The sequence below is a fragment of the Cygnus atratus genome, chromosome 3 (genome assembly GCF_013377495.2).
Source record: "Cygnus atratus isolate AKBS03 ecotype Queensland, Australia chromosome 3, CAtr_DNAZoo_HiC_assembly, whole genome shotgun sequence".
Classification (NCBI taxonomy): Eukaryota; Metazoa; Chordata; class Aves; order Anseriformes; family Anatidae; genus Cygnus; species Cygnus atratus.
Window position 1 is genome coordinate 4540059 of NC_066364.1, and position 144179 is coordinate 4684237.

At 40.2% G+C, this 144179-nt stretch overlaps 2 protein-coding genes across 3 annotated transcripts; both read right to left on the reverse strand.

The window, feature by feature from the left end:
* Positions 1 to 6627: 6627 nt before the first annotated feature.
* TFAP2B (transcription factor AP-2 beta) lies at positions 6628 to 32476 on the reverse strand. Of its 2 annotated transcripts, XM_035563659.1 has the most exons (8): positions 32396 to 32476; positions 29195 to 29221; positions 27462 to 27920; positions 22318 to 22378; positions 14252 to 14471; positions 11584 to 11702; positions 8890 to 9031; positions 6628 to 6928 (listed from the first exon to the last, which is right to left on the reverse strand). In XM_035563659.1, exons 1-8 carry the CDS (start codon positions 32474 to 32476, stop codon positions 6628 to 6630), a joined length of 1410 nt encoding a protein of 469 aa, XP_035419552.1. The 2 variants fall into 2 exon arrangements, with proteins under 2 accessions (XP_035419552.1, XP_035419553.1); XM_035563660.1 differs by lacking the exon at positions 29195 to 29221.
* A 21975-nt stretch (positions 32477 to 54451) lies between these two features.
* On the reverse strand, positions 54452 to 104354 carry TFAP2D (transcription factor AP-2 delta). Its single transcript, XM_035563697.1, has 8 exons — positions 104316 to 104354; positions 102918 to 103415; positions 99319 to 99379; positions 87892 to 88057; positions 85116 to 85234; positions 77850 to 77991; positions 71649 to 71762; positions 54452 to 54671 (listed from the first exon to the last, which is right to left on the reverse strand). Exons 1-8 carry the CDS (start codon positions 104352 to 104354, stop codon positions 54452 to 54454), a joined length of 1359 nt encoding a protein of 452 aa, XP_035419590.1.
* Positions 104355 to 144179: the final 39825 nt, after the last annotated feature.

The following is a 144179-nucleotide window of genomic DNA, read 5'->3' on the forward strand; positions in this document are numbered from 1 at the left end:
GACTTTGGGGTCGTGGTTTGCAAGGCGTTTTTTATTATTATGCTGAGGAGGATTTATTATGGACACCTTGGGCGATCAGCTGAGGCGGCTCCTGTAGTCCAAGCTGGAAGGAGAGGGAGAAGGGAGGTAGTTTGGGAGATGGAGGTGGGGATGGATTTATTTTTTGCTATCCCCCCACCCCTTCTCCGAGAGAAATATTAAGTTGCAAAAACCGATCCGCTGCCTGCTATGGCTTCTGCATTTCTCTGTCCTCCCTCTTCACTACCGCTCCCTCCCAAAACCACCAGGCAAACCTGAACCCAGCCAACTCTTCGGAGAGGGTGTTTAACTAAAATAGTTCACCGCAGTAAATGCGATGCTTTAAACCGGCTTCCAGCCGCAGGGCTCCCTGTCTGTCTGAGCACACGTGTGTGTTTGTTCGCAGGGCGACCGTGCTGAGGGATAAATTGACAGCCCTTTCCAGCTCCGAAATGCAGGGGGGGCGGAAATACTGCTTTCTATGACAGCACCGAAGAAATAAAAATAAATCCTGAGGCGTCTGCCCCCCGCCTTTCCCTTCACCCAACCGCAGGGTTAACCCTGAGTCACTCCGGAGTGGCTCCGGGTTAGCCCTGGGGATCCGGATCTCCCCGGAGCTGTTCTTCATCAGTGCCCATTACAAACCCAAATAAAGCCGATATGGGAAAAGAAGGGGGAGGAGGGGTGTTCTGTTTTTTAATATTTCCTTTTGATAATTAGTCGTTGCGACTGTAGACCTAAAGGTAAAAAATAATGCCGCGTTGTGAATACGAACATCACTCCCGATCTGTATATAAGAGTATATATATACATATATACACGCTCACAGCCACATATACATAAGTGAAACGTACAACAACATTTACACAGCAATGGGAACCGCGGGAATTAAATAGTAATAACAAAAAAAAAAAAAGTTTCCTGATATCAAAGACTTGTAATGATACATAACATTTTGATTTAATGGCTAATACTTTGAAAATGAAAAGAATTTCATTTTTCATTCATATTTCCTAATTCAGCTAGTAAAGGCAAAATGAAACGAAAGATCACGTTAACATGACATGAGGTTTATTATAGATCTGCTTAGAATGAAGAGGTAAGGATGGTAAAAATATGGACACTTTGAGTCAGACAGAAATAAAATACCAACATTTCTGAGAAGCAATATTTATTGTCTTTTTTTTTTTTTTTTTTTTTTTAATGTAGAGACACGTCCTGAATTTCCCCAAAGCCTATGTTGGGAAAATGAAGACTTCTTGGCGTTATAAGTAAATCCGTCTGCAGAATCGAAGCAGCACCAACATTCAAAAAAACTGAAGAGGAAAATACAACAAAACACAACAATCTCTTTTTTTTTTATTCTTATTCTTATTATTTATGTAAATCAGGTCATCACTGGACAAGAAACCAATTTCTACCCATTACCATAACAGCTTGTCTATAAAGAACAGAAAAGATTCAGATAGGATACTATCTAGTCAGGCGGTTTTTTTTGTCGGTTTTCTTTTTTCTTTTTTTTTCTTTTTTTTTTTCTTTTTGTTTTTAAATTCCCCCACCCATTCACAGAGGTATAGATTCACAGATAAATAACCCAAAAACTACTTGCTCGCCATATTTACACATTCCCGTTAAATTAAGCATAAATAAATATATACAAACTCAATACTGAATGCCTCTCCTCATTTCTTCTCAGAAAGAGTCGATAAACTGATATTTCTCACTTCATGGTCAGATTTTTCAAGAAGAGGAGGTGAAAGGGATCGTTTGGGGCATAGAAAGGAACGGTGTTTATATGATTTTTTTTTCCTTTCATCTTTCCAGTTTCTCAACTGCTTTTTCAGAGCTTTGCATTAGTTTGATTTTTCTCTCCTTTATTTCTCGCTGGCACACAATGTTTCGTCTCTCTCGAAATGTTCAGGCGTTTGCCAGTGTGTTTGGGGATATTTCCTTTTACTTTTTTTTCCTTTTTTCTTTGTATAAGAAAATATACTATTTGTAAAAAGCGTACGGTCTTTCACACGGGGAAGCCGGAGGGGAAGGGGCTTTTGGCCGGATCGATCTGGCAAGGCTTACGGCAGCTGAACCGAGCACCAAATTCTCCGAGAAACGTATTAAAACCCGAGCCGAATAGGTCTGCGTGTTAAACCGGTCGGAAGGAGATGAGAAGGGGAAGGGAATAATCCCTAGGGCAGAGCTAACGGTCTTAAAAACCAGCCTCCCCCCACCCAGCCCCAAATGGAAATGGGGGGATTTGGGGGAAGGTTGGTCTGGGATGCAGAGGGACCTGAAACAGCTTCTCACAGAGAATTTCTATTAGGTGGGACAAGACGCTACCCGATTTTAGAGAAATCGCTGGATTGGAAAAGGTTTCCCATAGAATGGGTTTCTTGTTTCCTTCACACCTTGTGTGAATAACAACCAGGAAAAAAAAAATAATAAAATAAAAAAAGTCGGGGAGAGTACGAAAACAAAGATATTTCCAACAGAAAACAGAGTTGTTATCCAAAAAAAAAAAAAAAAAAGAAAGAAAAGAGAGACTAAGAATAAAATAAAATTTACAGCAACCCACCTGTTTGGTTTGAAAACAAACTTTTCACAGTCTCTCCTCAAACTTTTCCCTTGAGTTAAAAAGCAAAGCTGCCGTGTTAATCCTCCTGTTTATTGATTTATGATCCCGAGGAAACCAAATCTTTTAATAACTCAATTATCAGATAAACGTCTGAGCTGCCCAGCCAACACAAGTAGTCAGGCTGGGAAAGTGCAGGGGAGCAGGAAAATGTTTTCCAGCAGGAGGCTGGAATTAGACTCAGGGGGAGACCTCCATCCTCAGCACCCACAGCCACCAAGCACTGGATGAGTCCCTCTGGGACCAGCACTAGGCTATGGGGAAGTGCAGAGGTGGATGGCTATGCTCCTACACCATGCTTTTCCCTCTTTGTTTTTAAAGCAGGAGCCTCAAGGACTTTGTCTCCAGACCTTAAGGAGCATAAAACAAAACCAGAAAAAGGTGGGGGAAGGTAGTCCCTCTGAAATCAATGGGGATTTTACATTTGCCTTTCTTTCATCTGAGCAAAGCACAGCCTGGCATTTACTGTCTGTCTCTTCCAGGTAGGAGGCACAAGAGGCAGATTCAAAGTCACCAGGAGTCAACTGAAACTCTCTCTTTGACCTTACCAAGGTTTAGGTCCTGCTCCAGGAGACCAAACCTGCACCTAGGGGACATTTCATCAGCAGCAGGATCAGGCCCTCACACATGTGTGCAGATCTTTCCCTGAGAAGTAGTTCCCTCTTCCCATTAATTCACAGTTGTGGTGTGATGCTCTAGGTTGTCTTCCCTATTTAAAAGGAAGGAGCATCCCCAGCACCCCTCCCAAATCAAAGAAGGGCATTCCTCAGCATCCCACTGGCCCTTCATCTGAAAGCTCCTGGGTGACAGGGGCAGGTCCCCCATGTCCCTGTGCATGCATCTGGGGAGATGGAAGACTGAGCTCTGACTTGGGGTCTCCCCAGTGCCCAGGAGCCCCTCCAGGCTGGGGATGTTGGAGGGTTTGGACCCGCAGGCTCCTCACCAAGGCAAAGTAGTGTTCAACGCTTTGAGATGGGTTTCAGTAAATATTTTCCATGGCTAGAGTAAGGAGTTGTACTTTCAGGTGATGCCATTCATTCCTCCCCATACACACACGTGTCCTCTTTCCCTTCCTCATACATCCCCCTGCTGGGGTTTGCCCTGTGCTGGAGCCCAGTTTCTCCTTCCCCAGGGGGTTGCTGAAATGGGGATGGAGGGGAGTGATTGGCAAGGGGTGGGCTTTGGAGGGCCAGAGGCTGCCTTGGGGCTGCTCTTCAATTTGGGAGGCCCCAGCGTGGATCCTGGTGGGGGATCAATGAGATCTATGTAACACAAGGATCTACACCTCCACCAGGGAAATCCCCAAGGACCTGCCGATTGCTGAACCCACTGCTGGCTGCCAAGGACCTGCCTAAAGTTGACCAGAGACCAGGGCTGAAGGCCACCTCCATGTCATCCCAGCAATCCCTAGGCAAAGCCACCTGCCTCAGTTTCCCCCCTGATGAGCACTCTGCCCCAGCAGGACCAAATTTACATGGATGAAGAGGATCTCCAGAAGGGTGGGTGCTCCCTAGGGCTGATCAAGGCAGGACAGTCCCTGGACTTTTCTTGCCACGTGTCCAACCCACAGGCAGGGGACAAGGGCTGAGACCTCCACTTGCTGCCGTCCCCTAGGAAGCTAAGGATGTTATGGGTGGGAATCATGAGGTTCATTTGCTTTGCTTTAAGAATATTTTGTTGGAGGTTGAGAAGAGTATTGCTAAATGATTTCTCTCCCATCCACCCACTCTGGAAGGTATTTAGGAATGAAGCCAAGGCTAAGGTTTCTCTCTCTCCCATTAGGAGTACAGGTGTGCCTGCCTGGGTTGGTGGCACTAGGTGCTGCAGAATTAACAGGGGTCCTGGGGAAGGACTGGCCCCACTGGAGTTTTGCCAGTGACTCCAGGAGAGACAGGATTTACCCCCCACACACCCAGAAACTGTTCTGACATGAGCAAAAAGATGCATTAGTGAACAAACCCTGCCCCACTGAGAAATACATGCAATTACCCAATACTGCAGAATCCAAACAGAAATTCACATCCTTACACTTTACCATTATTTTTACCATATAAGAGAGAGAGAGAGATGAAAAGAAAAAAAAAAAAAAAAAAAAGGAAAGAAATCAGACTTCCCCTCCACCCCTCCAAAATCATAAGCATAAGACATCCTGTCACACACCAAACCACTGAGAAAAACATCGGAGTTAAGAAGTTTTCCCCCTACCACACCGACTCATTCCAAATAAAGAGTCACAAGACATTTTTGAAAAGCTTTCTAAGAGAAACATATTTCCTCAGACTGAGATGAGAAACCAGGATATTCCCTGGCAAACCCTCCCCACTCCCGTCACAAGGAGCCAGCTCACATGGCAACGCTTTTCCTCTCTGGGTGCAAACCCCTGGTGACAAGCAAGTGCAGTAACATTCAAAACAGCTCTAATTTTCTTTGCAATATTACACCTCGATTTCAACTTATAGTTTTTAGCTCCTTCAAATTATTCCCTTTGAGCTTCTTTAAAGAAGTGCACCTACAGAATTCTGAAACAACTGGCTTTGATTTGAAAAAAAGAAAAAAAAATATCAGAATATCAGAATTGTGGATTTTTTTTCTCTGTACCTGATATATTGTGTAGGGATCTCTAGTCCTCTTTGAAGAAGCTCATAAGCCAAGCGGGCAAAGCTTTAGGAAACAGAAGAAAATAAAATAGTGCATACTCCTGAGAAAGAATTACATACTCATATCACTCATTTTTTTGTTGTTGTTCTTAACAGTTCTTTAAAAATGGGGAAAGATATCTCTCACACACACTACTCAAGGAAGTTAAGGACTGAAACATTGGCATAGTTAGGAACATAAAACTCTCTAGAGAAAAAGAGGAGATATCAGAAAATTAAGATATCAGACAGCACTGACATTGTACCAGACCTTACTTTCAAATTTTGCAACCCATTATAGACAAGGCATTTTACCACTGAAGACAAGTACTAAATTACAAAGGTATGTTTGCATGCATGGATATGTGTGGTGATACACACATATTAAATATATATATATATATGTATAGATCCAGATATATACATATATATATACAAACATACACAATATACACGCACGCCCCTATCAGGTTATGTGTGTGCATACGCATATGCACACACATACACACACACGTGCACATACACACCTGTAAATGTTGGTAATCTAAACGAAGTCTGTCTAGACCAGGAAAAAAAATTATAAGGTTCTTAAATAATTTGATTGAACTACCATGACTTGAAGCATCCCATATTATGTCATTAAGTGAAGACACTGCCATGAACGAAGGCTCATGTCTTCGTGCGGGGTCTGGGGTAGCCTGGGCACTTGCCTGCCCTCCTTTCCTAGTCTAGACAGAGACAAGGAGTGAGATGAGATGGGAAAGGTGGGGAACAAGGTGATGGGGCTGCTCAGAAAGGAACGCTCTGGAAGATCATTTTATCTGGGGTGGAGACAGGACATCATTCAAAAAAAAAAAAAAGAATAAATGAAAATAATAGTAAGTCAGACCGTGCAGCTCAAGAAATCAAAGCACTGACACCAAAAATGTTTCTCCAATTTCTTCCAATAAGTTATCCATTTCTTTCTTTTATTATTATTATTAATTATTATTATATTCCCCCCTCCCCTCCCCAAATCATTATTTAAAAAATGTGAAAGAACAGAAGTGGGAAAAAAAATCCTGGTGGTTGTCTTCACATGTTCCTGGCAAGAGACTCTGAACCACTGGTCTTGCGCCATTGTGCTCCTCTGATCTTAAATTATTGTCTTTCTTTTATTATTATTATTTTTTTAATTATTATTATTTTGTCCTACCTAATAGAATTCTTCCAAAGCCCAATCCAATATTTTTAAAGCTAAAATTAAGACGGTTTTGTTTTAAAAGATTATCTCTCTCTCTCTCTTTTTTCTCCTTTTATTTAACTTTTTATTCTTTTCTTTTCCTTTCTTTATTTTTTTTCCTCTCATTTTCTGTGTTTCTCTTCCTTGTCTCCAGTTTTACTACCTGGTCCTTCGCCAGATGTGTGCCTGTTAGCAGTGTTGTTGTTCAAGAACATCTTGTCCATGCCTTTGAGAGCTTCAGTCAGGTAGTTTTGAAGGGCCGTGAGGGCGGCGCAGATAGCAGGGGCCCCAAAGCCATGAGTGATGAGGCTGAAGTGAGTCAAGCAGCTCTGAATGCCTGGTTCCAAAATAGGGGTGGGCCGGCTGTTTCCAATGGGTGTCCTGTCTTGGGCCAAGAGATCTGTAAATTCTTTACAAAGTTGCCTGTATGGAAGAGAGAAAGGCAAAGAATGAGAGGAAAAGAGAGAAAGAGGAAAACGATGGTTAGACTCATCCCACACTTGACACTGTTCTCTGAGACAACCAAGTTTGAGGAAAGGAGCAAGTTCAAGCCCAAGCTGATCCCAGACCACGGGATGGAATATGTTTGCCACCTTCCTTTAGAATTTCCATAGAATCTGTGATTCTATGCTTCTTTTCCCCTAGTAGTGTTTTGGGGGTCATCCATGGTGAGCCAACAGTCCCCTGCCTAGGATGATGCTCTACAGGAAAGAGGTTTCTGCAGTTGCAGAACAGGAGGTCTGGAGATAAGAATCTGTCCTGAAACCACAAGGATGCCTCTGGAACACTGTGAAAACCCAACTCTGCTCGGTGCCTCCAGAAATAACCAGGCTGAATTGGAGATGTTCCATGGGATTGCCAGACACCCATCCAGACCCTGGCCCGGAGCAACTCCCATCAGCGCTGTTCCTGGAGAAAAGTACAGCCATGGGTTGATGAGTGGCATGGGGACAAGAAGGGGGCTAAAGTGAGCTTCCTTTGAGACTGCTTGAGCTGGGCAGCCTTGTTGAGAAAGTTCAACCTGGCTTAGCAAAGCTAACACTTCCTATTTTATTCTGGAGTGACGCACCCCAATCAAAGCATCAGAGTTCAAATCTGGCTCCTGTTTGTTTTTCCACACCTTTAAAAATCTTTTTTTTTTTTTTTAAATGATTTCCCCCACTTTGTTTCACATCGCTCTAGTCCAGAAGACCTTCAAGTCAACAGGTGCCAGGGCAATGTAAGAACCCTGGGGGCTGGGGGGCTCCCAAAGGAATAGTTTCTTTGAACAGATGCCTACTCAGGGACTGAAGAAAAAAAGGTCTGGAATAAAAAATAAAAGAAAAAAAAATAAAAGAAAGGGAAAAAAATAAAAAAAAGCATTCGTCTCTCATCCTCTGAAATTCTATGAAATTCCCAGTGGGTTAAAGGTTTCAGAGGGTGGGAAAAGATAAAGGTCTACCTCTATGTGTATTATCCATTAAGAAAGTGCAAGAGAGGAAACTTTGAATTTGGAGAACAAACAGTAATGAGTCCAACATTTTACATCTTCAAAGAGCAAGGCTGGGTCTGCGAGCAATTAAAGTTCTGGGACATTAATATCTTCTGACCCTGCGGAAAAGGGCAATCAAATTCCAATCACGTCTAAAAAACATCTGGACAAATTTGAGCAAATGATTTTTCAACCCTCCATATATTTCTTTAAATTACACTGTCATTGGAGGCAAGCCACTTCCCAGAGCATGAAATAAATGAGAGCTCTTTGGGGTTATTTTTTTTTCTCTTTTTTTCTTTTCCTTTCTTTCTCCCAGAGAGACAGAAATGTGCAGAAGCACAAAGCACCCACTGCCACAGGCCCGAGCAAGCTCCGAATCACCCAGTTATGGGCCCAGGAGGTGCAGCTGGGTGTAAGCCATCCCACACAGCAAAGCCACCAAGAAAATCCCAAGGGAGAGAAATGGGTTGGGGGGACAAAAGCGAGGGTGATTAGCAGTACATGGTGACTTTTTTAATTAAACCGTATGGATAAGACGGTAGCCGTATGGATAGTATGGTAACAGACAGACAGGTGTGCATGAGCAGCAGGAGGGACAGACATATGTAGAAGACTAAATTTTTAGTCCTCTTTTTATAACAATTTTTGGAAATGGTGCATGGTAACTAGGGGTCAGTCACCCACATCATCTGTAAGGTCAACGCGTTTCCCACTGCAGAGGGACGCACAGACAATAGGATCTACCCTGCCCACAGGGCGATATGAACATCCCTTCCTCCCCCCCGGGGCCGCTGTCTTTTGGGGACTGGAAGCTCCATCTGCCTTTAAAACGAGCTCAGACGCAGGGTTTTAGGAGACGGGGGAGGGTTTCCAGAGGAGGGCAGAAGAGGGTGGTCAACTTTGCACTCACTTTGTAGCAAGCAGCATGTTTTTCCTGGAGTGGAGGTCGCTGGGGTCCGTGTGCTGTCTGTTCAGGTATTCAGAAACAGCCTTGGCTGGGAACTCCGTTTCGCAGATGTACCCAAAATCCCGGGCTAAATGAACGGCCTCACCTGGACGGAATGAGAGGGGCATTAACATTCCCGGCCCCACGCTGGGCTGGGTCCACCCTGCCAAAGTACCGTGGAGCAGTTTGCTGCTGCCCACTGCTCCCTCTGGGAGACAGCAGCTCTTTTGGTTTTAACGAACCCAATAATAACCCTTGCACCTTAGGGACAGGCTCCAGATATCTCTTTTCCCTCCTCAAGCCCTCTTTTGGGGAAAGAAGGAAGTTTATGGGACAGATTTACAGCTGATGAAATTTGTCTTTGCTCCAACATAGTTATGACGGCATATGCACATGCAGCTCATATTGTGCAGAATTGTGGGGAAGTACACACACCCACACACATACACACTCACTCACTTTCAAGTGAACTGGGCCAAAAAAACAGCAAGAGGAAGCTAGTCAAGTCCCAAAAAACAGCAAGACCCAAATTTCCCCTAGAGCAGAGAAACCATTCCTGTTTCAATACACCAGAAGAAACACTGTCCAAAATTTTACAGATGTGGATGTGTTCATATTACTGTCATTTTGGCATAGGACATGATAAACGACACTTATGCACACAGAGCACTTACATCATTATCACAATTATTGCCACATCAGTAAAATGATGGAGATAAGTGATAATTTCCATCGGAGGAAATGCAGCCTGCTGTCTTAATTGACCCTCGTGCAACAGGAACTCCTCTCTGCCCAACGGAAAGACAGCAACTGATGGCAACCTTTTCTGTGAAAAATAATTATTCTAACTCTAATTGTAATTGTCACTTCCCCTGCCTGCCTGGTTTCAGATTTCTTGCCTCCGGAGGTTCGTGTCATCAAACTCCTACTGATGTACTTTATGCCACAAGAAGAAGACTGCAGCTGAAGTAAGGGGGGAAAGAAGAGGGGAAAAACACAAATAATAATAATAATAATAATAATAAAAACCTCAGACTCTAGAGGGATTCCATCAGATTACAGCTCAACCCCTCCAGAATAAAGCACTAAACCCTTTAAAGCATGGCCTGAGGGAGCAGGGGGAAGATTTCCAATACGCCAAACAGATATGTCTAACAACTCCAGGACCGCGTTATTTTCAACAATCCGGATTTTCAACGATCCGGATTTGCTTTCCGATGTCACCCCCGCTTTCCAAGGCTTCTCGCTAATCAGCGACACCCTTAATGGAATCGGGGGCACCCTGCCGGAGCTCTCCTGCTCCCTGCAGTGGGATGACTGCAATGCCCGAGGCTGGCTGGTGGCAGAACACAACCTTCACCTCCAGCAGGTGCTGCCCCTTCCACAGGGAGGGAGCTCTCGGGTTGTAAGGACATCAGAGAAAGCAGAGTGAGGTCTGCCTTCCTATACACTTGACACGTTTTTTCACGTCTCACAGCTTTGGGGATGCTCTGGTTTTGCTGAGAGTGGGATGCTGAGCCTCCATTCACGCCTATGGATAGCAACCCCGGCGTTATAGGGGCAGTTCGCTGCACTCGGGACGCTGCTCGTCCCCTATAGTGAGACCCCGACCCTATATCCGAACCCCGCTCTGTGCTTTGCACACTCAGCAGAAGCCATACGAAGTACCAGGAGGAGCTCGTTGCTATCAGCCCTCGCCTGGTTGCGAGCCTGCCTTCAGCTCTGCATGCGGTAAGGGCTTATCGTTGCCATAACTCAATCAAAAGAGTTGAAAAGTTAATATCTAGCGCAAATGTTTATGCATGCTTATATGCAGAAGAGATAAGTGGATTATTTATACGCCTCTCGGTGTGTATGTATAATGTAGATACATATAATTCATAATTGCATCCATACTATTCTGGTTATGTTTTTTGGAGAAGGTCCAACTTCTCTCAGCGTAAACACACACGTATCCTAAACATATCAGTGGCTCTAAAAATGGCTCTTCGCTACAGCAACAATAAATCAAAGAAAACACGCCGAACACCAAAATGACATCAGTTGACTTGAAACGAGGTGAAGCTTCAGTCGTGTCGTGTCCGTCCTCCCCCCCCCCCCCCCCCCACACCCCTTCCCTCTCTCCTGTCTTTGTTCTGCTCCAACCACCTGAAGGTAAACTGCGCTCTGCGACTCTTCAATTGCTGATGTCTTTCCCCAAATTTCTTTCTTTTTTTTTTTTTTTTTTTTTTTTTCCCTCAATAGGCGTCCTGTAGTGGGCATCTGCCATAAATGAGCTCGGGAGGGGCGAATTAGCAAGAGGATGGAGCAGACGTGGAGCTGGAGAGCACATCCTAGTAATTAATAGCAATGATGAATGGGACTGCCCTGCACAAGCATACACACACAAGCATGCACAAGCATACACACACAAGCATAAATACACACATACAGATACACACACCCTCATTCTTGCCACTAAGACCAATCAATGACCCTCAGGCCAGTAATCACATTTTTGGGGACAGGGATCCTTAACCAGCGTTAGCGCTCCCCCGCCCTGCATTTCACCTTTGCAAGGCTTTCCAACCTGAACCCGAAAGTTTTTTTGGTTCGCAAAATGTCAGACACGAGCTGAGAGCAGGCAGGGGTGTGAAGGGAGCTGCGATCCTCGCTTACCTTCCACCAGGGAGGTGAGTAAAGTGACATTTGCAGCCTTACGCCTGCCGGCTGGTAAATTCAAACCGATTTTTTCTAGCCTTTCTCGCAAAGATCTCCCCCCGTTTTTCGATTTGGCTCTAGAATTACAAAGAAATTAACATCGTGATTAACCCCGCAGTGTTCCTGGAAGAAACGTTTAGTCTGTGCAGTCAGTGGAGCCTGGGAGAGTTTTCACTCGGTGTTAAGCACTTTGGGTGTGTTGGCTTCTGCTCCGGTTTGCTGAGATCTGCTTTATCTCTCCCAGGGTGGGAGTGGGGATGAGCCCACTTTTCTCCCCGTTTTATTCAGGGAAATCAAATAACGCCAGATAACAATAATTACTGTGTAAGGTTTTGATCTAGAGAGCAAATGGGTTCCTACTGTATGACACTAACTTGTATTAGGATGGAGTGTGGAGATGGACAGAAAGATAGAGGAGAATTAAATCCTTATTTATTACAGGAAAGAACAATAACAGAAAGAAGAATGAGAACAGAATAAAATAAAATAAAATAAAATAAAATAAAATAAAATAAAATAAAATAAAATAAAAATAATAAAAAAGGCTCGGAGGGAGAATGCGTGTGACTGTGGATGAATAGAGTAGGAGGAAAATACTTATGAAACTTCAGGAACCATTTCGTGCATGTGTGCGGAAAGGCAGCGCTCACCTGAAGGCAGTGCGTTATATAGAGGGATTGGGCTGTCTGAAGGAAGATGTGAATATTTGTCGGAGGTTACTGATAAGGACACTAAAAGGACGAGTGAGCTATAGGTGGCAAATACGGAGCTATTGTTCAAACACCTATAGATAACGTAAACCTCCGGGGATGAAATCTAGCCACCTATGAAATCAGTAAGGGCTTTGACACTGAGATCGGGGTCCATCTCAAGTGTTTCTTACTTCTTACTTGCTGAAGAATTAGCAGTGACATTTACGGAAAGGAAGCCAGAAACGACAGAGAAGCCAGACTGGCTTCCTACTATTTGATATCAAAGTAAATAGGGAGAGACGGCAGAATTGCAAGGGAACAGCTTCCTATATTTCATCTGCTCTGAACCAAAAGCTTGTCTAAAATTCAGATTCAAGATAGGAACTGAAGTCAGCAGCAGCCAATGATTATGTCTTGGGCCACCTCCAGAAATCCACTGAAGCTCAATAATGATGTTTCTTTACCTTGATAATTATATTTTCTACAGTATATCTCTCAGATGTCCTCTCTGCTCCATTTGCGGCTGGACAGGAGGAGCAGGCAGGTTAGCGTCTGTAAGGAAAACTCTGCCTCTCTCGCTGGCAAGGATCACGGCTGAACATTGATTACAGACATTCACGTGGAACGGCAGCTATTTTAGGAGCTCCTAATTCTCACGTGTATTTTAGGGCGGCTGCGTGTAGCAGGACATATTCCCCCTCTCCAGACACAGAGCGGGAGCTAATGATGTCATCAGAGAATTGTTTGCAGGAAAAAAACACAAACACCTTCATTTTAAAGCACCTGAGAGTCAAAGTTGCCTAATAGCTACTACAGGAGTTGGGAAGATTTGTTCTTTCTCTAACACTAGCAACTTTTATACATAATCTGATTTTTTTTACTTGGTTAATTCATATGCATATGTTACTGATTGAAGTCACCCGTTATTTTCGTCTGCCATATACCTCCTGTTATCTTTTCTCCACCTGCCATTGACTTGAGAGTACCTTACACCACCTCATGACCTCTTTCCTGCTCTGACTGTTAGTTCACCTTTCTCCCAGACAAATCATACTGACAATTCACAGTCCTCTTAGGAAGATAAAGGCCTTTCTCTCTCCCTGATAGTTCAGCTGGTGACTTCAGAGCTCAAGTTCTTGTTACTGATGAACAGTCCTGAAGTGATGGAGAGGCACCCAGACCCATAGGTCTTTCTCTGCTGCTTGCTTAACGAGTACCAACAATATGAACTGTTTGGAGGCCTTCAGCAAAATCCCCCAGGACATTAGCGGGTGGTTTGCACAAATGTTGAGCAGCACAGGCCTTGGGACCGACTCTGAGAGACTCCACTACCAACCTTCTCTAGATGAAGCACTAAGTTACTGACTTTCCAAGCTATCTGCTGATGGCTTTTCTTGAGTCAGGTACTGACCTTCCTTACAGGTTGCCTCGTAATCTCCTACCGCTTTCAGTAATGTCACGTGTGACACCATTTAATTACCGTATCGTTATTACCATATAGAGAATGCCACACAGATTTATCTCGGAAATCAGCTTATCACTGAAATATATCAGGCTCATCCTGCAACACCTAATTTCCCCATGCCCAGTGAGGCATTTTATCTTGTGCATTTGCTGAAAGAAAAGTAAGGACAAGGAGGAAATATAGAAAGCATGTGCATGTACAACAGTGAAAACCTATCTTGCCTCACTTCTTTCATTTTTGGAAGCTCTGATAACATCTATACATGGCCCAAACTTTCTGTAGCCTCCATACGTTCATCTCAGTGTCTGAATACAACATATTTTCATCTCACTCTCAACGTAGCACGCATATGCTGCGACAATAAGAACAATATACATTTGCAATCATCTTTACCATTGATCAAGAATTTCTGGTGCATGAAAGGATGCCCGCACACGGGCTTGTTCACAAACTCGTTCCAGCCTCTTACCTTCTAAGAACTCCTCCTAGAAGGGATGCGTTCAGACACTCGGGAGGAGAAAGGCGTCTTTGAACTTCTCCCACTGTTACTTTATATTTTGAAGTTGAACTAAGCAAAGACAAGCGGCCAGGTACAGAGCAAAACACCTCTCCGGTATTGACTGAAATTCCACCCAGGAAGCCATCTTTATTCATCATCAAAGAAGTAACAGATTTTGGAGGAACCGGAACTGGAGAAAGAAAAAGGAGGGAGGGGAGAAACCATCACGCCACGAAGGAGTGCAGGATAAGCACAGTCTCTCTGCCATGCCCAGCAGAGTAAAATGAAAGGGACTTTTTAAGCTCTGGCACCTACAGCAGCCTAAATGGTGCTGCACCCCCAATTTTCAAGAGTATAAAAATTAATAGTGGATGGAGAGAAGGGTGGTACAGCACAGCCTCTGTGCAGGGTTTAATCATAGGGAAATAAAATACACATCGTAAGTGTTGGGCAACTTTGAGGCCTGGCGTGTACAACCCTCTCCCCCCCCCCCTCCCCCCCCCCCCGCCCAATGTATTTGTACAACAGACAGCACCGGACACTTTGCGGGAATAAAAAATAAAATAAATATATTTTTTAAAGGAAAATTTGCTTCTTTTCCTAATGCTTCCCATTAGTGTTAAGCTGAGCCGGGAATAAATTCACTACACTATGGGAATTGCTGTCTTAAATAAGTATCAAGGCTGGAGGATACAGCAACCAGAAAACAGCTCTGTTATTGCTTTGTGTTTTTATTAAGTCTGGTTTATGAAATAAAATGAGCCTTTTCCTTCAGAAAAAATGAAGCAGAAAAAAAATCTGGTCTAACCGTGGCGTTCACCAACTTAATCATATTGTGTTGTCCTTAAAGTAGTGGGAAGTCTCCAGTCCCTAAATAGAGCTGATCTATTTACGGTAACACATATTTAAAGGAAGTTATGAAAAAAAAAATCAAAACAAAAGGGCGAACCAAAATGAAATAAAAACCATTTTATTCTGTTCACCATCAAAGTATTCCTTTTCTCTGATAAACTAAAAGGTTGTTTTAAGAGTAACCGAGGGGATTATAACGAACAAATTCTTGTAATGGCAACCAGACACACTCAGAAATAAACAAGAAAAAAAAAAAAAAGCTAAACCAAAACCGAGAGCAATTCCCCTGTGCCATGAATTTTGTTTACAAATGAACTTAAATGGCTCTCTCATAATTGTGTGTAACTGTTATGATTTACAGCAGGTGCTCTAATCAATCAACCAATCACTTTAATTTATAGGGAGCCTCGCTGCATTTTCCCAGTTGTTTCATTTCTGCAAGTAATTGATAACAAACCGTACTTAAGGTATGTTTTATGCAGGAGTTAATAAGAGCTGACAGCTGCTACTGCTGCTTCCTCTCGGAATCGCGGCAACACGCGTTTTCCTTCTCGAAAGTGTGCTCCGCACTTGTGGGTTTGCTGCTGGTGGTGTCGTGGCCGAGCAGCGGGCATGTTCCGGAGGAGCAGCCTAATTGATTACACACCCTCGCAGAGCAGATAGTGCCTCACTTTCTCCCATTTCCCACTCAATCAATTGCAAAACCAATTCGGCAAATAATAGGGGTCTATTCTGCACATATGCCAGCTATTTAGGTAGTTATAATATATGTCAGTTAAGTCATAAAAACCCTGTTTATTTGCAACATATCTGGAGAATCAACCCATTAGGGTTGAGGGGATATTTAAGTCGTATGGAGCTGCTAAACAATAAGATCGGGTATCCTAATATATTACCAAGTGCTAACTACTGGGCAATTGCCAATTTTATAACCTCAGTGTATGGAATAGACACAACCGTGTTTCACTGTTTTTATTACAGATCATTTCCTACCGCCAGACCAGACCCCCACAATAAAAGCTCTATAACAGCTAAAAACCAAAAGGCATGTCGATTTTAGATATACATATTGCTTCATATGCCTTGTATATAGTCTCCAGTATAAACAAATTATTTTGAGTGGCTTTACTTCAGGGAATCGGAAAGTGAAATGGATTCCTATTTCTCTATTATTTTTAGTTAGGCACATTATGCAGCTCATAAAGGCGGTTTCAAATAGTTTGAGATCGGCACAGAAACAGTTATAAAAGAGTTAGAGGCCCGCTCCTGCTTTCATTGCTATTAATAGGATTTCTGCCATTGATTCTATAGGAAGAGACTCCTCCGGGGTATCAGATATAGTGCTGGCAGATGTAGTGCTGTAGCGTCTCTCTCTCCTCCCCTCATCACATATAGATATATCACTTATTTCCTACACCATGCTCTGGAGCGTCATGCGAGAGCACCACCAAGAAAAAGTAAAAAAGAGTTAAAGGAGTGCCACACCAGAGAGATTTTCATCACCGGCTTTTTTTTTTTTTTTTTTTCCCCTTCGGACAAACACACGGGCTCAGTGGTTCGAGCACACCTCTGCTGTGGCTATATTTAGTGGCCAGTTTATCAGGTCACTGTCCAGTGAACTGAGAAATTAAACAAGAGGCAGCAATTCCACGAACATCTGATCTTAGTCTAAACTCACTAAAGAGAGGGGTACCCGGGCAAGGCTTAAACAGACCTCACTCCACTCGATGTGGCCTTTCGGAGCACTTATTACATTAGTTAACCTTTGAAATATGGATTTTCACGTGCTCGGTATTTTTTTTTTCCATGCAAATTGCTTTTGGTAAGCAGGCTGGCTTATCCCTGCTATGCTGAGCGCTCCTCAGCTATTGTTCCTAGCAGTGCCTCCCTGAAAAGAACCGCATGAACATACAGAGCAGTTGGGAGTCTTAATAACTCTCAACCCGTTTTAGAGGCTTACCAGGCGGTGTAAGCATATCTATTGCGATTTCATAGCTTCAGAGAGATGTATTCTATCTACACTCTATATCTTCTGTAAATTACCTAATGCTGCCTAAAAAAAGTGTTTGCCATGGAATGAATTATCTCTATCTATATCATATCTATATGTTTATCATGGCTATAGCTTTTCAGATATAGCCCAGGCATTACCAGAGATAATATAACGTGGAGGTTTTAGTGGCTGAACAGCTACACACGTCCGTGCACGCAGCTGCATGTGTCAAATCCCTGTGTGCATGCAGCCCGGTGTAAACCGAAATGGACAGTATATTTTCAGTCGATGCCAGCTTTCCCGGCTGCTTAGGAATTGCTGACATGGCATGGAAGAACACACACCTATATGTATATATATATATATACACATATATATATATGTATATATATACAGTGTCTCCACCACCTCTGCTTTAACTTTATTACCAATGATTTAGTTCCCGTTGTCCCCAGAATAAACTACTAGATTTTCTTTCACTTCCAAACGCTTTTGGATTGTGACCATGACCACTCTCACCCAATTTCCCATTCCCAACTCTCTCCCTTTTTTCTCTCTTCCTTGTTTCAGTTTCTCTCCCTTCCCTCCCTTCTTTCTCTTTCTCCCTCCCTTTCTTTCTCTTCTTGTGGTTACTTCTAGCCTCTTTGTCATTTCTCCCCCTTCCATTTCTCTTCAGCTTATCAATAAACCGGGAGAGCAACAGTAGCCGCTTGATTTGTTAGTAATTATAAGCATACTGTTCCTGCAAACGGGATCTCTAGATGAGTGAGATCGCTTTAAAACGACAGCAGGAAATGGTGAGGAAATGGAGCATGGCGAAACTCAGCGTGAAGCTTTCAGTTCTTTACATGTTTACAATTTTCTGTGCATACATTAAGTCTTGAGGTTTTTTTTTTTTCTGGTGGTGGTGGCTCTCTGCTGGGTTGCTCTCCACAAACGCGTGAAAACGCGCACAAATGCACACTCACAAGTGTGTAAACGGCACTAAAAGGGCATTCAGCATCTCTAAAAATAAACAAATAAATAGAATTTTGTCCTGAAAGCAGCTGAAAAAAAAAAAAAAAAAAAAAAAGAAGCTCTAAGCTATGGGTACCGTCTCAATAACCGTGGCAAATAACAGGATAGTCGATCCGTCAAGCAACCAATCGCGAGAAATATTTCTTATTAAACGTCACGGACAAAGTTATTACTAAAGAGTTATCAGGCCGCCCTCAAACCTTTTTATCTACCTATTGGGTGTGAAGGAAGCAAAAAGTTCTTTGTCCATCATAGCATCAAGGTTTTGTTGTTATTAGTCTGGCTTTGTAGCCAAACCTAGCAAATCCAGGGACAATGCCTTACCCATTGCCACTAAAGACCCTATTCTTGTTTTAGTCTTAATGTGCAAATACAGAAAGTGTGTATTCCTGTTCCCTTCCCTCCTGTCCCTCTCGTCTCCTCCCCTTCCCCTCGCCCCCCTCCCCTGCCCCTTTTCCCTGAAAACCAGGAGTACGTTTCAAAGTGAAATGTATTCCCTCGAAATTGTTTTGCATTAAATTAAAGGGGTTCATAAGGCTCAATGGGTAGTCCAGGAAAAGGCACAAAGAGAGTGGCAGCGAAGCAAAATCTCTGAAGTAACGTTTGATTCCCAGATCTATCACCTGAAAAGCTGTGTCCGGAGTGGTTTCCAGTTAATCATTTATTGCTGGATACCTCAAGAAGGGGGTGGGGAGGAAGCTTATGCTCTACAACTAAGAAGTACTTTATTTTTCTTTTAAGACGTCTCCTTTCATATGTTTCTTTAAAACAATATCAATAATAGAGCATGTCTGCAAGGAGACAAGGGAAAAGGTGTTAGGTTAAAGTGGTCTTTCGTGCTAAATCAGGTGGAAGTGTTCGGACAATCTTCAGAAATAGCCGAAAGTAAATAAATACATCAGGATAATTTTAAGGTCACTGACTGTGCCCCAGAGTCACAAAAAATTAACTTTGGACTTGGGCCACGCAAGGTTTTGAAAGACGACAACTTATTTCACCATAGACTGTGCCAAGCAAATCTCAGATGGACAGTTGACAAGGGGACCCTGTCTTTTATTCCTGACACACCGAAAACCTTCCCCTCACTGCAGCAGAAATGGAGGGAAAGGCCTCAAAATGCGTAGCCGGTAAGTTCTTATAGCTGAGTTAAATCTGGTATTAATGCTCTTGATGATTATTATCATCTTGATGATTTATCTGGCTCCCTCCCTCTCACTTCCACCACCCAAATCTTAATGGAACTAGGAGTTAACGATGATTTTTTAATGTCTTGTTGGATTTTTAGACTGTTAATGTACCGCATCCTTCTCATTATTAGTTTATTGATTGTTCATTGACCAGCCCCCTTCAAATCGTATTAACCACCCTCTGCCAGTTTAGATTAGGAGGGTTTAAAAAGCACCTTTCATTATTTCACCGCCACCACCACCACCACAGTAGAGTTCAGGCTTGGTAGCTTAATGCTCGCTCTAATGGGGCAGCTAAGAGATGAGGGGCCACGGTCCCTGCCTATTGCATTAATAGCTCAAAGGGGGCTAATACAGAAAATTAGCCTTAAACGAGCTCTGGAGATCTCCAAATGAAAGAGCCATTTATCACGCTGGCTACCTTCACTCCACTCGTTTGCTCTCTCTACTGGGAACAACTCATTTCCTCTTAACTAAATTACTTCAGAAATGTCAAGTAAGCTCAGATAGCAAACATAACAAGAGACTGTGTATATGTAATCTATTGTTTGGGATCGATACGTGAGATAAATCAATAGCTGTGTATGAATCCCTATATAATTTCCTTAATATTTTTGGCAATCCCTTTGCATAGACAGATAGACAATTCCATCTGCAGGCCTCAAAGACCATAAAGAATCAGGCATTTACAGTCTGGATGATTTAATTAAGTTTATACTTCAAGCCTACATCATATTCTTTTCACTACAGTTTAATTAAAGCATTTTAGGCACTAAACCAGGTTTTGGTGAAACAGACCCCCTTCAATCCTCATCTAGTAAATATACATCCTGAGGAGTGCTCCACAGCACAAAAATAAACCATTTTCTGTGTGTCATCTGCCTGCAATAACGACCTACAGAGTTTAAATAACTTATTCTTACTTCAAAGCACATCCTCACAGCTGCGAAGTGCGGGGAACAAAGCGAAATTCACGCTGAACCCTCTCTGTGTCCTTCTTTTCGCCCTGAATAAATGTCGTCTGCCACAAACGTTCCCTGCCACTTATTGCCCACTTCTCCTCCTCCGCGCCCAGGGAACTCACTGTGCAAAGAGAAACTGAGCTCTCAATTTTCCCTTCTGCTGGAAAGTTTCTTAGAGCTCGGCATTGCCTCTAAGGCAGCAAACACTGCTCTGGTGACTTTAAAACAGCTGCAGGCGAATCTCGGTGGTTTTAGCAATCAGATTTCCAAAGTGCATACGTAACGTGGATAAAATTCAGAGTGTCTCACCCTAATAGCTGCAAATACACCCACGCAGGGCCACCTGTATGGGACCGTGCAGCAGCTGCTCGAACTGGGGCCCATGCTCTGCCCATGCTTCTCAGCACATCTCCATCTATACCTAACCCATATCCTTAATAACATTCGGATTTTAAGCTATTCAGTGGCTAACTCCACCACTCAGCACGCTCATTTCATGCTTGTGCTGTCCTCGGAGGAGGGGGAGCCCCAACCAGAGAGGGGAAAACCCTCTCCGAGCTGGGTGCTCACGCAGAAGGGGGTTTTGCGGGTACTGGGCTGTGGAACGAAAGTAGGAGCATGGCTCGGCGTTAAAAAGAAGCCTCCCGACCACAAATCAAGCACCAATTAATCAAATACGCCTAAGAGGAAACATCGTGTGTGAGGTAGCAAGCGGGGTGGGGAGGTAGAAAAGGAGGGGGGAGGAGAGAGAGGGGGAAAAAAGGGGGAAAGTGCAACCAGGAGCCGTCAGGTTACAGATCATGAGCACCAAACCTACTCCTCCCATGCAAAAGAAATATTTATTATTATTATTTTTTAAGGTAAGTAATTTTCTGTCTTTCTCAAAAACACCTTCCACTTTTCAACCGGTGTTCATAAATGATGCTGCCAAATGATCTTCAGGTTCTCACCTGTCCTCCCTCAAATAACTACAACTCGACTGTGTGAAAGAAAGGGACTGTACATGAGGATTGAAATAAAAAACAATAAATACACGGAAGGACCTCATGCTGTCTTGAACACATTTTAAATAAACACTTTCACTATTACTTTGCTTTACATTCTAGAAGATCATCTGCACTAAAGTATTTGTAGCTTTTCTGCGCGTTTGACAAATAATAAGGTCCTGGAGATAACTGCTGTTGATAGTAAGCATAAGGGACAGCATTTCTAAGCCTCATCTCTGGTACTTAAAATTGAATCTAGAAATAGAAACTCCTTAGATAATTAAAGATAGCTTTCCCTACATTTGCAGTGTGTGATCTGTTTAATGTCTATCAGCATAACACAACACTAATCGCCAAGCATCTTCGAGTGACTGTCAGAGAAATGTAAAAAAATTAAGCAGCTGCAATACGCCCAAAATGAGTTATTGTAATTACATTTAATTAGTTTAATTAGTTAATTATTTTGCTTACAGCTGTACAAGAGACTGCAAACATTTGTTAATATCACATTCCCTTTAACAGTATGGGGTGATTCTGCAGTTACACTAAATCATGTGTGCATATGTAGAAAGATTTAAAAAATAGGCAGGAGGAAGGGGGGGCTTTTGGAGGAAGGGGGGAAGGAAGTCAGGGCTGCCTTTCCACAGGCTTTTCTTTCTCTCCCCTTCACGTATGATTCGCCTGGGAGGTGCATTAAACCCAAAAGGGATTCAACCCCCTTCCCCCACCCCGTTACATCCAAGCGATCCCCAGCGAGGACTTTCGGGGGGAGGGGGAAACAAACTGCATTGGAGCAGGGGGTGCCCCATTTGAGAGCGTTAGTGTAATTAATCCGATTGGAGGAAAGGAGGGAAAAATCAACTTTCCTTTCACACGTCGTTCCTTTTCCCTTCACTCTATCTACAGATCCAATCAGCTATTCATCTTGCTGCCATGTATGCCTGCTTTCCGGATAAATTAATTGCCCCAAAGTAAAAATATATCATGGAGATATTGCTACACAGTAAAAGTTTGTCTAGCTTGTTGGAATAATCCATACCTTTTTTAATGACAGACTGGTCCAATAAGTTCATACCGCTGTTATTGGCATCTTCAACTGACTGTGGATATAAAAACATCACTATTCAAATTGACTGGATATTAAAGAATCGCGTACATAAATCATGTCATTCCAAACTGGAGTTTCTGTTATTTCCATTTATATTAATTCACTAGGGGAGGAGGGATTTTTATTATTATTATTGTTATTATTATTCCCCCAAATGGACAAGGAAATGAAATTCTTACAAATTATATAGTCTTCTAATAAAAAAAAGAGGTGTGAAGCATATGGGGTGCAATCCTGGTTTTGTTATCTTATAAAACATGGATATCACATAGACTTCTTTGCATTCGATAAAGCTTTATATTCCTTCCTTTGAAAATCTGGCAATTTGGTAGCATCTGCAAGATCTATTGCCTGACATAAATGAACACGATTAAGGACAACTTAAATTCTCCCTCCCCTTTCCTCCCCTCTCCCCCTCCGTTTATTTTTTTGTTTTGTTTTGTTTGTTTGTTTAACCCTGCTACATCTTAATAATTCAAGGGCCATTTACTTTTTATATATAATAGTTTACATTATGGACTTTTAATTAAAGCCTGAGCAATTCGGAGAGCAGCGCAACGCCCACGTCGTATAGGGTGCAAGCAGAAAGAGATTTACAGCTCCCGGGGTTGCTTACATGTCCTAAATTTGTGGGGTGGGAGGAGGGAGCGGAACTATACATTATCAAAAGTATAACCTATTACATTGACTGCCTAGAAATAGTCTCCCGCTCTCCCTTTCAAGGACTTTTCTATGATTATTACTATTTTCAGCCCCTTTCGGAGCACACCTGTTATTATGGCATTAACTTCTCTAGCAGGGAAGAGAACAAAGACGGGCAGAAGAGGACAGAGCAAATGTTGGGTTTCATTTCTCAACGCGAAGGTGCGATATACGAAAACAAACAAACACAAATTACCGCTCAATCTGCGGTCGGTACAGTAAAATTATCTCCCAAAAAGCAGTGTCGTAAGAACAATTCATTGCAGAATTGCGCCAGGTTCCGTTTTAGGACAAATTCTGGGTTCCAGGTGAATGAAGGACTTGTGTGTTTCTTGGTTTTATTAATATATATATACATTCTATTTGATGTTTGGCTTTTTTTTTTTTCAGGTTATTTCATATTTGGGAGTTCTCACGTTTTTCCCTGATAAGGAAAACCTCTTTACAGCAAAACAATGATTTTCCTCTCTATTATTATTTTAACTTTATCTTTGCTACTCCGAGAGGCTGAGCTTATCCGGATCCAACGTTTATCTCCGTCTCTTTCTCTGCTCGGCAGGCATTCAAGATGGAATATGATTTAGGAGAAAATTACATCTCCCCAAAGGCGACGGAGATCTTTCCTCTCTTTTTTCCTTGCATATACACCCAAACGCGCACACACACAGCGGTTCCTTATGCTCTGTGCTTGTGCATGTCTGTGTGTCTCTCTCATAATCAATAGGCTACATACCTAAAGGGCACAAAATAAAATTACAAAGTCTTCCCTCCTTTCCCTGAGCAGCTACCAAAGAGGGATGATGAGCAAATCCTGCAGCCCACTGGAGTCCATCGTGTTGCAACTCGATGGCACAGAACTGGAGGTAAATGTGAAGCGCCATCTTTCCTTTTCATTTTTTTTCCCTTATCTCACCTTATCTCTGGAGTATATGGTTGTGCACACGCTTTATGTGTGTGCGTGCACTCCGCTCACTCCATCAGCAACGTGGGTTAGTTGTTGTAGTTAATGAGAAGACTCCTGTCTGATTTTCTATCTAATTACGCCCTCCTGCTGGGTTTTTGTACAGGATATTCGCTCAGCATGCTGGCAGTTAATAGTCACAGAGAGGATCGTAAAGATTTAATTAGGACTGCATGCGGAAACGTGGAAAAACAACTCAGACTTTTAATTACTAGACTTCTTTAGTTAAAAGTGATACCAGGGGTTACTTTATAAGAGACTTGGGTGTTTTGGTGCAACTTAACTTTCCGTGTCTCCTGCTAGCACACAGGCGCGGGGCTGGCCGTGAGCAGGCGGAGGAGGAGTGGAGGTGTGTGTGCAGGGAGGGGAAAGGTGATGAGTTTCCAAATACACTCACAATATCTAGAGAGGAAGATTGCCCTCCCTCCGCTCCGCCAAGCACCGAGCTTCCTCTATACCATAAATGTATGTACATATACGTATACACCTGATTCAACACCTAGGGAAATATCTGAGAGGAGGACCTGGGCAGTGATTTTTTTTTTCTTTTAAAGACTTTGGGTTTTCCCCTGTATATATTTTTGTCGTATCTCTTTCCAGTAGAACCCTACTTTTGTCCAGATTGTGGGAAAAAAAAAAATCTGGGTTTGCATTGATGTTTTTCAGTGTCCCTATTAGATAATGCAAATTTGTTTTCAATAAGTAGGTCTTGGCTTCCCTGTTCCCTCTGTGACGGCCGTAAATCGCAGATTGAAAATTCCTTTCCAAAGGGGCAGCAATAGCAATACAATACGTCCTGTTTACAATAACAGAGCGCTATCGTGTTACAGTCACTTAATTCTACCCCCGGACAATGGCTTACACATGGCCTGGATTTGGTGTTTATATAATAACCACTGTTTCTTTCTGTCACGCACTCTCTTTCTCTCTCCTTCTCCCTTGACAGCCCAACCTATTCTCAGGGCATCTATTTAATCGGAGATGACTACTCTAAAGCAAAGATACACTTCTTTATCTAACTGTCTGCCTAGATACCGCTTCAACTTTTTGAACCACTTAGGAAAAAAAAAAAAAAAAACACGATTTGGGACCCTTCCTGAAAATTCTCTTTAGTGTTTGTGAATGGCAAGCATATGTCGCTGAAATGGGAATCCTTACGGTTTGAGCCGAATCCTTACAACTCGGGTAAATCCATTCTAAAATTCACGGTGGAAAATTGCCCAACTTCATCTGTCACTAATGGAGGGACAAGAATAGAAAATGCTGAACGAGAGGAGAGAGGACTGGGCTGTTTTCCCTCCTGCCTGTGCTAACTTGCAGTTGGACACTTCTCCCTTCACGTGTTTCTCCTTGGGATACCCTCTCTCTCTTCCCCTCCTCCCTCAGTCTGCGACCAAACTTTTGCGAATAAGGGGCCTGTTTTCTTCCCCGTGGCCTCAGCACCCCAGACAAGAACCACAGACCTGCTGGTCCACAGCTTCCTCTGCCCATCCGCACCCCTAACCCCATTCCCACCCAGCCGGAGCAGGTCGCGGGTGGCCGCGCTGCGGCAGCGCCCGGCACAGCGCTGCGCTCCGAGCCGCCGGGGGGAAGGCACGGGGGTGCTGCTGGAAAAGGGGAGAACTGCTTTATATGAGCTGATCAGAGGTTTAGGGGCTTGCCTTCTCTTCTTTCTTTTTCTTTCTTTCTTTCTTTCTTTCTTTCTTTCTTTCTTTCTTTCTTTCTTTCTTTCTTTCTTTCTTTCTTTCTTTTTCTTTTCCCCCCCCCTCTTTCTCTCTTTCTTTTTTTTCCTATTTCTTTTTCCTATTTCTTTCTCTCTCTCCCCTTCTTCATTTCTTTTCTTTCTCCCTCCACTCTCCTTCCTTTTCTTCCCTCCCTTACCTTACCCTTCTCTTTTCCCTTCTTTCTCCATTTTTCCCTCCCCTCTTTCTCTCTTTCCCTTTCCCTCTCCCTTCCCTCCCTCTCCTCTCTCTCTCACAAGAGCACTAGAGCCAACAATTACCGGCTTTTCTTTGGGAGGGCGTAAGTATCAAAGCACAAATGCTAGTTAACGTCTCTTGCAGAGAGATAGAGGCAGAGACAGCCAATTTCTGCATTCACAGAGGTAAAACTCGCCTTGACCTGCAAGGGAGTTTGAGCCAGGAATGCGGGACGAGAGCTGCGCCCTCCGCCAGTGGGGCTCGGAGTCTGCCCCCAGGTCTGTCCGACCAGCTTGGGAACCCGCAGGAAAAAGGGACCAAAGGGGCACGGAGCTCAGTGGCAGCAGGAAATCCAGGCAGAAAACCTCCCTGTTCCTAAAGCACTCGTCCCTGTCCTGATCCCTAGCAAAGCTCCGTGATTTTCCCGTGAAGCTCAAGACAAGTCTTGAGCCGATGCAATACAGCCCCCCTGCTCCTCTGCCACTGATTCCCATGATGTTCAGCAGGATTCTTTTCCACACCTATTTTTTTTTCCTTCTCAGCCTCCTCTTTCCATAACTTTGAAGTCTATGTCTCATCCAGTCACCCGTATCTGTGTTTATTCCAAGTTTGAATATATATATACTCATGATATGTATCATATATAAATTTAGAAGGGAAAAAAAAAAAAAAGGAATGGAGGAGAAACCCCAAATCCCGGCTGGATGCAGGACCTGGCCCCCGGAGGCTCCAGCCTCCATCTCGGGGCCCCTACTGGTTGGCCATGCACTGCTCCAGCAAGGTGCAAACCGCCCCAGCACCGAAGCTGTTAAAGGCCTTTCTGTTTTTAGGAAATAACACGTGATTATGAGTTTCGCGTGGGATGGGGGAAGGCTGGGAAACACTGTGCTTTGAGCCCGGTGAAACTCCTTTGTTTTCCATAGCAGCGAATAAAACAATTTAAAATCAGTACTACCCTAACAGCTGTCCTTAAAAGGGGGAGCAGGCTCCTTCCTGATGGCCAGTTGCTGCTTTTGGTTTGGGTTTTGTTTATATTTTCCCTCCCTCACGGATGAAAAAAAAAATGTAGTAATTTGACAGTTTCATCAAAATCCCTGGAGTTCAGGAAATTAGTTTGGGGGGTGGAGGGGTAGAGCTGAGATTGCATGGGAAACAGCTGGGATTTGAAAAACCAGGCGTAAACTCTGCCAGCTTTTGAAACACGTGGAATATTTAGAGCAGCATGTCTGCTTTCCCCACGCACTCTGCTGGTTTTCCATATAGAGGAGGGTTTATAAAGCAGAGCCTGTATGTGACAGCGATGGAAAAAAAAATAAAAAAAAAATAAAAAAGAAGAAAGAGGGGCAATACCATAATTATAATTCCAGCGCTTCCAAAGGATGGTAACCCACACCAAAACTGCTGCAAACCCTCACTGATTGTTTCTAGCCTGGGCAGAGCTCCAGGCTGGAAGGCGTCTGCATTGCCCAGGAGAAAGAAGCGCGGTGCCTTACCTGGACCTCCTCCATCCCTGGGTGTCCGATGCCATGCAGAGAAAGGCTGTCCCCCATGCCGGAGTCAAGGCCATGGTGAGCTGAGTGCAGAAGGACATCTGGCCTCCGTACTGAGTGGTAGTCCCGCCTGGGGTCCAGTCCCGAGAGCTGGGGCAGGGCGGCCCGAGGCTGTGGCAGCAGTGACCCGGTTTCTGATCCCACCTCTTGCCTCTGCCTCTGTCCCCAGGGGTGCTGCTGGGGTTGATGCAAGGGGTTTAGGGAGTAGGGGTCATTGACATGGGAGTAAGGGTCCTGGCTTTGGTGGTAAGGAAGAGGCTGGTAGGGGGGTGGGAAATAAGGCGGCTGGAAATCCGAGGACGGGGTGTGAGACAGCGGAGGAGCGCTGGAGTAGGGTCCCTGGGAGACGGATCCCAGCTGGGACAGCCTGGAACTGTGGCTGGGCACTCCATCATGCCGGTCCTACAAGCGGAATTGAAGAAAAACAACAACAAAAAAAAGAGGACTTTTTTTTTTTTTCTTCCCTAATATAAATAAAATGAACACAAACCCAGCAGCAAGCCACCCACCCCAAAATAAAATTAAAAAAAAAAAAAAAGTGAACAATTGTGAACCAGTGTTCAGTTGTGTCCCCCTCCCCCGCCGCAGATGAGAAACGTCCCAGCACTTCGTCCCCAGACCGTGCCTATTCCCAACAACTATCGGGAAGGGCGAAGGCCTGGGTGGGGGGGGGGGGGGGGAGGGGGGGGGAGAAATGCTAAATGTCATAATTAAAAATGTAGGACTGGTGCTCCATATACGTATATGATGTGTGAGTTGAGTCTAGTAACACGATTCTCCTTCCATCAGCCCCCAAAATAAAACCAAAGGTTTAAAAATAAAAAAGAAAAAGAAACCCCCAAAAGCATCTCTCCAAACAACCCACCCCTTGTCCTGCCTAAAGTTCCCAACCGTCTGTTTATTCCCTGTGCTGCAACTCAAAATCACCAACCCATCTTCACGTGGAAAAGACCAAAAGGAAAGTTGTACTTCTCGGAGGAGTCCGAGTAAAGAAGTTGTCCGATAAAGGACTTGAAATAATAATAATAATAGTAATAATAATAATAATAATAATAATAATGAAAAATCTCGGGGGCTCTTTGTATGAAGAGTCCAACCCCCCCAAAAAATAATAAAAAAAATCAAACCAAATAAAAATGAAACATCGGTATTGAACAAATCCAGCCGCTATGATTTCTGCAGCAACTTGCAGTGTCTTTTGTCTCCTTTTCCGATATTATATTCCGGAGAAAGGGGTGGGGGGTAATTGTAATGAAAAGTCTTTGGGGTGTGGGGGGGCTTGGGGGGGTGGGGGGGAAGTGTGTGGAGGCTTCAGAGAAAAGGTGGGAGAGGAGTTTTGTCCAACTCCATCGTGCTGAAGCTGCGAGGCTAAAGTAAACAAGAAAAATATCTATTCCGCAAAGTGTAGCTCAAACCCCCACAAGCAATGGCACACATGGTTAAAAAAAAAAAAAAGTTTTTTTTTTTTCTTCCCTGCTCTCCCCCCCGAACTCCCCTAGCTCAAATCGAGAACACACAATGCAAAAAGGGAGAAGCAGCTGCAAGCCTCCTCCAATTATTGTGCTAAATTACCAAGCCAAAGGCGTTTAAAAAGAGAGAGAGAGGGAGAGAGAGAGACAACAGATCGAGAGAGAGAGAGAACATGCAATTCTAGTACAACATGGATCCAAACTCACCATGGCGGAATAGGTGTGGACTAACATCTGGAAATAAAAAAAGTCTTGTAATAGCTAAAAATAAAATAGTGGTGATAATACTAATAATTGTAGGGAAAAATATCAAGGAGATCTGCAAAGGGACGTGTTGGACACAGGAGAACAGCTTGAGATATTTCGGAGTCTATCCATCAAAAAAAAAAAAAAAAAAAAAAAAAAAAAAAGACCAATGCCCCCAAAACCGAGCCTGGAAACCTCTATCTACATATATGATTTACCCCTCCCTCTCTGTTTTTTTTTTTTGTTTCCTTTTTTTTCCTTTTTTTCCTTTTTTTTTTTCCCTTTGAGCTCTCAAATACAATCCTCTTCAACCCAAGGCTAGGCTCAGACTGCTCCGCTACCCCTTCCTCCCTTTCCTTCTCTACACCGCCTCATAATAATTGATATTCATGACTATTAATATTACACGACTACTTTAAAGGGAGAATGCAGGACCAAATGGAGCGTGAAGCTGGCAGCCAGCTCGAGAGCTCCCCTACTATTGTAAATGACGTTCATTCAGTGGAGAATTACTAGATGTAATCAGACGAGGGGGGCTGGCAGAGGCAGAGTTTGGGGAGAGGGAGAGGGGGGAAAAAGTTTAGCAAGGAAGAGGCATAACTTCAATTAACTCGAGCGGAGGAAGACGCGGAAAGTAGACACTGCTGAGCTGGAGCAAGGAAGTGAGATGAAGCAATGCTAGAGGCGAAGAAGAAGAAAAAACATATTTCCTATTTTTTTCTTTTACATTTAATTATACATTCCTAATACGATGAATTGATTGCCTTTGGTGCTTTTGTTCCTGTAAGTTTTTTTTTCTTTTTGAGGGAAAAAGAGGCTTTTTTATTCCTTTCCTTTCTTTTTTAAGAAAAAGAAGAAATGTACAGCGACTATAATATGCCTATTTAGAGCGGAGATTAAGCCATTCTGGTGCATGTTACTTATCGTATTTGTTCGCAATAGCCAAATAAATGCTGAATCTGGGTTAAGTTAGGTTCCATTTAATTCTGAATCCTGTTCTTCCCACCCGATATGAACATATATATATATGTACATATATACCCCGATTTTCACCCAAATGTAAAATGTATGCAGTGAATTTTTAAGGATAGTAAATTTATAGTTTCGAGGCAAAGCCAGGGGCGATATAAAACCTTTTTGATGTTGCAGGAACCCGTTCAACTGGACTGTCTGCCATTTCTGTTAAAGTTCAACTTACGTTCCTTCCTAAATAGACTCACACTTCCCAGAGCAGCCCCCCCCTCCCCACACACACACGCACACACACACACACAGACACACACGCACACACTTTTGTTTTAAGAACAGATCTAGTTTAAGTGCCTAAGACGCCCCTGCCATCGTGCTGTTAATTATAAATCGTAAAGGAAAAGGGGAAAAAAAAAGAACAAAACACTTTTTTTTTCTTTTTTTTTAAAGAGAAACCTAGAAGGCTTCAGCTCCTTTCCAAACAAGCAAAAGCAAATTATTATTATTATTATTATTATTATTTTTCAAGGCTGCACGTTACAGCAGGATCCGGAGCGCTCTCCCAAGTTGGGGTGCATCCCTCCTGCAGCCCAAGCCCACCCAAGCTCTCCACAACTTCGCCTTTCTCCCACGTCAATGCAGAAACACGCGTGGCTGCAAAACGCCCAGCGGCCGGAGCAGGCTTAAAAATCCATTCCAAAAACACCGAGGGGGGGAATATCCCCGACATTCCCCGACCTCGCAGGACAGGGAGGAGATGTTTTGTCGCCTGCTGCTGCGGGCACAGACAATGGCTGGGCTGTGCCCGGGGACGGGGAGGGAGAAGCAGCGAGGGCTCAGCGGGCTGGGGATCGCCGAGGGGATGCTCACAAACGCCGGGCTGTGCCTCCGCAGCTCAGGCTGGGTTTTGCCGGTTGATAATTAGCCTGACGGGAGCTTTTGAGAGCGGAGACATTTCTCCCGAGCGGTCTGCGGCTCCCCTCCCGGCTCCCCTCCGTCCCATCCTTTAGCCGGCTGCGAAAAACCCTCCCTCTGCCTCTTTTTTTTTTTTTTTTTTTTTCTCTTTTTGGGGTGTGTGTGTGCTGTTGTTGCTCGGGACTTTTCCGCTGTAAGTGCGGCCCCGACGGCGCTTCCCGGGGGCAGCCGGCGGGTGCGCTCCGAGGCGCTCCAGCTCCGGATCTGGCCCTTCTAAAAATCCCCCCGCCCAGCCACAGCCGCGAGAATCCCCTTCCCTCAACTCCCCTCAATAATAATAACAATAATAAATATTCAAAAATAATGCACAAAGCAGCAAAGCAGGCGCCTTTCCTTCCACATCTTTTCCTTTTCGGAGCAAAGCCAGCACGCTGCTAAACTTACACCAAATGCATTCGCGGAGCCGTTTGGGGAAAGATCCCGGTCCAGAAACGGTGCAAAATTAAGAAACGTTTTCGCGGTGTTTGTTTTGTGATTTTTTCCTCCCTCAGTCTGCTTTTTGACCTCGAAAATGCCGAGGAGGTCCGAAAAAAGCAGACAACTTTTCGTGCCCGCGGACGATACGGAGCTGCCTCCGACCGCACCGGTTCGGGTGTGCACACACGTCCGTGCAAGAATGTGTGTGCCGCTTCACTAGTGCGGCTGTATGTATGCATGCACACCTTAGCTGTTGGTGCACACGTAGAAAAAGTCGTTAAAATGTATCCGAGTGTGAAAACAAGAAAAAGAAAAAAAAATCCAAATTCACCGGGTTCGGAAAAGAAATAAAAGAAAGAAAAGAAAGAAACGCTTCCCGTCCCCGAATACCAGATTATGTTTCTCTTCTAATTTCATTTTTTTTTCTCGACATTTGTCCGTATTTAATCGAATTATATTTAATTCGAGGTCTAAACAATCAACTCTTGCCTTTACGTTGCCTCATTCCAACCCCCAGATCATTTCTTTGATGTTTTAAATCGCATCAAACAGCTTTTCCACGAAAGAAAAAAAAAGTTTAGGACTTGGCATGCTGAATACAAATATGCAAATAAATAAGCATTTAAGCATTTACTCTTGGTTTCCTGTCTCTATACTTGTGTGTGTTGGTGTGTGCGTCTCTGTATCTGCGTATATGTAGATGTAGCGCTATATATGTATTGTATAGTATGCCTATATACAGCTAGATGTATATTTAAATATACATATACTCTCTTACTCATATGCATATTATATACTCACCTCATAGATATCTTCATACTTGACATTTTCAACCAGTTTCCAGAGCATGATGGCAGGCTGTTCTCTAGGAGGTGAGTGCATTCATGTGAAGAGCAGATGTCTGGATTCTCAGTACTTCTCTGTCTGTAATGATCCATCTATAATTGGAAATGGGGGACAGACACCAAATCCGACGTTCCTCTTCCATCGCAACTTATATCTGTTGTCTGAAACAATAGGCTGCAGAAGTAAACCTCAATCGGAGAGTAAAAAACATTATCTGTTACATAGTTACATATATCTACAGACGTATATGTGACTATATATCTACATATATACAGATATATAGACTTATACTTCTGTGCAGCCATATATAGATATACACATGTATGCAGTTTTACATACACTGCCATACATATAAAGGCACATGTATACACATATATCTCCAAACATATAACTTTCCCACGTGGAGACATATATAAACTGATACATTTATATATGTAAATTATATATATTCCTGTGTATGTATAGATACACCCAGGCACATGTATACTACACATTACATGTGCACGTATACATACAAACCTGAACAATTTATATAGGACTGTACCTAAAAGCATATGTGTGTGTATATTTATACATCTGCACTTATATACGTGAATATGCAGTGATCAAATAGACATATTATATGGTGCATATATCCGCTATTTTTATAGATGGGTGGATGGATGGATGGATGGATGGATGGATGGATATATAGATAGATAGATAGATAGATAGAAAGGAGAAATTAATGAACATTTTTGCAATACTATTTATATTAAAATAAAGAATAGGTGGTCTCTGCACCAGGCGATACATCATTTGCAGTGAGATATTATGCTTTTCCCCACATGCAATATGCTTTTATTTACATGTCCAGAAATTATCCTCTCATATGCAGTAAAACAGCAAACCCGCAACTCCTCAACACATTCAAGCCAATTTAAAAGGAAAATATTTAGATCAATGATTTTCTTTCGAAAGCCTTATACTTCGGACTTGGACTGTATACTTTATAACTTGGAAACGTTTTCTCTGGAAAAAAAAAAAAAGAAGAAGAAAAAGAAGAAAAAGAGTTCAGCAAGCCCTCCTCTTCACACATTTGAATAGCGATTAGCTACTTTCTGAAAAACGATTAAAAACAGAGTTGGGTTTGCGCGTTTCCCGGCTAGCCCTCGGTTTGGAAGGGGAGAGGAGGAGCTGGACCATTTTTAACCTTTATTTTTTTTTTTTTTTTTTCCCCAGGCAAACCTTCGTTCGCATTGTCCGTTTTTAACACGTTGTTCCGCAAAGAGGCGACCTATTCTGCAGGCAGGCAGAGCTCATCTCTGCCTTTGAAAGGGAACAATTGAGTTTTACAGCGGGCTGGTGCACCAGGAGGGGGGAAAAGAAGAAAAAATGAGAGAGACATACACAGACAGAGAAAGAGAAGGTGTTTCTAAATTCAGGGACCTGTCTTTGGTTCCTACAAATCTTTGTTATTCTGCATGTGATCCTATGGGAAAGTGCATGGTGTCCTTTGTACTTTCAAAGGTGCTACAGGTAAAGATGCTTTTATATATATGTAATCTCGAAAACGAGGAGAACTTCACCAGGAGACACTTCTGGTGCTGTTTGGTTGGCTGGTGGGAAGGGTGGGCTTGCCTTTTTTTGTTCGCTTTGGCCTTAAATTCAAGCAGAAAGTATAAATTCACCCCTCTTTCCCCCAGCCCCTGCAGCCCCCCTTCCCTCTTCTCCCTGTTTCTAAGTGCACATCTTCTAAAAAGTCAACCCGCAAAAGGCAAGAGACAAATGACAGCCAGATATTACACCAGGAGCTGGGCAGCCGTCTTGCTGGAAGTTATTAAAGCAGATTTTTTTTTTTCCTTAGCACAGCCACTGCACAGAGGAGGAGGAGAAAAGCGCACATCTCCGAGTGGGTTGGCGAGAGCATTTCAGCCGAAGCAATAGTGTTAAAAAATGTTGAAAAGGAGAAGAGATCTATGCTGTTTGCATGCGGGTGTGCAGAGAGAGCCATGCAGCCACCCCACACACTCTTTCATTGCACCTACAGAGCTGAATGGCCCTCTTAGAAAAATATCAGGCTCATAAAGGGACACTTTGCCATCACTTTTGCTAAAGTCTTTGAGTCATGTCCTGCGAGGCTGGCACAGGGCAGAGTGAATGTACTTCATGACAGCTAATGCTTTACCATTCGTGGCATCCTGAGTTAAATACGCCTTGCCTGCTGGGGGAGGGGAAAGGAAGAAGCTAAAATAGATCTGGTGGCCACTGGCGCTCTGCTGACAGAAAGGTATAGACTTTAAATGTCTATTTTCGAGTCCCACAGTTATTACATTCGCTTGCACTTGCAAAACGGGGCATACGTGTCTCCAATGTTCATAAAAATATTAAACAAAGGTCATCCGCATTTTTTTTTTGAGCTTGTTTAGCAATTCCCCCATCTCTGCAGCCTCTTTTAGTCTGTCTAATTTAGCAGTTTCAATCCGGAAGAGTTGCGCATATTTGTACCTGAAATGTACTGTAAAACCTGCTTTCAAAATGCAAGACACGTCCTTGGAACTGACCATTACAACCAATACTTTCACATCTTAAAAAAAAAAAAAAAAAAAAAAAAAAAAAAAGCACACAAAACCCCAAGAAACAGACGTTTCTCTTTAATTTTGGGAAATACTTTAAGGAAGGAAAGCCCTGGCTTCTGCACCGGTGAGCTGGGCAGGGCCACTGCACCCTCACCCTGGCAATGAATATATATATATATTTGTCTTTTTGCAAAAAGGGATACTTTTGCCTCCAGCCCCGTGTCGGGCCGTGTAGAGCCCTCCAACCCCTTTCCCCCCCCCCGCCGCCCTAGCTGTGCCAACGCCGGGAAATGGCCCCGGAGCCGGTGGCGCCGAGCGGCGTTGAGCGGGGCAGCGGCGCCCTCTGATGGGGGTTCCCTTCCTGCAGCTCCCTCCTCCTATTCGCAGCCCGTAGCTGGGAGTTACAAGCAGCCAAACGTTTCCTCTGCTAGAAATGCTGCTGCTGTCAGTGTTTCCTCCATTAGGATAAATGTGTGTAGGTGCAGCTTCGTAATTTGCACAGATTTTTTTTTTCTCCTTAACAGAGTGCTCAGTGTTTGAATCTCTTTTATAAAGAATCAAGAATATATTTTATCCTCTGCTTTTAAATGCAATGTAGGGCCTAGGTCAACTATCCTGAGCATCTCACTGAGCTGTCTTTTAGTAGCCCTGGCACAGGAGAGAGAGGATATGCCACTCTGTTGGCTGCTTTGGTGATGGGAGAAAAAAAATATAGATTTTAATTCAATGTCATATTACAGTTATTTCATAGGATTTTTTCATTAAAAAACAAACAAACAAACAAAAAAAAAGTCTTTACTTGCTTCACGTCATGTTTCAGAACTTTCAGTCATGCTTAACATTTTAAAGCCATCGTGAGTCTTTACAATACACTATATGCCCCCAAAATCCAACCCCCCGAAAAGCCTATTACTGGCTGGAGTTTAATAAATCAATTTATCTTAGCGCCCTCTGCTGCTCGCTGCAAGCTGTCATGTAAAGGCGGTTTTCTGACATTAACTGAAAGTTCAGTCCTTTCCGACGTGTTTTCTACCTTTTCTTGCAAACTAGCTTTTATTTTTTATTTACTTTTTTTTTTCTGACTATACATTTTCCATATATTTCCACGTGAATTTTAGAATTCAGTATTTTTCATTGAACGAACTCTTTGCAATTTGTTTTAAAGGGGAAAAAGTCATATAGCATAGGTACCTCAAAATGTAACAAAATTCAGTCTGCTCATTCATGGCTTTGCAAAAAGCCATTTCAATGTGCGTTTGTGTTGAAGCCAAATTCAATGTGTGTTTTAGCACTTTTATTTGTGAATAATAGCAAGACTCACCTCTTAAAATAAATTCATCTTCCCATTTTGTTTGATGACAAATCTATTCTCCATGTTGCATCCACAGTCACATCAAGGGGGTTTCTTTCTTTGCATTTGGCTTTCCAAAGCTAGAGCACTCAATTTTCTTGGAGACACATCCTCAATCTTTCTCAGAGGTGCCAGGAACATCTTGCAGCAAGCCAGGAAAGCACAGACACATGTGCTGAGACCACTTGGACAGGTCCATACACTTTGCCATATTTAATAAACCTGTGGAGAAGAGACTCCGAGTCCTCCCATCAGTGATGATGTCCCTGGTCCCCCCTTTGCTACAGACTGTTCCCAAGCCAGGGATCAGGAAGAAGGTGTCACCCTGGGGCACCAGGACCCACTTCCTTCTGCCTTAGTGTTGCCAACCTTCCATACCACTGCTTGCAGCCAGGGAGGACAGGGCAGAGACAGCAACACAATCTGAAATGTCTTCCCCCAGAAGGCCTCTGAAACATCCTGAGAGCCATGCAGAGGAGCATGATGGCTGGAAAGGGCTATTGTGTGACTATTTCAATCATCAGTTCTACCCTCTTGTGAAAAGAAGGGCCAGAAATATATTGTTGAAGGCTAGCAGGGTCTTCCCTGTGATTCCTGCCCTTTTATACAAGAGGAAGATAGAAAAAGAAATCTCTACAGACAGATTCAGTAATGAAAGACCAACCGAAGAATCACAACACAGGAAACCCAGCAGCTGGTTTGTTGCCACTGTGTCTCTCCTGGTTTTAAGAGCATGTTTATAATGACATGTTTGGCAAACTCAGGGAATGCTTCAGAGTCCTTCTTGCTAGTAAGGCATGTGTCCTGTTAAAAAACCATTCACAGTATGTTTGAAGACATAGTCTGTTTACAGGAGGACATTGCTGCTGCCTTTGCTTTGGGGTTTTCTTTCTGCCTTTCTTCTCTGAATCTGGGATGGGGAAGAGTTGCAAGGGATGAATGATAGCAAAGAGCATAACAGCCTTATGAAAATCCCAATCACCACCACATGGAGACACTGAAGATACTTTTGCTCTGTTTTTCCAGCTGAGAGCAAGGATGCTCTTCTGTTTGCTTTTGGCAGCAACTGTAAAATTGTTAAATATCTGGAAAAGAGCAAAGAAGAGAAAACTTAAAAGGCAAGGGGAGGTGGGTAGAGAAGAATTTAAAAACAGCATCGCATCTCAGCAATTTGATTTTTTTTTTTTTTAGGATGAGATTTTTCTCAAATATGAAGAAGCAGATAAGTACAAATTTAAAACCAGGGTACAAAACATGAGTGTCTGTTTTGAGCTAATGATAGCAAATATCCACTCATAGCCAGTAAGACCACACTTACAGTCTGAAAGATAGTGAATTTTGTTGAGGCAAATGCTATTCTCTATTTGGAAAAATAGAATTACAATTTTGGATTTCTCCAATAACAATAAAAAAAGATCTCAGATGTCACTTGTCTATCTGTGGTACTTACTTGGCTTCCAGTCTTTAATGCAGCCAATGGAGTCCTTCATAAACAGGAAATGAGTTGTACAGAAAAATGTCTTGATTCACAGTCGTGCTCAGAGATTTCACTACATCTAAATCTAAAATTCAGTTTTTCCATGCCAACCTATTCCTTCCTTCTCCACAACTACAGACACTTACATACTTTCAAAACCAACTTTTCTCACATAGAGAATTTTCTGATACCGTGAAACAAGCAGTTGCTGAAGTTCTGGTGGAAATATTCCCACTAGATGACTCTGCTCCAGTGGGAATTACTTTGCCCATACTAGAGAACAATAAAATAATTTATCTCCCTTTGCGGTAGTATTCATAGGATTACAATGGCAAATGGCATGTTTATATTAACAATATAATACTCTATCACTAGAAAAAAAAATCATGGAAAATTATGAGGATGCAGTTATTTTAATTCAGATAATGGGAGGTGGTAAATGAAGATTTGGTTCTTCCTTTATGTGCCTTGGAGCAGGAATCTAAACCTAGTTCTCCCAGGTCAAGTCTTGCACAGCATCTGAGCTATTTGGAAAAGAGCCTTGCCAAGTGATGTCTGTATTACTAGAATCAGCAGTTATTCTGATACCAGAGTTTAACTATGTACCCTACTCACGTCATTATGTTTTATTCCTCTGTACTACCTGTCTTTGTTTTGATTTGTTGTTGTTGTTTGTTTTCACAAGAAACTTGGGCACATGATGTCATCAAGGATGTGGACCTGGGAGCAATGTGATGGGATGCCTCACCAAACACCTAGATACAGCCTTGACATCTCCTCCTGAAAAGAATTCTACACACTGCAGAAATTCCACACGCTGCAAACTCTTAGGAGCAGGAATGACTATCAGATCTCCCAGATTAAGAATTCAGAGTTTTTCACCTTTTCTTCTCTGTCCATATTCTCCACATCTTTATTGTAAATTGATGTAGGCACTTGACTCAAGAGAAAGGGTTGAAGTTAATGAACTTTAAATAATTGTTTGGCTCCCCAAAATACAGAATGCAAGGCCTTGCTCATCTCTGCTGTCCTTTCCTATGTGCTTGGATTTCTCCACCTTGGTGTTTTGTGTCTCCAAAGTGTCTCAAGTCCCCAAACTTTCTTTGAATAAGTATCCTGAGTGCTAACTTTAGGGATTTCCATGATTGACAGGAAAAGTAGAAGTTAGATGATGCAATGCTAAACTGAAGATTTTATGCATGAACTACTACTGAATGACTTATTTTTTGTATCACAAGAGTCAGGGGAGTCCCAGGAGTTGCTGTCTCAGTTGCAAGGTTATACTTCCTCTCCACCTCCACATTTTAAATAGGACTTAATCCTTTCTAAAACCTCTTCCTCTTAAAAGCCAAACAAAACAATCAGAAAAGTTGCTAAACTTGTTTCCTTAAAAAATTCAAACTAAAAATATAAACATATCTTCCAGTTTCCTTGGTTTAGAAACGAACACGTAAATCTGGAACTGGCTTGTTCATCTGAATAAAGCATATACTTTTTAGTTTTTATTGTTCCTATTCCCAAACAAAAAGACCCTGTCCTTAAGAAAAAAGGCACATAGTCAAGGACAAACAAACAGCACTTTACTGAATGTTTAATATGACAAAGTTAGAATATTTCACACTTATTTATCAAATTTAATCCAATTATGCTTATGTAGATACTATATTTATGTAGATACAGACTGTTTTTTGGTGATTCAGTTGAAAAACTAGGTTTAAGCTATATTCATATAGGATCAGCATGCTCTTATGCTCTGCCAAGAGTCTACTGAACTGAAGATCAGGAAGCATACTCTTCACATTTCAGGACATAGACTGTAGAGCAAATTATCTATACTCAAAAGACAACATTTAAATTTCATGTCAGAAGAAAGTTGATCAGTTATAATGAAAGCGAAGGAAAAATAAGATCTGACCTATGATCTGAATTGAAAATACTTTTTGATACCCCCTTCTCTTACATTCTTTTTTTTTCCTCCACTCTCTTAACTTGCTTTCTGGAAGTAGGCACTCAGATAATATGACCATAGGCAGTGCTTTAGGGAGTTAAAAACTTTCTGGGTACATGAAAGAATATGTAGCAAAGCTAGGAAATTCTACCTTTAGGGGAAACATATTTCAGGCTCCCAAAATTGCTTATAATACATCCAGAGTCAAACCATTCCCTGGATATTGCCTTCAGCTTGCTCCTGTATCACAGTGTGGAAGACATAGACCACCAGGGACTTCAGCCCAAGTAATAGTGGGATCCTGAGGTGCAATTCATATTATATGTTATTAACAGACTTTAAGTTTCTCCCTTGCCTTGCCCTGCCTTGCCTTGCCTTGCCTTGCCTTGCCTTGCCTTGCCTTCCCTTCCCTTCCCTTCCCAACACATAAGATCAGATATAACCTAAAAATTTAGGCACAGACTTATTGTCTGAATTAGGTTAACTGCATCCTCATTGCTTTCCATGTAATATTAGTGTTAGCAATAGAATATGATACTAATATTAATATAAACATGCCATTTAGAGTTGTAATCCTAAGGTAATTGTATATCATTGCTTTCATTATTATAAATGTACAAGTATAATACAAATCAATGGTTCTTACCTAAAAGGCATTGAAATGAGCAAGTGTAAATGAATAATTTCAACAGCTCTGAAAATAAACGTTTTGTTCTCTGATATCAAAATGAGCGAGATGAAAATTAAACTTTATATTTTTTCCCCAATTTTTAAATTAACATTTCCAAATGGCTTGATTTGACAACCTGACCCTATGTTGCAAAAACTTTCAGACACCTGCCCTTTGATAATGAGACTAGTTTATGGAGTTATGTAACAACTTACTTAAAATGTGACTACAGTGCTCCTTAAGAAAAAGCTCACAGAATCATTGCTCTGTTTTGCTGCTGCTGGTCTTCACTAATGAAGTTCAACATTGTCATGTTTGTCTCCAACTAGATATTTAAAAAATTTCAGCAAACCCACTTTTGTTTCAGGAGGCTCAAGCTGGGTTTTATCACATGTTGAAATCACATGATCAGTTTCACAACTCCCTGAATGGCCAACCTTCTTGTAACCTAATTTTTTATATAACTGATAAGTAGGGTTATTTCTAAGAGTATGATGATTCTGCTTGACTTCAGTTAAAACATAAAACAGAGATATCTTTTAAAACTCATGCGATACAAAAGAAGGGGCGTGAGTCAGCGTGGTGGAGAGGACACTGGAATTCGGGAGAATGGTTCCCTCTCCCAGCCCCTTTGGCTCTGGTACTCCTGGCCTTGGTCCAGATCTCCTTCTGTACTGAAGCTCCAATCTGGGCTCCCTTGTTCCCTTTAAACTTCTGACCTCATCACAGAATGAATTAAAAGGAACCTGATCCCACCAGGCATGAGCATCAGAAAGATGTTTGGGTAACAAAAAATAAAAGAGATCAATGTTGCAGCAACAAGAATGGCATTCAGCAAAGTTCACTGAAGTCAAAACCCCTTACCACAGGGTCACGAAGTCACAGTATGGTTGTTTAGAAGGGAACTCTGGAGGTCATCTAGCCCAACCTCTGATCCAGGAGAACCACCCGGAGCAGGGTGTCCAGGTAGCTTTTGAAGATCTCCAAGGAGGAGACTCCACAACATCTCTGGGTAACCTATTCCAGTGCTCTGTCACCTGCACAGTAAATAAATATTTTCTGGTGTTCAGAAGGAACATCTTGGGCTCAAATTTGTGTCCATTGTCATCTTTCTTGTCACTAGGCACTACTGAGAAGAGCCTGGCTCCATCTTCTTTCCACTCTCCCTCCAAGCACTATGTTTTCTTCTCAGACATAAAAGCTCATTTTCATTCTATTAATACAGTGTTTTCTGGCATCCAGTTAATCCATTTCATGATACAGTTTTCCCCTTTACCAGTTTTCCCACAATCTTTCAGACAGAAATGTTATCAACGGTGATGTTGTATATTCTCATTGATAAGAACGTAAACTGGTGTCAGGACAGGAACTGAAACCTGAATCTCAGTTTGGAACTTATAGCTCATTCATAATTTTCTCTTCTTCATCTATTTTCAGGTTGAAATAGATGGCTTTTGATCCTTTCAATGCATGCAGTATCTTGTCTAATTGTTATTATTGTAGCCAACATCCCTGTGATTGCAAGTTAAATGTGCTCTATAAGTCAATCAAATTTGTAATCTCATTAAATGCAAGAAAAACAAGTTCATTTGACAGCATCTATTTCCTGTAAAACAGTATTGATTAGTATTAATTATATTATGCCCCTTTAATTTTTCATTAATTGAGTCCTCCATCAGATAATACATTAGTGGGCACAGAACTGATACCATACTGTTAAACACCTAATTATGTGGAAATTTATGTTTATCTTTAAAAAAAAAAAAAAAAGGCAACAAATTAACTTCTGTGCTTCACTAAGTTATAAAAGAAATATTTGTTTTCCACATCATTGATTATTTATTTGAAAGCTTCTCAAATTGTCATATTCTAAGATATTGAGCAAGCACAGATGAAGTTGCTTCTTTGTTCTTATTCATAGTGCTTCTGCTATCTTCTTCTGAGGCATTAGTAATAGTCCCTGTGAGAGACAGGTTACTGAACCTGATGGAACCTGATGATCTGTTTTGATACTATTCTTACACTGGTCTGATACACATTACATGTATTCTTCAACCATGTACTCATGCATAGAGCAATATTTGGACTTATTTTTAAATGGAAATCTTACACAATAGATAAGACATTTTTAAATTATTCTTGAAACTTCGTGAACTTCAAATGAAAAAGGTGGCTTTCCATGATTTCAAATGGAGCATTGAAAATAAATAGATGTTATATATTAAAAAAAATACTTGGAAGATAATGCGAAATGTTTGCACTCCTTTTGACACCAAATCCCCCAAAAATGAGTATGAAATCACATATTTTCTGCAGAACAGAAACTGAAACACAGAAGAAAATACACAGACAACATGCATCACATCTAAAATGTGCAAGGAATATAAATTGGAATTTGTAGATCAGTAATTATATATCCATTCATGTGAAACATGGTATTCCTCCTAGCAGCAGGATGAGCAATGCTCAGTCATGCAGTAGACATACAGTGTGGTTGTATGACATGATGCTGGTGAGAAAACAGATTTGGGAAGGGTCACTTGGGTTTTCAACTGTTGAAGAGAACTGGGCTTTGTTGTCACTTTTGAAGGGGATGAAGGAATAGTAAAACAGCAACAATTCGAGCACTGAAACTGTGAACTCTCTACTGATTTTCCATGGTCCATTATGGCTAGAATTGGGAACATTTTGGTGTGGGTCAACAAGCAGTCTCCTAAACATGGGGGAAAAGGGGTTAGCACACATCAGAGACCTTTCCTATTGCGCAGTCCAGATGCAACAAGCTCTGTCAAAGGGAAAAACTCACCCTGTGCCATTCAGAATAAAGTCCCCAGGTGGTAATATCCTGTTTAATCATGTGCCTCCTTCTCCTACTGGTGTCATTCTGAAACAGTTATTACACTTCCCTGCGCAAACAGAAAATGATTCCAAACTGTGAGTAAGAAATACATGCAGTTATGCTCTCCCTTGACAAGTTTGAGAAGGTCTATAAGAAGCTGTTCATAGTTCTTCTGATCATCTAGAAAGCTGTTTTTGTCCCAAAGAGGCTGTCAGTGTCTGGTCCATTCATGGTTCTTGTTGAATTTTCAGTTTTTGGTGTACTTTTTCTGCAAACTTCACATTCATGAGTACAAGGAGAAGCCCTATAGAATAAGGGGCAAAAAGAGCAGTCTGGAATTAACCCTGGACATACCAAAGACCATTAGTATATATATATATTTTTTGAGTCAAATAAAGTCCATATATGGTCATTAAGATACCACCAAGACACTGAATGCTAGAAGTAAAAAATGTAGTGTGATATTTTCTCTCCTTTGGGATATTTTGCAGCTTGACGAAAGCAAGAAACAAGGAGGTATTGTCTGAACTGGCATTTGAAGGAGATAAAAGTACATTTCTCTCCACTGTAAATAATAAACTCACTTTATATCATTAACGTCAAATATTATTCAGTGAATTAGAATTTTTTTTCATCCCAAGAATTATTAGAGTGCAATTAAAAATTAGAAGAAATCTTTATAATTTCAGAATACAGCATACAAACACACTGTCCATAGTATTCTTTATATATTATTCTAATCCTTATTATTAAAGATAAGTTTGTTAAATAAACCAGCTTGATTGACAATCATCATCATCACTTGAAAAATATAAATGTTTAGTTTGTTTATGAGGTGGGATTCTTCTACTTTTATCTTGGGGTTTGTCATCAGGTACAGTAGATGCAGACCTTCACAAGAACACTTTGCAGATTGGGTATGTGCACCTAACTGAGGTTTTCTTGAGTCCTGGCCAGAAGCCCTGAAGTATGGGACTGAAAGATATGACATATGATCTAGAAGAGATCTACTTCATAACTTTAGAACACTTATTCTAAGATTAATAAATATAACCATAATATAACAAAATAGTATAATTTATAATATTATATTATATATATTATATATATATATAATATTATATTATATATCGTATACAAAATAACAAGATATATATGTACCTTTCTTTGAAAGCTAATGAGTCAAGGGTTTCATCTGGCTTTGGCCTCATACCATTCCCTCTTACTGTATGACCTTTATTGATAGTTGCAGTGGCACATTTGTGTGATTTAAATTATATGCACATATTATTGTCTGAATTTTACAGAAAGTTTTTAATGATCTTCCTCAGGGACAGGCTGTCTTTACTGCATTTTGCACAAAGTTTGAAATAATCTATGTGTCAGTGGTAAAATCAACTCCTCTAAAGGAGCAAGCAATTGTCAAGAAGCTACTTATGATATTTGAGATATGAATAGCAGCTGAGACTGGATAGTCAAAATCCATCCCTTACTATCCTAACTGAGCTGCAAATGGATGTACCAACAAACACAGACTGAAATAGACTGCAAAACTCGCCAACCAAAATACCTTCTTCTGCTGCTTGAAATAGCTGAAGGAGTTTCCAGATCATGAGTCCTGCTGCCTGTGTGTCTTGCAGTAAGGCATCCAGTGTTGCTGTGAAGACACCAAATGATGTAGGATCCATCAATTCCTTGGTTATTTCATGAAAACAAGTTTTGTTTGTTTGTTTGTTTTATTTTCACATAATCGTCATTTTTAAAGGAAAAGTTTGGCCACTTATTTCTCAGATCCAAATTTGACAGATAAGGAGATAATATCTTGGCATACTTCCATCAGTTTATTCACAGAGTATCCAATTCCACAAATGTGCTCTTTACGAACCATTCTTAATTTTCTATGCAGTTTTATTACTGGCTTCACACTGTAAATTAATTGGCAAAGGTTCAATGCTTTGATAACTCCTTAATTTAACTGCATTTCACTAATATTTGTGTTAAAAGTGTATTAACAAAAATGTATGAAAACTGGATGGCTTTGGGTGAGAACAGTAATAGGACTTATCTTCCTGAGACTTCATAACCAGTCCAAGACTTTAAATGTTGAGTTTCATAGGGTGTTGAAACTGCTTGTGTATGTGCCACCAGTACATTGGCTTGTATTGGCACAGGTACTGAGCCATAACTAAAACTGATGCCAGGCAGCTGCTCTTTTCACGGTTTCATGCATTTATGGACAAGAGGATCTAAGGAATTTGAGTGGGGCTGGAAAATATGACATATGTTCTGTCTGGAAAAGTGCATACAGATGAGGAAGGCTATCTTATTTATTTCAAAAGTTGATAGATTCTATGTGAGCAACTGAACTCTGTCCAAAGGGCTCACAGAATCATGGAATGGGGAAGGTTGGAAGGGGTATCTCAAGATCACTTAGTTCACCCACTCTGCTCACAACAGAGTCATCTTGAACTTGTTGCCCAAGGCCGTATACAGTTCCCAGGTTCTGGGAATCTTGAAGGATTTCCACAGTTTCTCTGGGAAACCTAGTTCAGAGCTCAAATAAAGTCACAGGCAAAAAGGTTTTCTTACTTTTTTTAATGGAATTTTCTGTTTTTCATTTTTTGTCCATCAAGTCTTTTCCCATCACTGGACACCAGTAAAAAGAGTCTGTTTCTGTCTTGTTTAAAACAAACACACACCAATCAGGCATTTATATACATTGCTAAGATAGATCTACAAGACCTGTGGAAAGCCCATGTTTCCCTGAAGCTACTGATGAAGTGACAGATGGACACCAAGCAGAGTACTCCGGGCTGCTGAAATGGCAGCAGTTGACTATGTGTGAGCAACTGAACCAGAGTAGTTCTTTATGTGCAGACTGTGTATGCAGACTGTACTGTACATGTATGTTTATTGAAAGCTGATAGTTAGTACTATTCCAGGCTTCCTTGGGTATCCAAGATATGTGCAAGGCATCGACAAATATAGTGAAGGAGCTGTGAGACACTACAGTCCTTCTGGAGAAGCAGTGGGAAGGCAAGCAGGATAGACAAGGCTGCCTAAGATGTCACTAGATGTTTATATGTGTGTGATTGAATCACGTCCCCACTATGTCTGTTTGTATAAAATGACAGCAGACTTCATCTTGACTGTCTTTGCGTAGGTCTGTCTAGTGTAAGAGATACGAATGGGTAGAACCATGTCCCGCACTTCAGTGTAATCCTAGTAATGCTTTCTTCAAAAATAAAGTGTTTTGAGTTACTTCAGAATCTGCATTTATACATCAATAATTCAAATATATTTCCAGGAAAACAAGCAATAATAACAACAAAACCGTGAACGTTTGCCCACAGGGAAAACAACTGAAAGGCTTGAAGTTCTCATTGATTTCTTGGTCATGTCTTCTCAACAGGGGCATGAACCTAAATAGTAGTTAAGAGGCTAGCCATTTTATTAGTTTGGCTTCTAGTGCTTCCCTAGAAAAAAATCTGCATTTTTCAGCAAAATATAAGTGAACACCCAGCCTCTCTAACATAAGTAGTTCTGTCATTGAACACATGCAAATATTGCCATACATCAGTTCTTCTAATGCTGGGAGTTCAGTGTACTCAGCATTTTACAGATTTTTCCCTTGTTTTGCTTTGTCAATTACTTAGAATGCAAATTAGTACAAACTCTCTATATGGAGCTTACATATAAAATCTGGTAAAGGTGTATTTTTTATTATTAATTTTTTTTTTTTGCTTTTCATCTTCTTGCATGTTGCAGTGTCTACAAATTAGAGGCTACTATTGCACATTGACATGTATTTTGGCACTGTAATTTTGCAAATCTCAGTGGGTTTTTCTTCTTTTTCTTTTAATAGAGTGAGTAGGAAAATTTACACACCAAAGTGAAGAGAGATGGCAGAGCCAACCTCTCATGTGCTTGTATTTAAAATACTGATGAATTTGTCACAGTTATATTTCCTCTGACTTTGGACAAGAGCACATACAGAACTGATCAGAGGAATTCAGCATAGCACCAGGGAAACTGTATTTCCCAGAAGAATAAGGGGTAATATTAATTAGTGAGAGTTCATTTGACAGGGAACAGGGAACAGGGAACCCAACCAAATTCAAACAAGTAGAAATTGCCTTCCAAACCATTTCCTTTTTCACCTGAAATCCTTCTGAAGTTTCTGCCATTGCAGCTCTGCCCTTGGTGTGTCATTGTCTAGAATTACTCATAAAGTCATTTCTGTAAGAACTGAAAGAACACACAAAAGGTTGTCCTCAGGTTCCCAAATGGTTTTGAAACTATATGTCTGGGAAACTGCTTAAAAATATCTCTTTTAGATTTTATTTATTTTTTTTTTCAACAAAACTTTTCTGATCAATTTGTTTTGGAAAGTTTGGTTAAACATCTGAGCTAGCATTACTTCAAATCAAACCTGCAGAAGGATGTTAATTACATCTAAAGACATTTTTTCATTCTCATTTTTTTTTCTGCCTGAGAAGAATCCAATCACAACACTGGGACCAAAATCTAGAGTGGGAGTGCTTGCAGACCCTTAGTTGAAGTAGGAATTGGAATTGAACTGCTGTAAGCTTGTAGTCAGAAGGTTAAAGAAATTAATTGAGACTGTGGAGATGTGGATTTGATTGCCAGCATTGTCACAGTCTTTCTATGCAATCATGGAGAAGGCAATTCTGAGAGCATATATCTCATTTTAGTTTGGTTATCTAAATATTAGTATTCAAGGTTAGCTAGTTTTCTAGGTTGAGTCCAGTGTCAATGGAGACGGATTAAGATTCTTGACACTTTTCCACTGTGGTCAACTGAGAGACAAATCTAATATAAATCATCACTTCTAGCTTGGATCCCTGTTTTAGGACAGGACAATTGCCAAGCATTATGTCTTTCTCTTGATATACCAAGAATGAAATCGAGTTAATGGTTTCAAGATGAGATAAATATTTAAGATAACCACAATTACATGCGATAATCCCTGTATACTTCTAAACTCTGCATAAGCTGGTTTCTTCATTGTAGTATAGCAATATTATTATTGGTGTTCCTCTGCTGTGTGTGTCTTATATATCAGATGGAATTCTAGGTCCTGTAATGTTAGAGAGACAGTTCCTAGACAGCTTGGTTTTCCATTTTTTTTATGCACACATAGACATTATTTTCAAGCACAGAGAATTCAGGTTTAAATCAACATAGATTTTATTGCCGTGAAATGTTCGTTCAAATGTGGTCATTATCCTCATAGACTCACATAAAACAGGTAGCTTGTATATGAAATAGAAATATAAAAGATTATGTTTTTCACCACTGAATGATAAATTAAATTAAGTAAAAAACCAAACCAAACCGAACCAAAAAACAAAACCCCAAACCAATAAGTAGGACATTGTTGGTGACCAAGTGCGCACTCACATTTAAATACAATCACAACAGCTGCTGTACAGAATAGAATTAATTGTACAAAATGAAGAAAGCAAAGAACAGAAATAATAATAATAATAATAATATAAAGATTAGACCTCTCTAAATGACTTTCACCTGGCAAAGGAAAATGACATTATCTTCCTCTTTCCCTCATTCCCCACACATCTGTACTTAAAGTCTTGTTGAACCTGTAACAAGGGCAGAGGCAGATGTTATTTTTATAATTACAGTTCCTGTATATTTGTTTGTTGATTTTTCCTTGTGTTGCAGGCTTGTGTCTTCTATTAATTTTTTTTTTTTTTCTTGACCATAAAAATAAAGAGTAGAGCAGCAGAGTTCTCTCTCCAAAAGGTAAAAGAAAATCAAATGACCTTGGAACTCACCAGCAGCCCTTTTGGATACCTAAGATATCTAAGACCAAAACTGCTTGTTGGTGTGAGGAAACAAACAAACAAACAAAAAAAAACAAAGGCAGTTAGAGAAATCGGCTCTTAGGACACTAAAGCAGCCCCTCCTGAGCCTTGCTGCAAAACTGTGAGCAGCAGCTGTGCCACTGGGTCATGTTCAAAGGAAGAGATGAGCTGGGGAAATATTTACACAGAGGTCCAGTATTTGGATAGACTATACATTTTGCTTGCTTAGTAGCAGATATTTTGTTGCTGTTTTCAGGAAAAGTTAAAGAGAAGCTTCAAAGAGCAGATTACTTGTTGATTTGGAGAGCTGAAGTCTTTTCCCAAAGAATTTTGGAATTTCTCGTTAAAAAAATAAAAAGAAGTAAATGAAAGGTCCAAATTCACCCCTTGTGCCAGATCTCCAAGGCAACAGAATGACACCTGGAAAAAAATAGGGCTTAGGATGACAGCCTGAAGGACAAAACTGTTGATAGTCTTCAGTTGTAGGTTGCTGTTTGTCTGTGGTTCACTCCCCTTTACAGACCATATGAATGCTGTACCAGTTCTCATCACCTGCATAAAACTCTCCCTTTGCTACGCATCTCTGCCATTTAGTGGTACTAATTGAGGTCTTTGTGAACAGAAATCCAGATCTTAGGGCAGAAGTTGGAGGTAAGAATGTCACTCCTAGCTCTTTTGGAGACTTACCTTCTAAACTTAGTTAATGCAAGAACTATTTGTACTCGTCTTACTCACAGTGAGTAACACCTTGCTCTGTAAAGAAAGGCGTGTGGTTAGTCAGTGTGTTTACTTCATCATTAAATTGCTAATAAATCCAAGCAGCAATGACTGGTTTTTGGGAGTCAACTGAACTACTTAATGTGTTTTGATAGTCATGGTGGGTGAAGCGTAATGTATAAAAAGCTGGGAAATAGCCTGAAATACAACAGGATCCAAATACACATCCAACACTTGACCTATGAATCTAAGCATTTCTATGTTTCAAAAATTGTAATGATTCATTGCTTTGGCCATAGAGGTTTGGTCTGTACATAGATGTTTTTGACTAGAGTGAAATAAATAATTCCATGATCTTTCAAAGGGAGAACATCTTTTGTCATCAGATTTATTTCAAAGTCAAAAAGATACAAATATACTTGAATTTGCTACCAGTGAGCACCCAGTAACTTCAAACCATGCCCTTCCTTCAGGCTGACCTAATTCATGAATGTGTTTTGAGGTGGGAACTTTTCCACAGAGACAAGGACTTAGAAATGGAAAACAACAATGCACAAACAAACAAACAAACAAAACCCCATGGGAACATTGTGCATGTATGTGTGGAAAGTGAATGAGAACTTAGTCCGAATTTTTAACAGGAACATCAGTGAATTCATCAATTAAAACCACACTGAAAGTTCCTGTTTTGAAAACCAAAGGCGTTTTAACATGAATCTGTTCTGACAACTAATTCAACAGAAAAGGTAGCAAAGATTACTTTTTTTCTTCCAATAAAATTAAGTACAGATTAAAATAAATAACAGAGAGCCTGTGAATGTCAACAAACCTTGCAGCTACCCTTTTGAAATAATTTTGCCTTTAAAATATGCTAAGATACTAAAAGAAAAATAAGAAAGATGAGGATGTAAAGGCAGATAGACACTTAATGGTAAGAATCTCTAGGAATTCAATCGGCTTGAATCAGATCTGTACTGAAACCTTCCCAAAAATCTGTAGAGGTCATTAAGGTTAAAACTAGATGTTCTGGGTTTTCAAGGGTACTCAGTTTTCTTTAATATTAATAGATCAAAAGATAATAAAGGTCAAAAATAATTTGTTGTCTGCAGAGCATAGACTTGTAGTGATTATGCAATGGGAAGAGATGTAACTGTTTAAATAAATTATTGTTGGAACCTTAGACCATATTGCAAATAGGTGAATATTTCAAATAATGCTGTATACATATAATTTTCCAATATCAGACATTTGAGTATGATTGTAATAAAACACTGCTTTTTCAACAGTTTTACAGAATAATCTATACAACCAGTCATTCCCCCATCTCCAGAAGATTGATATTTTAGTGAAAAACTTGAAAAGGATTTATAAAGCATTTTTCTTCTCTTTTTTCCCTCCCTTAAAATATAATTTAAATTTATTATCATCTTGAAGTGCAGTACCATAAATAAATTGCTTTACAGTACATTTTTATGTGGCAAATATGCATATCTGACATGGTCAAACATTTAAATTTCTCTCCCCCTCTCTTTTTCTCCCCCTCAGTTTGGACAATAGAAAAAGAATGAATTTCTTTTTCACTTTTAACCAGTGGTTACCTACTTCCACACTCAAACTTTTCATGTTCTAGAATGGTTCTGAAATGTTTCTGAAGAAGATATCATGGAGGAACATTCATTTGATTTTAGCACTCTTTGCAAAGGTGCTGGAGTGAAGAATTCATTCAGCAAAGTTTACGTTCTGTTAGGCACTTAGCTGATCTTAGTGATTTAAGGAGGAGGAGTCCCATGGAGATGCATCTGTTTCCCTCATTGAATAGAGGGAGGATAGATTGATAGTACTAAAGTAGGTACCTGTTATATACCTACTATGAGCAAGGACAAATCTAAGCAAAATCATAGGATTTTTTTTTCTTTCTTTTTCCTTCTTTCTTTCTTTCTTTCTTTCTTTCTTTCTTTCTTTCTTTCTTTCTTTCTTTCTCTGTCTTTCTCTCTCTCTCTTTCTCTCCCTTCCTTCCTTTCTTTCTTTCTTTCTTTCTTTCTTTCTTTCTTCCTTTCTTTTCCTTTCTTTCTTTCTTTCTTTCTTTCTTTCTTTCTTTCTCTTTCTCTCTTTCTCTCTTTCTCTCTTTCTCTCTTTCTCTCTCTCTTTCTCTCTCTCTTTCTCTCTCTTCCTTCCTTCCTTTCTTTCTTTCTCTTTCTTTTTCTTTCTTTCTTTCTTTCTTTCTTTCTTTCTTTCTTTCTTTTTTCTTTCTCTTTCTTTCTTTTCCTTTCTTTCTTTCTTTCTTTCTTTCTTTCTTTTTCTTTCTTTCTTTCTTTCTCTTTCTTTCTTTTCCTTTCTTTCTTTCTCTTTCTTTCTTTCTTTCTTTCTTTCTTTTTCTTTATTTATTTCTTTTCCTTTCTTTTTCTCTTTCTTTCTTTCTTTCTTTCTTTCTTTCTTTCTTTCTTTCTTTCTTTCTTTCACCTTCCTGCCTTCCTGCTACAAGCAAATAGGGACTCAGATAGTTTTAGCTTGTTTTCTTGCCTTGATGGCAATGTCCTTACTGGTCTCAAGAGGAATAGTACCATGCCATAACTGTTCTGTTTCCTTCCATACCTTTGAAAGCTGAGGATGATCTTGTTAATCATCTCCCTACATCATACCTGTAAATGCTTTTGGACAGTTTTTATACCCCCTAGGTTGATAAATCTAAAGCGGGTCATGCAAGATGTAATGTATTTTAACTAGCTCTAGAAAATGACAATGTGTATGAGCACTTTTATCCCTGGCTTCCTTCTTATCTAGTTGAGAAAAAGACACACTTCAAGAGCATGATTCATTGCTGTTTTGAGGTAAGATGAAGAGTACACCATAAGTTCCTCTTTCTCTCCACTAATTATAGGGAGAAGAGGGTGACCAGTCCAGTTGTAGTCATGTGCAATACAGAATACCACCATTAAATTCTAGCTATTATCCATGGAGAAAGACAGGCACTTCCAGACGATCCCTTCCACCCATCCTAGGCACTTGGTGTGCAGGACAGGTGCCACCCATTTGTCTCTAGTGCTGTCTTAGGTCCTCCATATCATCTTCCAGGAGAATCCAGACACCCTATTGGTTTCTTGACATATCTGTCAAAACTATGTGGCCGTCTTGAACACCCTAAAGCATCTCAAATAGCTATAAACACTTACACATGGACTACTGTATTTTTTTTTTCCTGTAGAAAGAGATGAATTGTCTTTTGGAAGAAAAGATCTTATTATATTGATTTTAAAGAGTTTGAAGGTCAGTATAACCCCACCCTACAATATCAATCCTCCCTAACTTTCTCAATAAAATGATATGAGAGAAACAAGAAAAGGAATTGAATGGAAGTTTCATTGAAGAAGTCAGAATGTGGCTGGGAAATGCCTCTTGACTCAGAGGCTTGAGCTCAAACTATGCCTCCACTGTTTTCTTTGTGAGGATGTGTGCTGGGTGGTGAACTAATATTTCAAAATACACAAAGTTATTAACCACTTAGCTGCTGTGGACTGTACCAATCTCTCTTACATGTCATTTTGGTTTTATTTTATTTTTTCTATAGATGAGTGGATTCTGTTAGACCTCTGCACCTCAGCTGGATTTCTGAAAACAATAAAGCTGCAGAAACAAGCTGTTGAAGAAAAAGCATCATAAAATCATGGCAACACAAAAGGTGACTCCGATTGCCTGCATTGATCCTGTTGAACAGAAACCCAGGTGTGGCAGACTGCAGTGTTGTGGGACCAAGGGCTGAGAAGATAGAGGACAGAAGCCCATGCAGTCATTTAATCTGAAGTTCACAGAGGGATCAGGGCCCTTAATTAAACTATCGTGTGGATATTTTTTCCCCATTTAGTCTGCCATGCTCTTCTCACAAAAGACACCTTAGCTGCTTGAATGGCCAGGACAGATTCCTAACAGGTTCTGGTCTCATTCCAGTGCAGCTTTATTGTACAATGCCATGTGGAGATATGCAGCCCCCAATACCAAACAGTTCATTTGTCCCATGACCCACAGATTCCTCTCTTGCCAGGTATCCATATTATTTTCCCAATGATGTCTGGATCAGGCATTTCTGATGGATCAGAGGAAGCCCTTCTTTCAATCTATCCTGCATGTGAGCAAAGCCAGTATGCTGGAACTGCATGTCCCACAACCGATGTGCTGGCCCTAACTGTGCTGCCAGAGAAGAAAGTGCTTCAAATTGGCCTGTGACAAATTTCATGTGCCACCTCAGCCAAGTCCAGAAGTGCTTATAAAAACAGTGTTAGTGTATCATTCAGAACAATCAAATACTACGTGCACGAAAAAGTAGTTTAGAGCAACATAAATTTTAAAAAAGTGACAATTTCATCACACAATTACTGTACACTGCTGTTCTTAGGATTGAATACTTTCCTCTCTCATGCTCTCTCTTTCTCTGTTTTAATCTTTCTCTTTTTTCTTTCTTTTTTCTTTTTTTTCCTTTTTTTTTTTTTCTCGTTTTTCCCCCCTTTTTTGCATTTGGTCCACTGGAGATAAATCGCCCTCAATGATATATGTATTTAAAAAAAAATATCAGCAGCAAGACTCTCTTGAAATAGATTCTGTTTGATGTAGCTAGTCTGTCTTTTCTGTTTTGCCCTCTTTCACAGCAGCCTCTGAAGTTTTCCGCAGGGGGGCTTTCTCCGAGTTGGCGTGTCCTTGGCCAGATTCTGCCGCTCCTCCATTTTTGTGCGATGTGTGCTTTTCCAAGTAGTTCAGCATTTCACTGAGAACAGTTTGGAAAGTGCTTAGGGCAGCACATATTGCAGGAGTTCCAAAACCATGAGTGATCAAACTACAAATGGGAAGGAGACAAAAAGAGAAAAAGAAATACACACACACACATAAATATATTTGCACTCACATACGTCAAAGAGTTTACAGTAAGCTGATTTTGCTACAGTGAAATTCAAGATTTGCTCCCTAAACTATTTATTACCTGCAGGAGAAACAGAAAGGAAAAGAATAGAGCAGAAGAGCAGACTACACACAGCTTCAAAGGTTGTTTTTGGTAGGAGTACCACTTCTGAAACACTGTGGGACAGATCTGCAGCTGATGCAGATTGACACAGTATTGTTGACTTCAGAGAGACCAGGAGAAATCCATGCCCAAGACCCTCCAGCATTGCTACTTTTCTTGTCCCAGAAGGTTTGGCTCCCTTTTTTCTCAGGTATATGAAACCAGTTCTGTGTGGTTTATCCACTCTCCCAGGTCAGACTGTTAAACAACAAGCTTTGATTATCCTACACGGAATTACGTATAGTTGCATATGTATTAAGAAATTATGCAATGCCAGGGCAATAGGCACAGTTTGGTCTTTTCTATGCTGCTAAACCCTCCGAATATCCAACAGTGGGGAATCCAAACCGCCCTTTGGGAATAGCTCCTGGCCATTGCTAAGGCCCAACAACACCCAACAACATCTAGAGCTAGTTCAGCTAGGCTAAATCCACAGATTTTCCTAACAAATTTATATTAAAAATAACCAAGTTCCAACATCTCTTGCTGTGGTGATGTTGAATTTCCTAGAATATATTTATCTTATTGCATCTTTCACCTAAATAGTGTGTTTTCTCAAGTTAACGCTGAATTTGTTCTTGTTTTCCTCTGCAAAGCAGATGAATTTCACTGTTGCTCCTCACTTAACAGTTACTGAAATTATGTATTTGTGGAGTAGTCAGGCAGTCTGATAGTAGGTTAATCTCATTTAAATTTAAAGAAGCACTTCATTGCACCCATAGATATCTATAGTCACTTGAGATGCTTTTGGGCATCCACCTGGCGTCCACTTGCAGATACAGGAACTTGCGTGTCTGTTCCTGTGTCAGACAACAGCTTTGCAAGGCTTTTGGAAATGGTACCAGAGACCACTCTTTAGGCAACTGACTCCAGCCCTGCCTGCTTAAATGCTACGTGTACATTACAAGTTGTTCACATAAGGCTCAGGGCATCTCGTGTGGTACTAGACACCTTCATATGGGCAACCAAATTCTTTTCATTGTTATAATAAATCATTTTGATAACTTGTAGGTGGAAAAACAAGAACAGAAACAGAAGCAAAACCAATGAACCAACTAATCAAAAATCCTTCCTGATTTTTAGCTTTCATATAGAAACATAAGTTGAAAATTATTTTAGAGGTTGAAATGTCATTGCAGTATTTAAAATATTTATTTCAGACATCCCAGTTCTGCCTAGGGAAGAAGAAAACAAGGAAAGGATAATAAGCTGATTTTAGACTGCAGATATTTTTCAGAAATAAATATTTTATATTGGTTTGGGTGAGGGAGAAAAACCACATTACAGTGATTCTTCCAAAACAATAACTACTTCATCCCATTCTAGTTAAGATTTCGCCCTTATGGTAACTCTCTGGGTGTCTGAGGCACCACGTCAGTAAACCCTGATCTAAAGCAGAGAGCCACACATAGGTTAGAAATGGGAACATTGCATTTCAGTGAGAACTCCTCTCCTCTGCATTTTGGCTTCTTAGTCTTTCCAGCTGTTTTAGAAAACAGTAGAAAAATAATGGTCCAGGGAATAGAGGTTATACAAGACATGGACAATTGCCAGAATACTGGACGTATGGAAAACAAATATGGAAAAGTTTCCAACATGTCTCTCAGGGTGATCTTTCTGTCTCTGCTGGACATGGGAACCTTGTTTGCTAGGAATGCCAGCATCCTAAGAAAGACACCAAACTTATGTGAGTCCTAACCAAAATGAGAGCTCAGTGGGGAAATACTTCTCCGTTTCAGATTGGGAATGGTCCAGTCTTTTATGAAAGGTCTCCCAAAGGCAATTAACAAATAACTCACTTTTAGATTGTTTATCTATCAGTCTCCAGGCACTTTTCAAAGCAGGAAATTATGTTTATCTCAAGTTAGTAATGAGAGGAAAATGATAATTAAATATTTACAAGGACTATTTTGCAGACATCAATTAATGATACCACATGACTCTTGAAGTTTGGACTCTTGAAATTTGGACTTATAGTAATATCTGCATCTTTTCAGTTTAACATCAAAGAGAGGTAAAAATATATGGCTTTAATTTCAAACTTTTCATTTGTTTGTTTTTGAGAAATGTTTGGCTTACCAAGAAACAGAAATCATCATAATTGTCTGATGTTTTTAATACTTGCAGAAATGTCAGCCATAGCATACAGATAAGATTATTTTTAGCCCTTACAATTCTGATATTTAGGAGTCAGGTGATTTCAAGATTTTGTGTTGCACTTTATCTTCATTTCTGTCTTTCATAAGTCCAGAGGAATGAAAATGTGAAGAAGCTAAGATTATCAGAGAGCAAGAAAAATAAAGTCCAAAACTATCATTACTAGTTATAATATTTTATGATTTTTACAGTGCTTGTATGATCTTCTGGGTCCTGTTTGAGGGAACTGACTATACTGAGAGATGTATAAAATATTATTGATCTTGCATGCAAAATAATATAGTTTATCAGCTTTAAGAGTTGACAATACCTGCAATCATTAATTTCCAGTAGACAGGAATACTAAGTTTAAGAAAGGATTGAATAGCGAAGAATTCTCCTGGTCTGCTTGTCTTTGAACATTTCCACTCTTGAGCAAAAGAAATAGTACTGTGTTCATATAATAGTTCAATACACCCTGAAGAGCAAAGTTGGAATACTGCAGTGAAACCTTACAGAGATTGGCTCAGAAAAAAAAAAATCCATAGGGTTAAGAATGAGGGTAGAAGAATTTAATGTTCTGAAATGCTGAACAAGACTGTAGAAAACAGCAGAATGGGACAAAGTCTGATATTCAGATATGTAAGCAAAAATGTCAACTTGTAGCTGTATCCATCAACAGTGCCTAAACTTCCATTACAATCAAAGAGGACTCAAGTCCGTTTCCTATGTGTAAGAGTCTTCATTGATTTGAGATGCCCTATGGCACCTAAGAAACCAGCACAGAATTGGTAGGCATGATATAGAACTTAAGTTCACCTTGCTTCTAGGTGTTTTGAGGCCATGCAGGTTATCATTGTGCATCTTTGTGCACTAGTACTATACACTGATGTTTAGGCAACTGAATTGTGCCCTGGGGATTTATTCAATATTGTCAGAGATGTATGGAGTATGACTAAGCATATGAAAAGCCTCTTTTATGATCATCTACACCATTTATTTATTTTATTTTATTTTTTTATTTTATTTTTTTATTTTATTTTATTTTATTTTTATTTTCTGGCTACACCATGAATCTGAACAGAATGTTTGGTGGCATTTTAGATGTCTTATATTAACAAGATATTTGTGCCAAGTGAGCAGGTAATGCAGAGGGCTTACAGAACACCCTTTTAAAGCAGCAATGGGCTGATGGTATACCTTGTAGTATCTAAAAATATGTCTCATGCTAATGTTGATTGAGTTATATCTTTCCACAGATATAGGGAAGTCCCCTGACTACACGGGAAGCTTAAACAACCAGCTGATATGGAGACACCTTGATATTAGTATTTCATATTGAACAGAATCTTGAACTTCTTGCCTGAAAACTAATGTTCACAGGAAAAGGATTCTGTGGGGTGAGTTATGCATCTATCGCCTTTACAGATCAGCTTTTTAAGCTTTTATGCACCACAAATAATCCAAAAGCAGTTTTTTTCAAGGCAGATTTGTATTTATTATTAAACACCAACAACAAGCCAGCCTTGAAATGGCACTGCAGTCTCATGACAACTCATTTGACTCCTGTTGAATGTATTCTTCCCCACAGATGGAGATATGCAAAGCCTATTAACTTTCCCATGATACTTACTGAAAGAAACCATTTTACAGAAAATTTCTGACCAGCCCTCCATGGCACTCTCTTGTGAGGATGTATTTTTTTTAGCCCTGCTTTATGTAATGAGCAATGGCTGAGAGATATCTTCTATTTTATCTTACATTTTTACGAGTAGTTGCCATTACTCTAATTTTAGTGAGCTTTGTTTATCTACAAGTCTTTGACAGATCTAAGAAAGACGGATAATTTCCCTTTGCCAATGAAAGTAAGTTTCAAGTTGGGAAGAAATTCTGATTTTACACTGAAATCCAAAGTGTGACAGGCAGAAGACTAATGGCAAAGCATTAAAACACACTTCCTGAAAGTCACATTTAAATGCGTGATTTTTAGACTGAGCTCCCACTAAATTCAGTCCACTTTTGTTTGTGCTTCACATCTACTAGGAGGATTGCTTTCATTGTAAGACTTTCTTTTGGGTTTAAGATCCTAAAATTAAACTTGGAGTTTTTATAGTGGAATCATCTGAGTATTCTCAGTGTTCTAGTACATTTCATTGCAACCCCTAAAAGCAAGAAACTTTATTGTTCTAAAAGGTAAGGTCAAAATCTTTGATTTTGGTACTGTTTATGAAGAGATGCAGAAAGAAGGCAATGAATAGCAGGTCAATGTATTATAAATCCTTATGCTTAAAGACATCCAGACCAGCCTGCAATCCTGCTCAGTGCTATGATGCAATTATGTATGCTCATATTTTAATGATGGCCTCACTTAAAAATGAAAAGATCCAAGTATGCCTGAAGGCTTGGACTCTTATTTGGCAGCTACCTCAAGGACTTCTCCATACCCTAGGCTGGTGAAACTTCAACATGCGGTAAAAGAAACAGATTCCCTCCCTGGGGGGTGGGGGGTGGGGAGGAGGAGGCCATCTGCACAGAATGTTTACACCCTCATTTAAAATAAATAAATACTTTAAAACAATAATAATGATGAAGAAAAGGCAAGCTTGAACTTATTGTTTGGAGTTTCTCAGAATTTTGAATGTGAAAACCACTTCATGATTACCTAGATTTAACAATATGTGGCAGATGACAAATAATGAAATCTGATAAGATTTTTGATGGCTGTAAATGAAATGGAAAAATATTTGAATCATCATAGTGATACAAATAACTTCCTAAGTTAGAGGTATCTCTACTGAATTCCAAGGGTTTCTGCTGATTGCAAGGTCTGCCTTATGTAGGATACCTTGAGAATTAAACTTTACTTCAGAAGGTGAGTGGACCAAACCATGGCACAAGTTAGGCTGATAGTCAAGATAAACACTAGAACACGAGCAGCATATATTACAGGGATAATGGTCTATAGGATCAGAGTGGCAAACAGCACATACAAAGGTTGCCTTGCAAAGTAAGTCCTTGGGCTTGTTTTCCATTCATAATTGAACAAGTGTATTAAGAACATGTTCTCATAACCAGATGGACCTCATTTTACTGCATATAAAAGCAGTGGAAAAAAGAGAGCAATGTGTATTGGGCTTACCTGGCAAGGTTTTGGTAGTAGGGGGGTAGAGGGTGCTACAGGTTTGGCCTCTGTGAGAAGAGCCCAGAAACAGTCCCTTGTTAGATAAGGGCCAGCTCCAGCCAACACCAGAGAGGAACCCACTGGTGTCCAGAGCTGAGCCAGTGAGCAATGCTGGTTGTGCCTCTGTGAGAGAGGATTTAAGAAAGGACAACAACAACAACAACTACACAAAGCAAATAAACAAGCAAAAAATCTGCTTCACAGCAGCAGCTGGAAGAGAGGTGAGGAAACAGAGAGAGAAAAAATCCCTCAGATGCCAAGGTTAGTGCAGAAGGAGGGCAGAAGGTGCTCCAGCCATGGAGGAGGCCCTGTGGCCCGTGGAGAGGCCCCTGGTGGAGCAGGCTGTCCCCCTGCAGCCCATGGGTCCCACATGGAGCAGATCTCCACGCTGCAGCCCGTGGAGGAGCCCCCGGTGGAGCAGGTGGATGTGGCCTGGAAGAGGCTGCGGCCCATGGAGATCCCCCGCATGAGCAGGCCCCGGGCTGGAGCTGCAGCCCGTGGTGAGGAGCCCACGCAGGAGCAGGGGGTCTGGGGGGAGCTGCCGCCCGTGGGGGACCCCTGCTGGAGCAGTTTGCTCCTGATGCATGGACCCCGTGGTACGGACCCATATGGGAGTAATTCTTGAAGAGCTGCTGCCTGTGGGCATCCCCCGCAGGGTCACTTTGGGACGGACGGCATCCCGTGGGAGGGACCCCATGTGGAGCAGGGGCAGAGAGGGACCAGTGAAGGAGCGGCAGAGAGCATCAGGGACTCACTGCAGCCCCCATTCCCTGTTCCCCTATGCTGCTCGGGGAGAGGGGGGGAAAGGGGCGATGTAGAAGGGGGTTGATGGGGGACAGGTGATTTTAGTTTGCTTTTAGTTTCTCAGTGTTCTAGTCTGCTACAAATAGTTATATTAATCTACCTATGTTGAATCTGTTTTGCCTGTGATGGTAATCAGTGAGTGATCTCCCTGTTCTTATCTCAACCTTTGAGCCCTTTTTTATTTCATGTGAGTAGGGGGAGTGAGAGAGCAGTGGTGGTAAAGTTTACCTGCCCATCAGGGTGAAGAACTGCAGAGTGCCAGAGCTGACACCCCCTATTTCCAAAATATTCTGTTTCAGCTCTGAAGATTTTGGATCTCAGAGATGATTTTCCACATCAGGAAAATTGCCCAGGGAATGTCTCTGAAATATCCAAGACTGTGTCTATAGTGTTTCTGAGCTATAAGACAAAGATTTAGCCATGGAAAAATATTGCACATGGCACTCATAGAAGCCCTTGGATGTTTGCCAATAAATGTTACCAGCACAGCATATTATAGTCCTCAAATAAAACACTGGATAACCCTGTGACTTGTTAGTTTTCAATGAGAAAAAAAGTATACCGGCTTGTGCCTCACTGTGGATGAAAAGTGGCCTTGCTGCCCATCACTGCCTGGGGAACCAAATACACCGATGAGACCGACAGAGAGATACAAGATGACTGGGTACTTTTGAGAAAGTGTGAGTGTGTCCATGTGACTCACACAGCCTTTGCTGTTGCTGTTCCTGCACAGTTCCTTTAGCTTCTCCTTTAACTTAGTCAGTGGTCACATCTCTGCCCTACAACAAGGCACAGAAATAAATGAGATTCAACCAACTTTCTATCATCTGTAGATGATCATCAGATGATCATCTGTCATCAGTGAAGATGATGATATAGCTGAGAAGTCCCATTGTCCTCCTCAAATGAGAAAGACCAAGAGCTAAGCATTATAAACATGCGGATGACAAAGCAATATTGTATCCCAGTAATTTGGGAATGACGAGATGACATTTCTTTTCCTTGGAATCAGAAGAAATCTTAAGTATTGGACTGAGAAACAGTCTAGCCTCCATGCTTTTTTCATCTCTGATTAATACATATTTACTCTTTCCTCATTAAGCAAGGAACTTACTTGTTAATGAAGAGGGTAAAGAAAAGAAAACAGGTCATCAGATCTCCTGACTCCAGTAAGTTGTGACTTTAAAGGAATATAAAATCATAGAATGATAAAATCATCCAGGTTGGAAATGACCCACCACTAAACCATGTCGCATGTCCACACATCTCTTAAATATCTCCAGGGATAGGATTCCACCACTTCCCTGAGGAGTGTGTTCCAATGCTTGATCACTCTCTCTGTGAAGAAGTACCATAAGACTCAACAAAATCCTTATGATTTCTCTATCTTAGCAATTCAGCCTCTGCACACAAAAATGTTCCAATCCTTTCAAAGTGATTTTGGTTATAAGCAGAGCAGGAGGAGATGACAGAATCCCTGCTATGACAAGACTGAAGATGGAATCCCTGGAAAAAGGAATGAGTGACAAATCCCAGAGGAAGGATCTCTAATACCTTCGGCAAACGTAAGGCCAGGTAAAAGAAAGAACAAAAGGACCAAGAAAGGAACAATTTCTTGATTGCTAATACCTCAGCACTAGGAACCAATACGTTCCTTTGCAACTAACTGAATCAAAGGCCAGATTGTGAGAGATCATGGAAATCAGGAAACTCTAGAGGGCACCGGAGCTGTTTCACCACATAATCTCACACCAAGCTTCTTCCAGTCCATGCATCTAAACAGAATGCTGCTATCGCTAATCAAGACGACTGGAATTATTATGACAGCAGCTGCTCTACCTCCTGATAGGAAAAGAAGTATAAGAAATAGAAAACAATATAAAAAGGGGCTAAGATATCTGTAAAGGCAACCCACAAGTAAGAATTTGGTCTTGGCTCTTTGTTACAATTTAAAAAATGCTCCTAGTTTCAAAATGTATTTCATTGCTCTCTTTTACCCTTCAGAAGGAAGGATGTTACTTTTTTACTGCTCCGAATGTCTGAGCCTCTGTTTTTTTGCCTGTTGCCTTTTGTGTCACCTTGTCAGTGTGATGCCAGGCACTCACAGGAGGCTGACAGCTCCAGGCTCAGAGACTGACTAAATGACAAAAGTCTTGTCTCAAACAGTTTCATGGTGAGGGTGTTTCATATCAGCTGGATGGCTAGGCAAAACACAGAATAATTTGAGAGGATAACGATTGCTTTTATTTTCTAGTTTTAGTATTCTGAGCCTATTATTTTTGTCTCTTTATATAAGGTTTCTGCTCCGAAAGAAGTGCCACTTGCAAAAAAAAAGTAGTTTTCCCCTTGCTCTTTTGCAGTTGTTATCTTTTATATGTGAAATAGATTATCTAGATGTGATTGTGCACCTTGATGAAATGTAACCTTAAAGGATCAAATCCAAATTCTGTAATCAGTAAATATTCATCTTTCCCTATGGGATGGATGACATCAGTAGGATATCTGAGCTTTCTATCTAGTGCAAGTTCTTGTAGACACAAGTGACCCAAAAGCAGCTGTAAAAGGCATGTTTATATCTAATTTTACAAGTGAAGAAGTAAGGCTAAGAGTCTGACAAATGAGGTGAGGGAGCCTGTACTTATGTAAGCCAAGAAAAATGCACATGCACTCTTTAGTATAATCTCAGAAAATATTCTCTCTATAAATTTTTTTTTGGTGTGTGTTTGTGTCACTTTTTTTTTCGGGGGGGGGGGGAGGCTTGCTTTTTTGGGGGGGTGGGAGCTCATTTTTAGTGGGATTTGCAGGAACAGTAGTTTTCACTGGGTTTTTAGGAACTAAAAAAGACTTCTGCCAAAAATTCAAAAACCCTGATATCTACTTCTTATTAAAACATTTATTATTATAACATCTTCTAGATAAGGGGAGACCTCTCATTCTAAGAACGTGCATCTGCTCATACAGTTAGTAGAAATACTTAATTTAATAAAATATACTCTTTCATAAAATCACACTTGCTTTCACTGCAAGATTGAGCAGTGGCAGACAGCAAAGCTGTTCTGAAGAAAAGGCAGGTTATGAATGTAAAGACAAGAAGACACATGTCAATGTGACTCTCAGATCCCTGAATGAATCTGTGGGAAGCTCAGATATTGCAGTGGAATGGAAAAGAGAAGTAGACACATGCTCTCTACACTCAACAGGAGAGAAAGAGGGACTAAAATCAAATCAAATGCACTAATTTACTGTTTTCAACTTTTAGTCGGGTTGAAAGGATGTCCTAAATTCTACTCCTTAGACTGAAGGCTGCTTTGATGCTTTATCAACAGACATAAATATAAAATGAATAAAACAGGATCCTAGATCCAGAATTCTAGCTTTGGTTTAATGCAGAAGCTACCATACTAGATAAACATACTCAAGGGTTTTCATTCACAATCCAGTCTGAAATTTTCCTCTGCAAAAGAGAAAAACTTTAAAAACAGGGATGGAAAGTGAACATGCAAGCTCATCCATGCAACTAAGAGATGCTATGGGACATCCAGAGCATTTGTAAGGCTGGTAGATGTGATGTGGGGCTCACAAACAAGCCTTGAGCTGAGGGAGTAGCAGATGAATGTGACACAGGATGGTCTTTTACACCTAAAATGCGCCTAGACCTCCACATTCATGAGACAGTTAAATAACTCCAAGGTACTTAAACTGGGACTAGGGTACGACTTTAGTCATCTATATCTGTGCTAGTAAGGCGAAGAGTGCAAAGGTTCCTCCTCTGCTCATGAGAGATCTAACACAGTCTGGCCTCATCTCCATTATTCAAGTATTTTAATCTGAAAAGTGGAGGCTATTTCTAAGATTCCAACTGGGAACATCCCCTTGACAGGGATAAGGTTGCCTTGTGCCTCGGAATTGCTTGTAACAGGAAGAGTTGGTCTAGGCCACGTTCATAAAAACAAAACAAAACAAAACGAAAACAAACAAACCAAAACAAAAAAGCAGTAACAATCAAACATTATAGACTGTTGTGTTCCAGTGTCCAGGACCATACCCACACAGTTAATAGATAGGTTTTCATATATCTTTGAGGGGGTTTAGGTTTTTATGTATCTCCATTCCTTCTCTGAAATATGGCAGAAGCATTTCCATTCTTCACAGCAGGGATCTATACGACTGAAAGCTATCAGTTCTTCTGGTCTTGTTCTATGCTCTGGGGGTGGTTGGATGCACTAAATGCCTGGGAAGTGCAAAGGTGCCAAAGACAGGTGACACGTAAGTTAACTCCAACTGTTTCCCATACTGACATGCTTCTGTACCATCAAGATCTACCTGCACACCGTTAAATGAAAAAGGATGCTGTTAGACGATTGTGCTGGTTAGCATTAATCCAGATTCATAAGAAGAAACCTGCAATGTCAGAATTCAGCTTTGCTCAGTTAATGGCAGGATTATGAGTGTTTGGGGGTTAGCCAAAGTTTCACCATCTCACATCACAACTAACCTGCACCATATGGTCTCTGAGTGCATGTCTCAGAGCTCTCGTGCCTCCAGGCAATCTTGTCTTCATCTGTTGTAGTTCCTGATTGCCCTGGTCCACCATTTCCAAGCTTTTCTAAAGTGAGTTGTTCTCAAAGCCTTAGGACATAGCCTCTTATATACGTGTCTTGTATACATCCACCTTTTGCTTTCTCTATTTCAACCCCTGTCTTTCCTCCCATCAACCTGGATAATTGAGAGCTGTTTCTCAGTTTCAGTGAGTATGTATTAGGCTCTTTTACCTGTTCTAAATCCAAAGACAAGCAATTTACAATGCTAGAGAGATTCATATAACCTTGCTGTCCTGAAGAAAATAAAGATGAAATCTCAGCTTTGCTGACATCAGTGGGATTTGAAAACAGATTAAGTTTCAGGATAAATTAAAACCCCAGCTTTTCCCTCTTGGACAGACAGATGCATGCATATGCACACAAAAGTTTTGCTTGGTTCTGTGGAATTTTTGGAAGAAGAAACTCTGAATAACAAGTAATAGATGGTATTTTAAAAGAAACTAAGGTTTATCTAAATATATTTTCCTTTTTCCCTTCCCCCCCCCTTTTCTTTTTTTTGCTTTCATTCTCACTCCCTCTCTTTCACATTCTCCTGCTCTCTCTTTCCTGATGCTTATTCCGTTTTGAAAGCAAAGGGCCAGAGAAATGGGTTACTCTCTCTAAAGATATAGAAACATTTAGGTTCTTTTCTAGTATTGATGTGCTGGCTTTGCTGTCTGCTCTCATGGACTCATAAATGCACTTACACAGATCAGACTTTAGAGGACAACAAAGAGACACTCATGTATCTGGACAAAAAGCACTTAGTAATGGAGATAGATTTTTCCATGGTTTTCCTGTTTGCTGCATGGCTTAATGCTGATTCTGTCTTTAGTTATAGCTTTCAGGCCCGATGCAACCCATAGGATCATTCCACTCGCTCCTCTGCATTTATCATGATGGGATCAAAGAAGAGTTGAAGGACAGCATGGGTAGCCCTACAGCACATCACCTCTTCTTGAGCCCACAATTTCTATGCTAAGAAATTTGATCTGACTCAACATTTTTCTCATGAGGTAAGTGACTTATGAACCAGTCCTAACAAATCTGGAATTTTCTAAGTCTTAGTAAGTTATTTGTAGCACAGATAAGGTAGCTAACTGGGTTATAGTAAGGGCTGGTGTTTCCTTGAATCCTCAGGCTACATATATATTATGGATATATATATAATATGTATATTGTTATTATATGTTGTATACATTGCATTTATTATTATTATTATTATATATTGTATATATTAGTAATATATATGTGCCACTGTGCCCAGGAATGTTTTGGTACAGTGCTAATTATATTGGGCACCAAAAATCAAGGGCTCCTGCTAAAAAGCAGCACAACTAAATGATACGTGCCTGTGTCCTGACACTTTTTATTTACTAATATCAATATAATACCTCTGCAGTAACATATTTCAAAATGCACTGAAAAGGAAAAAATCTTGAATAAAACAAATATAACACAACCTTGACTCTGGTAGTGCAAAATAATTGCTGGTATGAATGTAAGGGTCTGCAGAATTGTTTGTTCATGGTCAAACAATACTGGTAAATTATTCTTCCTGCAGCACTGAGTTTTCTGTATTCAAGTCAGATGGGAATCTCAGAGAGCAGCTGCACAAACATGGTCATACTAGGGGTGTAGATGAGCCTATGTTTTCTGTGTATCTGGTAAAGTTGTGCAAAACTCAGCAGTTTTCAGACTCACCAGCAGCTTCTTTGAAGATTTCTCCTGTTCTAAGCTTTGTATGAACTTTGATTTTGGGGTTCGAGCAAACCCAGCAATTCTGAGCCCTTCATGGGGACTATCCTGTGCTTCAGATAGGACACATATTTAAAGATCTTGATGAACTGGGACTCAGTGGAAAAACTTCACAGAGAAGCATGAGCTTGAATATTTAAAACAGAGGAAACTGGAATTGCTGCTTGTATCTGACCTGTGCTAGTCTGTGAACCCTGGTCTTAATTATTAATGTTGAACAAGTAACATTGCAAGCGAGTGGAGAACATTATTCCTCACTTACCAACTGTAGGGTAATTTATTCCTAAAGAAAACTTCCTTTTACCCTAAGGTAATAGATTCTGGATGCTGTAGGTATCAGATTTTATAGCCCTTCAGAAAGTCTTTCATTATCTTATAATTAATTCTAATAATATAGGATTGTGTGATTCCTCTGAATTTTTCTGGTCATAAAAAATCTCTACTGCTTTCTGACATTGTATGGCATAAACATATATATATGTATAAAATCCCAACTTTTCATATTGTTCCTTTTCTGCCTTGAACACGGTTTACAAGGCAGAATTTCTTAACCTCTTCTTGTTATAGTAAATCTGTATGAAACTATATGGGATTTCTGACGGTTTATGTCTAAAATAAAAAATCAGATCATATTGAATAATGGCTGAAAAACACACTAAATCCTGCTAAAATATTCACAGAACCTTGACAGAAGTTCCAGTTAAAGCCTGTCTTTGCCAAAGGTAACAGTTTGGCTCCAGCTCAATCTAGAGATTTATACAGCTTCAAGACAGAGAATTTATTGCAAGAAATCCTGTAGTTCTGGAATACAGATAGAAATGAAGATGAAAATTTCACAATTGAAAAAGTATATTATGAAATTTATGATGGCTGCTTGCATCCACTGATTCAGATTTATGCCTCCTCTGAAAAAAAACATGTTTGTAGACCGCCGATAGCTCTTGGGTATTTTGGTCATAAATAACATTAATTTTGTGTGCATAGTCAGGATCAGCCACTTGTTAGGACAGTCCAATTTTAGACTCCAATTATTGTAGGCTTCATCAGAATATTTGACAGTGAATATTTGACAGTGACTATGGTAAGAATGTCAAATACATCTCTAGCATACAGTTGCAATGGTTTTTATAGATATAGATACATCAGAAATTTGTTCATTTTACTGTAACAAATAGAATTATAGAATCATAGAATGTCTTGGGTTGGAAGGGACCTTGAAGGTCATCTAGCTCCAACCCCTTGCCATAGGCAGGGTTGAAATAGGCAGAGTCTGTTCTTCTGAAATTCTGACCTTAAATGAGAGCTTATGATCACAAATGTGGAGTCCAATATATGTTGAGTATTTGAATTCTTAGTGTGTTTTATGTTACGTAAATGCTTCTAACATCTTTTTATGAAACCCTTCTCTACAGATGTATGATGACAAAGAGCTATTTCTGTTTGTGACCAGTAGAAAGCTGTGCTATGCCTCAGAGAGCAGTGGCCATGCTGTTCCTGGTTTACAAGGACTTTCTCCTTGTGTTGGGGTACCATGAATTTCTTTTTCTTCTCTCATCCTCAGCTGATCAGGTGCAAATTTCCTGTGACAGGGGTTGGCTCAATCTGAGGATCATCCCTCAGAGAAAGATAGACAAACCAAGTGACTGGTAAAAAGCAGTCTCTGTTGAAACCTTGATTCAGAAAATACTCCATTCTCCTGGAAAACATGGTGAGTTAAATTCTCACATCTTCTCTGACATCTGAGACAGACTTATGTGCCTTCTGTGATATTTAATCTCAGGAAGGCAAGTAGTGGTAGTAGTGGTAGACAACCTAGCTCTGAAGGCTGCCAGACAGAGGGGATGAGAATCATGATTTTTTTTTTTTTCCTACACTAAGCTTAGGCATTTACAATATGTGTCTGTGTATGTACCGGTTGGCTGAGCTCCCATTCAGCTGCATGTCTGGACTAGACTAATGAGTCAACAGAGTTTAGAGAGAAATTCAAGTCACACTAAAGTAGATGTCTACGTTAGGCCTGCATTAAGTATCTACGTTGCAGATTCCACTGGCTGAACAGATGAAATCCCTACAGACTATGGCAGGAGGTTTACCTGGCTAAAATGGAGGCACCTATATGTAGATGAGTAGAGTTAGAGGTCTGGGTCAGAAGCTGGATCTGACCTCAACTTATGTGCAACAGATGGAAAAGGTGTATGGCCTCAGCTCAGCCTCTGGGTCTGGCAGTGCTCATCATTCCCCAAGCACAGATATCAGAGACAGCTGTCTGATTTAAGCCCAGAGAAGCATCTGTGTAGGATCAAGACCTGTACTTTTCTAGGTGCCCATCTTCAGTCCAACACTTATTGCCTACAGCAGGCATAAAAGAAAGCACTGACTGATCCAGGAACTTCGTACAGAAGCTTTGTACTCCAACCCACTGAAGTCAAGCAGAGAAAGAAGGATGGGATCTGTACAAATTGACAGCTTTTGTAGCTGAAGCCGTCAGCATTTTACCCTGACTGCTGTTTCTTCTTTAAATACAGGAATCCTTGGGGATTAGCTGCCCTCTATCACGTTTATTTTATGTGCATATAATGGGGAATTAACTATTTTTCTACAAGTCTAGGCTGCCCATTAAAATTATTCTTTGAGCATTATGTATAAATAAGTATGTTTTCCTTGGTTTTCATGTGTATTTAGGTATTTTGGAGTGTGTGTATAAGGGAAAGTATACATAGGTGTAGGTGGTATGTGTTTGTGTATGTGTACACATTACTGCATGAGTAATAATATTCCTCACTCACTTTAGTAGAAGTGAGGTTGTCTAGGTGTGTTCATATATGCATACGGTAAACACTGTTCGGTGTAAGAATGAAGAGGAATGTGTGCATTTGTGGACCAGGTATTATCCTTGCCCTCCACCCTTGTCTCAACAGATAGACAAGGTGGGGTAGTGGCCATTTTGGATGCCATTCAAAGTCTGAGGGACTGTTAGGTACCACACCACCTGGCTGGTAAATTCTTGATGCTCTGTGAGAATCTTAATAACCAAAAGATGTTGTGACATTGGAGTACAGAAGTTGTCTGCCCATCCAATGAATGGAGAGTTTTTCAGACAGTCGTGCTAAAGAATATACAACTTCACCGTAAGGCTTTATAGGTTTGAAGAATCTACTTAGTGTTACGATCTGTAAACTACTCATTGGAATAGTTCTTTACATGTTGATTTTCCAAGGTATCAACTAACAGCTATGAAAAAGAAAAAAAATCTGTAGACTCAGCTAGTCATGTATTCCCCTCTGTTGTCCAAGCAAAGGTAGAAGAACCTCTAAGATGTTTCATCACACTTATCTTTGATAAATATCTTAGATAACCCCATTATATCAGAACAACCTTCTGGAAGTTCCCATCTCTTGACTGTATGTAACATACAACCGAAAGTGAAAATATGAAGTTGTGCAATACCTGGGCTAATAAATCTTGCAGATCCTAAGACATCTGTACATTTTTATCCATAACTTGGATAAAATTCCAATGAAATGTGGACAGCTTCTTAGGCTGTCTACATAAGTAAATTAAGTATTGCTAAGGCATGGGCACAAGAACTGAGTCTAAATATGTTAGTAAAATTTTAATAGTCTCTGGCATAGTTTTGGTCTGAATTTGCATTCTATCAGATCATTCCAAGGTATTGTTCAGGAATTAGTGTAGCAAGACCACTCCCAGCAGGCAGTATGCTTTGAGGCCATTCTGGTTCAGCCTGCTTTGGAGGTTAAAGTGTATATATATACATATGCACTTCATGTAAAAGCATGCTCCTGGTGGGATGCTGTCAAATGGTCTTAGTAGCACAGAGGAAGTGCTGGAGCTATTTAGTTAATTGGTAAGGATGCAGCCTAACTGTTCCTCTATTCATTGTTATAGTGATTCATTTATATTGCCAAGGTGGCTCAAAACTTGAGTTTCCACACTTCTGGACCATTTACATTCTCTCTTGATTGGCTTGTGATTTGGCTCATATCTAAAGGAAGGCAGATAAGAAGATTTGGCTAGCAGATATAGAAAATGATTGACTCAAACTCAGACTGTCATCCATTCAGCAGGGTGAATACAACTAGCTTGAGCCTCTTTGCTAGGTAAGCATAAGCTTTTAACAGGCACAGACAACAAAGAGAATATAGACATTATTGTAGTCTATGTATAGACATATAGACATGTCATAAGTAAGGGAACAAATACCATTACATCCTCATATGTAGTATTTACCAAAATTATGAATTTTAGGTAAATGCTCTTCTTTCAAAATCATACCTGAAATGTGTTAAATGTCTCTGGATGTCGAGGTCTAGTATTGGAGTCGGTCTGGAGGATCCAAGGGGTGATCTGTCTTGACTCAGAAGATCTTGGAATTCTTTACATATTTGTCTAAAAGGAAAGTGGATATCCTTAATTGTGATAGGGGTAATCCTTCCTTTAATGCTGATCCCCATAATCCTGGGTGATTTCATTCATAACAAATATTTGTCAGAGGCAGTGTTAAAGGAATTAAAGACAAATGAATCCTCCCTTGCCTTCCTGCCCCAAATTCTCAGAGCAGACAGCATATAGAATCTCTTGAAGAAGAGTAATTCCCCTCTAAAACCATGTTAATATTGAGAAATTCCATCAATACAAACTTTCACTAGCTGGGACCTACGACTGCAGTTTTGGCATCTTGCAATGAGAGCTCAGGGTCTGTTTTGCCTGCTCTCTCATCAATTTAAGGTCCTTTGGAAAGGATGGATGGTCTTCTGTTCCTTCTCACTTTCCTTCTCAGGATGCATCAGTACTGGAGATACATTTATAGAGGACCTAACAGTAAGAGAAACCTAAAAATTAGGTATTTTAATTCTTGTGATATTGTTGTATTGCGCTAGTTCACAAATTATTCTAGGAATGTGCTACTAATACATTATAAATCAATCAATCAAACAAACAAACAAACAATCAAACAAAACCAGTTCCATTTGGTGCATGCTTCCTGAAGAATGCTATCTGGAAATTGGATGGATTGCCATAACTTACTTCCAATTGGTTTATGACACAGTCAATTAAAACAACAACAACAGCAAAAGGTCAGATATCCAGATATGTGTCTCAGGACTTCTCCAAATTGGCATATCATTCTCCACCAAATGTATCAGAAATATAGACACTTAATGTGGGGTCAGGAGGGGTATGATGCCATCCGAATGATCAGGACACTCATATGATTTACCTGATATTAGCCTGATACTCAGTTGTATTGGCCTAGTAATGGTCTCAATGACTACATGTCAAATAGTAAACTATATGGTGCCGGGGTTTCTTCTTACATCCTGTGGCCAATTATCATTATCTGATAAAGTCTGTATGCATATGCTCTCCTAACTCCCCAACAGTATGGCTGCATCCAAACTGATTCCTGAAAATAGATGTTGGTGTGGACTACTTCCCACAACATGTACAGAAGACGTTTGGGAGTGTTCAAGGAACCAGTCTAATATTTTAATAATATAGACAAGCTCAACAAAATGCCATAGTGTGTGCATGGCTTACTTTGTTATTATAGATGAAATAACTGTGTATGGGCCCATTTTTAACACTAAAGAGGGTCTCTGTGATCCATGATTTCTGCTAGCATACTTTTGCTTTGTACATCTGATCCTAGAAAGAGTTCAAGTTCTTCATCATGACATTGTAACACTTGTCCTTTGGGACAGGGACATAATAAAAATTAAGTGGTTAAACTCAGCTTTTTGGTATTTAGGTCTCTTCATTACCCAGTTACAAGTAACAAAACTCCACCAATCTGTTTTTACTTTTCAATATATCACTGTTCTACAAGATTTGGATATAGACTTTGGATAGCACAGCTCTCTCCTAACAGGAAAGGGATGCAGAAAACTATTTCCCGCTGCGACACTGGACTTCATCCAAGGTTGATTTCTGTAAATGCTTGTCATCAGTATGGACAAGGACACTGACTGCTGGAAAAGACAGCATCATCTTAGCCTTTCGAGCAAAGAGAGGTATTCAGCAGAAATGTATGTAAATGCGGCATACAGTTTTAATGAATCAGATCCTTAGAGGAAAAACAGTTCCTTTCAACAACTGAAAACAGTCAGTCATTTTAGCTTCTAAACAATCTGCTATCCCCAGTCGGCCCTGTCAACACTGTTCCTCTCTCCTTCCTCCAACCTTTACTTTCTACCTGTTGAAAAAGTTCATCTTACGAGTTCTTATATTTTGACAAAGAAAAGTGTCAAAACCAAGTGTGCAATTAAGTTCCCTTCTATCTTCACATGTCAGAAGTCTTTACTGAATGTTGCAGATTGAAAGAAAAGAAAACTTTTTTATTATACATGAAAACCTTTAAAAGGCAGTAACCTACTTTTTCAAGGGATTTCTACTCAAAGTCATGTCTCAATGCCTCCACTACCAACAAAACATTACCTGGGGTAGTGACAGAGAGGATGGTTGACAGTTATGTACCAAGTTGGACTGTGATTTTGCATAAGCAAAGAAAGATGGTTAGGGATTATCTGTCTTAAGGGCTCCAGCTAAAAAAAAAAAAAGCAAATAAATAAATAAATAAAAGAGAATCCTGGCCTTTCCTGTAAGGGAGGCACCTAATGATTTGTGAAAGATGGCCAGATGTTCCAGGATATGATCAGGAAAAAATAGAAACTTATGTACAGAATCAGACCGAAAGCCCATCTAGTCCATGATCCTATCCCTAGAAATAGACAAAGCCTTTGTGAGGAGTACAAGAATGGGATGAATGTGTGCCCATGAATCTGATATATTCCAAGTGTGGCAGAGTTGCCAGGCATCCAAAGAGTAAACATCAGAGAGGTTCTCAGCAGATACTTTGCATCCTGTCTCAAAGTTATTTTTCACAAAACCAGCACACTGAGAACATATTGTCATGGGTCAGATATTAATTATCCTGTATTGGTTGTAGCAACCCCACAATAAAAAAGTTATGCACAGTATTCTGTTCTGATGTGTGTAAATGTGTATCTGGTCCTCTTTCTCATGTGCAAGATCTTGTGTTGTGATACTCTGTGATATTTCCCCTAGGACACTGTGCCTTTCCATCAAGTGGAATTGTTGATGTGGCCTTCATCAGTTCTGTACCTGTCCTACCTGTAACCCCTGCAGCCTGATCAAGTTCTATCCCCTGTTGTAAAGCCATTAATGGTCTTTCCCACACCCCTACAAGGTTAACCAAACCATGCTTAAAGGCCCTCTAAGTCCAAACACCTTATTTTTTATTTATTTTTTTATTTTTTTTAGATTTCTTTGTGGGTTGCATAATCATGTCTTGAAGCCTCCCTAAATGTCTAGAGTTAACAGGACACCATCAGCACCCTTTGGCCAGAATTAAGACAATTCAGTCCTTTTTTTTTAAGCACCTTGCTCTGGAGTGCCCAAATAATCATCTACTCAGTCAAAGAAAGTGGAGAAGTAGAATCATAGGAATGGCTTCTCTCATTGTCTGTCACATTCTTACCCATTCAGTTCCTAACCAAAATTTGCTTAACTCCTGTTCTGCCCTTTCTGTCACTTGTGTTCCACACTGCACTGGCAATCATCTCTTCTTCCCATGATAATGGTCAGGTAAGGCTCCAATTCTTCACTGTCTAGACCATCAAATTACCAGCATAGGCCATGACACCATCTTGTTGCATCAACTAGTACTGTTTTAGGTGGGTCCTGGATTAGCAAATGCAAGGAATTATTTCCAAGAGGTAGTTTTAGAAGGTCAGGTAGCTTAGCACAATGAATGTGGTCTGTTCCGTGACAGAAAATTGCCCCGGTTTCATTCACTGTACTACTGTCAGTATACTGTCAATGTAGCCTCTGACCAGGTAGGGCTGACCAGGGAAATGAACAGAATTGCCTCAGGCTTAGTGCCGTGTTTGAGTTAAAGAGGGCTATTGGCATCTAAAACAGCAGCCTCTTTATTAACACATGGGTCATAGTTCTGTGCATGGATGCTGAACTGCTTCCACTCAGGGTAGATATATTGCTTGACTACAAGATGTAGATGCCCTTGATAACAATGAGATATTCTACCAGAAACTGGAGACTTCTACATTGTAGACATTAAAGTCTCTATTTAGGTGCACATAGATATGTAATACCAAAGACATCCATAAGAAATGGCAAATATGACATAGCAATAAAAAGATACTTATGCCCTTCTCGAGTAGCTGCTGATAACTAAGCTGGATAATCAGTTAATCTCAAATGGTGATAGGTATTGTGTTTGGGCACCAAGCCACTAAAGATGGATGTCTGAACCCAGCATAGATTTTCACATATATTACTAGGAATTGCAGAAATACATATTTTTTTCTTTCCTCTTATTTTTCCTTAACACCCCACTTGTGAAAGATCTCACTGGTTTTACCAAAGGCACACTTCTGAGGACTTCTGGCTCTGTCCCAGTGGGACAGTAGCAACGCACATGCACAATGACACTCCATTTGTTTCCACAGACATAATTTGCCTTGAATGATTTTTCCACCCTGCAATTTCAGTTTCGTTTTTGGTGACAGCATAACTATCCACCACATTTTCTAGTGTCTCAATTTACAAGGCATGAGGAAATTATGAATTTAATTAAATTACAAACCTAGATATTAGATACATCAACTGAATAATATAAACTTCTGTCAGATAACTAGAGTATCTACCGTCAGATACATGTCAGATACATGGAGGTATGGCTGGGAAATGCCATGCTGATATGGTCGTGGACCTGCGTTTCCTGTGGTATCTGGACAGGGCTGGCCTGTGAAGCACTCACTGTTCTCCTTCCAGGCAGGAGAGGGCAGTAGTAGCACACACATTGACCCATCTGTCCCTGTTAATAACTGCTCTGACTTCAGTAGGATATGGCCTATCCTTAGACTATTGGTGAGGCACTGATCAATTTGCTGGTGCTTTTAAATGTTGAGATTAAAAAAAAAAAAAAAAACTTTTGTTGTTGTTGTTGTTACTAGTGCAGAATAAAATCTTAAACCCAAAGTTCATGGACATTTGGAGTAATGTATGCCCATGATTCCCCACCTCACTAGTAAAGAGTGAGGGAAATGGAGTGGGGAGAAAGGGTAGGCAGACTCTTACTTGTCCCCCAGTGGGACAGCCTTTGGAGGTAGGACATGGCAGTCATCCACTGCTCATTATCACCTGTGGCAAAGTGATCTCTCCTTAGAGCCAGAAAACAAGGCAGATGATTTCTGCCATCAAGGTTAGGTAACATTTATAGGCAGGGCAAATTCTGGAGCTGTGGCAATGTCTTAACTCTTGCTTATATAGTGCCCAGCATTACAATCAGATCTTAAAAACTTATATGATGCAGATTGTGCAGATTGTTGATGGGCTATATATCAATGCAGAGAGAGGTTTCAGTGCATGTCACCTCTGGGTCACCTTCAAGGTGAAGAGCTCTGGATACAAGAAGGACATCAAAGCCAGCAATCCTGTTCCCCCACAACTAGGCAAAACACAGGGACATTGAGATATAAGTGACAATTCTGTGGCTGCTCAGCCTTCACCCCTACTGTAGCAGGATTACTCTCTGTTGGATGTATCATTCTCAAACATTTCCAGCAATGGAGAAAAGAGGTGGATGATGTCTTGGTTTCTGGCCTCAGCTCTCCTGCTGCCTTCCTGTGTAACACAGCGGTAAGCTCTGGAAATATCTGATTATATTCGAGGCCACCCCATGCAAGCATACCACACACCTAGTGTAGGTCTATGTTATGCCATGCAGACTATTTATTCCTGTTTCCCATGGCTCATAGAGGCTAATTCTTCCCTCATCAAGGCTAATTAACTTAGATGAAATGTTATCCTAACATAATGTTACTGCTCCAGGGAGGTGAGTGGCTTGTTTAGAGCAAAGTCGGGTGGCTCTGCGTGTCTTTAATGGCTTTAGCAAAGCTCCCCTGCTGGTGTACATTGTTCCAGTGCCTTTGACTTCAAGGAAACCCTTGCAATTTTACAAGCAGAGAGGATCTGTCCCTCTGCAAATCAGCACTCCCTCAGCAGACTCACGATAATTATCTAGCAGAAACTAATACTTCAGCAGAAACTTAGATCTCCTTTTCACATATCCTTGTATTTGCTGCTGTGCAAACAGGAGACAAAGCCAGTTTGGCCTAAATCTCTTACCATGTAATAATGTCCTCTCCACTCACTTAAATCAGATAATCTGAGACTAAGATGTACAAGCCTCCTTAACTGCAGACAATGAGAACATAACTACTAAAACCTCATTATAGTAAATAAGGTTCCTTTTACAGCATCTCTAAAGAAGCTTGCTCTCATTTTCTGTCAGTGAATACTGTTGTGATAGCAGTCTCCACAATCACAGATCTTTACTCCCACTCCTCCCTGCAGCCCCCAGATTCAGAATGGAAAAGTGGCAGACAGATTTCTTTTTCAATATGACATTATTTCCCCCCCACTTCTTACTTTGTTGCTAAGATCATCTTTTTCCTTGCTGTCTGCTCTTTCTGTTCCATGTGCTGTCTGGCAATGTGCTCTCCCACTGCCTTGGCAGGGAACTCTGTTTCACAGGTGTAGCCGAAATCTCTAGCCAAATGTAATGCTTCCCCTGTAGGTAAACAAAACAGGTCAGTCAGTTAGGATTTATTTTACTTTTTTCTTACAGAATTTCTATCATCATTAAAAAAATAAATAAAGTCACTCATCTACTGTCTACATCTGTCTCATCTGTCTACAGACATCCACTCCCAATCTCTGATACAGATTTCAGTCCATTTCACCTGCTCATACTTAGACTTCAGATGGTGCCAGCCAGAAGATAAGAAGTATGTTCCTGTTGTGAGAAAACACCACTCAAGACACTTAGGTTCATCTCCCTCAACTGCCACCAGTATACTAGTGTAGCTGTGCAAGTTTTGTAAACTCAGATCATCAGTAGTAGAAATTAGTGGGAAGTGGGAATAAAACTTTTTAAACAGACAGGATTCAGCCTTTGGTGCTTCACTTCTCTGTCCATAAAGGAAGAATAGCTTCCTACCCCAGGAGAGAACTATGAGAAAAAACGTGCACTTCAACATATTTTCTTAAGAGTTAAGTGAGCAGGCACAGTACAGTTGCCCCACTCTGAAGATGAGCGGCCCACGAAGTACAGCACAAGAAACAATCCTGTTTCCAGAAAAGCTTGCAATCAAAATTGACCACACAAAAGAAAAGTGAAGACAATGAAGATCACAGCTGATGTTTTGTATGTGGGGAAATCAGTGCACAGGACTTGACTAGGCTTTGTGAAAAGTCTTTGACAAAGGTAGACACTGAACTTCTCCCCACTTCATCTACAGAGATTGGACACTGTCACCTAACTCCATATTAGGTGCCACATGCCTCTGGAAATATCTGCCCCTCTCCATTAACACAGAGAACTCAGAAATTTATTTTAGGATTTACTGAACATTCCCCGGTCTGCATGTTGTCACTCTGACAACCTTGGTGTAGGATTTATCTGATCAAACACAGCTGACTGGAGTGTGAACATCTGTGCCTAAGTTAGTCTTTCCCTGGTGGGAAATAGGCACTTTGAGATCACACTTGCACTCATCTCAAAGTAGAAGGTAAAAATAGGTCAGCTACCAGAAGCATATGTTGAAGCACATCTGTATGAATGACTAACAGTGACATGCTCCAGAACTGCTTTGGGATTAGGGTATCTGTTTGTCTGGTTTTGTTTATCTGCTCATTAGTTTTGTTTGTTTGTTTTCAGAGTTGACTATTTGAGTGCCATCTTGAGTGGTGACATTGGACCCTGGTTCTTTGGAGACCGTGCTAATGCTCTAGACAGACAATTAGGAGAGATGCAGGACCTGTAACACCTCCGTCTGAGAATACCTGCAGTGAGATTCATGTGATTAAAAATCAATATTGACATCTGAGCTAAGACTCCCTAGTCGATGGAGATAAATTTGCACTTTAATTTGCATTTTTTATGCACTTTATTTGCACATATCATCCTGTACTAAAGTAGAAGGCAAATGGATCAGATGTACCGTAGAAGGCAAGCAGATCAGATGGAATGCAGAAAAGTCCAGGTTGGATGGAATTCTGGAGATCTTCTGTTGAAGTTGGGCTTTAGATGACATTATTCAGGGCATTTTCAACCTAGTCTTGAATATTTCCAGCCATGTAAATTCCACAACTAAGCAACTTAATTCAATGCTTAATTGTTAATTTAACTTAATTTGATTTAATTGTTAATCACACAGAATATACTGGCCTGTATACTGGCATATACTTGACTGCCAGCCTTGCATTTAAAACACCCAGAGGTTACAAATTTAAGCTACAACTTCTAAATTTTTGTTGAGGTGCTTCAAAATTTGTGTTTCAATTACTCTGTTACTCCTCCTTTCAGTATCAGGTTTTGCTTTTAGGCAAAACTCTATTAAAATACATGATAGATTTGTTTTCATGCCAGTGCAGAAAGAAGATAAAAAGCAAACCCTTCGAAGCTGTCATCAGGTGGAATTACCATTCTTCGGACAGCTCTGTCTTGATCCCAGTCAGACCCAAGTAACAACACAAAGAATGTACTCAGGAAAGCACTTCAGCATTTAGCCATTGGAAAAAAATAAAATAATAATAATAATAAAAAAACTTGCTTTCTTCAAGGAAAAAAAAAGTGATAGAATGTTGGCATTTATGTAACATGACAGCAATATACTGACTGAAATTTGAATGTTTTCACTTAATGTGAAAAAGAAAAGGAAAGAAAATATGAACAGTCATTATAACTAATCCTTCCAGAGATGGTGTATATTATTTACTACAGCTAAGAAATTATACTAAACCTGTTGGATGATCTTAAAAAAATATATAAAAGTATAAAACTTGCTCATCTTGCCTGGGGCTGGGATTGTGATTATGACTGACTGCTAACAGTGTATATAGAGAAATACAGTCAAGAGAAAAAAAGAAACTAGAGGACTTATGTATCTACTTACAGGTAGGAAAAATTTTAGCTAAAAAAAGTGCCTATTGTGTTGTGTGAGAAAAATAAATCTGCAAATGTTTTAAATATATTTAAAAAAATACTGGAAAGGGTAAATTGATGTAGGTTATAAATGTACTTTATAACTACGGATAATCATACATATAGCAAGTACACCCATGTGATATATGGAATAGACATTCTAAATTACAACATCAAATCTAAACATGGAATACTCTACAGAACATTGTTTATCATATTTCATAGCTGAGCAAATATGTCATTTTGAACTGCCACACTGATGGTGTATTTAGAAGTGGACTGTGTTATATTCCTATATATATTATATATATTTAATATCAGTGAATGGAGTTGCCTAACATTAATGCACAGTAAAACAAGTCCGGGGAAAGCAGTTTGTACAAAACATAATAAAATATTTTTTTCTACATTAAATTTTTGACAAACATTTATTCTAGGGGAGAAAGTGGAAATATTGGAAATGTAAATGGATTGGCTTCTTCTCTTTCAACTTAGATTTGCAGTATTCTGCTTTGTTATTATTTATGCTAGGGAGTAGTTTTACAAAAGGTAGAAAACCCTAAAATATCTGGCACTTGTAGCCAATTGCTTTGTTTCGACCTTAAATTTAAATTTTGCTATGTGCAATGTCCCTTATTCTTTCCTTCTGCAGAGACAAAGAATGGGTGCTGAGGATCATTGGCTTTTTCTACTTAAATCCAGCATGTCTTTGTAGCTATAGGCAGTGCTGCCTTTCCTATATAGTTTGACAATTGACCAGAGAGCTTTGCATGATGGAAAAGGACAGTTGCTGAAGCTGAATTGGAAGAGACAGCTCTAGAAAGCCTCAGTGGAGGGACCAGCCTGCGTACCTTGACAGGCTTCTGTGGGCAGGTGCAAGGAGCAGTGTGAGCCTCTCCTGGGTCTAGCAAGAGTGAGAGATGCTCCTATGAAGAGTGAAGGCAGAAGCAGTGTCCCAGGAGGGGGACACTTGGAATCTGAACTTCTTACTCTCTCTTCAGCTTCACCTCCTCTGGATGCTCTACCCAGCAGAGATGCTACCCAGGGGGAGGAGAGACAGGCAGGAGGTGGAATGAAAGTGTTTTTTTTTTTTTTTTTTTCAGTTTGTAGGATGAGAAGGGAGGGGGAAAATGTGGAAGGATATTAAAACAAAGGCTGAAGGGAGAGTCTGACAGTTGCTAGCAGAGTAAAAAAATAAATGCTGATCGATTTTTCTCAAGAGTTTTGGTCCCCAAATGATGAATGCAGTCATTGCTCTGTCTAGTGAATTTAGTATTTTACTTAGGTTTGACAGGAAAAAAAATTCCATATTTTTTTCATCAGTGTTTTTCCAGATTTTTTTTTTTTGTAAATTCATGTCATTTAAATGTCTTTAAATTCATTCATGTATTTCTTTTACCTGCATCTGCAATAACATTTATGCTATGTCTCTGCCTTATAAGTGACCAAACACCTGATGGGGACATCTCCCATCTTCTCACATCCTTCCATATTCTTACTGGGATGCTTTTGACTCCTTTGAACCAGCTTATCCTTGGCAATGCCAGCAATGGAGGAGCCTTTATTGCATTAGCTAAGAAGTAGGATTTAAAAAAAATATTTTTAGAGCTGGTAAGAAAAATGACCTTTCCTTTCTTCTAATTTAGGCACTAGAGGGCATCCCTCACCTACAGGTTGAACAAAGCTAAGTCCAGCACTGCTGTAGAGTCTTGCGGTGCTGCGGTTGTTCTCCCAGTCTGTCTTTCCACCCATTGTGCTGATCTATGTGGATGACAATATAAAGAACAGAACTGATATCTCCAACAATTCCTACTTTGGGCCCCAGAATTTCTTACCAAAGACACTAAAGATGCAAGCTTATCAAAACCAACCAACCAACCAACCAAAAACAACAACAAAAAAAAACGTAACAGTAAACAGCCAGCAGCCATGCTGAACCCAGAGAAAAGCAAGCTTATAGAAAAAAAGGAGAGCTGAATAATTTTCATAAAATCTGGATCTTTATCACCACACCCTAGAAATTCGTTGCAGTTTTTCTGTTGAACTTCAAAGGACTCCCAAAACCACAATAATTTTAATGTATTTCAGATGAAGAGAAATCTTAGTTGTGTCAGAGACTTTTGAGATGTCTTTGGCAAAATGCATAATAACCACAAAATTGGTTTTGCCTTTTCTTACCTCAAAGTGATATTGAAGAGGTCAAGAACGTACCTACCTTACAGGAATATTAAAGGCCTCAATACAATGAAGACTGTGAGGACCTTGTTAGTTTCTGTAATAATTAACTTAAAAGTATCTACCATAATCAAGAGAGACACAATACAGGGTCTAAATGAGAAGTCCACATAGTCCACCTGAGATTTTGGGATTCAATAAGACTAACAGATTATGACATCAGTTTGTGTATTAACATTACCCACTAAAAGACAATGCTGTTTTCTGCATATCTTCTTCATATCTTCCCCTATGAAAAAAGGCAGAGAGACCTGGGTCTGTTCAGCCTTGAGAAAAGAAGACTGAGAGAGGATCTTATCAATGTTTATAAATACCTTAAGTGTGGGAGACAAAGAGATATGGCCAACCTCTTTTCAGTGGTCTGTGGGGACAGGACAAGGGGCAATGGCCACAAAATGGAGTGCAGGAAGTTCTGCACCAACATGTGAAAGAACTTCATGGTGAGGGTGACGGAGCACTGGAACAGGCTGCCCAGGGAGGTTGTGGAGTCTCCTTCTCTGGAGATATTCAAGGCCAGTCTGGACGCCTACCTGGGCAACCTGCTCTAGGGAACCTGCTTTGGCAGGGGGGTTGGACCCGATGATCTTTCAAGGTCCCTTCCAACCCTTACAATTCTGTGATTCTGTGATTCTAAAATCTGGAGTAAGCCTGTGTATTTCCATATATGCCTCATCCATCATCAGGAGCCGTTGAGGGATGGGCTTCCTTGCAGAAGCTGTGCTGCAAGTTATAACCAGTTGGAAGTAATATTTGCATGCAGAGAGGGAGGATAGTTTATACCACACATAATTCAATGAAAACAACCAAGTTTACATAGACATTGTTTGCATAGACATAAAATGAGCTTCATTTTGATTTCTGTTGGAATATTAACACATACGGTGGTGCCTTTCCCAATAATTTTAGTAGACAAGATCTACGTTTATCATGTCTAGGCAAGCAGGTCTAGTGAACTCATTCTCTTCAGTGTATATCTTTAGCACTTAGAATATCACAATAGAACAGTCCATTAACAAAAGCAATGGTATAGGCTTGATAACAATTTTGCTATTGGCTTTGAGCAAAGGGCAGGGAGGCAAGGACAGATACATTCCTGGGGAAAAAAAAAAAAAAATTCTAATTGTGATTTACGGTAAAACTACATTGCCATCTGTCCCAGGCCAACAACTGAAATAGGGTTTTCTCCCTCTCCACCTCTTCTAATGAATGAGTGTCTGGCCACATAGCTGTTTATTCTTCTCTACTAAGACCCAAGACTCATGAAGGAACAGCCCTTACTCCCCTAAACTGGTACCTTTCCTAACTCTGCAACTTCATTTGGACTTTCTCTTTATTAGAGGAAAGTGTGATATGGATATGTCTGTATTTCAGAGCAGCCCCATGGTAGTTTTGTGTGCTCAGTGCCCCATGAGGATCCCAGTTTCTCTTAGATTCTGAAAAATCTCATTTTTTGAGGATTCAGTGCTTTTTCCCTGCCTTCCAGAGTCTCCATCATTGGAGATATTCAAAACCCGACTAGACAAGGTCCTAAGCAACCTCTTCTAGTTGACCCTGCTTTGAGCAGAAGGGTTGAACTAGAAGATCACCAGAGGTCCCTTCCAGCCTCAGCCTTTCTGTAGTTCTGTGATTCTGTGGTAATATGTGCTGAGACCTCAGTCTACTTGCCTAGATCTGTATGGACTTTTCAGGTTATGATCCTAGAAGGTGTTGACCTTTAGGATGAGCTGAATGCTCTCAACATCAAGAAGGAGGGATCTGAAATTCCCAGAGCTGCTCCTTGCAGCCAAACAACAAACTGAGTACTTAGTGGATTCACCCAGAATAGAAGAGATTCAGGTAGAGTTTCTTCCCTTTGCCTGAGGGGTTTGAACCTGCATCTCCCAGCTGAATGTTCGAAGAACACATCAGTATTTGGTGAATCGTATTTAAACAACAAATAAAGGCCAAGAAAGTATCTCCTGGGTCTGCCTAGAGTTTATGTGAAGAAAAAAAAAAAAAAAAAAAAAAGATTTCATTCATTTATGTGCAAGATGAAGAGGGTTGTGTAAATAATAGGCCTTCTTATGGAAGGAAAAATATCACATTTTTGGATCAGCTCCAGGAAATTCACAAGTGTTCTTTGTTGTTGTTGTTGTTTAAAAAAAAAAAAAAAGTATAAACAAACCTACTTGTAGAGCTGGTATAAGACATTCATCTCTCACAAGAACTCTTGGATCATCGATTTGTAAGGCAGATCCCAGCACAAAAAGCACAGATCAATGCTGAGGAAACTGCATGACAAAATCACTTGCTGGGAGCAAAGACATCTCAGAGTGAACTTCCATGTTGCCACTGGTTGTGTCTGTGGCTTTGGGCAAATCAGTTCTCCTCTTTGTACAAAATACAGATTATGATACTTAACACAGTGGCTGAAAAGTGTTTTAATACAAAGCATTTAAATTGTGTTTATATTACTGCAGTATTACAAACCCTACCTTCTACCAAGGAAGTCAAGAGTGTGACATTTGCTGCTTTTCTTCTTCCTGCAGGCAAATTCAGTCCCAGTCTGTCTAATTTTTCTCTCAAGCAGCGTCCTCCATTCTTAGATTTTGCTCTGTCAGAAGAGAAATGTAGGAGAGAGAAATTTGTGTTTATTGTGCTCTCTATCTAGAAATGGTGTACACCTTATTGGCAAATGTATGCAGTAATGCCGGCTCTGATGACATCAATGGAAAGTCTTTCAGAGTTATATTCTTAACTACCTACTCACACTGTGTGAGTTTTTCAGGTTGGTCTTTTGACAGACATTAAAATGTCAAAGTTGTATCAGATCTTCACACAGCTTTCTACTTAGTGGGACCCATGGGCCTGTTTGGGTGCTGAGCCTGGGATTGCAATGACTGAATGTAAATATTGACAGTGTAGTCACTTATATCTGACCTAGCCACCCCAGGCTCCCAAGAAAATCAAAAGAGAAACAAACACTTCTAGGCTGATAATAAACAAGTCTAGAATAAGAGATCTTTACCAATTTCTTCTACATGACTATAAAAGGAAGCCAGAGAGCTACTAAAATGCAGATGTCTATGTGGAACCCAGCTCCAGCTATGCCTATATGATCTATGTAGAAATCTGTGTACAAACAAATGTGGTATATGAAGCCCAGCACTTTCTAAGAATATGGATAAGCCAATAAAAAATGTTGATGGTAAAATCTCAGCCATCTTTGGTTATCTATGCCCCTATCCCAGATGCCTACGTCACTTTGTTCTCACAAAATGGTTCCTGATGCATCCCACAACTGCTTTTCTGCAGTACTTCAGTGTTTGAAGCTTTTCAAGCATATCCACTTATGCAGCAGTCTTAGGTTCAATTTCTTGTTCAGCCTGAGGGAATTTGAACCTGTGTCTTTTCAATGAATACAGCAGCCAGCTGGAGGTGCATAACTAATGTTAAAATGCTTAAACATTGAATAGAGCAGTGACTGTAACCCAGATCTCTCCCATCCCAAATGAATGGCCTGGTCATTAGATAGTAAAGTCATCACCACTTTTATGCCTTCGCTTTCACCTAACAAATATTTAATTATTCTCAAATGAGACTGAAGGTCCTCCAGCCTAGAATAACCCATCACTGATTACTAAAAGTGTCTGCCTAGGTGTTTTGAGATGCAGCTTCAAGTTCCTTCAGGCAGAGGAAGGAATACCCCAGTTTTTATGGTCACTTTTACCCACTGAGAGATACCACAATTTTGACTATATAATATGTCAGGAAGTGTCTACTGAGAACAGCAAGCTGGGGAAATATCCTGATGGTGATAACTAATGGAATGCAAAACTAACCCTGCCAGGTCTTGGGCAAATCATGAAGCAGTTTTGTTTTCACTATATCTGTGCTTGTCAACTATGCAGTGTCCGAGTCTGTTCTCTAGTCCTGAGACCTACTAGTATAGCCTGACCACATCTATATATTTACGCTCTGCACTGTAAAACAAAATTGCTTTATCCGAACTGCCAGCTGGGAGCAGCCCCTGGATAAATCATCAGCCAGGCCCCAGGATGATTTGGTAGAATGATAGTTGGTCTGGGTCAAAAACGTATGGGGATCATTCAAGCGTTTTAACAGAAGAGAAAATTGAGTACCTATGTTCACACTCATGCCCTTGCATTCTTAATACCTTTTAGTGGTATTGATGAAGTTTGGTATGAGTATTTAAAATGAACATTTCTGTAACTGCTAATTGAAAGCATCTCCAGGGTGAAGCAGTAGCAGAGGACAATTTTTGCGGATGTATATTTTGGAATTCAATGCCTATTGAGGCAGTTCAATGGGGTGTATGCCCCCTGGAACAATTTTGCAATCTAGTCCTTACTCTGCAATATGGCTTAAGAGAGCTCTTGGGCTGCTACATATCTTAGAATATAGCAGGTTGGATAAAATGACTTTCAGTGTAAGTACAGGGATCAGTGTGGCCTTCAGTGACAGCAGTGAAATAGCCTATGACTTTCCAGCTAGTTTTGATCAAAGGGCATTCAAGTAGCTTATGTCATCTAAGTTGACGCCTCAGGGACATTGCGACTCACATATGCCTGGCTGAATTACGGTTGCCTCCTTGTTTTCCACTTGTAATGTGAGGCAGAGTCTGCCACTTTCCTCCTTTCTGCTACTACACTCTGCAAGCATCTACTCTGGTCAGTGAAGGGTTAGAAACAAAATCATACCTAATTACTTGCTTCTCCTGCAGCATCTCACAATGAAAAAAAATGAAACCAGCATATTTTGCCAACTCTATCTTTTCTGTGCTCAGGAGGCATGAAAGGTTGAATGGAAGAAAAAAGCATCCCTAAGCCTTTTTTTTTTTTTTTTTTTTTACAGTGAGGATTGTTTCACATCTGGTAAAACAATTTAATTTGAAATAGTTTCTCAAAAAAGGTTAATTTATAGTGCTAATAATTTTTATACACACACAGAGTTTTTTTTTCATTTCAAATCAAAACACCTGTTCATCTGTGATGGGTAACTGAAATGAGGGGGTAAAATAAAACGAAAACATAAACTTTCCATAAAGAATATCAATACAATCTTAATTTTTCTTATTAATCATTAAAATATTCCTTAGAAAATGTCTTAATTCGTAATTCATCTCATTCTGCTTTCCCAAGCAGTGGTCACCTACCCAAGTGGGGAAAGAGAACAAAATCTTTTTGAGGAAAATGAAATCACAGAAATGACAGAACGGTCTAGTAGTTATTATTCTTGCCTTTAACTTACCTTCTTAAAATGCCTCCTAAGAGGGAAGCATTGAGGCATTCTGGTGGTGAAAGGCGCCTCTTCACTTCTGCAATGGTCACTTTGTACTTTGAAGTGGAGCTGAGTAGAGATAAGCGACCAGGTACAGAACAGAACAAGTCGGTGGGGTTAACAACGCATGTTCCACCTGCAAAAAACAGAACTGTTAGAGTTGGAAAATCTTCATGTTCCATATTTTGACAAACTCAATAATGAAAAAGAATTCTGATGTGTTTTTTTTTGTTTTGCTTTGTTGTTTTTTTTATGTTTATTTATTTATTTATTTATTTTAACATTGCATCACTTTGTTGCTTTGGGAAATTATAATTAATTTATATTTTAATACAGAAAAAGTGGATTATTAGATCTCATAAGTTTTACAGGCAAAATACTTCATTATGGCTACCTCATTTGATTTCATGATCAACAAAAATTGAATAAGGTCACCAAAAGAGCCTTGTATTTGATATAGTAACACTATGGGATTGAATGAGATTCAGGTATCACTCATGATTTAAGAAAATCAGCTGGTTAAACATTTAAAACATTGTTTCCAATTATAAATGGTCAGTTAGACTCTCATAGCAGTGTTTAGAACCACAAAGATGCAATACCACTATAGGTTTGCAGTGATTTGCAGCCAGAACTCTTTTCCTCACCTTTTAACTCTCATATACTCCCTCTAAAGTTAGGTCAAATCCTCAGCTGATGTTAATGATTGAAATCTACTGAACTACATCACTTTACCTCAGATTAGTCCTGGAATTGGCTATCTCTTGAAAGTGACAATTACTTGGCCTGGGTCTATAACTGCTGAATGATCACCAAATCTTTCAATGAAGACTGTGATCAATAACTCCTCAGGCGAAATGGAGCTTTTAAGTTAGAGCTAATTTCTGAGAAAGCAAGAGAGAAAACTTCATCTGGATCTGATCCAAGAGAACAAAAATCTTAAGGACTAGCATATATTTTATCACCAAGTGCAAAACACTCTTTGACCTGCCTTCTCCAACCCAACTACAGTAAAAATTCTGGGGAAGAAATGAATCTTACCACTGCATTCACAGTTCTCCCCTGGGGAAAGATGAGAAAAAAGAATGAGCTGCATATGACAGTGGTATAAAATATCACATCGTTCAATGCACTACTGGAAGGAGTTTAGATGGTTTCTGCAAGGACGATGATATAAAGACCTTCTTACAGCAGAATGAATCTGTGCTCATCATTCACGTTTAAAGGAAATATACTGGTTTTAAAAATACCATTATCACTTCATCTTTCCTATGAACACTCTAAACTGCACTGCAAGAACTCATTTTATTATGCTTAAAAATTTAGTTTGTAGTCTGAATTCTAGAATAGAATAGAATAGAATAGAATAGCTCATTTCAGACCACTTTTACTCCTTCTTCCACAAGTAATCCCTCTTAAAAATAAGGTGACTATATACATTCCAGCTTTAGCAGAGACGGAGAAGTATAACTCATGGATTAAACTTCATTAAAAGCAGACTATTGCTTGCTTACATAAGGCAAACAGAATTCCTATCCAAATATTTCATCTCTTGAAGGTATATTTAAACATTTGTGCTGACAGCAAAAACAGAAAAGAACATCTCTTAGTATAAATCCCAGATGGGTGAGATCCTGACTCAGTACAGCAGGTTATTTTATGACTTGCCCAATTATACCACAGGATAGATATTTGTGTCCACTTCTCAGACAGAATATGGAGACAAACTGTGCATCAACAAAAATATATATGCATCAAGGGCACTTATGCACATTTTTGCACAGCTGAGAGTTACAATTTATGAGCTCAGATGCTCAAATACAGAAATATGGTGCCACATGCCTGATAGATTTTTTTTTTCCTTGACTGAGACAGGGCTGCACAGAAACCTAAAAAAATTTTCAATCAACATTTTCAAACTTCTGGTCTGTCAGGTACATTTTTGAAAAGTGTTAACACTGAGTAGATTTGTTTGTTTGCCATTTCTCACTGCACTGATACACAAATACATATATACACATTTACATATATGTGTGTCAAGAAAACAGTAGCAATGGGTACATATTTATTTACTTTAATAAGTCTGTAAATTTTATAATGAGTGAGACTGTACTATAATCAGTGTGATATTAACGTTATCTTCTTGCCAGGTTAAGCCAGTATGTGCACCATTTATGCCAGATAAATAATTGTTCCTTTAATTCAAAAACATGTTACCCTGCAGCTGTTCCTACTCTAACCAGAATTTACTGGAACACATCTCATTACTATTTACTAGAAGTTTGTTTACAGCCTAAAGTGGTTAAAAGTATTTTGACTATGTAACACGGTCTCAAACAAAGCAATTCCAGGTAAGTGAGTTATTGGTTAAAAGTGATAAAAAACAAAACAAAGCAACAACAAAAAAACCCACACAAAACATGTCTAAGCAATTTGCTCTCCAGAAACATGGAGCACAAGTTGTAAATTACAAGGAAGTAAAATCTGTTGCATATAATTATTTCACTATATTAATTATTCATTGACTCAATAACAGAGAGCAGTGTGGTGTTTTACAGACAAAGCTATGTCCTTGTCACAAACTGTGTGCAGTTTTGAAGGCAAGGCCCTCCTCATACAAACACCACCATGAAGAGATGGATGAAGTCATGGCCTTTACACCAGGTGGTAAACAGGAAAAGGAGTGACTGTAAACAAAGAGAAGCATCCTGGAAAGAGAAAGGAAAGAAAAAGTGCAACCAAACTCGAAGATGAAGGGTTCTTTCTTTCAAACACATACACTTTAATGTATTCTTTCCCCCATATTCTGATCATATGTTAGAATGGAGGAATGATTTTCTAAAATGCAGCTCAATGAGGAGAGGACAAGGTCTGGTTTATGTTGCACTGAACAAAAGTGGCAACAATGAGCTGTCACCCAATGCTGCTGTGGGTGCTGTTGGAAAAATCAATCCTTGTTCAACCATTGAGTTGGTCTTGTGATAACATAATGTTTGAGAACTGGGATGCTAACTGTCACAGCTGAAGAAGCAGAAGAAAATGCCCTCAAAATGAAAATAGAAATAATGCCTTTGATAAGTCTATCATTTCAGCCTGGAAATCTCTATTCCTCTTGGCAGATTTTACTTCCTTTAGAAATTTTTACAGACTATCTTTTGGTGCTAGGATATATAAGAAGTTGTCAGCTCATCAGAAGAACATCCCAACACGTAACCATGACAAAGAAATATGCCCGCCAGTGTACACAAAGAATGGAAAGCTGTGGCCATTACTTTCTGATGCTACCCACACAAATGGTCCTACTGCAAGGCTAGGAAAAGAATATTAGAGTGGGTGGAAGGTGAGATAACCAATAGGATCATTCAGGAGATGACCTCAGCAATTTCCTGCTATGGCTATCATGTGCAATAAGCATTTGAATGCTAAAAGAATTATTTTTAGGACAACTGTTTATTCCCACAGTGAAGTGGTTATATGGTCTGGTCACATATAATCTGTTGCCATGAGATACTGCATTACAGATGACTGTAAATTGTGGTAGTTGTGCTGTTACATCCACAGAGGTTTAAAGGCACAAGTAAAACAAGACTTAGATGAAGGTGGGGTATCTTTTATATTACGACTGATAGATTTGGGAAACAAAAAGAAAGAAGGAAAGCTTTCAGGCACAAAAACCCTTCTTCAGGGCTTGTCTTTTATCCAACTCTATTCAATTACTTTTTCTTTCTTCTAGACAGAATTTTACCTTCTGATCTGTCACCTTCACGTTGATTTCAAGAAATACAATTGTTCAAAAAGAAAAGGATAGGAGAGGAAGAAATATGCTTTATGCAGCAAAACACATCTGGAGAAAGACCCAGGGCCTGATTCTGCCATATTCTGAGTCATCTCAGCTACAATAAATTTAACTTAATTTCAAGTGTTCCAAGGGAGAGGAAGAAGGAGAAACTATACTAATTCTAGCTAGCTTTCTTCTGGGACCCAGTCCTTTTCTTTGTAGCTGGCTGGTTCATACTCAGTGCAACTCTGTGTGAACTGCACTTTTGCTTTGTTTCCCATGCCTAGAATGAACAAAAGTTAGGCTAAGTGATACTGAAAAAAGTAGTCACAACAAACATTGGGAGAGTATTTCTCTTCCTTATTCCTGTCTCTCCATCAAATAGCGTAAGTCAGTGCAAAATGCCAAGACACGCTGATGACAAGTTCTGTATGACAGCAGCAAGAACAACATAGACATGCTCTAACCCAAGAGCAACATACTCCAGTCTTGTCAACACAATGAAAATCCCAATAATTCATGATGCAAAAAGAGCTTGGTCTGCTTTGATTGTAGGGTTCCCTTTATACAGATAAACAGGACAATAGGGTTTCTAGAGTGAAATGATTTATTCTGATTAAGTTGTACACTTGAACATCTGCTGAAATATGTCTCCCTAATATTGTCAGGGTTAAGTATTTGTGCATTTTCTCATTGCAAATCCATATTCTCATGTTTCATGCTTTTCATGATAAGTAACACCATTGCTTTATTATAAACAAAATATCTGTTGATGTTACTAAATATTTTTTTCACTTTCAATACAAACATTTTTTAAACGTCTGTATTTTTTATAGATACAAACATTCTACAATGTCATTTCTTATTTGTTAGTCATAACAGCTGCAATATGACAGGTACTTTATATTAATTCAAGAGAAGGTAAACCCTTTTCTAAAATACTCACTTATAAATATCATATAGCTACGGGAGGAAAAATCATTATTTACCAGAGCCAACAGTGCAGAAATAATGTTTGTTTTGTTTTGTTTTGTTTTGTTTTCCAGGATATATGTTTGTGTGTGTGCTTGTGTACATTATTAAGCATAAGCATGTGTGAGTGCCTACTGATTAATCTTATATAAAATATTAATAATGTACTATGCTTTTTATTAGTCTATTATTTATATCTACAGGTGCTGTTCATGGGAATCTCCAGCTTATACTATATTTTCTGCTCAGTTATGAAATTCTAACAAAAGTACAATACGTTGCAAAATGAAGACATGTAAACCTACCTCTCTTCACCTTTTTTTTTTCTTTTTTTTTTTTCTTTTTCCCTAGCAAGTACAAACCTAAGCTAGCCGTTAATTGTATAGGGTTTATCAGCATTATTTAATCCAATGTTCAGTTCCCAAGGGTCTGAAAGCAATTGAAAATGTTCCCCAAGTTATCCTCAAATGATCCAGTCATTAATCTCGGGAGCTAAATATTCACAATTCTAAAACTCATCTGCATTTGTCAGGAAAAAAAATAGTAGGTACTGCCTGCTTTCCCCAGTTACTCTTTTGTTTTATTGACGTGTACAAACTTTGCATCATGTACCTAGTCAAGTAAACCAGCTCTTCCTATATATATGAACAATTCTGTGATAATATCCTTTACTACAGCTTTACTGCTAAGGAAACACAGACATGTCTGCATGCACAAAGCAATTTAATATACACATATACGCTATATATATATACGTAAACTAGAAGAGACAGAAAGACAGAGGGGATGGTCAGTAGTTTTTACGATCCATCTTTTACCTACATACAGCTTTTAAAGTTGTTAAGAGCATTAAGAATTTTAAGTTTAGACAACGTTAAAAAAATACCTTGGGAGAAGCAAAGACAAGAACAAAATAATATAAATAAGAGCGATTGGTCCAGGAAGTTAACTTTAAAAATTGTATCAAGATGCAAAAGGATTTAAAATCTCAGTCACCCAGGAGTTCAGCAAAAGTAACGGAACTGATGCGGGAGCACTTTCGCAGCTCCTGGTGTGAAAGATAGAATCCAAACCCCAAATAGAGCCAAAAGAAAATAAATCTGTTTCATTCCTCTTTCTTATACACAAACCAGAAGAACTTATGAGCACTTTGGGAATACAGCTGTGAGTTGCTGGTAGGTGAGCCTGCATTGTGTCCTGCGTGGCTGCAGGAGGAAGGTTTGGGGTTGTGTGCATTATAGGGTGTGTGTATGAGTGACTGGTAAGGCTTTGGGGCTCTGCCCGTGGTGTTTCACGAGTGAGCACTGCGTGGGGCAGAGAAAGCGGTGTTGGAGGGGGGAACTGTGCTCTCCACGAGGGTGTGCCTGGTGTGTGTCCACGCGGGTCGTGCTTTTCCAGACCTTGTGCCCTGCGTATGTGTCTGAATTTGAAAGGTGCCGGGGAGTGCTCCGCGTGTTGTGCGCTCTGTGCGTCGTACGCCCTGTGTGCGTTAAGGGGAGCCAAGCCGGGATTGTGCAAATCACGGCAGCCAGAGCTCGGAACGGAGCAAAAGAAGACAGAAGACACATAATGCACAACCTCTACCCCAGAAACACTGATTGGAGAGCGGCACCAACCCCGCAGTGAATGGGATCCGCACTATCGCCACTCCGCGCGCAGCCGGAACAGATCCTTTCGGAGATCAAAAGAAAAGAAAACAAACAAAAACACCCCCCAAACCAACCTCACATCTCTTCCCCAAACAGGTCGCAAAGGTCTTGCTCCCACCAGGACCCTTTTAAAGGGAGCTGGCTCGCTCCCTTCCCGGCCAACCAAGCGCTCTGGCTCCGGGCACTGAGCTCAGCCCCCTCCGTCCCCTTCCCCAACCCGAAACTCCCGGAGAGCTAACACTCGCCACCCGATTTGGGGAGGCGGTGATTTTAGTCGGCTGGAGATTATCTCAGCTGGAGCCGCGAGAGCCATTAATTAAGCCAGCTATTTAGGATTTTAATGCGATTTAAATTGGCCCTTGGAATAGAAAAGAAAAGAGGAGAAAAAGACAACAGTGCTAATGACAGTGCATTAGGATCTGAACACAATGATGGGCTATTACAGGAGTCCCGAGGCTCTTGTAAGGTTCAGAAGAGCCGGGAAAAGGGAAGGAAGAGAACAACAAAGGGAAGACAAGGAGAGGATCTGCCCTGCCCTCGGTGGGCTGCCGGCTTGGGCGCTGGGACCTCATCCACCGCACCCAGCCCTCCATTCCTGCCCTGGGCTGCCAAGACCCCCTGCTTGGGGGGCCGGACACAGCAGTGCTGTGGGGGCAGGAGGTGCTGGGGGGCGGGGAGGGGGTCCTCAGGCACCTTTTTGGCAGTGGAGGCTAGCCTGGTAACTCCAGTTTGCTAGTGCAGGGGATGGCAAGGAGATGCGTCCCCTCTGCCCATTCTTGCACCTTGTCTGCCCCAGGCTGCCTGGATGGGACCGCGGGGGCCTCGCGGTGATGCCCCAGCACCCTCTCCTGTCCCTCTCCTCTGTACCCAAGGGGCAGGGGAGAAAGCTGTCCCGGGGAGAGGCAGCAAAGCCCTCAGCCCCTGCTTTCATCCGCCTCCAACATCTTGCCCGAAGTCTTGCCCTTAATGACTGAGTCATTAGGCGGTAGTTTTGAGTGTCAAAAATTAAAATTAGACGTGGGGACAGGATCAAGGCTCAGCGAGTGCCTTTCAAATAAGAAGCGATACCACGACTAAGTACATAAAAGGCAGAGGCAAGAAAGGGAAGCGTCGTTCACCGGATTTTATTGGCAATTTATGGTGACTGATGCTCTAGCTTTTAAGAAGAGGGTGGGTTTCTTTTTCATTTCTTTATTTTTTCTTCTTTTTTCTCTCTTTTTTTTTTTTCATCTTCCCCCACCCCCTTTTTATTTAATCAAATAAGATCTGAGGGTTATTTCTAGCTAGGCATTAATGCATTCGGATGTCAGTCACCTCTAAGCGATTTGACAAACTCAAGATCTCTTAAAACGTGCAGAGTTCAGATCATATTAATTCCCCAAAAATGTTTTGATTCAAAGTAGTTTGTATTTTATGTTGCCAAGGGCAATCGAAAAAGAGCTATTGCCGATAGGTTGGCCCTTCTCTCTTCAGGGCCCAGAGGCGATAGCAGTATTTAAGCTTCTGAAATTAGCCTGGGGCAGGAACGATGGATGATCACAAGGCGAAACAAGAGCTTTTTTTGGAGTTTGCCATCTCGATTTCATAAAACGATGCAGGCCAAATGTCACCGTGTTGTCTTTTTAATCCAAATATATGGAGGTGAGGACACCAAACCTGCATACACTTCATGTCCAGGGGATGGGTAAGGCACGGGTATAGAAGGGGGTTTGGAAGGAATTTGAAGATGAAGGCCCCACCAAAAATAAAATAAAATAAAATAAAATAAAATAAAATAAAATAAAATAAAATAAAATAAAAAGGAGAGAGAGAAAGAAAACAAAAAAAAAAAAGAAAAAAAAAGAAAAAAGGGGGAGGGGTGAAGAGAGAAAAAGAAAGGGAAAGAGAGAGAGAAATCAAGCAGGAATCAGATTCTTCTGCTTTTAAAATGACAACCTAGAGAGGAATTAAAAGGGAATGGGTATGTAATAAAAGCCTGAGACGATTAATAGGAAAGTATAAGAGGGGAGGGATTTTTTTAATCACTAAAAAACACAGACGACTCCTGTAAATAGAAGCTTCATTTCTTCAAGTGATTTCTTTTGAAACGAGCGATCTGAATATTCAACTTTAAGGCAAAGCTCCACTCTGTATGTACAACATTAATATGATCTCTGCAGAATTTGGTACTCAGAAATATTAACATATCAAAGCCGCTGCCTGAGGCTAGAGAAGCTATCGATACACGAGCAGTAGGAAAAGTAAAGATTATTGGTTCTGATGGTTAGAGCAGGGAAGCTCCGGGCTAAATCCTGCACACCATTAACTGAAAGTGATAGCATGGGGATCTCTGCCCTGGAATCGGTGGCAAATATTTTCTCTAGCTAGTAATTAGCTTGCCAGTACCTAAGCCTTGCAAAAATCTTTTACTTTCCGAGCCTCATTAAAAGCAAACACCAAATCACTGCACTAAACAATCTAGAAGGCAGCTGATATGAGTAATGGCAGCTAGAGATGGAAGCAGGGAAAAGACGTGTTTGTGATGTTTGTCATTCCTATCAGTATTAATACCAGGACTGCAAAGCATGGCACTTCTTAGAGATTGCTTTTTTTTTTTTTTTTTTTGAGAGAACTATTGAATAGTGCATTCCCATGGGAAAGTATATGGGAAGTTCGTTTCTTTCTTTCTTTCTTTCTTTCTTTCTTTCTTTCTTTCTTTCTTTCTTTCTTTCTTTCTTTTCTTTCTTTCTTTCTTTCTTTCCTTTTCCCTCCCTCTCTCTGTTTCTCTCTCTCTTTCTTTCTCTCTCTCTCTCTCTTCCTTTTCTTTCTTTTTCTCGCCCTCTCTCTTTCTCCCTCTCTTCCTCTTTCTCACTCCTTCTTTTTCTCACTCCCTTCTTCCCTTTTTTCCTTCCTTCCTTCCTCTCCTTCCATTTCTTCCTTCCTTTTCCCCTTTCCTTCTTGCTATTGTATCTAAAGTATTCAAAAGCAACCTTTAAAAAAATATATATATATTAGCGACAAAAATAAAATAAAAAATCTGACACAAGATGTTTAAAATATTAGAGAAGCCACTCTTGAGTTAATATATTCTTATTGATGTATTACTAGAAAAGAAGTGTGATTTATTTATATGGGATACTGTATAGCGCTTAGGAGCAGGATGTTTTGATTACTGCTAACACCTATCGCTTTTTTTGAAGTCGGACAAAATATTTATTATGTATTTTTAATATACATTTGAAACTTATACTCTCGCCTTTGATATCTTCCCTGAATATGCCAAGAGATAGATAGCAGTGCAGTAGTAGTTTTGCACTTAGATCAGGGTAGAGAAAACCTTGCATTTTCATGCTGGATTTCCTTTACTATCAATCTTTAAATCTTTGAATAATTTGATCGCTTTAAAAAGAGAGGGAGAGGGAGGGAGAGGGGGAAGAGAGAGACTTGACTACAATCATCTGCACAGGTAATTGGAATCTTCTTAACAGCAACTGAATAAACGGGAGTTGAGCTGAGCTGAGATTTGAGCCGCCCTTCAGCTGGGAAATAAGAACGACAGTCAAACACTACAGACTCAGACCTCAGCTGACGGCAGCTAGGTCTTTTTCAGCTAACGATCTCTGCCTCTCGGAGGTCAGCTCTGGGATCAAACCCGAAAAGAATTATCCCCTTTCCTAGGGATAATTAGCATCAGCTGAAATCCGAGAGACGAAGACCTAGGCACCGACAGCACGAAGCTGGCAGGAGTTTGCAACCCCTCCGCGCTGCCAAACCCTCTCCACAGCCAGCTGTGCCCGGGGAAGGGGCCGGGAAATGTTTGGTATCCATCCCCCCAAATTTTTCCCCTTTCCCCTCCGCCGGCTCCGCCGCTCAGCCCCGGCTCGGGCTCCGGGAGCTGTCCCTTCAGCACCACCGCGCCACCGCTGCTGCCCGGCTCAGCCCCGCGGCTCGCTCAGGGAACCCCCAGAAAGCCCAGACAAAAAAGAAAAACACTCCCCCCCTCTTGTGCTATAGCCTCCTTGTCGCTCTGGACTAGCATCAGTGTGAGCAGAGCCCGAGAGGTCTTCTACTGTTGGTCGCACTCTTTCTCATGTAGGGGTTTAACCGCACGTGCGCCTTCCCTCCATCTCTGCTCGCCATCTACAAACTTGTGTGAGGCTGTTGTTACAGCTTTGTCTAAGGAAGTGGTGGCTGAAATCAGCTCTCTGCCGCGGCAGCATCACGTCGCCTAAAATATCTCCTAAATATCGATTTTTCAAGGTGGATATTACGAACAAGGAAAGGCAATATTGGGACAAGAGGTGCGTGTTCCAGGAGACTGAGCCAAGAAGTGTGCTCCCCCCGACTGCATTATTCGTTTTGTATTGTGAATGAAACTATGCTTTTCAAGCTTGTTCGAACGTATTCCCACGTCAGGCCTTTAGACTGATATTGTTTCTCCTCAAGGTAAATGATAATAATGACAAAAATAACCAGAATACTCAGATCTCGCAAATGCTGAAGAAATGGGTATCTATCAAGAATTCCAAATCTTTCCTCTAGCTTTGACTTTAGATATTTACATTGACAGATGGTTACCAAACGAAGTGACGCTGTCAAAAGCGAGTTCCACACCGGTCTGGAGCGCTATTGAAACGACGTTTCCAAAAAAACCTTTTCGTTCCCCACACGAGATGAAACCGCCGATTTAAAAATCTGGCGCCAGGGAGCACGTTTCTCAAACTCACTGTCAGGGATCCCCAGGTTAAACGGGGAATGATAAAAGGAGACAAGGAAGCTCTGGATTCAGCGAGAGTATCCGAGAGCTACTGAGGAACAAATCACTTGTAAAGAGCAAATGGACTGTGAAATATGAAGTGCTCTAAGCTAGTTTGAACGTACTTCTGTCAAACGTCAAATTACCACTATTTCTGCAGTAAATCCAAACTACACCTAACAGTGGAGCAGGGAAAGAGAGAGAAATAGAGAGGGTTTCACTTTTACAAAAATTGATAGACGCAAGTATTTGTAACCTCTTACCTCTTCTTATCACACCTCCTTGCCCGTTCAGTACAAGTCCACATTGGGCCTCCACTGAGCTCTTAAGCAATGAGGGGGGGGGGTAGGGGAGGGGGGAAGGAAAGAAAGGAAAGAAAGAAATCAGATATAGAAACCCACAGACAGATCACATAGTTTTTGCTTTGTTACACGATTCGCTCAGGAACAATAGTTAGGGTGAGCTAGAAAAACACGTTACTGTCATCCAACTCAAGTGGTCTGGCGAAAGCGCACTGCTATCCTGCAGCCTGTCCCTACCCCATGAAATGCAGGGTAATTGTCACTTTCATTTTCATTTAAATAAGAGTTTCTCCTGGACTGGGGAGGTAGATCGGCCGTTATGTTGGCAGGATAGAGGGACAAAACAAGTACTCTTGAAAGAACAGTGTGTTCACACTCTATAGTTGCACGCACCGTTGTAAAAATGCATTTTATATAATATTTTTGTATATTAAGTGTGTATTAATATACATATACAGTGCTAAATTCATATATATGTTTAGCGACATATATACAGCGACTTACAAAGTGTGCACACAAAGCATAAACAACAGAAGACCGATTGGGCTTTGTCGGCTACACAAGTCGTAAGAGTGTAACAAAGGGGCTGAAGAACCCAGTCTCTCTGTGCGTGTGTCCGCACATAGGTGGGGATGAATATGCATCTGTGTGCGCACACATAGGCACCCATGTGTGAGTGTGGCGTGAAGAACCGTCCAAAAGCCTGTCTACAGCTTCTGGTGCACATCCGAAGAGATCTCACTTCTTTATTCTCCTGTTACAAGTCTTATTATTTGGGGATCTTCGCCGTCCTTAATAAATATTTTTATTGGAATCATAAAAGACTTTAAAGGGTTGGTTTTTCTTTGGGTTTTCCTTATGTTGGGGGCTAAAACACCACAACAAACCAAACCTAAATCTTTGCCCAGTGGAAATGTGTTAAAGACGCATTTTCCTCTACAAACAAACGAGGTATTGGACATGAAAGAGGCCTTTAAGGGTGTTAACCTACTCAACAGCCCGTGAAGAGTTAAGTAAATGCGGAGAGAGTCGGTGCATAATAAAAACCCCACTTTACAAAACAACCTTTACAGTCCTGGCTCTCTCCCCCACTTTCACCATATTGGCTCTGGCCCTGTAAGACCTTCCTTTTCAAGGCTCTTTTTTATTTTAAGTGTTCTGCCTTAAAGTGATTATGAAATCAATATGAAAAAAACTTCGCTACTGAGCATAAATTAAAGCGGTGATGGGAAAAGGTGTGACAGTTTTCTTTGTTGCCCATGGAAAATCTTTTTAGGGCACTGAAAGATGCCACTCCAGCTCCAAGACTGTTTGCATCTGTTAGGCTGACTTAAACCGCCCTCGAAACTATTGGACATTCACTTAAAATTCTGTGCAGGGAAAAGTATATTTACATTTGTTGCATTTGAAATGAGGCATATGCTGATGAACGTTTTAAAAAGAAAGACTAAGGGAACAGGGGGAAGACTGGTTAGACCATAATTTTGGTTTAAAACTATTTGTGTTCTGTCTTCTTTCTGTTCGCCACCAAAAAGCTTCCCACTAAGCCCAAGGTGATATTCGCAAGTGTCCAAGTGTATTCTGAATCAGCTAAATCATAAAGATAAATATTCATATTTTCAACATCTCGCTTCTTAAGCTTTTAGATACCCCAGAACACTTCCCTCATCTGTTCGGGAAAGGAGGGAGGAGGAAAAATAAAGAAAAGATAAGCTACAAAGGCGTTAACTAGGGAAACGAGGCTATTTATCTTCAAATAAAGTGTGATCGAAAAAATAATATTTTCGAAAGAAATTCTGTTTATTTTTTTCTTCTTTAAATAAACAAAAAAAGAATTTGCCTCTAGCAGCTTAACCAACCTCTTTTTTTTTTTTTTTTTTAAGGGAAACATGTTGTTTGGTCGGATGACATTGCATAAATGACCAGTTGAATGGCACTAAGTCGAAAATTGGATAAACTATGGTGCTTTTTTGCCCGGGACTTAGGCATTGTCTGCTGTCTTGCAAACGTTCCTAATCCCCTCTTTTGAAAAATACAAGGCTTTGTGCCTGCCAAAGAAAAAAAATTTGTACAGATACAAAAAAATCAGCAGCAGACGTGGTTATAAAAAGGAGTAAATAGGTTTTAGTTGGGCTGAGCAGTGAATGGCAGATTTTTTTTTTTTTTTTTTGAGGGGGGTAACATAAGGAGATCCTTGTGAAAAATGTAAACAAAAAATGCCCAGAGAGGATAAAATTATATAGTGAATTTTAATGGAGAAAGCCAGGTTTAAATAGTTAGGGTTTCCTCATCAGATATATAAAAGATAACGTTCTTTGTTGTTGGGTTGTTGGATTGTTTTCCTCCTTAAAAAAAAAAAAAAAAAAAAAAGGAGAGAGATATTTTTTTTCTCCAATGTAAATAGAGGTTTTAGGATTTTGTTTGTTTGTTTGTTTTCAAGGGAAGAAAATAAACCTTCTTAATTTTATAAACTTCGGGTTTTTCCGAATCTTTGACGGCTATATATTTTTTGGAAAGAACAACATAGAGAGCTTTGTATGACTGGGAGCGAGATTTGAGGGAAAAGTAAGTACAGTAAATACGGTCCTATTTGTCTCTCTCTGCTGTTTGGGGAGCTTTAGTTCTTCAGCTGGTCGGAAGAAGGAAGGTTTGCTCTTGATTTGGGGGAGTTTTCGAAATGGCTGTTATATACAGGAGGGCGTTGTTTGCAATTTTGGAAACAATTTTCATTTCGGTACCAGCTTCATTTACTAGAGGTGAATTTTTAGTTCAAGGGGAAAGGATTTCTGAGCGGATAAAGCTGAGATTAAGATACATAGAAATAGAATTTTTTATGGGTCCAGGTGCCGGTTGGGGGGCTGGGGGGGGGGGGAACAGCTCATTGAGTAGATAGATGAATTCAGCTGCATCTTCTTATATCTCTCTCCCTGTTAACGTCTAGATCGGATATTGCGAGGCAGTTTTATCATACAGAGCATTTCTGACGAACATTTACTCCCGTTTATTTCTCCCTTACTTCACGCCTCGGAGTCCAACGGAAAGCTTGCCTTTGTATGTTTGTCGGAAAGCCACCTTTTTTCTGCCCTGCCTTTTTTCTCTTTCCCTGCTCCATCCCTTCCTGACCACATTTGCCTGCGGTGTCGGTGCAAGTTATTTAAACGCTTCCGTTTGCCGAAAGCAGGGAAAAGTTTAGGAAAAGCGGAAAGGTGTCTTTGGTTTGGTTTAGTTTTTGGTGCTGGTGCCTTTGGTTAGAACTGGCACACAGGGACAGGGACACATAGGGACACACGCACCCCGAGATCTCCGGATGAGTCCCCCCCGCTGAAGGCAGGAGCGAGTTTTTTGTTTGGCGAGCAAAATCCCTCGCTTTTTCACATTTTTATTGCTGCTCTTCTGGAGGGGACAGGCTCCGGATCGGGTTTGGGATGAATCTTCCCTCCTTTGTATGAGCTACACGAGAGTTATTCTGAGTAGAGGAAAATGGGGAGGGCGGGGGGGGGGGACCAGGGCAGGGGGAGGGGAGAAGAAGGTGCCTCGAAAGGAGATCGCATGCTATTTACCTGCAAATCGTCTGCTCCCGAGGCTGCAAGCCCGAGGCTTGGTCCTGGCAGGAGTCTTTGATCTGGATGCATCCCATATTGGGACCCATGGCTCATAAGAGACAGGTCGTGGCGGCGGTAAGCATCTAAGCACCCCAGCTCTCTCCTCTGCTCGTCCAAGCAAGAGGACTTGAGCGCCCGCGCATTGTGCAGGTTGATAAAATCAGTGGGTTCCCCATGGTGGATCTGCTGGTAGTATTGCTGGGAGTGGTGGAGAGAGTTCAAGGAGTAAGCGTCGGGGTTGACTGCCGGGTGGCTGTGTTGGAACTCGTAGTGGAAGGACTGGTGATGCAGTGGGGTGTACTGGTGGTTAGTGGAGAAGTACGGGGAGGCGAACTCGGTGCCCGTGGTAGAGTAAGTGAGAGGAGACGAGGAGGAATAGGCGACGGTCGAGTTGGCCACAGACTCCAGGCATCCAAGCTGCATCAAACGGTAACTGTTTGATCCGTCATGACGTATCTGAAAGGAAGAAGTGAAAAGAAGACCCCAAAACTGGAGGTTTGTCATTTAAAGCCCCGGGTGCGGTTCTTCCAAGCACGCTGTCCTGCATAGCTTCTCCCACTGCAGAAGCGTCTAAGCCTGCGAGCTGCAACCCCAGCAACAAAAGATCCTTTCCTACCTTGGGCTGATGCCATAAAGGTCTGTTCAAAAAATCATAAACAGCCCAGCCTGCCCTTAATACCGCCGAGCGAAAGGAATCCACGCACTGAAATAAAATCTATCTATCTGTCCATCCATTCATCTATCTATCCATCCACCTCCTGATCACAGCTGTAATATCTGGGGCTGACACAAAAACTCATCAAACAGAGGAAACTACCGAGAATACACACAAGTCCCGTCCCTATGTTACAGCGTTACACATTGAGAAAGCTTTGCCGCCTGCTTGCCTTCCTTTCTTCCTTCCTTCCCTTCTTTTTTTTTTTGAACCCCTATTTTTCTTTCTTTTTTAAATAACGAATCAGATCCAAAATTCCACCCCCCCTCCTTTTCCTGCGTTTCGAAAGAAAAGGGGAGTCCTGTTTTATAGCGAGAACTCCCCATTCCTGGCGAGCTGGTGGTGATTTCTCTCCACTTCATTATATTATTAGGGGTATTATTCTGATTTTCGTTCTGGCAACGGTTTTAACGTGGTAATGAGTTGCCCTTTCTGGCGACAGATGTCATAACGAATTTTCTCTCTATACTTCTTTAAGTTATCTCTGAAGCTGGATTATAATTAAATGTAACGGTCCAATATGGATTTAAAAAAATGGAAACAACCACACAGGCACATTCACACACACATATGCACACACACGCACACACATCCACACACGCGCGCACACACACACTCACACACTCACACACACAAAATACCTCTGCATCGTGGACGAGACCTGGAAAGGTAGTTGACATTTTTTGGTTCTCCGAAAAAAAGAGAGGAAAAAAAAAAAAAAAAAAGGTCTGGATAAAATTCCCCTCTCCAAATTAAAAAATAAAATAAAATAAAATTTGAAAAATCCAAAGTTCATGTATTTCCCCACTTTTTTTTTAGAAAAAATCTCTACAGACAGAGAGAATTTGCAATGTATCTGCATAGATCAGATCTCTCGCTTTTCCATGCACCTCCTTAAAAACCTGTAGGAACAAAATTTTCCCTCTGCACAAAAGCTGCTCCCTGGATCAGATTTTGTACTTGCTGGGTATTTCTTTGGCTGATGTCGTAGGTCCCTTGGTAATATAGAAGTTTTGAAAATTAAGCATCAGCACTGAGAACTGGGAGGACAATAGATAGAGGAGCTTCATCCCAGGAGACAAGGAATAAATATTGTATCTTCGCCTAATAAGGAACTGTAGGTTCTTTCAACATTTTTATACATTTTTCCTCCACTCTTTAGAATGCTTTTTCTTACCCAGGCTAATATGGGAGCTAATCTGATCGAAGGGGGTATTTTGTGTACATTTTATTGGGAAGACATAAAGCTAATATATATTAATATATATTATTAAACCGTCCTTTTCAATAGGTAAGTGCTCCTTCCTGTTGATTATACTGCTTTTAAATATTGACCAGAATCTAAGATTGCACATCTGTATGTGTGTCTGTTTAACTGTATTTTTTTTTCTAAATGAAAACTATGTTGTTGTGTTTTTTTTTTTTTTTTTTTTTTTTACCCTTACATTTACATCGAATTTAAGTCCACCCCACACTCCAACCTGCTTTTACAGCTGCCTAATATGCTATCTTGCAGGCTTCTTTAAATAGCAATTTCAAAACATAAAACTAGGGTGAGACCACGAAGTATCACTGCAGTGGCATATTATATGGAATTATACTTAAAATACATATATATCGACGGAATTACATTTATGTACATATGAGAAAGAAAAAAAAATAAAGAAGGAAACGCACAAGCTAAAGACCCTTGATAGCTGTTTTCCCTTCGACATTTCTCAGTGCTGATATATTTTACTGGTGGGACTGCACAGAGGCTGGGTCGCACAGCTGAGGGGTTACGTTCCTTATTTATTTAATGACACCGGTCCAAGGAGTTTCCAGGCGGGGATCAGACCCCTGCCTTCTCAGCCCTGTGCCTGTGCTCCTGCCCCTGGTAGGGGCTCTCCGGGTGACTGCACGGGGGGCTCCCAGAGGGGCCGCCCGCGCCCAGGCGAAGCTCGGGGGGAGCCACACGCCCCCCGAGAAGATGCCAGCCCAAATGGCATTTCCCGCCGGGGTGGCTCCGCTGATGGCTAGCTTCCACAAATGATAAGCCCGGAGATAGGAGAGGGTGTAACTTGCTTTTAATTGCCATTTAATTTGGTTTGCTTTTAAGTGTTTGAGCAGCGAAGGTGTCTTAATAATAAGCCGCAGGCAAATAGGCATGTGGCTCTCTTCCTCTCTCTCCTTCCTCATTTTTTTATTTTTTATTTTTTTTTAAGGTCCAGGTTTTGGGAGGGTTTATTGGTATCTGTTCATGCAGGCTAACAGGACCTGTCATTCAGTCCTCTTTTCTTTATACAAATGGACAAAGGCACACGACTGGAATTGAAATGCATTGTCTGAAATGGAAAAGTGCGATTATCCAGGCGTGCACAAGGGTCAGCAGCAAACACTTTCTACCTCTACAGCACTGTGCGAGCGAACTCATCTCGACAGAGTTGTGTGCCCCCCCCCAACACACACCTTTCTTAGTGAAGAAAGAGCTATAGGAGGGGAACGAGAAGGAAGGAAGGAAGGAAGGAAGGAAGGAAGGAAGGAAGGAAGGAGGGAAGGAAGGAAGGAAGGAAAGAGGGAAGGAAGGAAGGAAGGAAGGAAAGAAGGAAGGAAGGAAGGAAGGAAGGAAGGAAGGAAGGAAGGAAGGAAGGAAAGAAGGAAGGAATAGTTTTTTCTCTTAAGTTGGATTTCCTACAGTGATTGCTCTAATGTGGCTAACGCAATACACTTCCCCCCCAATATATATTTGAGAAAATTCTATGAACTCTTCCAAATTCAGGTTCTGTTTGAACCCTTCAAGATCTCGATCAGCAAACTCCAGCACACTGCTGGGAGCCTGGCGAGCACAGCTTCAGCAACCACAGCAGGCTGGAGCGGGACGGGTTAGTCCCCCACCAAAGGGGTCCGGGCCCCTTGAGCACACCCTCCGGTTGGAGCGAGACGTGTCCCATCCCTTAGAGAAGGGGAAACCCCATCCCACAGAGCAGGAAAACCTCATCTCCCAGCTAGGTGGATTCCTCCCAACAGGTTATATTCTCCTTTAGTCCAGTCTTTTTTTTTTTTTTTTTTTTTTTTTGGTGAGAAGGGGATTTTCCCTGATCTTGCCAAGGCGAGGCCAGCTCAGCATGAACGGGGACACAAGGGACAAGGGGATACGAGTAGGGCCACTGGGGCAGGGGAGGCAGCGCAGCCCCTGCAGTGATTTCCCATCTCTCCGGGGCAGTAACGATGTCACCAAGTCACCTCCACAGGACACCTCGGCCGCCTATTCAATTCCTATTATTATTTTAGGGGGTGGGAAGCTACGGGAGAGGTGGGGACAGGGTGTAGGCGCAGTTCCTTTCTCTTGCATCCTGTGGGTGCCTTGGTGAGTTCGTCAGCCCGCACCTGGGCCGGAGGACACGGCCAAGGACTGATGCCTTCCCGAGCTGCCAGCAGATCACCCCTCTGCAGGAGATCCGCTTCAAGAGATCGCACCCGGCCGGCCCCTTCCCCCTCCCCAGACACAGCCGCCCGGACAGACTGACAGCCGCAGCACCAGGCAGCTCGGAGCCCAACTTCGCTTCAAACAACAACAAAGCCAGCGAAATGGTTTTGTTTGGAGGAAAGTTTATAAGAAACCCGGCTTGCCAGATGCACTTTACTGGTCAGTTCCATCTGTTAGCTTCGCTTACAGACCCTAAAAATCACATAGACCGTTTGCGCTCCTAGTTCCCCCCAATCCAATTAATAACGAGTGAAACTGCAAAGCACTTATTAATTGCTCCCAAAGAAATTCTTTCAGGAAAGTTAATTGGGATCTCTCTGGTTGTCCAACCAGCACCATAAGCTCCTGGTCAGAGCAGCCAGACTTCATGTTGAGTTTCGTTGTGCCTGGGCACGTTGTTTATCCCCCACTCAAAGTTTGCTTCTGTTTCTAGTTTACAGCAGGTGTTTTTTTTTTTTTATCATTTTTTTGGTTCTTTTTTTTTTTTTTTTGAGGGGGGGAGGGTCTGATAAAAGGGAAGGCATACTGGAAAAACAAAAATAGGCTTCCCTCTGGGATGAGCTCAGTTTCCCTGGTAGTTCACTGAAGTGTGCAAAGTGGCTGATGCTGCTGCAGGGACAGTCTGGGACTGTTGTCTGGCTGCTGTACGAGAGCAGTTCACTGGACTCACAGAGCTCACTCACCTCGTGTTTGACCTGAAAGTGTTCCCCAGCATTTAGAAACCCCAAATTGCATTTTTTTTCCTTTCTCTCTTAGCCACTGCATTCTGCTGGTTGCCCAGTATTTTTTTTTTTATTTTTTATTTTCCAAATTAAGAACCTTCTCTTCCACCATGAGTCTACCAAAGCTAGGTCCTTGCTGGAACTAAACTTCTGATGACTTTTTTTTTTTTCTTTTTTTTTTTTTCTGTGCCTTTAGGAAACTGGAGAGTAGTTCGGGTCTTCACAGGGAGCTGGAGGCCAGCAGAGACAGGACATCTCTGGAGCAGGGTTCATCCTCTGTGATGTCTTTTTTTTTTTTTCTTTTTTTTATTTCTGTGAAGGACCCACAGATGTCTCTTTCACTGACCACCAAGGACTCTTTGCTAATAATATATATTTCCTTCCTTTTGTCTTCTGCTGAGCCTGAAGTCTGGGGGTTGTGAGCTTTGGGGACACTAGGCTGGCCTAAAACAAAAGAAGCCTAGAGGCTGTTTATTTTTTTTTTTGTGTCACTGTGCTCCTGCTCATTGTTTGCATATCTATTATTGTCAGTCCTTTGTCTCATCCCCCAGTCAAGGCGTTTTCTGGTTCTTCTACTCCCCCAGCTCAATGAACTTCTCACTCATGTCTAGCAGAGGGGGTAAACCTGAACGTGGCCCTCCGAGCATCATCACCCCACTTCCCTCCCCTGAACTTCACATGCAGGGAAAACTTTGGGAGAAGCACCCCCACATGCACACACAGATTGCCCACCTCCATCTCCAGGCACACTTCTTACCTGTCTGTGTGCTACCTTTCCACTCATCCAGAGAGAGACAAACTCTTTGCTAAATAAATAAACCCAATAAACTCTCAGTGGGGGAAAAAGACCACAGAGTGAGCTTTTGAGGGGTTGAAGTATAGATTTTTTCACTTGTTTCTCTTTAAGAATAATTATTTTGAATTTACAAGTTATAGCTATGCATTGCTTTCTCTCCTCCAAGCAGGGAAAAAAAGATTTGACATAGGATTTCACAGGCTGCTCTTGTGAGCAATAAGTGGGGGGAATCTTGGAGGGGGTTTCTTCAACTCAGCTGCAGAACCAGAGATGTCCAGTCCTGGGCTGCTGCAGAAACCTGCTCATTCCCCTTCCCTCTGAACGTAGTGAACCTCTCTGATGCCCACTACCATATTTCCTCCTGCTTGCAAATTTGTATTCTGCCTCACCACAACAGCCGAAAGGCAACATAATGGGACAGAGAAAATGCATTTGCAAGCAATTAAAATGCTGTGAATATATTAGTTGAAAATTAAAGGGTATAACTGGTGTCTCCAGTCATTTCTTTGACGGCAGCAAGACTTCCTTCTTGCTGAGGTTTTCATGAAGACTCAAAGGCAGTTGTATTTCTAACCAATTGCTTGGCATCACTCACAGTCAGTGGGTAAGAGAGAGGGGAGATGGTTTCAAAGGAGCCATTGTTAATCAATATTACCTTGCAGAAAACTAGACCAATGCTCATTTGGAGTGAATGCCATTCATACCACTCTGCAAGGATCAGAAGGTTAGAGCTTGTGGACACTACATTGCAACGTGACTTTTTAGGCAACCTGAACATTTGATGGGGAGGACCCAGCCATTATCTGTCACTGAAAGAGCATCTTCCCCTCTTTTTTTCTGGTTCATCTCCTACTGTCGTCATCATCCTTAGTGTCTCCTTCTCTGCAGGCTGCTGCACACTGCTGGCCAAAGAGGGCTGTGAGCCTCATAGTCCTTGTCTCTGCCCTGTTACTTCTTTTGACATGTCTTGGTGAAGTGACTTCCTTGCTTTCTCCCTCAAGCATACTACTCCATAATGACAGAGTTGTGGTTTCTGTGTAGGAAGAGTTACTTCCCACATGGACCTGCACCTTGTGGTTGTCTTCGCCACTCAACTCATCTTACAACCTTCTCATTTTCTCGCATTCCAGTCTGTTTCTCTGCAGCTCCCTGAGCTGCTGAGTGTCCCATTCCATCTGTCTTTGCTCTCCAGTGAGAGCCCAAGAAAACAACTTCTCTTGGCTCAGGCTTGTAGAGGGGTGGAGATCCTAATGGGGAGGCTGCATATGGCCCCATCTTACATGGCTCCTAGGCTGTACCTGCTCCATGGAGGCATCTCCACCTAGTCTTCCTTGACAATAGCCTCTGGTTTATCTGGGTCTTTCACATGCTCCTGCTTTAAGTCATTTATTTTATCTCCAGTGATGTGTTTTCAAGCTGTCTCTCTGCCTTTTCTCTCTCTCCTTTAGGCACCTGCATCAGGAAAGCCAGCCTGGTTCCTCTCTTTCATTTTTGGGATTTTCCCCCTTCCAAACCTCACACAACACTGCACTTTTGCCAGTGCCTTTTTACTGCCACGTTCCTCATTTCTTTCAGCATCTCTACCGCATCTCTTACGGGGGAACATGATGACTGGCTGTGGCAGCTGTCCTCTTGCCACTTCTGCAAACACTGAGACAATAAAAAGCCCCCCTTCCCTCCTTCTAGTTTTGTCTTGAAAGAAAAAGCTACTTCTTCTGTCAATTGCTCCTGTCATCTCTTAGAGGCCATTTTTATTTTCCATTGACCTCTTCTGTACTTGAAGAATGTCCTATTACTTTATTTATATTGCTCTCTTGTGCAATCCTTTCATTCCTCAACTTGGCTGCTCTCACATTTCTTACACTTTCTTCTGTTCATTAAGTAATCTTCACAGACCTCTTTTCTCTCTACCTGATCTATCTCATTCATGTAGGTCACCTTTTTTCCCTTCACCCTTATATCTGTTTCTGATTTTGTGGCTATCTGAAGGTTGTGGCTATCTGAATTTACTCTTGTGCATAACAGAATCAGGATAATTTGGGAGAATCCTTTAATAATCTCTCTCTTTTGGTTGCCTATCTAATGATTTGTTAATTTTCTCATATTCTGTATGTTTTGCTGTTTTGGTGAAAGGGAATATTTCATTTTAATCAGACACCTAACTAGACTCTAATTGATTTTCAATGTAAGAGCCTTACCTTCACATCAGTAGCTTTCCAGTCATTTCCTCTTGTCTTGTAAGCAATTGATGCTTTTCAACTCTGTTTTCAAATTTTGGGAAAGGACACTGACACAGATATCCAGCAATGTTTTATGCCCTCATGTTTATATCAAGACAGAAGCCAGAAGTTTTTCCTTAAAAACTTTTCTTTGTGATATCATTTTTTTTTTTTTAAGGTTGTGACCATGTGTTTTCTCACTCTGACCATACTTTCTAACTGTTTCATCTAAGAATTCTTCTGCAATATCAGTGCTGAAAGTTATTTTCACTGTTAGTGTCACACTGAGAAACTGTTAAAAGGAAACAGAGACGTAACCATCTCTGTTCATGAAATGAGATGAGGTTAGCAATTTCGCAGTAGAGCAGAATGAAACCTGATTCTGGAAAACCACACCATGGTGAAAAGCCTCAAAATGTGACTTAAACATTAACAGTGTACCCGTCACAAATTCTTTCTCCACTTTTTGTGATATGGAGATTTGAACCTAGTCATAGAATTGTAAGATCACAGAATGGTTTGGGTTGGCAGGGACCTTAAAGCCCACCTGATTCCAACCCCCTGCCATGGGTACAATCCCTGCCCTCACCCCATGCTGTCCAAAGCCCCATCCAGCCTAGCCTTTCTAGGTTCAATAATTTTTTGAAAAGTTTATGCATTTCAACAGTGGTATTCCTGAGGACCAGGATGTAACAGTGGAAAAAATTAGAATTTGAAGAACTATCCTTCCCTGCCACTCCCACTTGGCTTTGGTGAATTGTGATGTCTGTACTTTCCTTAAAATATTTCACTTTCAATGAAATATGTAAGACACTTTCACTGCTTCTTTTTTAAACTTGTTACTGAAGAAAAGTTACAAAGTTTATTTTTATGGAAAGCACTATAGGAAAATGTCTGGGATATTCCTGCTCAGTGATATAGTATTGTATCCATACTCCATAAAAGCAAAAGGAAAGACCTATGTGTGACAGGGATTTTGTGCCAATCCATCAAAGTTCAGTGGCAACTGTCATCACAACCTTATATTTTGCTGTTCAGGAAAAAACTCTGATGATGAAACACAAAATCTGACAGTTAACTAGTGCATCTAATTAAACCTTTTGTGTGTATGTATCTTGCCAGTCTTAGCCCACAGGCAATTTTAAACCAAACTCTCCCCCATGTAACCAGCTAAACTAGGCCTTTAGAAATGCTTCTGCTTACAAACTGGTTAACATGATATTACCCATATTATTTTCTGGATGCCTTTCAATATTTGAGGCAAAATCTCACCATTAAACTTTTCTCTGGTAGTGGAGAATGAAAACATCTGTAGACTGTGATGTATTAAATATGTACCTTATATTAGAATCATCCATAATTAATGCAGACATTCCAATAAATAATACAGTGTCAGGTTCTTTGGATTATTGAGTGTACTCCACTGTGCTCATATACTTATGCATTGGCAGTAATAGTGAGCAAGTTTCCTTACCTAATTAAACACACAGCTCTACTATATGTTTAAATAACATTGAGGTTATGTCACAAACTTAAAAGAGCAAATTCAAAGGTAAGGCTGACATCTGTGTCTTCAGCTCACGAGTCATGTATTGATAGCTTTTTCCTCACCTGGTTTCCTGTGTGGGTATAAATTTTCAAGGATTTATTTTACTCCTTACAGTTAATTTGTAGCCTTAACACTTTAAAATTAGGTGTAACAGTATTAATATTTTAAAGAGATTCTTTCCTCAAGAGCCTGGAATTGCTCTGAATAGCTCAAATAAATCTGTATTTAGGTTAAGTAATATATAATTTGTACTGAACACATATATTTGTTAACATATTTGAAAATGGGACTTGTATTGACCCAAGAATCCTGGGTAGCTGCAAAAAAAGTCAGTATATATTTTTTATTGGCTGAGTATTCAGGCATTTGCTATTAAAATGCATAAGACATATCCCCAAAACTGAAGCCAACTAATTCAGAGACATAAGATTCTACCAAGGGAATAGGTATTTATGCTTTAAAAACATATTTTAATTTCCCAACTGATCATAATAGCTCATGCATAAAATCAAGTGGTTTCGGGATTTCTGTTACTTTGAAATTGGGCATTTGGAAAAAAAGAGATTTAATTTTAATTTATTTATTTCTGGAAATAAGATCTTGTCTGCAAGATCTGATTCTGGAATGGTATCTCCGGTAGAGGAGACACTATTTGCACCCTGAAAATAGCTAATGGAGGATTGATAAAGAATGTGCTGTTATAGCCCACTGTGAGCTCCATTCTGCAACCTTGACTCAGGTCAGTAATCCCTGCATAAGCCAGTTGTCTCTCTGACCTTTGTGGGCCTGAGCACGCTATTGAAGGTGGAAGGGTCAGGCAGTAAAAGACTAGTGCTCTCTTGCATGAGGGACCTGATCCAAAGATCATCCAAGTCAGTGGAATTCTTTCTCTGGAATTCAATGGACTGTGGAAAATGGCCTAAACAAGTATTTGGATTTGTATTGTGCCTGAAATATAAGAAGAAAAGAGACAATAAGAATGTAATAATGTTCACCTAGAAAATGCATCAAAAGAGTTAAAAATGTTAGTTCCATAGTATGAAAGATAATTTTTTTTTAAATATATTTTTGTCAACTGTGAAAAACAATCCATTTCCTTCCTTCCTTCCTTCCTTCCTTCCTTCCTTCCTTCCTTCCTTCCTTCCTTCCTTCCTTCCTTCTCTGCCTCCTGTATACTATTATAGAGAAATATGTATATGTAATAGCATTATGAACAGCCTAATTAATCAGTGTCTAAACTGTGACTTGAAGTGTGAATTTCAGAAGCAATTTCCCTCCATTCATATTGCATGACTGTTTGGAAATGATTATTTGCAGACCAGTGAATGAAACATGGACAATCAACAATTTTTGACTGTGTGATAAAATGACTGCATTGAACTACAATGTTTTGAGTTGTTTAGAGACAATGAGCTATAGCTGACTGACCCCATTCAGCAAAGTGCTCAGCTGAAACAAATGTTTAAATATTTTTCTGAGTATAGCAGAAAAAAAAATATTAAACAAAACCAACCAACCAACCAAACTTAAAACAACAGGGAAGTGCATTTGTCACCAGTGAGTGACATTCATTCAAGATGAAAACATAAACTGGTATTCAAATTAGCAAAGACCAAGGTATAATTTTAGCTTGTATATTTGTTGGGCAAAAAGACATGGGTCATGTATTAAATGATGGTAAAGTGAAGATATTATTTCTTGTAAGTAGACTCCTCATTGCTATTTCTAACAATGATCAAGTTATTTAAATAAAGTATATCTCTGCATTTCCTTAATGAAACAAATCTGTGACTACAATAAATACCTCTGTATCTTCTCTCTACATTCATGCCACATGCGCAGAAATGAAAAACACATTTATATGTATATATGATAGGGAAAGAGAGAAATTTTGCAATCCTTAACACAGCTATTTCATAACACCATTTTAGATAAATCAACATATCTGTGTTAATGTCATTGGTTCACCTCCTGTTTGCATCAGTTGAACCTCTGGTCTACCTTTTTGATGTATAGAAACATATTTTCAATTCCTCTTCGCACAAATAGGAAGTGCCAAGATCCTGTTATCTACTTCATCTGCCTGCATATATGCAAGTGCCTAGCGTGGACTTTGCACCTGCACACATTTCCCCAAATTATCATTATGGTTATTGTGCATCAAAAATGCATAAAAAATGGATACATTTCCCTCAGTTGGGAATCTGAACATTTGCTTTCTATGTAACCTTAACCCTGACCCTAAATTTGCAACCCTTAAAGATTAGCTTAAACAGAAGATCAATTTTGTTTATAGCTATGAGCATTGATTTTTTCTCCCTGCAGTGCATGACACTGGCCTGGCTATTAATAGAAGAGAAAATATTATTCCCTATGGCTAGGAAGTTCTATAACATCAAAAGAAGCCATACGTATGTGTGTGTATAAATTTTTTTCATACATATTTTTCGATACCTACATGGAATGTTATCATCAGCTTAATACTTGCTGCTCTGCAGGATGGGTTTCTAAAATGAAAAGTTACTTTTCTTTCTTGTCTTCAAAGAGCCCCCTGAGCTAGGTTAGCTGTTTGTAGTAACTCAAGGGAGGAAGAAAACCTGTTTGGTATCCTTCTTCTTTCTCGCAGCAAGAAGCAGGCTGCGATTTGGACGCTTCCCCCCCCTCCTCTTCTCGCCCCCCTTCCCTCCCCCGGCTCCGGGGGGCTGCCGGGGTGAGTCCCCCGCCGCCGGGAGCTGTCCATTCAGCACCCTCACCCACGTGCTGCTCTCCCGCCCGCCAAAAAAATTAAAAAAAAACACACACACACACACACACACACACAAAGCACAAAAGAAGGGAAATATTAATTAATTAAAAAGAGGGGGGAGAGGGAAAAAAAAAAAAGCCAATCTGCTCAATCCTCTGCCTGCAGGCAGACTCTAACGGAAACCACATATGCTTTGCCTCTCCCTATAAGAAATCTTCATTGGGGCATTAAAATACTTAAAAGGATTAGTCGTTAAATACTTGTACATTTGGTTTAATTCACTAGAAACGCTGTGTCACAGGGTTACATCAGAAAGCTAGAGAGTTTTAATCTCACTTGTAGTATTTACCTAGATGTTTTATTCCTTCTGCTGCTTGTTACAGGGATAATATTAATATCCTACTTGTCCAGAGGGAAGAAGTTAAAAAAAAAAAAAAAAAAAAAAAAAGAGCTGGCTGCTGTCTGATGGTATAAAAAATATCAAAGGGACTTTTAAAGTAAAACAAAACAAATCAAAATAGCATGAATTAGAGCCTGACATTCCTTCCCACAGCCTGTTGCTTATTCATGATGATGATGATGGAGGGGTAAGGAGCTGTTGTCTTCAGAAAACAGGGCAAATTCATAGATCACACAGGTCTTGAGATATGGGAGATGTTGGCTTTCTTTACAACTGTCTCCTTGTTTAGTCTCATATAGTTTCCCTATAAGGCAGGTGTGCAACTCATTTGCAATTCCACTTTCAATACAGTAGCTTAGAATATGCTATTTTTGGCAAGGCTCCAAAAGAAGTTGGCTTCCACAAAGTAAATAAACAGGAGCCATAAATCCAATGCAGGCAGGTACAGAAATACCTTACTGTGAAATTCTCAATGGGAAGGGCAAATGCTGTGTAGGAGGGTGTCCACATGTGAGACTTGGATCTTTCTATGACTAATGAGAGAGGACAGACTTACAGCTTAAAGCCTTCCTCAAGTTGTAATGGCTTTTGCACTTAGTCCTGGCATTCCTTTTATAGCCCTACTGTAGTCATATACATTTAAAAGAAAGCCCTTAAGTAGTGAGATGTCTGTGAAGTACTTTGCTCTTCAAATCAAGAGCCACTTTACTCATATTTCAGGCAACAAGGGTAAATGTTGAGCTAGGGGTGAAGTTGTGGTTCCATTTAAACCAATAAGTGCATAGCCACAAGTTTCTGTAAATTTCAGAAGAAGAAAAGAAAACAGTAGATTTGTGCAAATTTATTATTTCATAGAAAGAGGGCCTAGACCTTTCAAAACCAAGGAAGAAGGAATTGAGACAAGTTCCATTATCAAGTTCTTCATTTGCTTTGCAGTGTTTGAATGACAGAGCAACCCACACCCAACCATTTTAATTGTATCAACGGAGTTATCATCATCCTTAAGAGAAGTCTCACTGGAAATTCTGCTGTGACTTCAACAAGACATCCTAACAAGACAAACTAATCTCATGGTAATTTCTCTTGGCCACCACCTTGAGTCAGGCAACCTTTAGAAATAATGATAAACAGCCCTGAGAAGGAAAAAGATGTTACCATGTACACTCCCCACCTCAGATAAGCACACACATATGTAAATAATCCTGAATATAATTTCAGTGCTGAACATATTTGGATTTTATCCATCCGAATTAAGCTGGATAGGGTTAGGGTCAAGGTTACACTTCTCTGCAAGGGAGAGCTATGTATTGAGGCATGGGTAACACTCAACAAATTAGGCACCATGTTGTTTTGAATTCAAAAGAAAGTTTTCTGTGCTAGGATTGCCTGATCAGTCTTCTTGCAAACAATGTAAAATGAATAATCCTCAGAATTGACCAGAGGACTTTCTGACTGTCAGAATCATGTAAAATCATAAAGAAAACCAATCACTACAGAGCAACTCAGGAGATGGAAGGTAGACTACTTCTCAACATATTTGACTATCTGAAAGTTAGTAAACTAGAGTGCACAGGTGATCTAGACACTTGATATGGAAGAAGAAGACCTACTGACACTGGATACTTCAGCAAAGGGGCTGTAGCACAACCTTCATTTTGTTTCTGTGAGTTTGAAGGAAAGCATGCAAAAACACATGTGCACACTGAATAATTATTTCCTTGAAACACAAAATCTCATATGAGTGAAGAAGACTGATGGCCAGGTGATATATACAGTGAGTGTGGCCAGGCCTTGTCACTTGGCTTCACAGCTGGAGAATGGTCCCTTCCTTTCTTTGTTCTGTAGAATTTCTTTATCTCCTGGGTCTAAGGTATAGAAATTTGTAGCAGATGGGATCCCTTTCCAGGTCCAGCCAAGTCCATACTGGATTCTTTAGCATCATCCAGACATTGGTCCTATCCTTCTGTTGAATGTCATGACCTTTATTTGAAGTCACTGGTAGAGTCTTCTAAGAACCATGACTAGGATGCACACAAGAATCTTACCTCTGTTGTCAGTTCTCCAAACAATTCTCAGTCATAATTTTGGAGTTAGTACAAATCAGCAGCTGTTCCCAGTCAGCTGCGGGGATACAGATACCGTTTAGAAGGGAAGAAGTTCTTTATAGTGAGGATGTGGACAGTTACACCACCTGACCACAGTCAGATACGATATGGTCTCGGGCACCAGAAATTAACCATCTCCACTGAATTTCTGAAGAGTTTTGTCCTGTTTTGGTTTTGGCCCAGTCCAGCTCTCCCCATAAACACCAGGGTACGATTCAGGAGGTAACAGAAGTCAGGAACTGTTTCTAATAATAGCATGAATATGACCACTGTTTTCAGAATAGTTGAATTTCATAGAAGTGAACTATTCCTTGCAAGCTTGGTCAGAATACGGTTGCTTCAAGTCTTATGTATTAGTATGAACTTTGTGAACGTGTACTTTAGAGTGTTTCACAGCAGTTGATATGCTTAATGTCTACAAAGGAGTGAGCAGTTTTGCTTTTGAGGTAATCCTAATTTCCTAGGTTTGGGCCTTTACTGGCTTAGGTGACACATGTTTCTGAAAAGAGATCTTAACCATTCAAACTGTACAACCCCTTTCATGAAAATACTTGCACAGTAAATCTCACAGTATGATTTTGACCCAGCATAACTAAGGCAGGAAATTAAAAATCTGCCAAGAGGCTCAGTAAGTATGTGGAAAATCAGTCCTCATAGAAAATGTGATGAAAACTTAAAGAAAAGTTAGTTTGGAGAGAACAGGCATGTCCTCTGCTGTCAGGAAGGTGTGACATAGTAGGGCACCTTACTAACACAATGCTGTCAAGCTACTATCATCCAGACATCTTTCATGTGGACATTAAAGGATATGTTTCCAGTCCCTTCTGTAGCCATCTGTTTGAACACCCACACGACTAGACCCACAGTCCAGGCAGTTAGTGAGCCTCCAATCTCAAATCCAGGCAGCACTGGAGGACACCTCTAGAGTGTACCCACCTTCCAGAGCATGTCTGAACAGTCAGTGTACCGAAAAGACATGGGCCAGGAGTATGCAGTTTGTAAAGTGCTCAGAAAACCATCAAATGGAAAGTAAAACATTAATAACATGGAATGAAAAATATATACTTTGGAAAGCTGCTTTTTCAGAGATAAGAGATGAAGATATCAGCTACTACTGCCCAGTCACAGGATGAATAGTCAATAATACAGCACACTTGGAGGGCTTTTGGAGGAAGTGAATGAAATTAGGTTCAATTTAGGTAAAAATTAGGTTTGCAATTCCACTTTCTTTCTTAACACTAACAAAATAGGCACAAGGTCACCATGACCATAATCTGACTTCCAATGACTTCATCGTGCTGAGATCTCCCTCAACAATCCAGGTCAGCACATACTGTCAAGAAAAGTTAAGTCTGACATAAACAAGATAACCTGAAAGCCATTTTTCTCTTTAAAAAGACTCTTATTTTTCCCCACATTTTTCCCCTCCTTTAATCAATTCCTATCATTTATTTATTCATTTTTTGTGGAACCACTCCTTCTGGTTTAGGGTTTTTTATTCCTCCTAGAGCTGCAGCCTAATTTTACTTTTGGGGGTGCCTGAATATCACCCTGCCCTTGACATAAAAAGTATCATTTTGTGGGACTTTTGTACTTTATTGTGCCTTTTTTCCCCCTCAAAAGCAAAGAATAGTTTCTTGTATTCAAAGCATAAACACAGATGCCCATGAGACTGCTTGGATGAGAACTAGATAAGAGAGTTACATTAGGGCAGAAATTCGGGTCACATCATATCAAACTGAAAGCATCAGGCCAAAGATAAGCTTGGATGATAATATTTATACACAATCATTTTAAACGTGAAGACTCCTCCCATGAAAGAAATCTCCCCTCAGTTTCTAGATGGTGCAGGTATTTTCAATAGGGTTGTGTCACTACTTGCTAAAATGCAGTACATTTGCATCTTCTTTGCATTATTTATTGTTATCCTGCAGGCTGGATTGTCACACTAATCATGACTAGTGTCACTGAATTTTATTGGCTTCTTCTAGGTTATATTTGCAAGTGGTGCCCCTGGACTGTAGGAAGAGAAATGTCAGTGTAAGTCTTTTACACCTGTTACACAGCATAGCTGGATGCTGTTTGTTGTCAAAGTCACGTAGAAAAATGTGTCTCCTTCAAGAGCAGCTCCTGGTATTGTGACCTTTACACATCCTTAGCAGACAGGCTCTTTAATGCTTTCAAAGCCTTTAGAACCTTGTTACAGGCACATTTTCTAAGTTTATGCTTGACAGACCAAGGGGAGAATTTTCCAATTCACTGTAATGTGTGCCACGATATGTGACATGGTAGGTACTGCATGTGATTGCAGGACACTGGGTGATTAGGGTGGGGGTAGGCAAAGGTTTTGGGCGATATGTGGAAGACCTAAGATAATTCCTTGCCTTTGCTACTGACTTTCTGTGTCACCTAGAACACAGAAATCACCTACCAAATTATTATTATATTCTTCATGTTTTACATGTGTGGTCTATCTTTTTCTTCTTTTCTTTTTATGTCTTTCTTCTTTCAACTGAAAGTTTCTCAGGATGAAGGCTGAGTCTTACTGTATGACTGTACACTGCTTGGGAGAATGAGAACCTTGATTTGAGCTTGTTCATAATATAAATAATTACAGTTTTGTATTTTTCTTGGGGGGAAGGGAAGAAAAAAATGTAACAAATGGGATGAAACCTTGAATCACCAGGACTTGTTTAAAGACTTGCTCCCCTTTAACTTATTCTGAGACACAGCCTGTCTGCAGGTCCATGTAAAGAATGTCTGCTACTGCAATTGGCAAACAGACATCCCATTGCTCAAAAAGATAAAATGAGGAGTATAATGAAAGCTTTCTTGGTTGGTCTACACTGGTAAACGAAATACTGCCATGGTAGATACAGTTAGTAAAATTACAACCAGGCCCTTGAAACTTTCTTATGCTACAGAAAAAGATATTTCCTTGTCCTCCTGTTGCCCGGTAAGGCTTGAAGCTAGAAGTCCTCATCACCTGAGTTCCCAACCTTTGGTCCCACACACATTCTCTCTGGCTCTGAATTCCCAGCCACTTGGAATTTCTTTGACAGTACATCGTTTCTGCTGTTACCTACAGACTAGTAGTGCCATACATCTATTTCAGGTGTGGATTGTACTTCCTCATGTGGCTGAGGAATGAATGTTCTCTCGTTTACAATTTTGAATTGTTTGAAGTTCTCGCTAGGGACTGCATTTTCTTTCAGCCATAAAGATAGGAAAAGTTCTCATAAGAAACAGGAAGAACAAATGCTTAAATGACACATGGTCTCTGGAGTTACATATCTATCTATCTATTTATTTATTTATTTATTCTTGCATAAGTGGATTGTCTAGGAGATTTTAAATAACACCAACCTAACCTGGGATACCAGATATACCATTGGTGCAAATCAGCACAACTCCCAAAGGACATATGTTGATTTTACACCCACTGGACATGTGGCTCAGCCAGCCTGTGATTTTTAGCACTTAGTTTTCTTCACGAACAGAAAATAACATTATCATTTGCCTGTGATAAGCACATCTTTAATCAGGAACTGGGATCTACTGTACAGCTAGGTGTCAAAAAGACATTCCTTAATTTAGAAAAATCTTGTTGCAACATAGAATTACTCCATGAATGCAGGAAACTGAAGGAATAAACCAAAATGATAATGAAAGATTGTGAAAGTGTTCAATATTACATGGACTAGACGACTTATTAACGGATATGTATTTGTCTGAATTCTTTCCAGAGCAAATCAGCCTGGAAGGAAAATAATTCTTTTGTTTTCTTGAATAGATATTCAGCTGTATATGTTATTAGGAAGCCCAATTCAGATCTAATTTCCATCAACAGGAATAATAATAAAAAAAAAAAAATAAGGACAATGGAGTTATGCTATCACAAAGGCTGAGATATGAATCCTGACTATTATTCCTGAACAGATGTAGAAAAGGAGAGTCATTGGTTTGATAGGCCAGATTTAAATAATTTCTAAGAACGTCCTGTGGAAAGAAAATGAATTTGAAAAGATATTGTAAAGGGAAATTCACTTACATCTTTTGTGCAGGAAGAACCTGTTGAATGACATTTAAAAGAGGATTAAAGCTGATTTTTTACAAGCAGTAGAATAATCAGATTTCTAAGCTAAAGTGGAATTAAGGTCCTTCAATTCATCTGCAAAGCTGACTGAAGTTGAATCATCGTTCAGTAATTTACATGTCATTTACAGGGGCATTCATTGTGCTTTTAGTACTGTAAATATGATCTGAACAGCTTTTGATCTTTTGCAGCATTTGCAGGAACATATTATTGTTTCTGAGAAAAAAAGGAAGAGTTTTATACAAAAAAAAATCCGTAATGCTCTTTTACAATGTCAAAACAAATGTGTCAACCAAATGGTAATATCTGTGCTAGTTTCATTTATCTGCACATGGCGGTTGCGAGGTTTAATGATTGTTTGTCACAAAAATACATTTTAAGAGAAGCAAGCAGATTGCTGAGTAGCAAACATGTTTTATGGAATATGTAACATTGTAAACACATTTTTGTTTCAATAGGATTCATAGAAGATTGCAAAATGAATGTGTTCTGTAAAATGAGAAGTAGACAAAGCTTATTTTCTCCTAGCTACTTATTTTACATGCATTTGCTCTTGCTAGAAAGATTCATTTGCTACCATCAAAATTTACTCAGCATATATGTTTGTACTGGACTAGTCTCACTTCTTAATTGGGACTAATTCTTCTGACACATACTTGACCACAGCTTCCATGGCATGTACCTCTCACATTTCCCACAGCTGCCAACTTTATTTATTATATTAATTCTCGCTTGAAGGATCAGATCTTTAACTGTGGCAAAGCCCAGGAAGTCAGTGATAAAAATCACGAAGGTTTTAAATCAGACTCCATCAACAAAGCATCATTATTTTCAATAGAATTACAACAATTTTCTCCAGTTGAGAATTTGACATGGTGTATACTACTCTCATCACCTTTCTCTCTGAGATTAATCCTCAACTCTTCTTAGAAAGACAAAATAATAGAGATGTTTTGAAACCAGAGTTTTGACTGGGGGTTGAGTGAGAAAGATATTATATTTAGAAATATTAAAACTCAGTCAAAAAAACATTATTAAATAAATTATTGGGAAAAATTGGATATGCCTACATGATGATGGTGATTATGATGATGATGATGACAATATCTTAGGACAAGTCTCTATCTGGAAGGCACTGTTATTGGCATAGAGTATAGTTGGAATAGTGATAATATTTATTGCATGTTTTTGACAAGTGATTGTCAAAATTGAGCTGAGATCAGCTAAATTAATGCCTGGTGATATCTATAAGGTTTATTTTTTTTATTAGTTTTTCGTCTCTTTGTGTTGACAAAGACTGGAGACCCTTCAAGATACCACAAAAAAGTCACCAGCTGGTTGTCAATAAGTTAATCCTGATAGCTTAAACATTATGATTATAAACTCCATCTCACAGACAAAAAAGCCAAATAAAAAATGTAATATAATATTAACTAGCTTTAAAAAGCTATCAATATTCTAGTCAATGGAAATGGACACGCATTCAGAACGTTGTTTACTCTGTCCATTTTGGGCACCATTTTTAAGATATGCTAAATTAGATTTTGGCATTTCTGGCTCTTTCCACTAGCTGTAGAGAGCCTAACAAGCATATTACATCAAATCTCTTGTTGAGGTGGTGGTTCAGTCTCCTTTATAGTCAAGCTAAATCCCAACAATACTGTTTTCATTTGCTTTTTAAAGATGATCATGTTTTTTATTTCTAGGAGCTAGGATGGTCACTGGATTTTGAGTTTTAAATCCTCATTAAGTGTCAAGTTGTATTTCATTAACAAGGATTCACAGTCTGCAAGCATAGAAGTTCTGTGAAACCGAGGTGAAAAATACTGGATTAGATTCAGCCTATGATATGAAGAACCAGAAGGCTAAAAGTTTTGGAGAGATCTAAAATATATATAGAGGTCAAAATCCCATTGAAATTTTTGGATTCAAAAGACTATGAAATCCTATTAGGTTTGAAACCAACAGCTCATGCCTGGTTTAAAATAACATCCCTCTGGTTTAAAGTGTCACGACACATCTGAATTTCATGTCAACGTACATTGATGTTCATACTCATATTTCTTATTTATCTGCCCAGGACAGGTCTAAGTAGTTCAATTTCAGTGCCCAGTTCATGCTGCCTACCATTCCCTTCTCTCTTCCTGGAATATTTGGAGGATTGTTGTGGTTTAGCCCGGCTGGCAGCCAAACACCACACAGCCGTTCGCTCACCCTCCCCCCTCCCTCTCCGGGATGGGGGAGAGAAACGGGAAAGTGAAGCCTGTGAGTTGAGATAAGGACAGTTTATTAAGACAGGGAAAATAATAACAATAATAATAATAATAATAATAATAATAGTAATAATGTGTACAAAGTGATGCACAATGCAATTGCTCACCACCCGTTGACCGATGCCCAGCCTATCCCCGAGCAGCCGGCCCCCCACCCCGGCTAGCCACCCCTATATATTGTTCAGCATGACGTCAGATGGTATGGAATACCCCTTTGGTCAGTTTGGGTCAGCTGTCCTGGGTCTGTCCCCTCCCAGCTCCTGCTGCACCCCCAGCCTGCTCGCTAGCAGGACAGAGCGAGAAGCTGAAAAGTCCTTGGCTTGGTGTAAGCATTGCTCTACAACAATTAAAACATCAGCATGTTATCAGCGCTCTTCTCATCCTAATCCAAAACATAGCACCCTGCCAGCTACTAGGAGGAAAATTAACTCTGTCCTACCTGAAACCAGGACAGATATCCACCCCTTATTCCATACCATTTATGTCATGCTCAGGTTACACTCTTTCCAATACCTTCTAATTAGTCACCATTTTCATCTATGATATATATAGCAACCATGGTAGTGATGACATTCAGTGTTATATGATAATTAACATACTACAATTCAACTCATGGGCTATTCTCACCCAGTATTAGGTCCCCTTGAGGTACACACCGAACCTCCCCATTCTTTTGCATTACCCACCAAGTGCATCCAGGTCCCTGGGCAAAAGCAATCCCACGAATGGGCTTGCCTTTTCCTGAGGCAGGAGTAGCCCAGACTGTCTTACCCAGCATGTTTCTTACGTGCACTACAGGAACTTTATCCCCTTCTACAGTGCGTAACAGGTTTGATTGGGCAGGTCCAGCTCGGTTGGCAGATCCTCTAGTATTGACTAACCAGGTGGCCTTTGCCAAATGTGTTTCCCAAATTTTGAATGTCCCAGCACCCATCGCTTTCAGTGTAGTCTTTAACAGTCCATTGTATCGTTCAACTTTCCCGGAGGCTGGTGCATGATAAGGGATGTGGTACACCCACTCAATACCATGTTCTTTGGCCCAAGTGTCTATAAGGTTGTTTCGGAAATGAGTCCCATTGTCTGACTCAATTCTTTCTGGGGTGCCATGTCGCCATAGGACTTGCTTTTCAAGGCCCAGGATAGTGTTCCGGGCGGTGGCATGGGGCACAGGATATGTTTCCAGCCATCCGGTGGTTGCTTCCACCATTGTAAGTACGTGGCGCTTGCCGTTGCGGGTTTGGGGGAGTGTGATGTAATCAATCTGCCAGGCCTCTCCATATTTGTATTTCAGCCATCGTCCTCCATACCAGAGAGGCTTTGACCGTTTGGCTTGTTTAATTGCAGCGCATGTTTCACAATCATGAATAACCTGTGCTATAGTGTCCATGGTCAGGTCCACCCCTCGGTCACGAGTACAAATACCAGGTTAGAGTCATGACCAGATATTTCATCATTTCATAAGCCATCGTTACACCACACAGTACCATAACAATCTTGAACCAGGGCCCGGAAAGGATAAACAGCATGACAGGGAGCACATACAGAAAGTAATTTGCTATAAAACTCAATTTGGGAAACAGGTACAGCAGACTTGAGATGAAAGCAATCAACATTGTGACTAGCAACTATTAAGCAGGTCGAATACTTATACCAATTTTAGTTTAACACACTCGGGTCAAATCTGTCAATATCTCAACCCTTTCGAGCCCCATGTTGGGCGCCAAATTGACTGTTGTGGTTTAGCCCGGCTGGCAGCCAAACACCACACAGCCGTTCGCTCACCCTCCCCCCTCCCTCTCCGGGATGGGGGAGAGAAACGGGAAAGTGAAGCCTGTGAGTTGAGATAAGGACAGTTTATTAAGACAGGGAAAATAATAACAATAATAATAATAATAATAATAATAATAGTAATAATGTGTACAAAGTGATGCACAATGCAATTGCTCACCACCCGTTGACCGATGCCCAGCCTATCCCCGAGCAGCCGGCCCCCCCACCCCGGCTAGCCACCCCTATATATTGTTCAGCATGACGTCAGATGGTATGGAATACCCCTTTGGCCAGTTTGGGTCAGCTGTCCTGGGTCTGTCCCCTCCCAGCTCCTGCTGCACCCCCAGCCTGCTCGCTAGCAGGACAGAGCGAGAAGCTGAAAAGTCCTTGGCTTGGTGTAAGCATTGCTCTACAACAATTAAAACATCAGCATGTTATCAGCGCTCTTCTCATCCTAATCCAAAACATAGCACCCTGCCAGCTACTAGGAGGAAAATTAACTCTGTCCTACCTGAAACCAGGACAAGGATTTATTATCAGTATAAAACTATTAGCCATCAGATTTAGATGCATAAAGCTCCCCAGTTTCCTAAATGATTTCTCACGTACCTACTCAGAATTTAATCTTTTAGCAGATTTTGTCTGTTTTCTGGCAAAACTACATTTCAGTTCGTCATTTTAAAGGTGTCTGTTTGCCCTTTCTTGTGGTGTCTGCCTCTCGCTCGCTTCTTCATGTTTCATTTCTTCTATCACCTTATAGGTGTCATCCAGTATGAGTAAGATAGTTGTGATATCACTTGTGCAATGTTTATAGTGCTTATCATTCTCTCAACTATACAATATTCCTGTACTATATGCACAACATCACAATTTCATCCAATTCAGTCATTTTACTTCTGCAAAGAATTCTGCAACATCTTGTTTGATGGTTAGTTCCCTCATATGGACAACTTCCAGGTAAGCAAGTTTTTCTTCCTTCCACAAACTTGTCCAGAAGCAGCAGGAGCTGTTGATATCAGCAAGATGTACACAAGTAGCAGGAGCTGCTAGAACTGACCTGTTCTCATATGGACACTGGTTTCTAATCGAAACTCTCTTCCTTTGGAGTACAGCAATCAGCCTCATTGCATTGCTTGGTCTCTATTAAAATGGGCCTTTTTGGGTCATTCTGGTAGTCATGTCTCACCAACTTGGCAGTGCTCTGCAGTATATCCACAAAGCCTGAGTATACCTTCAGGTTGTGCTTCATTTCTAATAAGGCAATGGAATTTCCCTTTCACAAGAACTGAAGGAATAAAGAAGGGCAAGTCTTTGCAGAAAAGAAGAGAACATGAGCCAAGAATATGAATATAAGACTATGAGACAGGAACATCCTTGTCCAGTAAGATATCCTGTGTATCTGGCATCATTGTACTCATTAGACAGGACAGAAGAGGTGTATAGTGTCTCCAGAGACAGAAAACCCACATACCTGGGGCGTCTGAATGTCAGGCAAGAACAAGTGAAGCAGTCGGTTGAATTTAATCCTCCAGAGTTAAGAAAAGAAACAAGGCATAATCAGTTCTGTGACTATGTAGGGGTTATCTTGGAAGGAAAAGTAACACTACCTTTCCTGTCATTTTGGTCTGAATACAGACATGTACTAGGATCTTCCTCACTGCATACTTGAATGTTCAAATGAAGGGGTGGAGGAGATATTTGGACATGTGTGAAAACTTGGATTTCTGGATTTTTCTGAAGAGGTTTTTATGTGTATGTGTAAAATGCTCCAAAGACAAACTGCCTGACCATGCTGAGGACATGTCCCTCTACTATTTAGGAAGATATTGATCTTTCTGACAGAAAATGTGGCTTACATAATAGTAAAAAATTGCAAATCAATGGTCTCTTTTACTTACTTAACCAGCTCTTCTAGCTTGTAGAAAGAGGACGTTCTTCCTTTATTGGCCATAATTCTTCAGAGATTTGTATATGTGGTGGCTTGTCTCAGGGATAGCTCAGTTTTGGCTACCCTGAGAAAAACCTATACTGCTTATCTCTTTCAATGGATATTGATATATGACACTTATCTTTCCAACGTTTCATCAGATATTCAGCCCTGAAGGGAACAGCTCAAGAGAAAAACATTTTTTGGTCGTATTTCCACAGGTTTGCTTTTTAGTGCTGTTTGGAAAGTTTTGTGCAAAAGAGAAGATGTTTTTGTGTGTTTTGTAATCAGTCAGCTAAGTTCAACTGTAAGTGATCAACAGTAGTTATCTCAGATACCTTCTGGCCACATTTTTGGCTACTGCTTGCTTTTCTCTTTGGCTGAATTGCTGAGCTCTGCTCTCTGGGGACAGCGACAGGACCCGAGGGAATGGCATGGAGCTGGGACAGGGGAGGGTCAGGCTGGGTGTCAGGAAAAGGCTTTTCACTGAGAGGGTGGTTGGGAACTGGGATAGGCTCCCCAGGGCAGTGGCCACAGCATAGAGCCTGACAGATTTCAAGAAGCATCTGGACAACACTCTCAGACATGTGGTCTGATTTTTTTGGTGGTCTTTTGGATACCCAGGAGTTTGACTCGATGATCCTTTGGGGTCCTTCCAACTCAGGATGTTCTATGATTCTATATGATGCTATGCTTCTCACTCAATGTACTAAATGACTTATGGGTACTTTACAGCACTCCTGACTCACTGCTGCCTTTCTTTGTGTTTGCAATACTAATGCAGCTGAAAAGCTGTTATAGTACCAAACAGCTGTCATTAAATAGAAAGAGACGGGTTTAGGAAATCACATTTCAGCATTATTTGGTATGGACATTCCCTTCCTTACTGTCATTACATCATTTTGCAACCATAGGTCCTTTGTCAGTCTTCAGACCTGACCTCATAAATGAATTGTCTCACTTTAATGGAGTTCACTGAGATCAGCGCTTAGGACACAGGTTCATCGTTGTAGCTGATATCCTTGAAGACCTTGCTCAGGAGTGTACCACTGGGAAAATTTGGCTTGAAGTAGTTCATGCCTCATCTGCAGTATTTGGTGTAGCAACTTAGTAATTCTAGTCTTATTTCCTGTTTCACAATAAACAGAATTCATATGTAGCCTCTTTCCTATAAGAAGATTCTAATCTCTTGAAACCAGGAAAAAAAACCTTGATTGGAAGAATTTAAAATTTAGAATAAGGAAAATAGAAAAGACATAAAAATATCAGGTTTAGATGTTAATCATAGCATGGCAGCCACCGGGTTTATGCATCTCTCTTATCAGGTAAGACCCTTTTTTCATTTTAATTTTTTTTTGATTTATATTTGAGAATCATACAGACCGATTGCATTTACATCAAGAGAGGCTGTAGATTTTTTTTTTTTTACTCTCTTTGTAACTTCTAATTATAGAGTTCATATCCACAAAAATGTCATTTTTATAAGAAAATATATATATAGGTACCTAGGTTAAATAATACCAAAACCTATTACTACTACACTTTTTTTTTTTTTAATTTGCTCTTCCTAGAGGACTTTGAAGCATAGTAGGCACTTAGATTCAAGAGACTGTTTTCATTCTATGTTCAATTCTTTGCTAATCATGTTTTTCATAGTAAGAGCTTCTGCCTAAGGAAAATTTTCTGAAACGAAGAGCAGAATTCAATCCATTTGTGAATATTTGAGGGACATCTATTTTCCCTGATGACTCTTGTCTCTCTTAATTGTGTTTTTTAGCTGTAATTCCCAAATGGAGAAAAATGATTTAGACATATATATGTACATATACCCTCACACTACACAGAGTAAGCTTACTGAAATCAGTCTTTGCCAGTCAGTGAGAAAGACTGATTTTATACAACTTCTTAATATTAAATTCCTAACATTAGAGAAAAAAAAAAAAAAAAAAAAAGACACCGTGCCACCTATTAGCATGCCAAAAAAAAAGGTTCACCGAAGACTAATGGAAATGACATTTCTCAGCTGAATTCATCCTCATCCCTCACCTTTGCAACTCTTATTTTTTTTTTTATTTATTTTTTTTTCTTCTTCCCACTATCACAGCAGGCTGCAGGCACAAGCAAATCAGGCAGTTTCCTGAGGGAGCAAGCTGCCAAAATCATCTCACTTTCTCCTCTGCCTATGACTGTGACTAGGAGTAGAGTGGGACCAGCCATAGTGACAATGGAACTTTTCCCAGAGCCAAAGAGATTTAAATGCCAAAATTAAAAATAAGCTTCATGCTTAATTACTCTGTTAGAATATTGGCCACATTATTGCAGCAATTCATTAAAATTCTGTCTTCAGTCTTCAGTTTGTTTTATAAGCTGATGAGAAACCTCATGACCTTAAAAATGAGATTATCACAGCTCACATTTATGTGCTTGACTGAATCAGAACCTAAGCACTACTGAGGACAAAATGGTGTACACAGGTATATCTGAAAGAAGAATTTCACTTTGGGTTGCTGTGATTAGAATCTATCTATCTATCTATCTATCTATCTATATTTAATAACAACAATTTGAGTTCCTCAGCCAGATTCAGGCTAGCTAGATTATATCATGAAATTAGAAAAGCGTGAACAAAAACCTCTTTCTGAGTTACAAGGAGAACATCAGACATTGGTTTAGAGTATATTGGTTATGAGGCTTTAAGAGGTGCAACGCCAACCACATAAAGAGAAACAGGAGAAAAAATGTAAAGTACCAACAAATTTGTGCAATAACTCATCACAAAGCATTTTACCATGAAACTGAACTACAGCTATGTAGCACTGGGTGAATTTTACTCTCAGAGTCCTAGTTTGCATGAAACACTGTGAGACTTAATTAATGAGCCTTTATATTGTGCTTGGAGATCCTCAGATAAAAGAAATAGATACACAAGTGGATAAACAATAAATGAATAGAAAGGGAAACAGGAAAATAATAAATCTCTGCATGAGCTTGGCAGCTTTAAGATACCATTATTTCAGCTGTGATTAAAGGATACAAGCTTTAAGAAACTGTAACAGTGAGCTTCCTCTGGCAGAAAACTGTGGTTTTGTGACATAAAATAGGGCTGTTAAGTTGATTAGCAACAGTGTCCCTTAAAACAAAAAACAAAACAAGACAAAACAAAACAAAACAAACAAACAAAAAAAGAAAAGAACAAAAAATAAGCTTCCCATTCAGATACAGCTTAAATAATTAAAATGGTATTTACAAATGCTGTTAAGATTTTTTGTTATTTCTTCTGGTATGTGTTGCCTTTTTTTTTTTTCTCTTTTTTTTTTTTTCCCATAGGACTAATAAGTAAATTGCAAACATACATTATTCTTCACCACTCTCCACTCACTTTCCTCCCACTGGCAACCAATCTACCAGAATTCTCTTCCATTCCCATTAATTGGTCCTTAGAGAATCTCCCTCTCATACCTTTGCAGTGACAGTCAGTGAACATTTCTTAGTAATACCGAGTCAGAAGCCCTGTGATAGCTCGCAAGTCACATATTGAACTGGAGCTGTACTACTCCCTTCCATTATGTTTAATGCATGAAGCTTCTTAAATGGCATGGCTCAGGTGATGGATCATACTTTCACTTCCAGATCATGAGTTTCCCTGGTTATTTCTTTAAGATATTTATATATATTTTTCCCAATTTAATGATTTCTTGGCAGTCTGTATCAAGTAAAATAGTATCACAAGCAAGATCACCTCATGTTTTTTGAAGCGACAAAATCACAGTCTGAACTGACCATAGCTGTACAAGGGAGAGATTAAAAACAAAAAACAAAAGCAAAAAACAAAGCCATATCTCCCAGATATCGATATTTTTAACAGATTTAAAGCTTTTGGACTGGGGAAAATCTGTACAGTATGGAGTCTACAGTGTCTTGCAAATTTTCAGTAATCTATCACATTTTTTCTTTTAAATGTATATTATTCAGACATGCTATAAGGTCCCAGGTGAAATCAGGTGTCTGGTGTCTGGTGTACACAGCACTGTATATAGACATATAGACATACAGGGAAAAACAAACAAAAAACAAAAAACAAACAAAGTTTTCACTGTACCAAATACACCACAATCAAAAGAATGTAGAGAGTTTTTTTCTTTTTTTTTTTCCTTTTTTTTTTTTTTTTTTCCCCCAGTGAATTAACATGAAGATCAAGTGTTATCTGGAGACAACCTTCTGTATACGTCCATTGTGTTTGTTGTCTGGATTTCAGTCACCTTGTAAACAGTGGGGTGATTCAGGCTGGTAGAAGCTTCCTGCAGCTGCAGTCAAAATGTGTAGGTCAGAAGCAAGAGTAAAAATTATTCCTAGATGGAACTGTAGGACTGGAAAAAAATTCACCCACCTTTAATGCACTGAATTTTCAGTAGGTCCCTGCCCACCTTGTTTTCAGCTGCCAGTCCAGAAGGGTGAATCAAGTCAAGTGTCACATCTGCTAGCCCCAGACAGATATCTTACACCTTATAAGATATCTCAGATGCTTCCTTGTGGTCTGCAATGAATTGTACATATAAGGAAATCAGTTAGATTAACTATATGACTATGGAGAGAGATAAGCACTACCAAAAGATGATTTGTTACTTCCTGGTAGAGCTATCTGGAATAGATGGGACGGTTCACCTTCTGGAGGTGCCTAGTCCTCTCCACTAAGAGAAGAGGAAGGCTAGAAGCTTGTTTTAGACAAGATACTTACTAGTGACATACCTAGATTAACCTCAGACCTTCCTCATGTGACTGACAGAAAACAAGCAGATAAATGTCCTTTCCCTTTTTCCTCCTCCTTCTCCTAAATCTCCATTTAGAACTGGAGCCCTGAAAAGTCACCTGGAAATCTTAAGATAGACAGAAACAGTAATGTGTTCAGGAAGAGCAGAGCAGTTCATTAAGGAAAAAATCTTATAATAGTGAAAATACCATAATAAAGTGATGGTAGACCTGTTGAGTGAAAGGGCTATAACACATTCCATGTCTGTACAGAAGCTCTCACAGTGAATTATTACCTATGCTTATTGCTATAAATGGAAAAACTAAGAATCAGATATCAGATAATGGACAAATATACTACTTCCCACATTATTTGCTCTGCTCTGCTGAGGTGGACTGCATCTACCTTTAGTTTCTCTTGTACACATAAAGAATGCTTGGCAACCATTCTCTACCATGAAGGTGATGGGCTCCCAAATGTAGCTAGAAACAGACATTTTGACAGCAATTCTTACTGTGCTTTGTTCCTTCACAGATGGTGTTCAGCCATGGTTTAGTAATTCACAGATTACTGTCTGTGTTTGGTTAGAATCATAGAATCATTAAGATTTGAAAGGACCCTCCAAGATCATCTGGTCCAACCATCACCCTACCACCAATGTCACCCACTAAACCATGTCCCCAAGCACCACATCCAACCTTTCCTTGAACACCCCCAGGTACGGTTTCTCAAGGTGGTGAGAAAATTTCAGAGTAGTAATGTATGATTATTTTCATCTTCATTCTTGGAAGATTCATGCTAGGAGACAGAAATTGAGAAAAATATCTGGAGCGTGAGAAGTTTTATTTTTTATATATGGTACTTATTTTCTTCCTCATGTTTTTGAATCTATTTTATTGGACCCAGCAGTGTTTTCTTTGGCACATATACTAACATTTTAAGCATATCCAAGGTTTGTTCCCAAACACTGGGAAATGATCATCTGTACTATTAAATTATTAAAGAGTAATTTTCGTTCAAGCCAGCTATCAGTCTCTCAAATAGTTCCTAGGCATGGTCAAGAGCTTATTTAGGTTAGAGATCCTTTTCAGTAGGTAGTTTAGGTTTCTCACGGTGTTATGAAAGAGTGTGGCCAAACTATGCCCAGTGACCTCAAAGTCAGAGAATAGACATGGGGCTGTTTCCAAATAAAATAAAAAGTACATCTTTCCTTCTTTTATAGGCATGTATTCACAGATTATAAGTACATGATCCATCCTCAGTACTTTAAGAAGAAAATAGGAAACTCTCAGCCAATATTGAATGGGAAAGGGTGCTGGATTCACAAACATGTATACCAAGGTTGTCCCTATAATGACAAACTGCTATTAATATTCTTGGTAGGCAGCTGTATCCCAGATGTTTGGGTACATTCATTCCCATGCATATGAATACAATCCTTTATCAAAAAAAAATGACCAGTGGTACATGTAAGCCTACATGACTAGCATGACCAATATATTCTAGTTTCTGCAGCCAAAGTCAGTGATAAGGCCAGCATCAAGATTAACTACTTTGGCTTCCCCAATTCCAGCCTGAATGAATATGAGACACCTGGGTCATCTTGCCTTTGGCATTAATCTGGAGGGAGGATTTATTTTGTACGACAGGTTTATGGTGAAATATCTTAATCTTTGTTTCTGTTTCACATGAATCCCATAGCTGAGAATGGTGGTTATGTTTTGGAAACAGACAAACAAACCAACAAAACCAACTGAATGCTGAATCTGAAATGTTTCCTTCTTCCCTCCCTTCCTCCCTATAACACAAACTCAACCGTTATTTTCTAGGCTTAGGCATGTCTTTTACAGTTTGTGTAAGTCAGTTGTTTCTAAGTTCATGCTATTTATGACTTTTTTTTTCTTTTTTTTTTTCTTTTTCTTTTTTTTTTCCTTCAAATGAAAAGTGTCTTTTCCTGAGAAAGTTTAATAAAAAGTGATTTCTTCACTGGTAACAATTTAGTTTAAAACTCCAGGACAGATCACTGAATTCTTCTAAGGAATGGTCACTCCTCCATATCTTTCAAAGAGCAGGAATACTCCAGAAGAGCAGAAATCAAGGCCGTGTTTTAATGTTACGACTTTTTGATTTTGCATTGTGATACATACAGAGCAAGATGTTCTGTACTTATTTCTACAACTGGAGCTGGAGTTTATACATCACTGAAAAAATGTCTTTCTATATGGTTGAGATGAAAAAATTCTTGAAAATATCATCCATTATGATGGGGAATTTTACAGAATCACAGAATCGTCTAGGTTGAAAGAGACCTCCAAGATCACCGAGTCCATCCTCTGACCTAACACTAACAAGTCCTCCACTAAATCATATCACTAAGCTTTACATCTAAATGTCTCTTAAAGACCTCCAGGGATGGCGATTCAACCACTTCCCTGGGCAGCCTATTCCAATGCCTAACAACCCTTTCGGTAAAGAAGTTCTTCCTAATATCCAACCTAAACCTCCCCTGGCGCAACTTTAGCCCATTCCCCCTCGTCCTGTCACCAGGCGCGTGGGAGAATAGACCAACCCCCACCTCGCTACAGCCTCCTTTAAGGTACCTGTAGAGTGCGATAAGGTAGCCCCTGAGCCTCTTCTCCAGGCTGAACAACCCCAGCTCCCTCAGCCACTCCTCGTAAGACTTGTTCTCCAGACCCCCCACCAGCTTCGTTGCCCTTCTCTGGACTCTCTCGAGCACCTCCATGTCCTTCCTGTAGCGAGGGGCCCAAAACTGAACACAGTACTCAAGGTGCGGCCTCACCAGAGCCGAGTACAGGGGGACAATCGCTTCCCTAGACCTGCTGGCCACACTGCTTCTTATACAAGCCAGGATGCTGTTGGCCTTCTTGGCCACCTGAGCACACTGCTGGCTCATATTCAACTGGCTATCAACCAGTGCTCCCAGGTCCTTCTCGGCCAGGCAGCTTTCCAACCACTCATCTCCCAGCCTGTAGCTCTGCTCGGGTTGTTGCGCCCCAGGTGCAGGACCCGGCACTTGAACTTGTTGAACTTCATACAGTTGGCCTCAGCCCGTCGGTCCAGCCTATCCAGATCCTCCTGCAGAGCCTTCCAACCCCCGAGCAGATCGACACACGCACTTAGCTTGGTGTCATCTGCAAACTTACTGAGGGTGCACTCAACCCCTCATCCAGATCATCGATAAAGATATTAAAGAGGACTGGCCCCAGCACTGAGCCCTGGGGGACTTCACTAGTGACCGGCCTCCAACTGGATTTGACTCCATTCACCACAACTCTTTGGGCCCAGCTATCCAGCCAGTTTTTAACCCAATGAAGCGTACGCCAGTCCAAGCCCCGAGCAGCCAGTTTTTTGAGGAGAATGTTGTGGGAAACGGTATCAAAAGCCTTACTGAAGTCAAGGTAGATCACATCCACAGCCTTTCCCTCATCCACTAAGCATGTCACTTTGTCATAGAAGGAGATCAGGTTTGTCAAGCAGGACCTGCCTTTCATAAACCCATGCTGACTGGACCTGATCGCCTGGTTGCGCTGTAAGTGCTGCGTGATGACACTCAAGAAAATCTGCTCCATGAGCTTCCCTGGCACTGAGGTCAAACTGACAGGCCTATAGTTCCCCGGGTCTACCCTCCGGCCCTTCTTGTAAATGGGCATCATGTTTGCTAGCCGCCAGTCAACTGGGACCTCCCCTGATAGCCAGGACTGCCGATAAATGATGGAAGGTGGCTTGGCCAGCTCCTCCGCCAGTTCTCTCAGTACCCTCGGGTGGATCCCATCCGGCCCCATCGACTTGCGTACATCCAAGTGTTGTAGCAGGTCGCCAACCATTTCCTCGTGGATAGCGAAGGCCACATCCTGCTCCCCATCCCCTTCCACCAGCTCAGGGCACTGGGTATCCAAAGAACAACTGGTCTTGCTGCTAAAGACTGAGGCAAAGAAGGCATTAAGCACCTCAGCCTTTTCCTCATCTTTTGTAACTGTTTCCCCCCCCATCCAGTAAAGGATGGAGATTCTCCTTAGTCCTCCTTTTTGTGTTGATGTATTTGTAAAAACATTTGTATTTGTAAAAACATTTTTTGTTATCTTTAATGACAGTAGCCAGATTGAGCTCCAGATGAGCTTTGGCCTTTCTAATTTTGTCCCTGCACAGCCTCGCAACATCCTTATAGTCCTCCTGAGTGGCCCGCCCTCTTCTCCAAAGATTATAAACCCTCTTTTTTCTCCTAAGCTCGAGCCACAACTCTCTGTTCAGCCAGGCCAGTCTTCTTCCGCGCTGGCTCGTCTTTGGACACGTGGGGACAGACCGCTCCTTCTTGAAGAGTGCCCAGCCTTCCTGGACTCCTCTGCCCTTCAGAACCACCTCCCAAGGGACTCTGCCAATCAGTGTCCTGAACAGCTCAAAGTCAGCCCTCCAGAAGTCCAATACAGCGGTTTTACTGGTCCCCTTCCTGACTTTGCCAAGAATAGAGATCTCTACCATTTTGTGGTCACTCTGCACAAGACAGCTCCCCACCACCACATCTCCCACCAGTCCGTCACTGTTTGTGAACAGAAGGTCTAGCGGGGCACCTCCCCTGGTAGGCTCAATAACTGGCTGCGTCAGGAAGCTATCTTCCACGCTCTCCAGAAACCTCCTAGACTGTACTTTTGTGTACTTAGAAAGTGGAATTCTCTACTTTGCATGTCTAAGATATACAAGTTCCATCTACTGAAGTATTGTCTTTCTAGACATTCATTTTTTTCTTTGGAGTTTGGCTCAGTGTGTGAAGACGAGTGGTTATCATCAGTCAGCTGGTGTATGATAAGATCTTCTGCAAGAGAAACTGAATTAAAAAGTCAGGAGAGGGGAACAGGATGAGACAGGATACTGATCATAGATATTGCCTCCTTATACTCACACTTTGATTACAATGATTAATAATTGCCATTAAAATGATCTGTAGCAAATCTACACTGTAGCTACCCTAGTTGAATTACAGGGTTTTAAAGTATGGTATATCTAATTTGATGCATGGTTGGGAAAAACTGCTAGTTGAGATGGAAGAAATTAATCATGTGCATATAGCAATTTTCTGCTAGAGAGCATTTTTTTGAGATGGAAACTCCTGATACCTAAAATTAACTCTTGTTAATGAAAATACATCAACAAACTGTGGGTCTCATGTGACATGACACTGGAAAACAAAAAACACCAGGTATTCATCTAAGTGTGTCAAGCTGACCGTTCCCACAGCTAACAGAGAGAGGCAGTCCATAGGGGACTGATCCCTACCTTTTTGAGTGATTTTTCTTATAATCAGTGAAAAGGTACTCCAAATCAAATTAATCTAATGCAATGCTGACATCTGAAATTTAGAGTCCTACCTCTGAACTACTCACCTTAGGCTCCTTTTCTGGTCAGTGGAGAGGAATAAGTATCTCAGGGCTGTAACTGATCTCACCAAAAGCAAAGCAATTAAGTAGGTCAAATGAATCAAACCTTGATATTTCTGTTTCCGTCAAGGGCAGATGTGGATGTCTACATTAGAGAAGTCTCATATACCCCTTGAGTACAATCCCACCATACAACAGTTCAATGGTACAGGCAACACTTGGCTAATTCACAGTCAGATTATTGTGTGTTCCACTAAGATCATAAGAACATAAGAGAGATTTTACTGAATCTCACCATCTATCTCAACATGCTGTTTCTGACAGCTGCCAAAAAGCAGATGCCCAGGGAAGAGTCATAAAAACAGGGCAAACATATCGTATTTCCTCCAGCATCTTTCCCAGCCTCTAACCATCTGTATCTTCAGAACTCTCTAAGCCAGACTTGTTTTTGATGTGTTCAGCAACCTATGAATGTGTCCCATCTCCCTATAAACCAATGTCAAAGACCTAACCATGAGCAGCATCCTGCAGTAAGTAGTTTCTCAGCTTAACTGCAGGCTGTGTAATTAGTTTCCTTTTGTGTGCTTTGTTCCTGCCTTCTGCTAGTTTAATTTGAAATAGAGCAAAGTGATTTCTGGAAGAAAGTCAGTGTGGAAAGACAGTCTGCTGGCTTTCTCCAACCTGAAGCATGCAAATGTTGGTGACTGTAGCAACCTCTGTGTTCCAGTAACCTGTTAACTTTTGTTTGTTCTTTCCAGACAGCTTAGCTGATGCTAAGTGTCAGAACTGGATGTTCTGAACTGTAACCCTATAGACATTTCCTTATCTATTGTTAGAAAAATGTGTTATATGTTAACCTCTACAACTGTGTTTAGGCTAAATATTTTAAGGACCCTGAAGTGTATCATAATGAATATCTTTCCTTGTCTTGTACAGTTCTAATTTCAATACAGCAGTAAGTTGTCTATACTTTTTGGGATGTGACATTACATGTTTATCTATTTTTAGCTGTTTTTATTTTCTCATCCACAATTGTTACCACATCCATTCATTCTTTTTAATTTACTCCTTAAAATTCAGGCATTTATTCATAGTTTTTAACCAAGGCACTTGCTTCACTACTGAATTTCAAAACTGAGTGAAAAAAGAGAATGTTAAAGAATGACAAACAACTAGGGCTGGCATCTGGAAAATTTTATCAGGATCTTCTGAATTAGAAGAAGAAATAACAAAAGCCAAGTCACTCTGTCTGGGTCAAGGTCTGAGAACAAGGTTTAGTTAACCTCCTTGCAGAGCACAACAATAAAGTTAGACATGATCTATTGATCATGAAAGTTGTCTGGAGAATAATATATAAGATAAATATAAAAGTAACTTGTGAATAATATGGGGAAGAGACAGAAAGGGAGACAGCTAAATGCTTTTGAAGATGGAAAGAGACAGATGACCACACAGCAAAAACTACACTCCTTTATTTTCTTATACTAAGTTCACTTATGAAGACAAAAAGTACATTGTGGCCAAGCCATGGGAAAGAGAAAAGAAAGGAGCGTTGATCAGAAGATCTCCAGAGGTCCCTTGCAACCTCAACCATTCTGTGATTCTGTGATTCATATGGAAAAACAAATCTTGAGAAGGCCTTGAGAACAAATGCAGAACAACAATGAACAACTGAAAAAATGGGAACAAAACTGTCATGCACCAGATGACAATTTCTTCCGGAGTTTTTCTTTCTTATCATCTTTTCCTATCTATTCCTCCTGTATGGAAAACCAGTTTACAACTTGTTCTGCAAGACTTCTGTGACTTGTAAATTCTTTTTTGTCTTCTCTATCTTTTCAAATTTCCAAGTTTCCTTCTGCATCTTGCAACCATCAGAACTGTCAGTCAGAGACGAAGTGAGTAACAAATTTTAAGGTCATTACTGAGTTATGCCTAAAACAGAAAGAACCTCCATCTTCACACCAGTATGGCACACATTAGACTGATTTGGAAAGCTTTGCTCCATCTTCTTTTCCTTCATGATTTTCCCTGCTTGTGTTTTCACAGAAAAGTGCAGAAATTCCCTTCAAATCTCAATATCATGATAGCACCATCCTTTAGTGAATATTGAGATCAATTTTATAAATTTTTGAAACTACAAATAATTTATTAAAAACTGATATATGAATTAGAGAGCAACAAGATTATTATTATTATTTAAGCAAAGAGAATGTTTATTCTCTATTGACAAATGTAATTTCTTTAGAATTCTACTATTTTTTATGTCCTAACTTTAATCTTGTTCATATTTTTAGAATGCTTTCACATGGTATTAGAATAAGTGGCAACAGATTTACATTATCGATGACATACTGCAACAGTGAATAGCTAAAAGTAATTACTGAAGATTGACAATGGGCAATGAAGATAAATTATCTAGCTCAAACTACACAGCAAATACTTTCACATTACCAACAGCGTCTTCAAAACCAGGGTAAACGATCTGCAAATGGTTAGAAATTCTCCACAAATACTGTTTACAGCAGACAATGTGTTGACAATCAGACGAGACAGACTAAATAAGGTCTGGCCTTATTTGTTATTTTTGTTTGCCAAACTTTCCTTTTATAATATACACTATAATGGGGTTTACTTCATTTTTCACACATCTCACACAAGCATCACTTCCTAATTAGCAATGTTAATGAGGGCATTTGACTCAAAAATTTTATTAAAATTTTTGCTGTTTAAACAGATTAGATTTACAAATAACTCAGCAAAATGACCATAGTATTCAATATGAAAACACGGTCATCACCTACCCTAAAAAGCTTTCTTCAGCAGAATATATTCAAGAATTTCAGTATTATATTTATGAAATACTAAATAAGGCAACATCTTCAACAGAAAAAAAAAATATATGTCTCAAGGGAAGTTTCTAATCTCATTTCTATTAAGTGAACAAAAAACCACCAACTACTTCCTTTGAAGATTACCATATTACCACCACAAAAAAAAATAAATTAAAAAACAAACAAACAAACAAGCAAAAAACACTTCCCAGTGGTCTGTGCTAGAAGAAACAAGAATTGTGCTCTTTTCCCCAGGAAAAGTACTTCCAATGTGCTGAAATACTTTTTCATTGATGCAGCTTCTATATTTATTCATTTACTTATTTATTTATTTAGATCGTAGTAGGAAAAGACAAAGCAGATTCTGTGCAGAAAATATTTACTTTTCTGTTCGTTTAGGCCCACAGAAATTCATATGAAATTTGCTCATTACTCCCGATGAAAACTCAAACTATATTTAGTGACAGACAAATCAGTGGTTGGATAGACGTAAATTTTAGACCTCTGTTCACATATCTGTGGACTGTACTCTCAGAGGCCTTATTAGCATTGTATTGACTTGAGTTCCTTGTTACAGTGTTATCATTTTGTTTTGTTAAGGGGGAAAATGGAGGAAAAGAGTTGGAAAGGATACTTTACATTTCTTATAAAGTTCCTTGTTCAGAAAGAGCTCAGGAATTACCATACCAGGTTGAAATGGTGTCTCCAGTTCTCCAAAGTGGTGTCTACCACCAGTTGTCTACTACCAGAAAACAAAATCACACCTACAGCAGGCAAGGGATAATGTTGGCAATCTTGGTGCTCTAGGCCATTTGACACTGAGCATATATTTAGTATATGTAACACTACCACAGGGCTTTTTAGTATTGCTGAAATGTTTAAATCACTTCTTACTATTAAAAGAAATGCTAGTGGCATCTCTTTGGAGAACAGGATATTGACAAGTTTTCATGTTTATTGGCTGGAAAGGGAAGTCGTCATCTCTCCATCTCTAAACTTACTTGCAACAGGAGAAGAATCTATTCTGTTACATCTTTTGTCTAGAGCTAAACTTGGGAACTATTGGCAAAAAATGGATCAGGGTTCCAGATTCCCTGGTTCTGACAGCACCAGCTGCAGAGAAAGCATGACAGAGAAGCATCAGCAATAAAAAGTCTATGGAAATGATCCAAATTGTAGCACGGTAGTAAGCTGAAAAAAAGCATTTGGATGTTTCTCTGAGGTTCATTTACATGCTGCTATGTTCACACTCAAGCTAAAGAAGACAGTTCATAGGATATGACTATTTTGGTGGTACAGTGAAGAAGACAGTGTTGGTCCTTGGGTCTGGTTTACTAATTTGTTTTAACACAGACACTTCAAAGGTATTTTCAGGAAGGTCCTCCTCTGTTGTTTCTCTCCTGCATGGCTTAGATCCCATAATAATCGTTGCTCTCCTTACATGGCGAGGGCTGAATCCCTGCTGGCTTTCTGATCCTATTCACAGCTGGTTCCTCCACAGTCCTTGGTTCCAACACTAACCTAGTCAATATTTGATTTTTATTTTCTTCATGACTCTGAAAGCATCTCATAACACCACATTTCAATTCTTTGGTTCTTTCATTTATTTGGTAAGGTCCCTCTGTGGGATTGATGTATTTCCTGTATTTTGTATCTCCTGATTGTTTAGCTTGCAGACTTCTGTAAGCAAGAATTGTCTTTTTCTGGGTGTGCATGAAGCATGTGGACCACTGGAGGCTCTAAATGAGGCAGTAGCAGAGACAGTAAAAACAACCAGATAACTGACTATTCACTAATAATGACATTTATGTAGCAAATGAGGATTTATAAACAAACACAACGAAAGATGGATTTTATTCAAGTGTTTTCCTCAGCTACTTCTTCAATTACTCAAATTTTGGCTTACATGGAAAATAGAGTATTTTGACAGAATAATAATAACAGAAAATTTAAAGTGACACCACTTCAATAATTTTAAATTATTAAATTAGAATGTATGTTTCAGAAACTCATACAGTATGTTTTGTAATTTTGAGTTATGATGAAGTAGACCAGAAATCCAGACTGGATTAGAAGAGCCCAAACTGATATATAGCACTCTGTAACTACAAGAAAATTCTATAACATCTTCAGTGAAACAGATCCCAATTCCCAGAACTCAATGGGAATCTTATAGCTGAAATAAGATGGAAATAACTTTGGAGTGCACTTTGCAGTCTAAAACAGAAATTATGGCCACAATTCAGCAAAGCACTTATGCTGTTTTAACCACGTGAACAATTCTTTCTACAGGATTTCTTCTCTGCTTAACTCCAAGCAAATGCTTAAATGGTTTTCAAAATCAAGGCCAAGAATTTATAATTATTTCTCAGACATGCCAATATTTAATTATTTTTCTGTATCATACAGATGATAGAAGTGCTTGATATCATAAAGATATAATGTCAACAAAAACAAAATGTTATGAAACTCACTTTGTTTTTATTGATTTAATGTGGAAGGCATTCATATCCTGTATAGATAGACTTGCATAAATCCTTGCAAAGATGTAATGTTTCTCTCTGAAATGAAAATTCTATGACTTTATCTTGTTTGCAAAATATATATCAATTTATACTATACATCTTGGGTTATCATGTTGAGAGCAGATTTCCAAGGCCCTCTCTTAATCTTCATTTTTGTTTTCAACAAGCAGATACTGGAAATACAAAGCAATAATATAAAACCAAGCAACAACATGAGTCAACACAAACTGATTATTTGCACACATTTTCCTGAATCCTAATTGCTTTCAATGCTCTCAGAACAGCATTAGATGGAAAAATAACAACCGTCATCATACAGTAAAAGGCAATTACACCAATTTGGAAAAGATACCTTGGGAATCTTCATATCCAGCTTGATTTACCCTGACATTCTGCAAACACGTATACCAATCAAAACAGTTCTGAGTCTACTCCAACACAAAATAGAGTTCCCTGAAGTTCATTGGAGGTAAAACTAAATTTTCACAGTGGTCCCTTCTGGCCTTTAATGTATTAATCATGGTCTTTTTAGATTAAAGTACCAGAATTGCCTTCATATGCCATCTTTCTGATTACCTCCTACTCATTTTATTATAGTTTTTCTTTCCTTTTCTACATTTAGACTCCGTGACACTTTCCAATACTTATATATATAGTACATCTTGTCCTTCTTATCTGAACTGGTTGGGTGAAACTGGATGTACAGTTTTGTGTAGAAATACCAGAACAGTATTTCTGAATTAAATAATTTTTTGCCTAATTGATGCTTCATCCCACAAAACCATGTCCTTTATAACTGAATAAAGCAATGCCTGAAAAGCCAGTTCAAGGTTATTCAGTAGAATAATCCAAACAAAGGTTATGGTCAAAAAATGCATCAATGTTCAAATGTCCCAAAGACCTAGGAATGCCACTACCTACTGCTACTTAGCATCAGCTT

Excerpts from the sequence above, each read along its gene's own strand:
- TFAP2B (XM_035563659.1), bottom strand. The coding sequence starts at position 32,476 with ATGCACTCACCTCCTAGAGAACAGCCTGCCATCATGCTCTGGAAACTG. Across the intron at positions 29,222-32,395 it reads AGTATGAAGATATCTATGAG|ATGTTAGTCCACACCTATTC; the intron begins GTGAGTATATAA and ends TTTTATTTCCAG. Across the intron at positions 9,032-11,583 it reads ACTCACCTCCCTGGTGGAAG|GTGAGGCCGTTCATTTAGCC; the intron begins GTAAGCGAGGAT and ends CATTCCGTCCAG.
- TFAP2D (XM_035563697.1), bottom strand. The coding sequence starts at position 104,354 with ATGTCAACTACCTTTCCAGGTCTCGTCCACGATGCAGAG. Across the intron at positions 99,380-102,917 it reads CGGGAGCAGACGATTTGCAG|AGCTCAGTGGAGGCCCAATG; the intron begins GTAAATAGCATG and ends TCATTGCTTAAG. Across the intron at positions 77,992-85,115 it reads CTTGACTTCCTTGGTAGAAG|GGGAAGCATTACATTTGGCT; the intron begins GTAGGGTTTGTA and ends GTTTACCTACAG.